The following is a 142,521-nucleotide window of genomic DNA, read 5'->3' on the forward strand; positions in this document are numbered from 1 at the left end:
AGCAGTGCCCCTGGTGCTACCAGCCACGGAGGGAGGCTGCTGCTGATCGCTGGGGCCACGTTCCTGCAGGCCATACGCCTATAGAGGCTTTGTTGGGGATGTAGCAGGGGAGCCTGAGGGGTGCTCTGCATGCTAATGGGGGGAGCAGTAGGCGTCCCATCAGTGCTGGAGTTGGGCAGGGTCCCCATCTTCCTTTAGAAGAAAGTCCACCTGGAGCATAGTCACAGGGTAACCTGGACGGAGGAGTAAACATTTTTCTGACTGAAGCATGATCTTTGGAGAAAAGTTATTTATAAAATCTGTTTTGTGTGGATCTACCCTTTGTAAATTCAGCTAGTGTTGCTAGCAAAAAGCCTGTTTCCTCTCTTTTAAAATAATTGTAATCCTCTGGATGGACCTCAGTATATCCAAATCTTGAGTGTTTGTGTGGTCCCAGAGGGACGAGGTTTCAGAGGACTCTGGCAGCGCCCCATGGAGCCGGTGCCCACTGTGGGTTGAATTGTGTCACCCAAAAGATAGGTTGAATTCCTGACCTTAAGTACCTGTTAATGGGACCTTATTTGGAAATCAGGTATTTTTAAGTGGAATTAAATTCAGGTATCACACGGATTAGGGTGGGCCCTAAATCCAGTGACTGGTATTCTTATAAGAAGAGGAGATACAGGGCACAAAAACACCAGGAACACACCATGTGACAACAGAGACAGAGACTAGAGCGATCAAGCCAAGGACCGAGGATTGCCAGGAAACACTAGGAGCTGGAAGAGGCGAGGAGGGATTCTCCCACAGAGCCTCCAGAAGGATCTGACTCTGCCGGCACCTTGATTTAAGACTCTGGCCTCCAGAGCTGAGATAATACATTTCTGTTCCTTAAGCCCCAACGTTTGTGGTCCTTCATTATGGCAGCCCTAGGAAGCCAATAGGGTGTCTAGAGATTTTTATGGTGTCAGAAGTACACGTGGGGTTTTTGGCATGCCTCTGGGAAGGCCAGGGTGGGAAGTGTAGAAAAATATAAACTTTAGTAGGATTGTAGAAAAATATTAGGATTGTAGAAAAATATAAACTTTAGTATACACAGTTTTGTGACAAATGCTTGCTAATGACATTCTAAGTAAAGCAGCTTCTAAGGGGCTATTAAGCAGCTTCTAAGGGGCTATTGAGATGTAAAGCAGCTTCTAAGGGGCTATTAAGCAGCTTCTAAAAGGGCAGGCAGGCCCAAGTACACTAAACATTCCAAGAGGGGAATGGCCGCCACCTGGCTCCAGGAACTGGCTAGTACCTTATCTAAGTGCCTCCTGGCCAGGCCCCAGGGAAGATATACGATTGAGAGAAGCGCCATTCCTTATCGGGGGTACCAGCCTGCTAAAGCCCACCTGTAAATCTAAAGGCACCACAGATCTAGATCTATCGGGGTGCCGGCCTGCTAAAGTCTGCCCATAAATCCAAGGGCGCCACAGATAACCAACAACTCATCCTGTCATAAAGATCTGTTCAGGAAAAACTGTATAAAAGGTGCTTGTATTGTAAACTGGGGGCCCCTTTTGTCCTGGAGACGAAGCGACCCCAGCATGCTGGAATAATAAAACCTCATGTTTATTGCAATGGCCTCTAGCTTGTGGTCTTTGTGAGGTGAGCCATCCCGATGTGTGGGATTTGTGCATGGTGCACGGGTCTTACAGAAGCTCCAAGCACCCATCAGTTGGCCTAACTGCGCAACCCAGACACTGTGGGCTCTGGCCTGTCTGAAGGTCAGTGGACAAACAAAATGAGGGGTGAGATGTGTGCTGTGTGGAGTCTGGCTGCTGAAACAAAGCGGGGGCAGGAACACAATGGGCTGGTGTGAGAGAGGGTTGGGGGTTGCAACACATTATGCACATGTGTGCATGCGGTGCATATATTTATCTTGGGATCGAGCAGGTATCCCTCTTCCTTAAAAGCCTCTCGAAAGTTTAGATGAAAGGGGGTCTTAGGCCTGGGCATCCCCCACAATATGAGATGTTTCAGACTCCAGGAGCTCGGTTCTCCGATTAAGCAGTCAAGATTTACAGATGGCCATTAAGGGAGGATCCAGCAGGCAGCTGCGCAAGTGGGATGTAACCTAGGCGATAGAGGGGCAGGAACTAGGGCCTAGACTCCACGGATCGAAGGACATGTATCCTTGAGATGTTTTCACAGGCACGAAGTATCTAACTTCCCCAGCTCATGGAATGCGCTCACCAGGTGCACACTGCAAGGCTCCCAAACTGATTGGAGCCAAAAGTTGATAAGCAAAGTCCCAAAGAATTTTGTTTCAAGAGATTCGATCCACCAGAAATATCCACCAATTGGCCATGCTGCCTTCCCACTCTGTCTGCGTTTAAAAATCTTTGCTTAGAAATTCTCCAGAAGCCTGGGAGTTTCAATATGGGAAGATAACGAAAGTTCTGGAGATGGATAGTGTTGCCGATGGTTGTACAACAGGGTGAATGTGCTTAATGCCACCGAACTGTGCGCTCAGAAAGGGTTACAATGGTGAATTTTGTTAGGTGCATTTTACCACAATAAAAAAAGTTGAAAATGTGTAGGATACTGTGAACCAGGGTGTGCCAGGAATTTGATAGCTTCAAATTCTTATATTAAAAAAAAGAGAAGTCCAAAATTAAGAGCTTCCTCCTCAAAAAACTAGGAAAAGAACAAAATAAACCCAAAACAAGCAGAAATAATAAAATAGAGACCAATGAAATAGTAGACAATGCACACAGAAAATCAATAAAACCAAAAACGGATTCTCTGAAAAGACTGATCAAATTGATAAGCCTCTAGCTAGACTTATCAAAAAAAAAAAAAAAAAAAAAAACCCAAAGAGGACACAAATGGCCAATATTAGCAAAGAAGGAGGGAACCTCACTACTTATCTAACAGACATTCAAAAGAATATTATAAACAACTTTACGCCAATCGATTTGACTATTTCAATTTAACAAATTCCTTGAAAGATACAAATTACCAAAACTGACCAAGAAGACATATAAAATCTCAATAGTCCCATCTCTAGTAAAGAAGTTTAATTCACATTTTTAAACCTCCCAACAAAGAAAACTCCAGACTCAGAAGCCTGCACTGGTGAAGTCTATCAAATATTTAAAGTAGAAACAAAACACATCCTACACAGACTGTTTCACAAAACAGCAGAAGAAACAACACTCCTCGACTTATTTTAAAAAGCCAGATTTATCCTCATACCAAAAGTAAAGACATTACAGAGGAGCAGGGGAAGTGGGGAGAGACGAAGGGGACAGGGAGGAGGCAGAGAAGAGATGAGAAAGAAAAGTGGCTGCCATCACTTATTAATGTAGACGCAACGGTCCTTTAGCATTTTTAATCTAACATATATCACCGAAAGGCTAATATGTCATGACCAAGTGGGGTTTGTCTTAGGAATTCAAGGTTGGTTTAAAATCAATTTGAAATTAGCATAATTCACCACGATCATATAATATATAACAGAACAGAACAAAATAAGTCATATAGAAAATCATATAAGAATCTCAATAGATGGAGAAAAAGTATTGACAAAAATCTAACCCGCACTCACGACTTAAAAAAAAAATGAAGACTATCCGTAAATGAGAAATAGAAGGGAACTTCCTAGATCCAATAAAAGACATCTATTAAAAATTGACGGCTAATATCGCCTTTGATGAAAGAATCAGTGCTTTCCCCTTAAGATCAGGAAAAGGCAGGTAAGAATCCACTCTCACCGATGGTCCTACTAGGGTGATAAGGCAAGAAGAAGAAATAAAAGGCTCACAGACTAGAAAGAAAGAAGAGTAAGGACTGTCAGGAAACATTTTGGTGTACATAGAAAATCATAAGAAATCAACAAAAAAGCTGGTAGAATAAGTGAATTTAGCATAGTTGCAGGATCCAAGATTGATATACAAATTATATACAATATCTGTACGTATAAGATTTAAATATTCAAAATTGACACAATATATCAAATTAACTGTATATCTCTATATACTAGCAAAAATGATTTGAAATTGAAAAATTTTAAATTATATTTACAATAGCATCAAAAAACAGGAACTATTGGGGGATAAATTTAACAAAAGGTGTTTAAGACCTGTACGTGAAAAGCTATAAATATTGCTGGGAGAAATGTAAAGCACCTATATAAATGGAGAGGTACAGCATGTTCATTGATTAGAAGACTCAATATTGGTAAGACGGCAATTCTGTCTAATTTGATCTCTAGATTCAGTGCAATCGCAGTCAAAATCCCAGCTAGCTTTTTGTGGAAATTGACAGCTGTCCTAAAATGTATATGCAAATGCAAAGAACCTAAAAATAGCCAAAAGGATTTTAAAAAGAAGGACCATGGTGGAGGACTTGGGCTGCTCGATTCAAAAACTTACTACACAGCTATAGTGGTCGAGGTCAATGGAACATACGGTCAAGAAACAGACCCAAATTATATACAATCAATTGATTTTCCACAAAAGTTCCCCAGTAACCAAAGGAGGAGAAAAATAATCTTTTCAACAAATGATGCTGGAACAATTGAATATCCACAAAGGAATGTAAGCATTAACCTGCATCTCACGCCGCACACAAAATACTAATGTCAAGTGAATCGTGGATCGAAATGTAGAAACTAAAACTATAGGATTTCCAGAATAGAACATAGATGAAATCTTCATTGCTTTAGGGATGGACAAAGTGTTTTTTTTTTTTTTTTTTTTAACCACAGGACACAAAAAGCAAGAAACATAACAGAAAGGTTTCCAAATCAGACTTTACCAAAATTTAAAATGTTTGCTTTTCAAAATACATTTTTCAGAAATTAAAAGCCAAGCCACAGACTGACAAAAACTTGTATCCAAAATATATAAGGAACTCCTACAACTCGATGACAAGGACATAAACAACCTGGTTTTTAAAATGAGCAAAATAGTGGTGTTCACACTTCACTAGCGAAATATGCAGACAATAGTCAGACGAGAAGATGCTTAACATCACTAGTCATCGGGGAACAGCAAGTTGAAAACCACAGTGAGACTCCACCACAAAACCAAAAGAAGAGATAAAATGAACAAGATTGACAATGGGATTGTCGCGAAGGACGCAGAGCCACCGGAACCTTCACGCACTGCTGGGGGATGTGAAACGTCTATGGAGAACATTTTGGCAGTTTCTTATAAAGTTAGACACACTCTTATCATATGACCCAGCAGCCGCACTTGTCGGTACTTATTCACTCAAGGGAGATAAAATGTATATTCTCACAACTTGCACATAGATGTCCATAGCCCCTTTATTCACAGCAGTAAAAACTGGAAGCCACCCCAATGCTCAGCAGCAGGTGAGCAGATAAACTGTGCGTACCCATGCAACAGAACAAGTCACACTACAGATGCAACAACTTAGATGAAGCTCAGAAACATTCTGCTGAACAAAGAAGCCAGACACAAAACACTGTTTCCTATGGTTGCATTTACACGCGATTCTAGAGGAAGTTGAATATCTGTAATGACAGAAATCAGATCAGGGATTGCTCCGGGCAGTCTGCTGGCTGAGATTTACTGGAAAGGACATGAGGGAACTTTCTGGGGTGATGCAATTATTCTGTATCACAATCAGGGTGGTTATTCCATGGGTGTGTGCATCTCCCAAAACTCATTGAGCTTGCACTTAAAATGTACGCATTTTATTAAATATAAATTTTACATCAATAAAGTTGATTTTAAAAGTAAAAAAGAGTCCCCGCACAGGCCAAATACAGTAGGTTGGTGCCGAGGTCACCAAGCGTGACCCTGGCGTAACACTTAAGGAGGAAGAAGAAACTTTCCTAGTGGTGTCGGAGGGAGGGTCGGGGGCCCGACAGTCAGCCTCGACCCACCCAGTCCTCTCACCAGGTTCTGGACTCCGCTACAGGAAAGAATTCAAGGGCAGAGTCACAGTACAGAGTGAGAAGAAGTTTAATAAAATAGATAAGAAATACAGGTTTCATGGAGAGAGTGCAGCACAGCTCCACAGACTGAGCAGGGCCCACACCAAGTTTAACACAAAGGTCAGTTCAGTGCAGACGTCAAGCCTAACACCAAAGCCAGAAAAACACACCTAAAGTTCAGTACAGAGTGCAGGCTGGCTCAGGAGAGGGAGCAGCTGCTGCTGAGAGTAAATCTGAGACAAAGTAAAACATACACCCCTCAGCCAGCGCTGTGCAGGTTGCCTCCAGGAAAGTGAGCAGCAACCTGCCTTCTTGGGGATTTGGCTTTTATAGTTTCTCTATCTAATGAATATTCAATTAAGGAGGTGGCTCCCGGTTACGGAACATTTAGTCTTGCACATGCTCAGTCGGTCTCTTCCTGGAGCATGTTCATTGGTCAGACCCTATCATGTACCAGGCACATTCAAGAATAGTCTGTGCTCTCTGTTGAGCATGCTCACCCCCTGGATTTGCATAAGCCAACACCCTGTGATCTCATCTTCCCTGCATTAGTGCTGAAAATAGTGCTTACTGGCAACAGTAACTGTCCTCCAGGGGACAGCCCAGAGAAGGGGGCTTGAGACCTCAGGGAGTGGCTGGAAACCCAGAGGCATGTCCTGAAACCTGAACCCAGGGAGACTGAGCACCTCCTGTATCACTAGCTGCCTGGTAATTTACAAGACGCCGCCCCATCTATCCCACTCCCATGCCTTCCCCAACCCAAATCCATGAAGTCATACAACATCTTTATTCTTATTTTTGCCCCTCCTGCCTCCCTAAGTAAGAAAGAAACCACAGGTCTTCCTTGAGGGCTGCTCTTTTCATTACACTGAGACAATCTTTCATGGCCTTTCTTGTGAGGTCCCAAATTCTTAGCCAAAGACCCTTGTTTGCTTCAGTATCCAATAAGGGAGTAAAGCCCAGGGCCTATTCGAACTTTCCAACTACATGAGGACAGAGTTCTTCGTATCATAGTTGGCCAAACTTCCTTCCAAGGAGGTTTATTGCCCCAGGGCTTATACTAGGAAGGAGAGAGGCTGGAGGGAGGGAGGAAACTGATGTAGAGTTTAGCCCAAGACTCTCAAGGAGCAAACTAATCCAAAAGAAAGTAGGGAAATGAAGCCACCAGGGGAATGGATGATTTCAGTGCCATGGTCAGGGGCCTGCTGATGGCCAGGAGAGGTCCCCAAGGGCTGCCACCTGACATACCCTGGGGTTTGCTCTTCTGTCTGTACAGGTCTGAAGCCGGCCGTGGGTTAACCCATTCAATGCTGACACAGGACATTTTTGGCCTCAGTTTTAACCTGGGCAACCTTTGACTCTGGGACACTTTTTACTCCGTGGGGTCAAAGGAACATGATCCCCATTCAAGAACGTTCAGGCCCAGAAAACAACTGGTTCTCACCAGCCAAACTTAGCCCTAACTGATTTGTACTCAAAAGCCCATTTAGTGAACCCCTGGGCTGCCAAGTTCACACACAGAGGCTAGTCATTATGTTCTCCTTCCGTGGGGAGGATCGTGGGTGAAATGAAGATCGGAAGGCAGATTTTTGAGTAGATGCCATCCAAGCCGGGAGCTACAAGCCCTCTTGTTTTGAGGTTTTTATTTATATGGCTGTGGAATGATGCAAGTGTTCCGTTCATCCCCGCCTCATCACACAAGTCCTGTTTTGAGATAGCTGGGTCTGGGAGGCAGCATGCCCAGGGACCGGATCCAGAGCAGGGCCCCCGAGCTGTGCAGCCTCAGAATGGGCTGGCTGTGTGCTCCCAGGCCTACCCCTCCCAACAAGGCCCCTTGTTCTCAGCAACTCCCACCTCCAGACACTTAGCACCCTGCAGAGCATGCCTGTCTGTGTGCGCTTCATCCTTAAAGCCCGCGTACTGACACAGCTCTGCTGCTGAGGAAACTGAAGGCGACACCAGGATCATCAAGATAGGTACAGGCGAGGCTCAAAGTCAGCAGCTTGAGGTCAGATCCATTCCACAAACGCGGGTGGTAGCGATCAGAAGATAATGGAAGTTTCAAATGATACAACATCCTTGGGACCATGAAAATTCTATACCACGTTTCTACAATGGAGTGGGTGAAGCTGGGCTCAGCCCTCGGGATGAGCCTGGGAAAAACCGGAAGATTGCAGTCTGGTCTAAGTCAAGCAAGACACCTTTCAGTGAGCTGAGAGGGGCAATGACAAGGACAGAGAGGCCAGGGGCTGGCGGGGTGGCAGGGTGTGGCCACGAGGTGAGGGGCTCCTCTGCTGATCTCAGGCAGATTTCTCCCCAAGCAGATTGTTGTAAACACGGAGCCTTCCCTCCTGAGAGGAGTTGATGCCCAGACTCAAGTCTGCAGGTGACACCATCTGAGGCCTGTCTGTCCCCTCCTTCCATCATCCCAGGGCCCACCTACCTCCTGCTCCTGGATCCATCTCTGTCTGTTCCAGGTTCACCTTGCAGAGTGAACCACACCTGCCACCGTCCACGACTCTTGCTCTTTTCTGTCTTATTTTATAATACATTACATTTATATATTATATATTATACTTCTTTTATTGTTTAGAAAAAATGTGTGCATATTTTAAAGCCTCCATTTATTGCATTAGTTACAAGCTTTTCCATCATTCCTTTGTTTTGTGTTTATTTGGTGTGCTCTGTGTATTTTGAACTTGTTTCTTTGGGTTGCTAACCGTCCCTACAGGTTAGCTGCTCTGTTGGTGTGACTGCTACTGCCAGGTTCTTAGCTCTTAGAGGTGGACATTCTGCAGGACCTCCACCTTTTTTCAAACATCTGATGATTGTGTCTGCACCTGTCAAAACAGGATGTCCATACCTACCACAGGCAGGTATGAACTTCCCACAACGTAGGAAGTGGCGGCCCCATGCTCTAACCCGACTTCCTTTTCTGGAGACTGAGTTGTGTGTATTTGCTGTGCCACTGCAGAGTCCTCACCTGGAATCCATTTCACAGCCACGGTGCCAGTGAGCCTGATGAGGCTGGACTCTAAGGGCTGAAGGAAGACTCGTTTAGAGGAGGTGACATCATAATCCACCCTGGATGATTTATCTTGAGCCACAAATTAAATTTGGGATGTGGAGACATGTTGAAGGAAGGCTGGTGACCCCAGCTCTCTCTCTAAGGCTAGTGAAGGAAATGGTTAATGGACATCTGTGGTCAGCACCCAAGGATGTGTTCACTTGGTGAACTCGCATACGAGTAAACAACCAAGAAATATCAAGGATTGCAAACAATCCTTGAGAATGTTTGAAGTTGTGCGAACACTTTCTTGGGATGTTCCCAGGAGGCGCGGTATAGATAACCAAGTGCTTGAGAAGGGAGGTAACTGCCTTCTGCTCTTGAGAAAAATATAACAGAATGTATGCATTAATGCTTATCTCGTATGCACAAGCTTGCTAAATGTAATTAAAGCTGTAACAGCGGTTGTGTCGGGGCTGCTCACCTGAGAGAGCAGTGGCCCTCCGCTCTTCACCTGCATCTCGTCTGCTGCGTCTTCCTTCACGTCTCTGATCATTTTAATCTACAGGCTAGATTTAAAATCCCTTTACTGTCCTTGTTATTTCTCTAAGGAGAAGACAAAGACAGAGAGAAGGGGGTTGAAGGGGTAATCCCCTGGGGGCACTAAAATGGCCTTACAATTCCAAAAGGCATCTCTCTTTGTGGGGCCCGGCCTCTCACTGGAAGGATTCTAATTCTTCTTTTTTAAAATAAGCTTTACTTTCTTGAAAAGCTAATGAGTGCATTATAGGAAACTGAAAAACACACAAGAAGCTAAGAAGAAAGTCATCCACAGCCACAAACAATTACGGTCTGACATGTCCTTCAAGGTCCTGTGGGCGTATGTATGCAGCATCCAATTTCATGTGATTAGATCGTACAGTATGTTCCATGCTTTTTCACACGTTATGAGTATTTGTCAATTCAAAATCCCAAAGCTATACGAGCATTTTGGTAACCAAGAATACACTACACCAATTCAATTTGCTAGAAAGGAAAAAAAAAAAAGTAATCCTGCCTTTCTTGGAGCTGGCCGGTTAGCTCAGTTGGTTAGAGTGTGGTGCTGATAACACCAAGGTCAGGGGTTCAGATTCCTGTACCAACCAACTGCCAGAATAAAAAAATAAGTAAAATTTCACAGAAGACAAAAATGACAACAGGCCTCTAGATAAAAGTGTTGGTAGAGTTATCATCAAAACTGTGTTCCCTTAGTGCTCAGTGTTGGGTTGTACAATTTAATGGTTCACCAGGCAGGTGAATGTGTTCTCAAGTGGTCACATCAGGAAGTAGACTCAGGCCACAGGACTTGTTCAGGATGTGCATCTGGTAGAAACAGTGTCCCTAAACCCCATCAGGCATGGTGGCCGGACAGTCACGCACAGTCTGCAGTGCCCTTCAGAGACTCCCTACTACTTTGGGGCAGGCCCAGGGTTCTGGTGCACACGTGGTGGGGTCCAAGGTGCTGTGCACGTGGTGGGGTCTGAGGTGCTGTGCCTCCTCTCCAGGATGGAGCCGTGTCCACCATGGGGTGCTACTGCCCGGCAGGGCTCCCACTGGAGGGGCCACCAGGCCACAGGGGCTGACTGCACTGCTGGCCTAAGGCGCCATCCAGGTCTTGGCCAGCATACTGCCAGGCACAGCCACCCCTGCTGGCGTCCCCCTAACCTAATAGGCTTGTGGCAGTGTGGGTCAGGGCTGCAATCTCCCTGCTCTTCACTTGATATTCCTAAAAAGGGATCCCACCACAGAGCTGCTCAGGACGTGGACATTGACCTGTCTGGGGAGCTGTCTCTTTGGGTTCCAAGGAAGCCCCCTCCTCTGCAAGGGCCCAGAAGAGCCAGGCCAGCCTAATGGACCTGTTGTCCCCCAACAGCTAGGCTTTGTGACCAGGTCCCACCAGTCTGCCCAGTGCCCCCTTTTCTCAGGGGGCCTCCTGCTAGGTTACCACAAAATCAAAGGCTACAGAGGTGGACACTACCTGGATCCCTCCCAGACCCCAGAACAGCTAGATGGTGGGATATGGATGATTGTAAATTTGGCTTTGTGGTAAATACGAGACATACTCAGTGACCTGTGCTAAATGCCTCCAAACACTGCCTGAGCTCAGACTTGATGTTGAGGTCAAATGCCAGAGAAGCCAGATGTTTAAGGGGGGGTTGCTACAGAAGGGGACAGAGCCAGGAGGGAAGGACAGAGTGACTGCAGGTTGAGGGAAAGGAGAGGTGTTGGGAAAATAGAATAATTAGGCCCCCTGGCCTTAGGTCCGGTTGGGGGTGGTGCAGTGCATTCTTTGTAAGCAAGTTGTGTGAGGGTGGAGTTAGTAGCATAGCAGCGCCGACACCTGGCTGCACCTCAGACATCCACCCAGCCCAGCCATGCTCTCCAACCTACAGCTCCAAGGACCTTTTTTTTTTTGTCTTTTTCGTGACCAGCACTCAGCCAGTGAGCATCGCTGCGCTCCCAGCTCCGCACTCTCCCGAGCGCGCCACGGGCTCGGCCCTCCAAGGACCTTTTTTTTGGTCACTTAGCTCTTAGACCTGCATGTGAAGGGTTTGTGACCCAGTCTGGACAATGGGTTTAGGGGTCTGTGAGCTCCGGACCGAGCCCTAGCTCGAGGAGAGGGTCAGAGAAGTGGGCGGGTGGACGTGGCTCTGTACTTTTGATAGTAATGACCGCCATAGCTGGAACATACTGCAGCGCACGGTGGCGCGAGCTCCCGTGAGTGCTGTAAGGCTGCGTGGCCGGGGAACCAGGTGACAGGCTGTGCGCCCGGCGCCCCGCCCTGGAACAAGCCTTTGCCTCTTATCACTAATCCTCCAGGACCCTAGAAGGTGGGACTATGAGCCTCACAGATGAGGAAACTGAGGCACGGAGTGGGGAGTGCCCTGGGTGACTGAGCACGGCCGCGATGGTCACTTAACCCGCAGGCGGTCCGGACGCGATGGGCTGGCGACCCTCACCTTGCACGCGAGCAGCCGACCGCGGGCTCTGCGGGGCGTGGACACTGTCCAAGGTGCTGGGCGCTCGGGGGGGGGGGGGGGGAACCCCCGTGCGACCCCCGCCCGGCCGGAACCGGGCTCCTCCCGCGCTCGGCACGCACGCGGCGCACAGCGGCAGGAGGCGCCTCCCGGGCGCGGGCGGGGCGCGGCGGCCTGGCGGGGCGCCGGCTCCGCTGGGGGGCGCTACCGCGGGCGACCTCGGCCACGCCCGCGCGAGCCCCGCGGCGCCGGCGGAGGCGGGCAGAGGGGCGGCGCCGCGGCCGCGTGATCTGAGGGACGAAAGCGCGCGCAGGTGCGAGCCGGGTGCGGCCGGCGCCCGGGGGCCCGCTGGGCCGGGGGTGCGGGGGTGCGGGGGTCGAGCCCGGGGAGCGGCCACTACCGCGCCCGCCGCCCCCTCCCGGGCCGCCGCTTCCTTTCGCTCCGAGTTTCGGTTTCGCCGCCGGGGACCCGGTCCAGCCCCTCCGCGCGGCGCCGACCCACCAGGGGCTTCGGCTGCGGCGGGGGGCGGGGGGGAGAGGCATCCCCCAGGGACCCCGGCGACATCCCCAGAGGACACGGTCCCCGCTACCCACCCCAGCCCGGCGGGCAGGAGCAGGGGCCGGGGCGCGAGCCGATGGGGGACCGGGACGGCCAGAGCCGGGGCCCGCGGCTCCGCCCGAAGTCCGTCGCCTCCATTAACTTCAACAACTGAAAAGTGCAGTTGCAGAAAGATACCCTTATCTTTATTTCAAAGTGACTTTTCCAAGGCAGGGATCACCCCCGGCGCAGCACCAGAGCGCTGCGTCCTCGAACTTTCCAGGGCCGGCGGGGGGGGGGGTGGGGGAGGCAGGGGGAGGGGCTCAAGGCCACGGTGTCCCCCCTCCCGGATGGCGGCCTCGAGAACGGTCCTGGGGAGGCCCGGGCGGGAGAGGAGGAGCCAGCGCAAAGATGGTGGGGGGCCCTCCCTGTCCCCACCCGAGCCCGACCTTGTTTTCTTTGGTGGCGTTTGGGGGATGGGCTTTTTGAGTTTGTCACGGATCAGGGAAGTCTGGAGGCAGCTTGAATAGAGAAGTATTGGGAGCCTGGGGCACTCACTTCTGTCTGCAGGCCCCTGGTGCAGACAGGAAACGAGGCTTTGGGGAGGATCTCCTAAGTCCTGTCCTGAGGTTTCTGGTCTGTGGGAAGCGAAGCATTGGCAGAGGCAACTTTGGCTGGAAAGAGAGAGGCTGGGTAGATGGGGAGTCACTGAAGGGGTTTGAGGGCCAGAGGGCCCAGACCTTGGTGGTGGTTGCTTCAGGATGGAGTGTGGAGGGAAGGGGATGTGGCGGCCCGGGACCTGGCTTCGGCAGGTGCGGGGGAGTTCTAAACGTTCCCTCTACTCCCTGCAGGTTCCATAATTTGAGTCTCTGGAATAAACTGACAGTAGATGGATTAACAGAAGAAAAGCCACACGAATTTATTACGTGCACACACAGGAACCTCACAAAATGTAAGACTCAAAGAAGGGCCAGGTGATTGAAGTTTTTATAGCATCAGAATAGGGGCTTGGGGCTTCTGGGGGGACGTGGGGACAAGCTTTGGGAGGGTGAGGGGAGGAATTGTTATGCAGATAAAGTCTCAGGTAGTGTCAGAGCTATCCCCAGAAGAATAGGTGGCCGGTGTCTCTTTGGGGAGGGGATGTGACGACCTTTAGTCTCTTCCTGGTACGTGATTTTTCCTAGGGAGGTTTTTAGGCAGGTTAGGGGGACCTCAGAGAAAAGCTCCGCTTGGCTTGCGTTTCCTCCTCCCCCCGCCTTACTAATGTAGATTCCTTTATAGATGTAAATTTCTTTTACAAAAGGACAGCTTTTCCGAGCTGTTCCTGTGTCTGCAGTTTCACTGAATAGCCTCTTGAAATATGTCAAAGAAGTATATTTTGGTGTGGAGTATTTTAGTCTTGCACAGGTGAAGCCAGGGGGCTGCACACACTGTGTGCTCCTCCTCCCAGCCCTTCTCGAGAGAGCTCACCATGTAATGGGGACCAAGCCCACTGTAGCAGATGGGGCGCCACGCCCCAGGGGGAGGATAGGGAAGGGTGGGTGGCGAGGTGGGAGCTGGGAGGATGCCAGGGTGCTCTGCCAGCTGGTGATGGAGCCAGCTCAGCACTGCTGCAGCACCAGGAAAGGGTGGTGGGGAGGTCAGTGTGCCCCAGGACTTCTTACAATGGAGAGTCAGATCCTCAACTGCTAGTGTGAGGCTGCTGCACAGAAAAGGAACCAGAACACCCAACTGAGAATTTAAAAGAGGGATTTTATTGGCCGGCCGGTGACTGTTCCTCCAAGAAAGCCTTGGAAGGAAGCAGCCCTGAGTTTAAGTTTAAGGGGTGTTTTAAAGGCACATAGTCACACAGGCAAAAAATCATATAGTCATACACATACCTTCCATGGGGCGGTTTCCTCCTTAGGTTGTCTAGATGCATCCGGATACAGCTCTTGGTTTTATCAGTCAGGGACAGCATAAGTGGGAAACAGCAAAGGCAGGCAGAACTTAAAATTTATCTAAGTACAGGACAATTTTTAACCTTCAATTTTCACCACAGGTGTTGGGGGCTTTCAAACAAGAACACTTTTCAGACAGTAAAAATGGCATAAGCTAAATCAATCTACCTCATCACATTAGGCGGCCAAGACCTAAACGCCAGTCCTCAACCTCATCCCAATGTGATGAGTGGCCTGGAGGCCCGGGTGCCCACCCTAAATCTTGGCCTTGGCCTTGGACTAGCTGTGGACCTCACCTAGTTTGATGCTGCCCACCACAGAGGGTGCTCTGAGGGCTGTAGGTCAATGAGAAGAGTGGAGGGCTTCGTAGATGGCAGTCCCCTCCCCCTGTTATTAGGAATCCCGACTGCCAGCCCCTTAACCCTGGGCCAACCCTGTGCAGAGTGGCTGCTGGTGTTCCAGCGGTGCCCTAAGAGCCGAGCCTGGATGAGTCGCGTCCTCACCAGTAAAGCAGGTGCTTTTGGCCCCTTGCCCAGATGAGAGGGTGAGGCACCACGAGGCTGCATGCCTGGCAGGGCAGGGCTGCGCTGGACAGCACGTGGCCACCCAGGTCTCGTGTGCGTTTCGCTGCCCCGCATCTCTGCCTTCAGCGCTCCCACCTCCTCTTCCTTTCTCAGCGGTCTTCTTGGGGAAGCCCCCCTCAGCAGGCACCCTGTCACTCCCTCCCCCTCAGCAGGGACCCTTTTAGACTCACTGGGGGACAGGCAGTGGCAGAGACGCGGAGGGAGTGGCAGAGACGCGGAGGGAGCGGCCCAGGGGGCAGCATAGGAAGCGGAGCGCAGGACCGGGAGGAGGGGCTGGGCGGGGGAGGGGCCGCGGCCGCTGGCACACTCACGCTGGGGACCTTCTGGGCCACGGTAATTTCACTTTCCCAGAAAATGAAACTGAAGCAGGGCTGCGGTCACATGACAGGAGGCGTGCTATATAGCGGCTGCCTCGGACTCTTGCTTCCAGATCTGCAGAGGACGGCGCGGGCCTCTCGAAGCCCCGAACTGGAGGTATGCAGTGTCCTTCCTGCCGGCATGTCTCCAGAGAGGAAGCCCCCATCTTCTGCAGCCAGTGTGGAAAGAGGCTGCCTCCTGCAGTCCCCATGCCAGGTACGGCCCAAGGGGGCGCTGGTGGGTACTGGGGGCTGAGTGGGGGCAGTGGGGACCCCCGTGATGGAGCGGAGAGCCAGTCCTGGCCCGCCCCTTTCCAGGAAATGGGAACTGAGGCCAGCAGGCAATGCAGGCAGGCCAGAGGTCTTCTGTGGCTGAAGAACTCTTTCAAGAAGAAACAGTTTCGTTAGAACAATTTTGATGGGTCCTTTGCTAGAGGCACCACTGTTTTTTAAAGTTTCAGTTTTGTTTCCTAGAGAGAACTAGAGGGAACTGGGCTGAGGGTTCTTAGAGGATTGCAGAAGATGTCGCACGGAAGCGTGTCTGAGGTGTTGCTGGGGGGTGAGGACTGTGCCTGGGTTTGGTTGTAAGGTGACTGTGAGAGGTCCCCACAGCTTGCCGAGGCCCCTTCCTGGCTCAGGGCGGCTGAGTGACAGGAGCAGAGCCACGGTGTCAGGTGGGCCTGGGACTCTGGTCTCCCTCCTCCCTCAGGGCTGTTCTTGGCAGTTCCAGGTTGTCAATGCTGTCCATGTAGTGGCAGCCCCAAGTTAATGCTTGCGTCCTGGACCTCTTGCCTGAGCAGCCTGTCTACATGGGTGTCTGAGACCTTCAGCCTTTCCGTGCCCAAAGCCCAGCTCCCCGCAGGCCCCCACTTCCACTGAGCAGGGCAACTCACCCTTGCAGCAGCTCTGCCCAAGCCCAGCACAGTCCTTGGCTCCTCTCCTTCCTTCATGCCCCACATCCAGTTCCCAGAAGACCTCATGGGCTGCACCATCCAAACCTCCCCAAGGTCTGACAACTGCCACCCTGGAAAGCCACCGCCGTCCTGTTGGGGATGATGGCAAGGGGCCCTGACCTCCCTGCTTCCCCTTGCCCTCCACCTTACACTCTCAGCATAGCAGTCAAATCACATATCCCCTTTTAAGACCCCACTCCCCCACCAATGTAACGAAGAGTGCAAGCTGGAGTCCATGCGTTGGCCCACAAGGTCCTGCACAGACTGCTGCACACCCCGTTCCTCCTGACCTCCTCTCCTGCTGCCCCCCAGAGCCCACTCGCCTCCCTGGGACACACTAGGTGTGCTCCAACCGCAGGGCCTTTGCACCCCCTGTTCCCTCTGCCTGGAACACACCTTTCCCCAAAGGGAACATGGCTCCCTCCCTCCCCTCTTCCAGTCTTTGCCCAACTGTCACCTCCTCTGGTGAGGCCCACCCTGGCCACTCCATTTAAAACTACTACCTTCCCCTCCCCCAGACTCCCAGTTGCACTTCACCTGGTCATTTGTCCATGTAGCACTTGGCACACACTGGTGTGTGGCTTCCTACGAGACCTTTGCTCTCCTGTTCGCTGTTTTATCCCAGGTTCCTCTCTCAGTGCCTGGCACGTGACAGGTGCTCGACATTTATTCGATGCATGCATCAAAGAAGGTTTGCGAGAGACCATGTGTGTTTTCTGAACATGCCTGTGTATATAGGCTGCGAGTGTTGTCAGTACCAGAATGTCCTGCTTGCGTCTGGGGACTCGCTGGTGTCGCGCTTGGCTTTGAGCCGGCCAGTCTTGACATCACTCTCATTCTGTGCGTTTGGATGGAGTGCTCATATTGTAGATGCTTTTATTGGACTACAAGAGATACGAAGAGCCTGCTGCTTTTCATCACTGATTTTTGTTTTATTGATTTTCTTTGGTGCTTACTCTTTGGGGAGCAGCTTTGGCTGAAAGACAGCTTCGAGGGCTCCACCCTTTCATTTGGAACACCCGGGGCCTGATGGGTCACAGAATTGGGTGTCCTCAGTAATCATCTTGGTGGCTGCTTTTGTTATCCATTTCTTGCTGTCAAGGTACTGAGTCATGGGATGGCTGAGTTTCCTGTGCCAGGGGGAATTTCTGACCTGTCTGGGGTCTTCACCCTTGGTTGCTAGAACATCTGCCTGGGTTAGGGCCTTGGGAGGGGAGGGTCTTTGGAGTGCCAGAGATTAAAAAAACAAATCCAACCTGCTAAACTGTGACTTGTCAGGCACTGTGCTAAGCATTGAGGGAGCACCTGTCATAAATCCCATTTAACAGATGTTGAGAGAAGCACAGAGAGGTTAAGTAACTTGCCCATGGTCACACAGCTAGCAACTGGCAGAGACAGGGTTTGAACCCTCTGGAGCCCACCTGGGTTCTGTGGATGAACAGCTCTAGCCTCTGCCTTCATGGCCTGCAGTCGGGGGAGGCCGGCACCAAGTGTGGGCCCCGGGGATTAAAAGTAATTACTGTGACAGAGTGAAACAGGGTGGTCTCTGACTGAGCTGAGAAGGGGTGGTGTGGGGCAGACAGAGCACCTGGGAGGGCTTCGTTTAGTCTCAGATCCCTTTGGGAAAACGGGGCTCTTCATATTTGCCCTCTCGGAGGGTCTTCCTGAAAGTTTCCTCTCCCGTTCCCTCTCCTTTCATTTTGAGTGAAGGGCCTTCCTGGGGCTGTGAGGGCAGCCGACGTGTTTGTCAACAGAACAGAAAAAATGACATGAAGATTTGTCTGAGAACATGGGTGTGTGGCATTTTTACAAAATGTCATTAAGTCTTCTCATACTTGAACTAGAGCCAGCGGCTGCCTTGCTGGGCGGGGGGAGTGCCTGTCCTGGCAGGTGGGGAGGGTGGGCAGGGGTGGCTGTCCACCTCGTTAGGTGCCCGGCTGGCCTGGGGCCACCAGTGAGCAAGCTTCCCCACACCCAGCTGTGCTTGTTAAAGGAACAGAAACTGAAACCAATATGATGGGGCCTTGGCTGGAGCTGCTTAGAAGGTGGTGGCTCCTCCTGTCAGCCACTTGCAGGAGAGGGGGACCCAGGCAGGCTGGTCCCCCAGGAGCCTGGGCAGGGCAGGGCCCTGTGGGGGCCAGTGGAGGCCAGGTACAGTGTTCTAAGAGACCCCTGGATACCTGGGTGTTGGTGGAAAGGGTGTGATGGGTAATTTTAGGTGTCAACTTGGCTGGATTTGGGAATGTGTCGAAACCTATAAAGCATTATTTTTGGATGTGTCTGTGAGTGTGTTTCCAGAGATGAGCGTGGGAGCCTGAGTGGATTAGGTGGGGCAGATCTGCCCTCAACATGGGAAGGCATGATTCAGTCTGGGCCCAGAGAGAATGAACAGGAAAGGCAAAAATGTATCCAGGGGCTGGGATACACTCGCCTCCTGCCTTGGACATCAGAATCCCAGCCTTTGGACCCCAGGGCTTACACCAGCGGCCCCCAGGTTCTCAGGCCTTATGCCTGGGACTGAGAGTTACACCCTTGGCTTCCCTGGTTCTGAGGCCTTCAGACACTGACTGAGCGCAGCTGTCAGCATCCTCGGGTCTCCAGCTTGCATACAGCCTGTCATGGGACTGCTCAGCCTTCATGATTGGCATGAGCCACTTCCCTAATAAATCTCCTCTCATCCATCCGTCTGTCTACATATTCTTCTACTGGTTCTGTCTCCCTGGACAACCCTAATCCAGGTGGCTATGAGTATTTAATGAGTTAACGGGTGAAGCGCTTAGTAAGTGCTAATCGAGTCCAGCTACTTTCCTTCTTACATTTGCACGCTTGTGGCAAATGACCTGCACATTACAGGAGGACACCATGAGGTCCCCGTCCTGGCTCCAGCCCTGTCTCCCTCCGCAGAACAACACTGTTAACTGGTGTGTCCCCTCCACGTCGAAGCGCATGCATGCACGCAGGCTCGGAGCTGGGGGCCGCGCACACGCTTCGCCTCCCTGCAGAGCCAGGCTGCGGCCTCCGGGTGACGGTGGCCTCGGTGGCACCTTTGCCCTGCTCCATGCGGGGCCTGACTCGGCAGCTGGCCTGGGCCCTTGGGTTATTCCACGGTTTGCCGTGGCCCCCGCTGAGCCGTGACCTTGCTGGGAGATCTCGTCCCCGAGCCGGGCAGTTTCTGGAGACGAACTCCCAGCCGCCGGCGCGCAGGCTGCGCATTACAGCAGAAGTCACGCTGCTGATGCCCTGCACACAGCTTCTCCGGCCGCCCTCGCCACGTGACCCCGAGGGCTCGCTCCCACACGCATCCGCTCCAGCACCGAAGTGAGCGACCCTGCTCTACCGCCCAGCGATGCCGACCAGACCCGGGGAGGTGCTGCCTCCCCGGTGCCATGCCGATTGCCTTGATGGGTGGGGAGGCCAGGCGTTTTTGAAAGTTGAAGCCGCACATGCTTCTTTTCTGTTGCTTTTGCCTGCTTTTCTTTATGAAAGCTTGTTTTGTTTTGCTTTATTCTCTTACGGATATTCACAGGCATGGAGTTGAGGGAAGCCCAGTGTTGGGAGAATAGGAGGATGGTCAGGGCCCCGGATGTCCAGAGTCTGCGCGTGCGCACAGCGTCCTGTGAGTGCGCATGTGCACCCAGGTGGGTGGTTTTTGGCTTGTGGGCTTGAGCGTAGAGGCCAAACCGCGCCGCCTGCAGAGGGGCTTGGAGAGGAGCGCTGGGCAGCCGTGTGAAGGCGGCTGCTCCTAGCTCCGAGTAAAGCCTGTTGTTTCTTCACGCACGGCTCCCGGGGCCTTTTCCTCTTACCTAGCTCATGACCTGCGTGTGAAGGTGTTGGGAGAATAAAGGAGGATGGTTGGGGCCCTCAGATGCTCAGAATCTTGCCCAGCATTTGCTGTGAATACGTTGCGTGTGGGCGGAGTTGGAGCCCCTGCGCAGCGCAGCCATTTGGCGGGTGTTTTACTGCGTTGGGCGGCCGCCATGTGTGCGGCCATGCTCTCCATCCTACAGGCCTACAAGGACCTGTTTGCCAGTTACCTAGCTCATAGACCCGCGTGTGAGGGGTCTGGGGACCCAGCCTGGCGTGTGAAGGGTTTGTGACCCAGTCTGTGATCAGGCTTGAGGAGTCTTTGAGCTCCAGACCCAGCCCTAGCACGACATTTGGCCCAGTTGGTGCAGGATTACGGGCAGGTAAAAGGAGCTCTGCAATTGGCGCTGTGAGCAGGATTCTGACAAGAGCCAGAGAGCCATACAGAAGGGTTTGTGACCCAGTCTGGACAACGGGGTTGGGTCTGTGAGCCCTAACCCTAACTCTGTAATTGGCATAGTCTGGCAGGATTCTGAGCAGGTACAGGAGCCAAAAGCTTCTTGGGAGAAGGAGGAAATGTGGCTACTTTTGAATATGTTGTTCCCGATGGTCACCTTCCTGTTGACTGGGATCTGGTTGCTGCTCACTGTATTGCAAGGCAGCATAGGCCAGGCACTACAGTGGAGAATCCCTTGGGCGGGGGAGGAAGGGTGGCTGTCCTTGAGCATGTGGTGCCTGGTGGCCACTTTTCTGCTGACTGGAGCCTGGCTACTGCTCACTATGCTGCGAACTGATCGAGAGTTGAAGCAGAAAGCAAAGTTGTTGGAAGCACAGATAAATGTCCTGGAGGATGACAAGCAGTGACTGGCCATACCTGCTTCTCACACCGGGGAAGACGACAAACCCAGTGGTGAGTTGGGGGAGACTGTGCATCTCCAGGCATGACTTGTTGTGCATCAGAAAGTGAAACGTGAGCAGCCTGTGGGACCAGGCGGACAACCAGTGGGCGATCCACAGGTGACCCAATTCACTACCTATGTCCCGTATCGTATACCCAGGTTGAATTAGTTGACTTGGAAAGACAGTTCAGGCAGAAACAGGGGGAGCCCCTGGCTGCTTGACTGCTGTGGTTATGGGACCTAGGGTTGGATAGTGTGATATGCTCTGGTGAGGAGCTGGAGAAGTTGGCCTCCATCACCATACACCCGTCCCTGAGGCAGCGGCTGCAGAATAGCTCCAGATATGCACAAGGGTGAGGTAATCATTCCTTGATGGACTGGGTGAATGCAGCTGCCTGAACCATGTGGGCGAATGCTGGAGAACAGCCCAAGATTGTGAGTAAATGGCAAACATATGTAGAGTTGGTTCAAATATTAGGGAGCTGGGGATGGGGCAGTCCATGTTTAATGTGAACATTTGTGGCCCAGACGATGAAAATTTTACAGGCAGCATGAGAGACATAGTGCTGCAGAATGCCCCATCAACGTCTTTTGGGTCACTGATGGCCATACTGGCCCCATACATTGGTCGCCCTATACATGAGGTAACAACCATGATAGCCAGCCTGGGTGAGGTAGAGGATAGAAGACAAGCAAAAGGGGTCCGAAAGGTGGCTAAGACCAAACCCCCAAGGAATACTTGGGATTTTATCCCAAAGGGACCAAGCAAGACTAGCCGTAAGCAGATGTGGCTTGACTTGCTTACAGCAGGGGTTGATAAAAAGAAAATTGACCGGCAGCCAAATGCAGTCCCATTTGCCTTGTGGCAGCAATTGCGCCCTGAACAGTGTTTCACCAAACGTCTGGAAACAGGTAGCAAGGTACGCTCAGTGGATTTAAAGGATTTTTTGATTGCTCCTGAGGAGGCGGATGTGCGAAGCTTTGAGAGGACATCCCGGGAAGCCACATTAGGTCAGCTACTCCAAGCTCTGAATAAAGCCTATTATTTCTTCACGCACAGCTCCAAGGATTTTTCCTATTACCTCGCTCGTAGACCTGCGTGTGGAGGGTTTGTGACCCAATCTGGACAATGGTCTTGCGGGGTCTGTGAGCCCTAGCTCTAGCTCTACACCCGGCTCCCCTGGCTTGCTCAGCGGGAGGAAGGCCTGGGCCGCCTGGCCCAAGTCAGGCCCGAGGGCTTCGGGTGTGCAGAGGACTCTTGCTCCCTCCTCTGGTCCTGGCAGCTTTGCCTCTCCTCCATCCAGCTGTTCCCGCAGGCTGGACAACACAGCGGTCTCCTACGTCCCATCTTTCGGTCCCTCTAGAAGGCAAGAGTGAATCTGTCAGAAACCCCAGTGAGCAAGCCAGAGGCTTCTTTACCAATGGGCCTGTCTTCGAGTCAGTCACTGGGGCTGGGGGAAGTGCCCGGTTCTAACTGGAGTGGGCTAATGGGCCTGCCCTCCAGCGGGAGGAGGGAGAATGAGCAGAATCCCGTTAATTATGAAATATCAGCTGTGCAAAGGAAGTAGCCTGGGGTGTTGTGTGTTACGATTTATTTCCCAGCTTTTACTTTTTGAATATGAGGTTTTTGGGGGGGTGTTTTTTGGTGGCTGGCTGGTATAGGGATTGAACCCTGGACCTCGGGATTATCAGCACCACACTCTTAACCAGCTGAGCCAGCTGACCAGCCCTGCTGTAAGCTTTTGTGTGTTTGTGTCTGTGTATGTAGAAGTTTAGAGGATTTTTTTTTTTTTAAAGATGACCAGTAAGGGGATCTTAGCCCTTGACTTGGTGGTGTCAGCACCACACTCTCCCAAGTGAGCCACAGGCCGGCCCAAGCAGTTGAGAGGATTTATTACAGTTCTGAGTGTGGTTAGTGAACTTCATTTGTTCCTGAGCACCGTGTACATCCAGGCACATGGGATTCAAAGGGGAACACGGTGGGGCGTGGTCCCTGCCTTCCAGAACTTACAGAGGAGGAGGAGGGAAAGGAAACAGCTCAGGGCTTGGAGGGGGGAAGCAGGATGGAGCTTGGGGAGGAGGCACTCGGATCAGCAGGAAACCGGGGCTGGCCTGGACCTTGGAAAAGGGTCTCCGGGGATCAGGTTAAGAGAAGGTTCCAGACAGAAAACCAGGCTTGAAATGTCACCATCTGGAGTGTGTGCGAGAGAGCGGTAGGATTGAGACCCATTTTGAAAAAGGGGACCTCTTGAAGGTGCAGCTGGGAGGGGGCCCTGGATCAGGTGTTCGGTTTGGAGTGACCGCACTCAGTGCTGTGTGGACATCAGCTCCAAATGGGTGTGATTCTGGAGGCAGTCTGGCCAGGGTGGATGATGAATTAGTACCGGGACAAGGGAGGGGGCAGGAGACCCTAGACTGTGGCTGGGAGAGGTGCCACCCCTGGGAAGAGGAATTTTAGAGCTGTTGAGTTAGATGTGCCACTGCTGTCCCAAGTGTGGTGTCTGGGGGATGTAGTGATGTAGACAAGGGTGGGGGCTGGACATTCAGGCTGCGCTGTCTGACTGATTCGCCCTCATTGTGGATGGGGCTGAGGTCTCTGCACACCAGTAGCAGAAGTTGTAGTACCCCCCACAGGTCAGCGGGCCCAAAGAGGATCTTGGAGGGAGGACGGCGCTGAGCTGTCTGCACAGGCTCGTGGCGAGGGCTCCAGCTCTTCACTCCTGACGCCAGCTTGCTCTTCCCTGAGAGATGTGACGCTTCCCTCTTCTGTCTTTGCAGATTCTGAGAACAACGGCTCCATAGTGGCAGCCCCAGAGGCAGAAATGGAGTGTAGGGAAAGGCTGAAGGAAGAAGGGGACCCCTGCTTGCCCCTGGCCTCAGGCGAATGGCAAGAAAATCCAGAAGAGCTTTGTCCCGATGCCTCGTGGACTGTCCAAAGAGTGAGTGTGCTCCTGGTTCTGCCCATGTCCCCTGCCCCGGCTCTGCCCAGAGCTGTTTCCTGACATGTCTCTGTCAGTGGCTGTTCTAGGTACTTTCTGAGTCACTCTCATGGCCCCCACAACCACACAGCGTCCTCCCTGGGACAGCCTCACTGTCCAGCTGGCCCCGAAAATGCTGCCACAGCCCAGCCATGGAGCCTTGCCCACTGGGCAGCAGCAGAGCTGCCCTTCTGTGCCTGGTGCACCGTCTCAGGAGCCTGTGGGTTCCAGAGCCTCTGAGGTGTCCACCTTCCTCATCCTCCCACCAGACCCAACTCCTGTGTCTCCCAGCTGTGCTGGGCTGGGCACAGGGCCTGAGCTTCTGCTTTGTGCATATCTTACTCTTCCTTGGGTCTCTCTGCATTGAGGTGCAAACCTGGAGGTGCTTCACCACTTTGGGGGCAGGGCGGGTGCTCGGAAGTATGCTGACTTGTGGGATGCCCTTCCTCCAACGGCCCCTTAGACATGATAGACACCGAGAGAGTGTCCCTCAAGGAGGGACCCAGTGGGCGCCCTAGGTGAGGCTTCCAAGGGGAGTCCCCTGGACATTGTCGGGGAGACTGTTTGGAAGAGAAAGGCTCCCACACTCAAGTTCAGCCCTCTGACGACCCTGATGGTGTGTCCAGCTCCCAGTTCCTGCTGGACACTGAGAAGGGGAAGGTGTCCTTCCATGTCTGGGTTGGGGCTGTCTTCTGTCTGTCATTGCTCATAGGAGGTGCTCACAGTGCAGCTGGGGTGGGAAGTAACAAAGCTGGAAGCACTCTGGGTTGTGTGTATGTGTGTGTGTGTGTGTACTCTCTGTGATGTGTGTGTGTACCGTCTGAGTTATGTGTGTGTACTGTCTGTGGGGGTGTGTACGGTGAGGTGTGTCTGTACTGTGGAGTGTGTGTGTATTGTCTGTGGTGTTTGTGTACTGTGGGGTGTGTGTGTGTACTGTGGGGGGGTGTGTACTGTGGGGTGTGTGTATCGTCTGTGGTGTTTGTGTACTGTCTGGGGTATGTGTGCTGTGGAGTGCATGTGTGTGTGCTGTGTGTGTGTACTGTCTGGTCTTATGTGTGTACTGTGGGGGGGTGTACTGTCTGTGGTGTGTATGTGTGTACTGTGAGGTGTGTGTGTTGTCTGGTATGTATATGTGTGTGGTATGTGTGTACTGTTTGGTGTGTGTGCGTGCGTGTGTACTCTCTGGTCTTTGTATTGTCTGTGATATGTATAAGTGTGTGTGGTGTGTGTTTTTACTGTCTTTGGTCTGTGTGTGTGTGTGTACTGCCTGGTATGTGTGTGTGTTATGTGTAGGAGTGTGTGTCGTGTGTGTGTGTGTACTGTCTGGTGTGTGTGCATGTGTGTACTGTGTGGTCTCTGTGTGTGTATTCTCTGGTTATGTATGTGTGTATGTAGTATGTGTGTGTTGTGTATGGTGTGTGTGTGTGTGTGCGTGTGTGTATGTGTATTGTCTGTGATATATGCAGGTGTGTGTGTGGTGTGTGTGTGTACTATTTGTGGCCTCTATATGTGTACTGTATGTGGTCTGTGTGTGTGTGTGTGTACTGTCTGTGTGTGGTGCGTGTGTACTGTTTGTGGTCTGTGTGCGTGGTGTGTGTGTACTGTCTGGTGTGTGTGTACTGTGTGTGTGTGGTGTGTGTGTACTGTCTGTGGTCTATATGTGGGTATGTGTGTGTATTGTCTATGATATATGCAGGTATCTGTGTGAGGTGTGTCTGTACATGTGTGGTATGTGTGTACTGTGTGTACATGTGGTGTGTGTGTGTGTGTTGTGTCCTTCCCTTTGGTGACTAATCCTTCCAGAGCAGGAAAGGCTACCCCCTGGCTTGGACCATGGGCGATGCTGAAAGTTTGGGTAAGCTCCTGAAATGAGTGTCACTCATTAAGAACTGTAGATGACACTGTGATTGAAAATTACATTGAGACCAGCAGGGTTAGGGTTTTTTTAAACCCTGACAAGATAAGTTTAAAAGTCTTTTGGAAGAAAATAATGGGCAAGAATAACCAAGAAAGTTGTCAAAAAGAAAAGTCTTGAGGTGGGGATTGCTGTACTAGGTTAAACAGAAGCATGTTACCAAAGCAACAGTACTGAGGGTAAGCAGTGGACCAGAATAGACAGCCCTGAAATAGACTCCAGTGCAGATAAAAACAGCTGGAGAAAACATACATAACTTTTTGTCTGATCTTTGGGTGGGGAAAGATTTTCTAGTAATTAAAGCAAAGGAAGAAAAATACAAAAAAAAGATTGCTGTATTTGACTTCAGAAAGTCTTAGAAGAACTGAAAACCTCATACTACACGATGAGCCATAGAGGAAGGGCGAGCAATCCAGGAAAAGTATGTACAGCATATTTGTATTTACACAAAAACATTTTTAGCAAAGAGTGAGTAGCCTTACTATGTCAAAAGCGCTTAGAAATCAAGTAGAAAACAGTAACCAACCCAATTTTTAAAAGAGGCCAGTAAGATAGAGTTCACAGAAGAGAAGAGATAAGTGGCCGGTAATCATATAAAGTGTTCCACCTTTGAAATAAACACTGAAAATTACAAGGGCCACAAGATACTATGTTAACCCTATCAAAGTAAAGAGTTGATTTAAAGCTGGCATTTGCAGCAGTAGGCAAGGGGTCACTCTGTGGCCAGAGGTAACTTAGTGGGACCAACCAACAGGGCAGGTGTCCTTTGACCTCTGCTACTCTGATTTCATTATAAGAAAACAACCTCAGGCATCTGAAGGTTTAGAACAGGGTTCCATCACAGCCTTATATTCAGGAATCCTCCTGAATAGTCCACATGGGAGATTGTTTGTGTCATACTTACGGCAGAGTACACTGTGGTCTCCATGTGTTACTTTATTCAGAGATTAAAAGTGAGAGGAAATTTTTGTATTCGGTCACTTATATAAATAAAGTTGAAAAAAGACAGTAGACTGATGTCAGTGAAAATGGCAGAGTAGGGAACTCCCAGGGCCTGTCCCTCTGCCCCCCCCCCTCCATGAGCAAAAACTATAAGAATAAATGTTGGAACCATGGAGAATAGTCAAAAGTTTGCAGCAACCAGGTAAATGCACAGTCAAGACAGAGGTGACTTGAGCGTCGTAGGAGAGCTTTGTGGTGTTTCAGCTTAGCTGGGCCCTGCTCCATGCATGGTCTTGAAGACAGCAGCCCGTGGTCCTGGGCTGGGTTTTTGGCTCCAGAGGAAGCAGAGCAGACCTGTTCCCAAGGAATTGTGTTTTTCTGTTTTGACCTGTCCCTTCTTACTATGTGGGTTTCCTTTTGAAGTGATGAAAATGGGAACTAGGCAGAGGTGTTGTGTGTGCAATATTGTGAGTGTATTGAATGCCACCGAGCTGTTCACTTTGAAACGGGTTTCACTTCTCTGTAAGAAAACTGTTGTCACAGAAGGAGGTTTTTTAAAAAGTGCCCGGTACACACATAGTCACACCTGAAAGAAATCCAGAATGAATTGCACAAGCGAAGTCTGTGGGGTTGTCTCAGGGGTTAGCTTGCAGGGGCTCTGTGCACATCCCCAATTCCATGATGAACCTATGTATCATCAGCCCTCAAACAACACAGGGCTGAGCTACACGGGTCCACTACATGCGGATTTTTTTCAATAAATATTATACAGTACTGTAAATGTATTTTCTCTTCTTCATGAGGATCGCAACCCTCAGCATGGTGTTGTCTGCACCACGCTCAGCCCGTGGGCACACCAGCCATCCCTATATAGGATCCGAACCCGCAGCCTCGGCTCTACCAGTGCCGCACTCTCCCTAGTGAGCCATGGGGCCAGCCCTTCCTCATGATTTTCTTAATATTATTTTTTTTACTTTATTCTAAGAATACAGTATATAATACACATAACATACAAAATATGTGTTAATCGATTATTTATGTTATCAGGGTCAACAATAGGCTGTTAGTGTTAAGTTTTGGGGTAGTCAAAAGTTATATGCAGATTTTTGGCTGCACAGGGGTGTCAGCACCCCAACCCCTGCGTTGTTCAAGGGTCAACTGTAATTCTTACTCGGAGAGTGGTGTACGTGTTACAGAGCACAGGTGTGGCAGGGGAGGGCGCCGCTTGGCCAGACCCACCCCCAGCACACAGGGTGAGGGGGTCCTTCCGTCCAGCGGCCATGGGGTGGGTGGAGAGTGTTGTGGTTAATGGGGACAGTGGGAGGTCCCACCCCTCCTGTCACCAGGGTGACCATTCTCTGCCTGCCCTTTCCTTTGGTAGCCATTTGATGCCAACTCACTGGGTGCCCTTTGCAGATTTTTGCTTGCTCTGGATGGGCTGGCAGATTCGTACATCCCGTGGTGAGGGAGGGGGGACGGCTGGAGTCGGGAGACAGTGGGTTGGAGGCACCGTCCGAGCCTGTGGCTCTGTGTAGCTATCCTTCCTTAGCTTCCTACTGGGCTCCTTGGTGTGAGGGTACGGCAGCCACCAGCATGTGCCTGTGGGAGCCAGGCTGCTGCCTTTGCCCCAGAGGCTCTGGAGGCTGGCGTGGCTCTGTGGGGTGCCCGGGCCGCCCTGCCCCTCTGTTTGTGTCATCTGTGTTCAAAGCTCCAGCCTTGGAATCCTGGTGGAGGCCCCAGGGAGCAGACCCCGGGTTTGCTTGTCTCATGGGGAAGTCCGGGTGCCTCCTTGCAGGGTACGGTCTCTGGCCTGGGACAGTTCTTCTCTTACGTGGGTTTGCTGTCTGCAGGAGCTCTTCCTTGGTTTCCCTGTACCCTCCTGCCTATCGCCCTGGACGGCCGAGGGTGCTGGCGAGGGGGCTCAGTCCCCACAAGCGGGTGTCCCTGCCTGGCCTTACTAAGAGGAGGCAGCCCCAACGTGGGGTGGCCCTGCCCTGTCTGAAGGGGGTTGTGTTTCAACAGGTAGTTGCGTCAGAGGCTTTTGTAGATGCTGTAGACTACGCGTCAGATGAGTTGGAAGTTGCTAATTACGTTCCCTACAAAAGAAGAAAGGAGGACCCAACCCTGTTTGCAGGTGCTGGTGCATGCTCCACAGACCCTGAGCAGGTAGTTTGCACAAACAGTTGGACAAAATGCCTCTCTGCCAAGCCCTGCATGCCAGCTGACCCCCCCATACCCCTGGTGATGGTGTCCCTGACGGTCAAGGAAGGCTGGTTGGTGGGGGGAGCCATTTCTCAGGTTGTTCTGGGCTGGTCTGTGAAACAGAAATGCTGATCTAGGTTTCAGCTCTTGTGATGCTGAGGACGTTCTGCTAACTAAATTTCAGCTTCATTGTGTGTGCCCTTCCTACCTATTTTTCCACCCATCATTTTATTTCTTGTAAAACTATCTCCTCTGACATCTGGAGAAACTTAACCTGGTGAAGCTCCACAGGCAACACAGGAGTCTTCTCACAGACCACAGTAGGAGGACGAGGGCCCGTGGGGGGCCTGATGGCAAGGAACGGGCAGGGGGAGTCCAGGTGGAGCCTCTGTCCTGGTCACTAGGTCATGGATGGTGCTCGAAACACTGGTGATGTAGTGGAAGTCCTAGTGAATTTAGTCTCTGGTTTCTGAAAGTTCAAATACGGGCTTTTTTCATTTTCTGTAGTATTTAGGAGTATTAGAGGGTTTACTAATAATATCAAAAGTGAAACCAGCTAATATACAAGTACACAGTGAAAGTACAGTTATACGTTGCTTAATGATGGGCATGTGTTCTGAGAAATGTGTCGTTAGGTGATTTTGTCGCCATGTGAACATCATAGAGTGCACTTACCCAACACTAGAGGGTACCACCTATTGCACGGCTCAGCTGTATGGTGGAGCCGTCGTAATCCTATGGGACCACGTGCATGAGGTCTGTCATTCACCAACATGTTCTTATGCAGCCCATGACTGTACTTTTGCTTATAGGGAAAAGCGAGGAAGCTTCCTACATTGAAGAGTGATGCTCATGAAGTTTAACTGTTACTTTTTACAGAGAGTGATGCCTTTTTTCTGCATAAAATGGTCCTTTATTCACTTAACAAAGATTGAATGAGCGAACACTCCGTGCGGCCAGTGCTAGGTACTAGATGTGGGCTGCAGGGCCTCCAAGCCAGGCGGGGCCTTTCTTCCACGGGCTTACAGCGGGCATCAACACAGCGGCTGGACTCGCCCAGCCAGAAAACACAGTGGGGGTGCCAAGCCCATTCTCGATAGCAGCAAGACTGTGAGAACCAACCTGCCAAAAAAAAAAAAAGGACTGAGATGTAGGACATGTGAGGGGAAAGCCCCAGGGTGAGATGTAGGACGTGTGAGGGGAAAGTTCCAGGGCTGGATGGATGGACGCGGAGGGAGGCTTGAGTTCCCTAGATAAATGAGCTCTTGTCCAAGAGGGAAGATAGAAGGCTTAATATTGCAAAGACGTGGTTCTCACCCCAGATTTATACATTAAATTAACCATCAAGTGTATAAAAGTAGTATAGCTCCAAACGGGTTTGGTTTTGTTGGAAGTTGACGAAAATATTCTAAACTCTATCTGAACTGTAAGTTGGTGAGAGTGCCCATAGAGAATGTGAAAAGAAGAAAAATGAGATTTATGGGAAAGCCATAGTGACATTCTGATGGAGAAACAGAGACACAGCAGTGGGCACCACCCTGGGCTCCAGACAGACACGTGTTAAGTGACCATGGTCACTCGGTGCAAGAGCTGATGAGTCCAGCAGGGGGCGTCTGACGGCATCGCTGTTTGGAAAAAACTAGCGTAGATTCCCAGTTCATGCCAATACTAAAATGTATACCAGATTGATTAGATATTTTAATGTGAAATAGCACCCTAAGGGTTCTAGAAAATATAGATGGATGTTTATAAAATCATGTAAATATGTGTAAGCCTTATCAAAAAATAAAACCCGTAAGTATTGCTATGTTGAGACCATCATCTACTAAAAGAAAAAATTACGACTATGGCTCTATAAATATCTAGAGACAAACTATGAAATGGAGAAGCGGTGGCTGGAAGCGTTTGCACACATGCAAAGGGCCAGTAACTGCGACGCACCGTTAATTCTTACCAAGAGGTGAGCCGATCATCACACTCGTGAGACAGTGGGGGACTGACATGAAAGGCAGTTCTCATGAGAGGAGATAAATGGGCGTAAACATGGGGAAACGCTCATCTCACAGAAGAGCATGTGCCGACCACCCTGAGAGGCTGTGATTTTGTCTGTCAGACGGTCAGTTGTTGTTTGTATTAAAAAGAGGGCCGCTGACAGGTGGGGTGGAGGGTGGCCTGGGTCCACATGGTAGGCTGTGGCCCTGGCTGTCACCTTTTCCTCTTGGCAGTTGTCTTCCAGGAACTGGGTCATGGTCCCTCAAAGGGTTGCTCCTGCATTCACTGCAGTCAGTAGACAGCCCCGGCGAGATGGGGGGAGGGGTAGTACAGCCAGACCCACGCCCCAGGCACACACAGGTCCCACAGGCCCCACACCCGCCATGTGCCTCCTCTGGGCCCTGCAGGGCTGTCTGCCCTGGATGTGGTTCGTGCTTCTTTGTTTCTTCCTGGCTGACCGCTCCCCTCCTTCTGGAAGGCAGGCCTGATCCAAGTTCCCTGGGTGTCGGGATGCTTCTCCCATGCCTGGGGGTTGGGGATCTGCCACAGAGGGGTTCCCCTGTGTGGGGCCATGACTCAGTGGTCTAGAGCCTGAGGGTTCTGTGGCCTGGTATATATCTACGAGAGCCTGTGTCGTCAAATCTGTTAGAACATTGATTATCTTGATTTATTTCCAACTTCTGTAAGGAGGAAGCAACCTAATTTGAGGTTTGATTGTTTTAACCATCAGAAATCTTTTGGTTGCAAACGTAACTGAAAACCCAGCTTAAACTGGTTAATACCATAAAGGGAATTTGTTGCCGACATAACTGATAAATCGTGAGGCTGCAGGCGAGACTTGATCGAGGCACCTAGATGGTATCCCCCAAGTCCAGGCATCTCTCTGTCTCTTTGCGCTGATGTTCGTTTCCTCCTTGGACTTCCAGCAGCTGTCTGCTGCCACTTTGGACCTGTGTAAACTTTCTAAGATTCTTAACGTGCTTCGTCCTGTCAGTCATCCCAATGATGACCCTATGACCTAGGGACATCTGTCATCTCCATTTTACAGGTGGGGAAACTGAAGCATGAAGTGGCTCAGCAACCCACCCAGTGTTGCCTGGGTAGTGTGGATTGGGGAGAGCTGGGTGGGAACTCGAGCAGCCCTCAGAGGCACGAGGCAGCTGTCAGGGCAGGGACTGTGTGGTCACCTCCCCCAGGCTCAGCAGTTTTCTGTGCTGATGTAACCCACCAGGCCCCTGCAGCAACCACGGCTGACTGTGGCACCCACAGAGAAGGTTCACGCAGCATCTGCCTGATCCTTGACAGGTTTCTTTCCTCCCCCTTAGCAGTCCCCTTGGGCAGCTGACCAGCCTGTGATGTAGAGGCTGGCACTTGTCCTAAAGACACCGCTAGTTAGTGGAGGGTCAGACCCAGTGGCTTCTTCATGGCCACAGCTCACGTTGGCTGAGGCTTCGCCACCACACATGCTGCCCGTTGTCTCTTTTGCATGAGAGGAAGCTGACCAGGGAGTCAGACCACTGGTGCCAGGAGGCCGTTTCAGAACAAGTGCCCTGGCGGTGCCAGTTTGCTAGAAGGGAGTGCTCGTCAGATGCAGGGGACGCCAGCACATATCGACCAGCCCTCCCTGCTTATCACTGCAGCCTTTTTGTCAGTGCCTGCTGCGGGATGAGCCATCCCCTGCCAGCCGCTCCACTGCCCCCCGCGCTCGGCCCATGTCTGGGCGTGGCCTCTGCACTTCGGTCCTTCTGACCTCAGCCTCTTGCTGTCAGCTCTGCTCTCTTTGGACAAGACCCTCCATCTTGTCCAAAGTCAGGGGTCCACAGCAGGTTGTGTCCTTCACCAGCCAGGCCCCCCACCACTAGTCCCCCCACTCTTAGCTCCGTGGCGCCTGCGTCCTGTGATATCCATCTGCAGGACCTGGCCCTGGTCAGACCTCCCCTTGGACCCTGCAGGCACCAGGGCCTTCACCTTCATTTACTTCAAGTCCCTGTTTTTGAGTCGGCCAACATCGGGGGCGGTTCTTCCTCTCTGCACCAAAATGCACTAAATGTGTCATCTCAGGGGTGACACGTGCTCTCTTGGGGGCAGTGTGCGGTGCTCCCGGAGGTGTGGTGGGTCAGGTTGGGGCGCCTGGCCAGGCCCAGTGTGTGGGGGCAGGGACATGGTAGATGAAGGACCTCCTATGCATTTGCATGGTGGGTTTGTGTTTCCTTTGAATTTAAAAAGAAGGAGAAACGCTGGATCACTAGACCTGGGCTGGGAAGGGAGGCCAGGTATGACTGGAGGGACTGCTGGCCCCTGGGTTGGTTGGGCCCTGTCTAGTTATGGCCTGTGGCCCCTGGGTACCCTGACCTGGTAGTCTCTCTGCCTCCTCCTCAGGGCTGCATGGGGGCTGGCCATCAGCCAAGGGGCTCCTGGGAGTGGCAGTGATGGAATCCTGTGGCGTTTTCCTGTCTGCTCACTGCCAGCTGCTGGAGAGGGCAGATTGGACCCTGGGGGCATGTTGGCGTGTGTGTTCTTTGTTTCTCTTTCCCAGATGACCCCCAGGTGTGGTGGTGTGGGGCAGGCCCAGGTTCACACCCGGCTGCCTGTCAGTGTGACGAGGCCTCATCCCATGAGACCAGTCTTCAGGGATTTATGAGTCACTGTGCTGAATGCCCTGATTGGCACTTACTGTGGACCAGTGTCCCCTGTTGAGGCTGGGTACCAAACCCCAGTGGGGCCCGGGTCCTGCGCACCTGCTTTTCAGGACTCTGTCGCTGAGCGCAATGTGCCTGCTTGGGGTGCAGGAAGGCCCCACCCAGGCGCCTGCTCCTGTTTCAGTCTCATCCTTTTCTCTATCTCAGTTTCTTTCTTTAGCCCTTGACTTTGGTGTTGTCAGCACCACGCTCTCCCAGGTGAGCCAACCGGCCGTCACTATATAGAGATCTGAACCCGTGGCCTTGGTGTTATCAGCACCGCACTCTCCCAAGTGAGCCACGGACGGCCCTCTCTACCTTAGTTTCTGTGTCCATGACACGTGTGACACAGGAGCATTACACATGGGCAGCCGCGTGTGCTTTGTAATGCTCATATCCCAAAGGGCATCCGAGAAGAAGCGACTCTGTATGAGGCGCTCAGAGTGGCTTTGGCAGAACGCTGTGCCAAAGCGCCGCCAGCCCCGGTCCCTCGACTGTACCCATCTCCTTGCTTTTGTTCTGAACTTCATTCTTTCCGAGATGAAGAGAGTGTGGATTTAACAGAGGTAGGGTGGTCTGGGTGAGCTAAGCTTGACACACTTGAGAAACTGGAGAGAGAACTGGAGGAAAGCATTGGCTAGAATGGAGTAAATCTAAGAAATAAAATGTTTCTTTCTCTGTTTAGAGCAAAAAGAAGAGTAGGAAGAAGAAAAAGAATCAGGACATGCCTGCTTCCTCAGAGCTGGGCTCCCTATCCCCGTCTCTCTCCAGCCCCTGGAGTCCGAGCATGCTTTCAAGTCATGGGTCTCGGGACACAGCCCTGCCCCAAAGCCAAGCCCAGCACCGAGGTCCAGCTGGCCAGCCAAGCCATCCCCTGGGCACCGGCATGACTTCACTGGTGTGTGACAGCCCCACAGCACAACCTGAGGGCCGCAGCAGCCCTGCCCAGGATCCGACCACAGGAGGAGAGGGAGCAGCCACGGGAGGCAAGGCTCAGAGCAGCTCCACACCCCAGGACCAGACGGAGGGGAAGGACCATGACAACTCCATCCCCTCTGGGGGCAGAGGCCTCTCCCAGGAGAGGGCCAGCCAGACCACCCCCACCTGTGAAGGTCATCCTAGGGCTGGAGATGCTGCCCAGGAGCTCCTGTTGCCTGAGTCTAAAGGGGACAAGTCTGAGCCCAGGAAGGAACTGCAGACCACTAGGCAACAGGCAGGGGCCCCAGCCTCTGGGGTGAGTCCTCCATGGTGACCAGGGGATGACCTCGATACCTTTGCTGGGTTGGACAGTTCAGACCTCCCTGCCCGGGTGGGCTTCCTCTAGGACTTGATCCCTGGGAGGGGGCAGAGAGGAGCTGCTGGCTCACCCTGTCATCAGCTGGTAGCAGATGCTGACCCTTAAGCCATTGGGTCAGTCTGCCCGTGCCACCTCGTTACCTTGGCTCTGACACTTTGGAGGCTTCATTTCTTCCAGGCAGTGGACGCTGCAGCTAAGCCAGTTAAAGGGGCAGAGGAAGAAGTTAAAGATAAGACTCAGACAACCAAACAGCCGCCAGCAAGCACAACTACTTCCAGTAGACACTGCCAGGTACCGCTCCAGCCAGGGTGGGCCCCAGGGAGCTTTGCTCCTCCCTGCTCCTGCCGTGAGGCCTGCCCCTGTGGCCTTGGTCCTTCTGCAGCTCATCTTTCATTTAATCAGTCAGTGAATATTGTTAAGGGCTAGGGATATAGCCGTGAAGGAGACAAAGCCCCCGTCCTCATGGAGCTCACATTTTAGAGGGCAGAGGGACAGAAAGCCAAGTCAGGTGGTTAGAAGTGCCATGGAGAAAACCAGAGGAGGGGTGGGTGCTGGGGTGGGCACCAAGGTGGGCACACAGGGAATGTGGCTCCTGCAGTCAGACTTGATGGGCAAGGCCTCTCTGAGGAGAGGCCAGAGGAGGAAGGGGGGGACCCATGGGGATGTCTGAGGACGTGGCCCAGACGAAGGGAATGGCATGTGCAAAGGCCCTGAGGCACAGAGTGGTGGCCCTGCTCCCAGAGCAGCGAGGAAGCGGGTGCCCCCAGGATGGAGGGGGAGAGGGTATTGACAGTTGGAGAGAGGAGCCCTTGGAGGCCATGGTGAGTGGACTAGAAGGCCCTGGAAGGTTCTGAGCAGGGAAGGGACATGGTTGCTCTGGCCACTGTGAGAAGTGTCAGCGATAGGGGCAAATATGAAAGCTGGTCTGGAAGGTTGGGGTTTGGCTACTCATTTCAGGAAGCTGGAGAGAAGGCAGGTAAAGATGAGAGGATGAAGCCAAAAGACCCGAAGAAGCCAGAAGGGAATAACAGAAATTACGCAGCTGTTGTGAAAAATGAAAAGGAGCAAAGAAACCAGGAGGCTGATGCGTGGGACGTTAGGGCGAGGTAGGTGTTCCCCTGCTGGAGAGCCAGTGCGGATCTCTGCGGGGCAGGGGCGCAGCTCCCAGGGCTGCCCGGGCTGCGCTTCCTGTCGGCTTTTTTGGCTAGTTTAGCTTTGGAGGAAAAGGGAACCCTTTCTTTGTGGAAGGTGGGGGAAGGGCTCCATCCCAGTTCCTTATTTCCTAATAGTCCCTGAGGTCCTAGAGCCAACGTGGACCTCACAGAACTCAGGAGAGGGGCTGTCATGGCCAGACCCCTACCCGGTCCCTCCTGCCACCGCCCCCAGCTCTTCAGAGCCAGAGGGCGGAGATCGCACCCACCTTCCTCCTCCATGGTAGAGGGAGTGGGGATGGCTTGCGGTGTGCCTGAGACGTGGCTGTGTCGAGCTAGGGTGCGGGTCAGTGCACGCTAATGAGATGAGCACGTGCACCTGTGCTCGCACATGTGCGCGGACTGGCGGACAGGGGTGGACGTAATCGCTGTTTCTGTCCTGGCGTTCCTCTAGCATGCCAAGCCCCGGTGAAGGAGTCACAGTGTGCTTCCATGCCATCGTCTCCAAACACTTCGCCTTCAACCCTGACCAGCACAAGGTGTACGTCAGGGGGGGAGAAGAACTCGGGAGGCCCGAGTGGAGTAACGCATGTGAGCTGTGCTACACCAAGTGAGTGGTCTGAGGGCCAGGGCAGCCCCCGGGGAGGGTGGCGATGCCCGCTCTCTGACATGTGTTTAAATAATTTTTGTCAAGTTATGACATGTTAGACTTTGGGAAAGTGGGTATTTCAAGCAAACATTCCCTGTCGTGCGTTTCTGGTCACATTTCACCACTGCCTTTGTTCTCTCCATTCTGTCTGGGAATCATGCCTTGTTCTAGAAGCATCCTCTTGGTCGGCTTTCATGTATAGCTTTGGGTCTGTGCTCCATGCTGTGTTGGAGAAGAACTGAAATAACTGGCTGGTTCCTGTTTATTCACAGAGACTTGCATGACAACGGGTCTCTTGTGGAAGGCAGCCTCGTCATCTCCAAGAAGTACCTGGACAGATCCATCCCTTACAAGTACGTCGTCATTCAGCGTGACAAGGGCTCTGCCGAGTACGAGTTCATCTACAGACGTCCCCAGAAGGGCGAGTACGTGAACCGCTGTTTGCACATCAAGTCGTCGCTTCTGGGCTCCGGAGGTAAGCGACTGGTGGGGCTCTCTGGTCATGCCTTGGAAGTGCAGGTTTGGACACCTGTCTGGACACCCATCTCCAGAGTGCATGGGTGCATGTGTGGCAATGTTGTCCCAGCCTCGATGAATAACAACACTGGCTATGGAAGTGTGTCTCTGGTCGGTTAAGGACATTTCGGCTTCTACTCAGTTTAACCTAGCTGCACACTTCCATGAGGAACCTAGGAAAGGATTTTGCACAAAAGGATGCTGTAGGCAGGGCTGGGGCCGGGATAGGGCAGGGTCATGGGGAGGAGAAGGGAAGCAGGAGCTGCTGGGCCGACTCCCTTCCCAAGTGGCTTCCCGATGGTGACTGGACAGGACACCACAGGCCCTGTCCACAGGCTCCAGCTGTGTGTCAGCGCGACCACGTGTTGCCTATCCAGTCATCTGTTGCTGCTGTCTGCTCCCTCTGCAGCTCCCTCTGTGGCCCTGTCCTACAGACTCCAGCTGTCTTGGTGTCTCTGGACTTGTAGTGCTGTGTCCCCAGCGTGGGCGTCCTGGGCTTCCCCTCAGTGTTTCCCACCCTGCACAGCAGCCTAGATACTCTCTGAAGAAATGGGCCCCCCTTGTTCATTCTTTTCTCTCAGGGACTAGTGTCCTTCCCTGCCTGGTGTCCAGTGTCTTGAAAACAGTCATTTATTTTGTCTAGTTTATTTTTAAGTTATTTTAGCCAGACACTGAAGAGTGTAAATATAATCCCTGTTAGTCCACCTTGGATAAAGACAGAAGATTTAACATTTTACAGACTAAATTTTTCTTGTAAACATAATTTTTAGTAGCTGGATAGTTTACTCCTAGAGCTTAAGTTTTGAGGGGAGAAGAGGTATAGTCCAATAATTCCATTAATGTATGGAATCTCTGCTCTGTAAAGTGCTGCAAAGTTGGTGCCCCAGCTAAAAGAGCACATGGTAGGGGATCTGCCTGGAGGTCAGGAGAACCTTTCACAAGGAGGTAAAGACTGAGCAGCCGTGTAAGCACTTACAGGTTCCCACTGGCCAGGGACGGGTGGACTGGGGCGGGCAGGGCCTGCCAGAGGAGACCACAGCTTGTGCAGGGCACTCTTCAGGGACTTCTGTCTTCTGGCTGGTTTTCACTGCTTACTGTTTGGGTGCATTTGTATGGCCTCTGACCATCTTATGGACCTCCTTTGTTTTCTCATTACTTACTGGGTTTCTAGGCTTACACTCACATAGTTTGCAACTAACCCTAAGAAAGGTTATGAATTCAGCCCCGCTTCACCCATGCCAGGCACTCGGCCAAAGGCTGCCTGTGGCTGCTGTGTGATTGGCACTGTCCACGATGGGTGGGAGTCCCTGTTCCCAATACAGAGGAAACCAGTATTTGATGACCAGCATGGTGCTCAGTTGCTAGTGAGTGATGTGGTTTCAGTATAAAATGTTTAACCTCTGTGTGATTATGTTTTAAGGAGCTCACTTACCAAGTTTGTTGAGCTCTAGAGTTAGAGATCTGGTCCAAGGATTTTCAGGCCAGCTGAATTCTGTGACCTTGGGTTTTCCTCATCCCTGGGGTGTCTGGGTATCTGTTCGCACAGGGGGCTGGACTTGCTTCTCCGAGGGGGAAGCTAGATGGTTTGAGTTCCACCTGTCATTGGTTTACCAGTTCTGGGTTTTCCTTTCTTTGTTTCCTTCCTTTGGCCCATTCACTGCATGTTTCTTCCAGTTGACATCAACCTTCTGGTTGTGCCCAGATCTTGTGGGTCTGGATGATGTTAGGGACCCCATTGTTCTTTCTGTCCCTCTCAGATTGGCATCAGTATGATGACATCATTTGTATGAAACCTCCTGGAAAGTTACAGAGAACCGTGGACTGTATCACAGATGGGACGAGGAAGGATCTGGTGAAGGGGAAGCGGATCGCTGCCACGGTCATGCTGGACAGCATATTCAGCATCCTCCAGACCTGGAACACCATCAACTTAAATAACTTTTTCACCCAGCTTCAGCAGTTATACTTTGTCATACACACGCCTATGGTTTATGAAGGACAGGCACAGCACTGGGACACTTTGCAGTATGAGGGGGAAAAGGTACCGGGCTCCTCTACTATCACAATCAGCTCTACCTGCTGGGCAGGCAGCATCCCTCGACCCATTAGTGGCAGATGACCCATGGGCCCAGGTGCAGGTGGGGAGTGGGAGACCCTCCTATCACTTTCCTCCCAGTGCTGCCTCTTGGGAGTTCTTTGCCCCCCCCCCCCATCTCTCCCTCCTCCTGGTCGCTGTCGGAACCCCGACCCAGCACAGTCTTGGGTCAGAGGGGCAGGAAGGGGTGGACCCTTTTTCACAGCACCTCCCCCACACTGTGAGTGGCCTGGTGGGTGGAGACATACCTGTAGCCATCTCTGAGGTGACAGTGGAACCCTTGTAAGCATCGGGTGCCCCACCCCTGTGTGCCCCGCTGCTCCCAAAGGCTTGGGTTGCTCAGGGCCGGGTGGGGGGAGGGCAGTGGGTGACCCCTCCACAGAGCTCTCTGCCCAGCTGCTGCAGTGGCTAACAGCAGGTCTGGCCTGGGCTCAAGCGTCTTACTTTCCTCCTGGGCCAGGTGAAGAAGGATCTGTGGAAGTACCTGCAGCAGCACATGGAACCGTTCCTAGACAGAAGTGGGGAGTCTCTGCCGAAAGACTGCCCAGTGAGGAGCAAACTGAGAATGGGCCTAATTATCCTTTTTGCAGTGGAAAAATTTAACATTGACTTGTCAAAGAGTGACCAGGACTCACTGTGCTCCCTCCTCGGCTCTGATGCCACGTCACCAGATGCCCTTCGTGAAGACATCAACCACATCCTTAGGACACCTCAGAAGTATGTTTTTTGTCAAAAGGTTTTACAGCTACTTACAGTGGTTGTATCTGATTACAAAAGTAAGTGCTTATCAGAGTATGGGTAAAAGTGCCCAAGGAGGACGTAAGTCCCCGTGCTTTCACCCTCACTGCTGTCATCTCAGTACCTGCGCCTCTAGCCTTTCCTAGCATGTGTGTTATTCTGAATTATATTATGTTCTCTATTCTGCTGAATGCCCTGCTTTTTAAAAACTGTCTGGAATAGCCTCTGCATGAGTGCATTTGTGGGGATTACGGCATGAGGACACCTGCAGGAGCAACGTGGGTGTTCTCCCTGTGGCTTCTGCCTGTGCCGTGTTTAATTCAGGGAACACAGTGTCATGTGCTGGGTGTGGAAGCCTCTGTGGTGATAGGTGATGGCCTTTTACTTGGTAGAGGAGCCCTACTCAAAACCGCTGAGCCCTGATCCTGAGGATCACAGCGTCTTTTACAGTGTTTTCTGTGGCTGTGTGTGATATGGACTGGAAGATAACATTAGGTGGCCTTTCCTGAGCAGCAGGTATATCAGGACATGTGCCTCTCAGTTTTGCAAATTTAAAACAGCCAGCTAAACAGAGCACATTTTGAAAAAGGGATGGCCTGGTGGCAGAGATGTGTACGAAGTTAGTATGAGTGTTTCAGAGTCTGAAGAAGTGTTTAAATCTTGTGACTGTGGGAAATGTACCACGGACTGTTTGCAGTCTCACCCCTTAGATTTACAAAGCTGCAAAGATTTATTTAGATTTATGGTTGCTGGACGGCCTGGGTTCCTATCCCCGCTGTGCCACACAGGACCCTGAGTGGAAGACTCAGCCAGGACCCCTGCACCTCGGCTCTTAGCTGTCCAGTGCGGGTGGAAAGAGCTCCATCAGGAGTTTGTTGTGGGGGTTCACTGGTGCACTGATGATGGGGACTGGGGTCCCCCGTCTCTCCTGGTCTAGTTGCACTGTTCCCCAGTGCTCACACCCTCAGGGTGAGTCTGATCCTGGCCATGCTCGGCTCACTGAGGGACTTCCATCTCCTTCCAGGTGGCGCATGTACTTGGTGACCTTGTGCCGACGCTGTGTGGATGCAGGGGTCGACGGCTGGCTGTGCACCCTGCCTGTTCTACACTACTGTATGGGGCTGTCCCCACAAGGAAAGAACTCCATGAGCTGGTCCGAGGACACCTGGGCAGCCCTCGAAGGGATTTCCTTCTCGCAGTTTCGGGAACGCATACCATCTTCGTAAGTTGTAGAGCTGAGCTTGTCTGCGTGCATCATGGAAGACTGGTTCCTAAATGGGGCCTCCTAAACAGAGGCTGGGAGACCCTGACAGCACTCATTCCTGCTTCTGATGACCAGAAGTAGAACATGCTGCTTTTCACATTTTAGAACATGTAAGAACTGAAGAATACAAAAATGGCCCGCAGTCCCAGAGATAATTACTGTTGTGAATTGCCATGACACACGTGTTCCCGAGTTTTGTCCACATGTAGATGTGTGGGTGTTTTATGTGCTCTAACCAACAGCAGATGATATCTACTGTTTTACAGCCTGCTTTTTTCACTGAACAGTATTGTGCAAACAACTTTTTATGTCAGTAAATACATGCTGACATTGTTTTGATGATGACTTAGTGTTCTATCTGAAGAACATACCAACTTTTATTTAGCTAATTCTGTTACTGGGCACTTGGATTGTGTCTACAGTTTCATTTTGTAAGCATGCTTTGATAAGCATCCTTATATTTTTATCTGTCTACTTATTTCCCTGAGGTAAATTCCTGCAGTTAGAACTGCTAGGTCAGAGGCTTTGTGCATTGTAAGCCGGTTACAACTTTTTGCAGTGCTGGCGTATAGCAGAGGAATGTGACACTATATATAATCCTCATCTCTGACCCAAATAAAAGGATCTCCCCGTTTATTGATAGAAGAAAACATTGCCAGAAAAAGTCTTTGGGAAAACTTCGATAAACAGGCTTTAGGACTCAGATACAAGGGTATTTTAAAAAGTTCGTGGAAAAATGGTATTAAAAGATAATACAAATCTTTCCACGAACTTTTTGAAGACCCCTCATATATACTTAAATAATTAGTTACTCATGCATGTTTAAAATCACATTATAGATCATTATAAAATTATATGTAAAATAAATATATAAAGCAATATAATTTTATGTATATAAAATGTATAAGATAATATATTCAGTTTGTTAATTTTTTTCACTCTATCATTTTACCAAACAATTTCAAACTTTCCTCCAGTTGAGGCATTTTGGGCTAATACGATTGTCTTATCCAAACAGTGATTGTTAACGTGACAGTACTGAGAGTAGTGAGCACCTTTGCAGAGGCTGGGGTTTCGGGTTCCTTTGTCTGGTCAGGAGATGATTTGGGGGAACCCCTCAGCTAATCAGGTGTATAATGTGAATCATATTTAGAAGTAAAATATATGATGAGAGTACAGAAGTCATTGGAAATATACTGTTGTAAGGTTCTTGTGTAGTTTGTGAAGTAATTTTTTGAGGGTAGCATATAGTTAAAGATGCATATTGTTCAAAATTGGGAAAAGAACTTGAGTAGATATTTCTCCAAAGAAGATATACCAATGCCCAATAAGCACACTTGAAAAGAAGCTCAGCATCACTAGTGATTAGGAAAATGCAAATTCAAACCATAGTGAGACACCACTTCATAGCCATTAGGATGGCTGCCATTAAAAACGAAAAAGAGAGAGAGGGACAGTAACAAGTGTTGGTGAGGATGTGGAGAGACTGGAACCCGTGCACTGCTGCTGTGGAAAACAGTGCGGTGGTTCATCAAAAAGTAAACATAGAATTACCCGATATCCAGAAATTTTACCTCTGCATGTATAGTGAAAAGAATTGAAAGCAGGGACTTGAAGAGACATGTGCACACCCGTGTTCACAGCAGCATTATTCTCAATAGCCAGAAGGTGGAAGCAGCCCAGTGTCTGTTGACAGATTAATGGATAAACAAAATGTGGTCTGTTCATACAGTGGAATATTATTCTGCCTTATAAAGGAAGGACATCCTGACACATGCTACAGCATGGATGGACCTTGAGGACATTGTGCTGAGTAAATAAGCCGGTCACAAAAGGACAAAGACTTTGTGATTCCACTCATATGACGTCCCTAGAGTATCAAAATCAGAGACAGAAAGTAGAGTGGGGGTTGCCCGGGGCTACAGGGGGAGGAATGCGGGCTAGTGTTTAATGGGCACAGTTTCAGTTTTGCCAGATGGAGAGAGTTCTGGAGATCGGGTGCATGTGTAAATGTAATTAACACACTGAACTGTACACCTAAAAGTTGTTAAAGTGGTAAATGTTATTTTACCACAGTTACATAATTTTTAAAAAGTAATGCATATTGTAACTGTAGAGCATATTTTCTCAACTTTAGCACTACCGAATTTTTTGGACTAGATTATTCTGTGTTGTGGGGCTGTCCTGTGCATTGTAGGATGTTTAGCAGCATCCCTCGCTTCCACCCACAAGATGCCAGTAGTCTCGTCCCCCGTCCCCCATCCCCCAGTTATAATCTAACACATCTCCAGACACTTACAGATGTTCCCTGGGGATGATGGGGGGGAATAGCCCCTGGTTAAGGACTATTGTTCTAGATCATGCACTGCAAAAGTAACACCTAGAAGCAGAACTAAAAGTTAAATAAGAGAGAGAATGGGATACTAAAAATAAGTTATTTCGCCAATTAGAAAAGTCAGAACAGGAGTAGCAAAGGAAAATAAGCAGAACTGACAAATAGAAATTGAGCGCCAAGATGGTCGGATGAAACCTAAGCAGAAACTGACAGAGCTGGGAGGAGACACAGATAGACCCGCAATTCTGCTTGGAGCACTCTACCTCCCCTCACAGTAAGGGGTGGAACAAATGGGGAGAAGGATATAGATGACTAGAACAACGCTGTGACCAGCTAGACCTGACTGACGCTTGTAGGACACTCGATCCAGCAGCAGCAGAGTGCACACTCTTCTTGTGTGCACATGAGCATCTTCCAAGACAGACTGTATTTTGAGTGATAAATCAGCTCTCAGTACACTGAGAAGCATTAAGTAGTGCAGAGTATGTATATTCCTTAACCACAGTTGAGCTCACAAGTTGATATCTGTAAAATCCATGAATATTTGGAAATTTAACATCACACATCTAAATAATCCCATGTTGCGGTCAGAAAAGATTTCTTAGAGAAGAGACAGTAAAATCTATAAAATAAAAACTGTAAATCAAATTTCAGTATAAGAATTAAATAAAAATTAGATACGAAAAAATTATACTATCACTCATTTGCAAGCACAGATAATCTCCCCCGTTTACTTTGTCTTTTGTCGACACTATTCCAGGTCCCGTCTGCCCGCATCACTTGCCCTAATGCAGTGGGAGCCAGCCCATAGATTTTCAGGGGTTACAACAGTGAGCTAAATTAGATTATTGTTTCTTCACTATTATTGGAACCTTTTGAAATTGAAGCCAAACTGAATTACCTATATCATTATATATATGTTTTCAATGCCCTTCAAGGGCACATAGATGATCTAGAAGGAATTTAGCTGTTAGTGCTGGGCCATGACAAACACTAGCTGGTCCTGAAGATCCTGTCTTGCAGGTGAAAGTGGCCTTTTAGCATGAAGTGAACCTTCATCGACACATTGTACATAATATCTTTCACTTCTGTGGCACCTTACTTTATTTATTTTCCAGTTGTCAACTTTCCAGGTCTCCAGTATGGTGTTACTGAATCAGCATCGTGTAAGGACCTTTGCTGAGCTCGCTTGGGTCGTTTGATCCAGGACATTCACTAGTAATTCATCAAAAGGCCTAATTCTTGGTGAATTCTTCTTTTTTTTTTATTGTGGTAAAATATACACAGCATACAATTTACCATCTTAGCCATTTTAAGTGTATAGTTCGGTAGTGTTAACTGTAGTCACGTTTTTGTACAACCCTCACCACTATCTATCTCCAGAACTTTTTCATCTTGCCAAACTGATACTGTCCCCGTGAAACACTAGCCCCCTTTCCTCCCTCCCACAACCCCTGGCACCCACTGTTTTACTTTTCATCCCTGTGATTTTGATAGCTCTGTGGACGTCATGTGAGTGGAATCACACAGTCCTTATCCTTTTGTGTCTGGCTATTTCACTCAGCATAGAGTCCTCAATCTCCGTCCACCTTAGTGATCTCGGTATGCTCTTCTCTGCTTCTCCTCTGATGGACTATTTCTGTTTCCCACATAGCATGTAAGTCATCTTTAACATCTGAACTTTCTAGATCCCTTCCAGCATCATTTTACTTAACTCAGTCTGCGTTACGGACCTCATTGCCGCCTTTTTCTGCTCCCGTTTTCTCTGATACAGGAATCAACTGCTTCAGCTGATGGAGAAGAAGAAACACTTGCTGAGAGTAGATGAACATCTCTTCAGATCCTGGTTCAGTCTGCTGCCTCTGAGTAACTTGGTTCACTACATGGAAAACTTCACTGATTACTTGAGTCATGTCCCTGCTTGTGTCCTGGACTGTTTTCTAGGGATGTTCTACCGACTGCAAGGATTTCGGGAAATCTCTCACCAAAATCGGGAGGTTTGTCACCTGGAATAGGCTCTGGAGTCCTTTCTTAGAAGAGCAGGTTAAAAACTAAACATTAAGAGCTTATGGTTCTTCTTTTCTGAAAAGCGAACAGTGTGAAGCTCTGAGAAATGGGAGAGTCGGAAGAGGTCATTATTTCTTAAGGCTAAAGGTTGATTTCCTTGAATTTATTCTGTTTCAGTAAATAGAATTCAAGGAAACAATAGCTTTGTTATTCATGATCGTGCAAGGCAGGATTAGAAGTTACTGTGAGAGTGATACACTTCATAGATGCTATCTTTCACATTTTTTAGGCAGAGAAAATAGTACAAACTTAAATCCTGAATTTTATTTATGAAAGATATAAGATTAATATTTGAGCACTTTAATACTTATTAGGAAGGAAAAAATTAATGGTTATACCTTATTTATGTTGGATTTTTTTTCAGCTCTGTTTTAGCACAGACAGTGGTGTCATGATTAAATCTTTTTTCCTATTTTCCTTTGCTTCACTGCCCTAGCATGTTGAGAATATTTTTAAAATGCTGTTGCACCTCCTGGACATTTATCAGAACCGGTAAGTCGAAGAGCCAAACGTGGCCTCTGTCTTCCATGTGGCTCAGGTGTCCTGTGATTGTCCCCTGTTGACTGTCAGTGTCCCACATTAGCTGGCATGATAGGAAGGACATCAATCAATAGAGTGCCCCTTTTCTTTTCATGTCAACAGTCTAGCCATCTGGTTTTCTTTTAATGGGGAAATATTGATGTCAGCTGCTAAGATTTTGGTTTATTTTCCTCTGGTCTTTTTTCTATACATTTTTCACCTGTTTCTAAATGATCATCATCACATTGCATATTCGTTTGGTGTCCTGCATTTCTTTAACATTTAGTCTTGATTCGGCTTTTTGCAAGTCAGTTCAGTTTAAAATAAAAATCAAAGGTTGCTGTATATTATCGGAAATCATTTGTTCTTGCAAATTTGTGTGATCTCCGGCACTCGAGGGGGCATTGTGCAGAATGCAGAACAACAGAAATGGACCAGTGAGTGGCGGGTGTTTTCCCAGGCTCAGGCACGTCCACTGCTACCTCACCTGGACTCCTGGGCTGTTGGGGACAGAGGTGGCAGTGCCACAGCTCCACTGGTGCCAAGCACCTGTGGTTTCAGCGACCCCCAACACTGCATCACGGTTGCCCTGTGGTTTTTTTCTCATCCTGCCTTCTGTGCCTGCGCTCAGGGACGCACCAGCTCCCAACGCGGTCATCGGGTGGGTGGGAAGCGTGAGACCCGGCCACACAGAGGGAAGGAGTTGTCCTACCGCACATTCCTCCGGGTTTCTTCCTCGTTCTCTCCTCTCCTTGTATCTTTACAACTATTTTCTCAAATTTACGTTGTTTTTTAATGTTTAGTAATACACACTTGGAGATATTTTAACTTGCTTTTGTTAGAACAGCTCAGACTGCAGAGACAAAACATGAGGGCTTTGTTTCCTCTTTATCTTAGTCACAAGCTCAAGACTGATAGAAATTGTCCTGACATCAGCTTAGATGAGGTCAAAGAAATGGCTTACTTGTGGGTATTTTAAAGGGAAGGGACTGGTCGTGGATAGTGGGTTTTCTCGATTCTCCTAAGTGACCTCAGTGCTTCCTCTTCACTCTTTGCGGCGTAGGGTTTTTGCAGAGACCTTGCCATCGTCCTACTTGACTGTGTGCCAAAAACTCCATGAAACTATCTGCAGCCTCGCAAAAGACCAAAAGTTGTATGAGATGCCTGCCTTAGCTGCTGAGATTGTTTGCAGAATTATTATACTTAAACCTCCAGGGGTAAGTGGAATTAATACACATAATATTGGACCCAGGATAGTTAGAAAAATTCCAGGATGGCAGGAATGAGCTGGCGTGATTGATACAGTCATCAGACATGTATTGGGTACTGGCTTGATGCCAGGTTCTGTTCTGTGCATCGAGGATATTACAGCAACCAGAGTCCACGCTCTGGCCTGCCTTGGGCTTACGTGGGGGTAGTTAATGTATGGCCCATCAGATGACCGTGGGGAAACTGCAGAGCTGGAGCAGGTGGCCAGGAGGCCAGGCGAGGCCTCCCTGATGAGGTGGCCTTTCTTTTCCCTTGAATCCGTTGTTCCCAGAGGACTGTGGGGACCCTAACTCCCCAAAATGCTTGTCCACAAATGCAGTTTCCCACTTGAGCTTTTTTCTTTACATTGTAACTTAAATGCACTAGCAGGGTCCACACATGCACAGTTGCAGCCCGTGCCTCTGTACCCAGGCATGCCCTGCACCCCATGTCCTGTCAGGCCGTAGGGCACCCCGGCTCCTCTGCACCCCTCTCGCACACCATTGCCACCTCTGGCGACTGTCCTGATTTCCACCATTGCAGGTAGGTTTCACGCGTCTATGAACTTTTTTGTGTCTGGCTTTCTTCACTCAGCATCATGGCTCAGATCTGTCCATGTGACCCCTGTGTTCCTTCTCTATCATTTCAGTGCTGTGTTACCTACTTGAGTTTATGTATGATTTTATATTTAGACTGACCATTTATTTTTTAATGTATTACTAGTCAGAACTGTCACTTTAGTGATAGAAAATAATTAAGTCTATGTTTTAAACTGATTCCTTTCAGTTTTTCTTCTTTAAAGTGCTGCAGACAAACTTTAATAATAAATTTTGTCAGTGAGATGAAAGTTTCTCCTGAAGTGGGTGCTGTTTAAACCATCACAGACAGGTGCCAACTTCCAAATAAACTGTGTTTAAGAAATTTGTCCATTATTTAGGATGTATTCTCTCCAGAAATAACTATCTTAAATGTTGGTTGGGATCACAGATTAGTCTTACCCACATTATGGTCAAAATTCTCTACCTATGCCATTAAAAACAAAAACAGAAAAACAAACAAAAAAAACTTTGAAAGACTAAAATTAAAACAAATATAGGGCCGACCCCGTGGCTCACTCAGGAGAGTGCGGCACTGGGAGAGCAGCGGTGCTGGTAGCGCCATGGCCGTGGGTTCGGATCCTATATAGGGATGGCCGGTGTGCTCACTGGCTGAGCGTGGTGCGGATGACGCCAAGCCTCGGGTTACGATCCCTTTACCAGTCACACACACAAAAAAGAAATAAAAAAATATATATATATATACAGCAAGTGTTTAAAAACTTTTTGGCTGGATGCTGGTATAAGGGGTTACAGGATTGACTGGACACTTGGTGGCGAGAGCAGGAACACAGTTTAAGGTTCTAGAGTCGGTTTTCAGCCGTAGGGTTGTGCCTTTGCTTCAGGATTATTGATGGTCTCTGCACAGCCCTGTGCTTGGGTGCAGGGGACACAAAATAGGAGTTACTTGTGGCTGGAGCCATCATTCAAGTTATGGTGATGCCTGAGGATGGAACCAAGTTGTGGGCAGGGCAGATCACAAGGGACATGCACACACACCCTTCTGGATTATTCTGGAAAGTGCACTGCCATTCAGGAACCTTAAGCCAGGGCCAGCGTGTCACATTGTCCTGCCCACTCTCCCGTGTCTTAGTCACTCCTGCCCCTAAAGGCACCCTCTCGTTGGGCCAGTGGGTCTCCTCGTCTTTCACGCAGTGCCTTCCTCCACCCCTTTTGTATGCCTGGAAGACACCGTCTATCTGTTGCCTATTCATCCCTGCCTCTCACGGTCAGCTCCTTCCTCAAAGTAGGAACTGCGTCTGCTTGGTACCACCTCTCCCTGGCCTCCAGGCAGAGGGCCATGTGGTGGTTCTCAGGAGCTTCCAGGGAGGGACATGAGCAGATCCAGGTTTCGTGGGTCTCGTCCTTACACGATTTGGGGGCTGTGTTTAAGAAAAAGGACACACACTAATACAGCTCAGAAGCGGCCTCTGTGTGAGCGGGGCCTGTGCCTGAGCCGTGTGTTTGCTTCCTAGTAAATGTGCAGACAAGCAGGGGCAGGCCACTTGGGGTCTTGACCCCAGGGGCAGGGCTTTTTCTATGGGTGAGGTGGTGGAGGAGATTTCATTCTGCCCCGTAGAATAAAGCATCGATGATAAGGAACGTAGGTCTACCTCTTGGCCACCAGACTGGCTGTCTCCTGTCACGGAGGAGCAGGGGCCCTGGGAGTCTGCAGGGCACACCATCTGGGGTTCTTCACACGGCCTGCAGGGGGCGCAGGCACTCTCACTCTGGAGCCTGCTCATTGGCAGGGCAGAGACCAGCCCAACCCAACCACCCCCCACCTTTGCTGTGCGGGGATGTCACCAGAGGGTGTCAGCACTGTCCCTTCTCTCTCTGCCTTTCTTCTGTATTGCCCACCTTCACAGTGAGCCCAGAAAGTTCTGGGGAAATTAAGGTGTTTTAAAATCTGGGCTTCTGGCAAAGTCTCTGTGTGTCCCTTCAGTGTAGCTACTTCCCAAGCGTCACCCATGAGTGCCAGAGGAGAGGCAGGGTGTGGTGTCCCACCGCAGAGGACGACTCAGCCTTTTCTCTCATGTGATCATAGGACTCATCCGGAGGGCAGGGGAGTGATGCTGAGAAAAATTTGGTCAAAACAGCCTTCCAGCGGACTCTTGCCACCACTAGAACTTGGCTTCAGAGCGTTTTCAAAAAGAAAATGTTCCAGAATACGTCATGGAGTTCAAGTGTCATGTTTACTTACTCTGAGGAGATTGAGGTGAGTGTTGCTGAAAGCAGAGAAGCTGCTAAAGGCTTTTGAGTAGGGCTGTGACAGGGTTGTGACCCATCGTGACCACTGCGGGAGAGTCGTGGCCACAGGCTGGTGGCTAGGTGCACAGCCCGCCCATGTCTCGCTCTCTGCTGCTGTGCATGGCAGCCACCCGGGCTGGCCAGTGGTCCCTGTGTTGGTGGGCAGTGGCAGTGGTGAGGAGCCGTGTTGGAAAGTCACTCCAAGGCAGAGCTCGCAGGGGGACATCTGGGGTCTGTCTCGGTGCTACGGTTATGAGTTGGGTTTATGACATTGGAAACAGAAGAAAAAGATGAAGGGAAGAGTTGTTTGGAAGGAAAACTGGGCAAAACTGATCTGAATGTGAGGAAAAGAGAAACAAACCACAAGAAGGTGGGTGGTGGCAGGATGTCTGGCGAGAGGGGTGCTGGACAGAGGTAGCTGCAGAGAAACAGCTGAGGACTAAGAACAGTGATGGGATTTGATAAAGAAAATCTGATTGCTGCATGAAGTTTCACACTGCCACGCTTAATTCCCACCCAAACCAGATTGCATTACTAAATATTACTGTAAGATCCTAAATGAATGACATATAATCCCCCAAACATTAAGTTATGAGCTAAAGACAATTATTGATGCACTGACATGAGAGAATGATTCTAAGTTAAATTAACTAGTAATGGTAAAAAATGTATAAATATATAATGAAAATGTAACTAAACATCCACTCTAGGGCAGGTGCAGTTGTTCTCTCCGGGCCTTGGGCAGATGGACATGGACTGATGCTTCTGGAAGCCAGGCTCATTCTCATGGTGGAGAAGGGGCCCGAGGCGCCAGCAGGTCTCATCAGCCTCTTAGCACAAGGCTCTGAGGGGACAGTGGCATCCCCAAGGCACATGAGGTGGGGCTGTGGGACGGTGCGGATATTCAGCATTGCCTGACCTACAAAAAGTGCATTTTCATGTGGTTCAACCTAATAGTGTTCCTGCCAGAAAAATTTTAATCTGAATCCTATCATAGAAAAATTATGAAATAATCAGGTCAAGAGACAGTCTACATTACAGTCTGTCTGAACTTTTCAAAATTGTTAACATTACAGAAGAACAAAGAAATGGCCAGGAACTCTCCCAGAAAAGCCGTGTGATAGCTGAATGCAGTGCTTGTCCCTGGGTTGGATCCTTGATCCAAACAGTCAGGACATTAGGTGGACAGCTGGAGGAATGTGAGTGGGGATCGCCTCTTGGGAGGTGGTGTCCTCTCCACGCTAACTGTCCTTCAGGTGACGCTTGGTCATATAGCAGAGTGTGGTGACAGGAGACACCTGCCGCATGTTTAGGGGCCTCATGTGATGTCCGCGACTACCTTCACAGGGTTCAGCAAAGAGAATGGTTGTTTATGGAGAAAATGCAAAGAGAACAAAGGAGAGAGAGGCAGTTGTGTTCAGTGCCGACAACCTGGAACTCTTGTTAACAGGGTACGGGTGTGGTTCGGCTCTTGCAACTTTTTGTAAGGTTTTATTCTGAAGTTTTCAGAATAAAAGGTTTTATTCTGTTCAGAATAAAACCTTTTATTCTGAAAACTTCAGAATAAAACATTGGAGGGAAATCCTTTCGGAATAAAAAGCAGATACACAGTGGAAAGGCTTGTTGTGGCTACTGTCCGGTCAGGGCCCTGGTTGTCCAAGGCTGAGGGGGGTTGCCAGACATTGCCACTGACACCACTTTCGAGTGACAGATATGGGATGAGGGCCGGGTGTCATCATAGCTGGTGCTCTTGTAGGATCTGACGGTCTGTCGGTCTTTCTTTTTTCATGGGACCACATCATAGTGTTCAGCTGTCACTTGTGTGTGGGTTTTGCAGGTCTGGAGGCGGCTGGTGGAAATTGACTTCCCTGCAGAGCATGGCTGGAAGGAGGCGCTGCTGGGAGATATGGAAGGAAGGCTCAAACAGGTGTGGCAAGTCAGGAGACGTTCTGCTCGGGGTGAGGGAAAGCTGGATAAGACCAGACCCTTAGCAACAACCAAGAGATATGAGTGGTGCTTTTGAACAGACAACTTCACTCTGCAGGGCCTGGGATAAACCATGACTTTGTATTGCTCTTTCTGATCCACCCTTGTTAGTTTGACCCCAGAATAATGTTTCTGAGCTTCATTGTGATATTCCAGAGAAGAATAAAGGAACCAGATCTTGCCATCATGGGACCCTAGGCACGTACAACATGAAGCCCTCCCATGTGCTGTAGCTCCCAGTATTGCCTGTCAGTGACAGGGGCTGCATGAAACAGTGACAAGTGGAGAAAACATAAAAATGCTCTTCATTTTGAATAGAGGCCTGTGATTCTAGGGAAATTCATTTTTGCAAGATATGAGTGTTATATGAAACTATTAAAGGGGTTTTTTTAGGAAAAAAGAAGCAAGGAAAAACGACTTATTTCACAAAATGTGTCTGTTTTTGCAAACTGCCGTGCCGGGTGTTTTTTCCACAGAGAAAGAAGAGAGACTCTTAATTTTAGCCTTGCTGGTCCCATGGTAGGGGGCACAGAGGACATGCTTAGCATGGGGTGGAGAGAAGGTTAAAATTGTGGGAAACTGGTAAAATGGTGGGAAAGTAAAAATAACCAGGGCACTTTCATCGCCTGTTAGAACATATCATCCCGGGCCTGCCCATGGCTCACTTGGGAAAGTGTGGTGCTGACAACACCAAGGCCACGGGTACGGATCCCTATATAGGGATGGCCGGTTAGCTCACTTGGGAGAGCATGGTGCTGACAACACCAAGTCAAGGGTTAAGATCCCCTTACTGGTCATCTTTAAAAACAAAACAAAACAAAAAACACACCATCCAAAATCTCTTGAAATCTCCCCTTCCATTTTTGCAGGAGAAGCCTCTGTCCCAGATCTCTGCCTACTGCAGCACTTGCTGGGATACTGCAGGCTTAGAGGACAGTGTGGCCAGGAGCTTCGAGAAGTGTGTCATTGAAGCTGTGAGCACAGCCTGCCAGGTGACCAGCCTCCCCTGTTTGGGAAATGTATTTGGCAATGATAGATGTGCTACTGTAAACATGCATGTACACGTTTATGTGTGGATACACATTCTCATTTCTCTTGGGTGTATATATACCCAGGAATGGAACTGCTGAGTCATGCGGTAGCTCTGTGTTCTGTTGTTTGAAACACTGTCACATCGATTTCTGCAGCGGCTGCACTGTTTCTGCTCCCACCAGCAGGTGTGAGAGTCCAGTTCTTCCACATCCTCTGCAACTTGTGTTGTCTAACCTTTTGATTACAGCCAGCCTAGTGGGTGTGCAGTGGTGTCTCATTGTGGTTTTGGTTTGCATTTCTCTGATTTCAAGTGATATCAAGTGTATTTTTGTATGTTCATTAGCTGTTTCTATATCTTCTTTGGCGAGATGTCTATTCAGATCTCTTGCCTATTTTTTAATTGGGTTATTTGCCTTTTTTTTATTGAGTTGTGAAAGTTCTTTATGTATTCCACATAAAGTCCGTTGTCAGATGGATGATTTGCAAGTATTTTCTCCCATTCCATTGGTTGTCTTTTCACTTTCGTGAAGATGTCTTTTGAAGCACAAAAGTTTTTAATTTTGATGAAGTTCAACATAACTATTCTGTTGTTGCTGCCCGTATTTTTGGCATCAGAGAATCCTTTGCCAAATCCTAGGTCATGAAGATTTACTCGTATGTTTTCCTGTAGAAGTTTAATAGTTTTAGCTCTTCCATTTAGGCCTCTGATGCATTTTGAGTTACTTTTTTTGTTTGGTGTGAGGTAAGGGTCCAACTTTGTTCTTTCGCATGTGGATGTTCAGCTGTCCTAGCACTGTTTCGTGAAGGGACTATACTTTTTCCACTGAATGTTCTTGGCACTCTTGTCAAAAATCAGTTAACCACAAATGTTGTATGGGTTTATTTCTGGACTCCTGACTTTATTTACTGATCTGTATGCCTGTCCTGTATAGGTATCACACTATCTTGACTATCACTGCTTTCTAGTAAGTTTTGAAATTGCGAAGTGTGAGTCTTTTCTTTATTCTCTTTTTCAAGGTTGTTTTGGCTATCCTGGGTCCCTTGAAATTCCATAAGAATTTTAGAATCAGCTTGTCAATTTCTACAAGGAAGTCAGCTGGATTGTGATAGAGATGGCAAGGAATCTGTAGATCAGTTTGGGGAGTATTGCCATCTGAACCATGTTAAGTCTTATGCTCTGTGAACATGGGATGTTTCTCCATTTATTTCAGTAGTATTCTGTAATTTCAAGAGTATAAGTTTTGCATTTCTTTCATTAAATGTATTTCTAAGTTCCTTATTCTTTTGGATGCTGTTGTAACTGGAATTTTCTTGATTTCAGTTTTGGATTGTTCATTGCCAGTGTATAGAAATATACCTGCTTCTCGCACTTTGTATCCTGCAACTTTGCTGAGCTTGTTTATTAGCTCTAATAGTATCTGTATGTGTTTATTCTTTAAGATTTTGTATATATAAGATCATGTCATCTGTGAGTAGAGATAGTTTCACCTCTTCCTTTCCAATCTAAATTTCCTGTATTTCTTTTTCTTATTTAATTTCTCTGGCTACAACCTCCACTACCATGCTGAATACAGTTGACGAAAGTGAGCCTCCCTGTTTTGTTCCTGGTCTCAGGGAGAAGCTTTCAGTTTTTCACCATTGAGTATGGTGTTAGCTATGGATTCATCATAGATGTGGCTTATCAGATTGAGGAAGTCCCCTTTTATTCCTAATTTGTTTAGTGGTTTTTTTTTTTAATCATAAAAGGGAGTTGGACTTCATCAAATGCTTTTTCTGTGTCTGTTTGAAATGATCATGCAATTTTTTTATTGATATGATTGATATTAACTGGTTTTTTAATGTTAAACCAACCTTTTAATTCCTGGGATAAATCCCACTTGGCATTGGTGTATAATTCTTTTTATATGTTGTTAGATAAGGTTTTCTTCTATCTTTTGAAATGTCAGAAAGTATCTATTATAAATTAACCCTGTGTTTTTTACTGATTTCTGCAATAATGAAGAAAAACATTTTGTTTCTTGGTGGAGTATCAGAAAGAGAATTAAAATGTATGTGGTATTTATAGGCAGTCTTTCCAAGAATTATGGCCTAGGAACATAACATATATGATGGATTAAAGGTTTACTCATTTTTAGTATTTTTTCATGATATGAAAGTCCAGGAACCATGTAGAAACTGGCGGTATGCCCACGGAGGGGGTGTGTGCTGTGCCTTGTTTTGCTCTGTTGCTGATTGCTTAAGGAGAGGACACAGGGAAACAGAAACGCTCTAAGAAATGTTAATATTTTACTATTTTGCTTTTTTTTGAGGCCTTGTGAAACTAGTTACAGTAGATGTTTGAAATGCTATTGGGTGGTAATTTACTTCTGTTTAAAAACAAACCAATAAAAAACTTCTAAATTCTCCTCTCAATTTTCTTATAGTCTCAGACCAGAATCCTTGAGGTAATCTCATGTTGTGATTTGCGGAAATGTGGCACACTTGTGTCTGCTGTGATCACTAAGTCCTGGCCTAGAAGCAATGGGGAACCTGTGGTTGACTTGGATAAGGTTTTTAAACACCTGCTCACGTGGCCAGATGTCAAGCATCTCTTCAAGTTGTATGGTATGTTTAGGGGATGCTGGGAACATCAGCTCTATGAAGTTGGTGTCCTCCTGAACTCGGGGAGTAGAAGGGAGCAGGATATTGGACCTGACACTCAATAGGGATGGGCTGATGTTTGATCCAGGAAGGAGACTGGATGGAGGGACCCAGCAAAGCTCAGGGCATCTTGCATTGCAAATAGTAACTGGAACTAAAAGCCACCTTTCACTGAATGCCCACTGTGCACCAGAGACTGTGCTGACATAGTGTCCTTTTTGGAAGTCCTCTTCAAGGTCCCCGATTTTCAGATGAGGAAGTAGAAGTGTGGATCGCAGTGTGACTTACCCAAGGACTCAAAGATAACCATTAAGAACTGGATCCAAACCCAAGTGCTTCTCACTCTCAAACCCACTCTCTGAGATCAGCATAGAATGGCCATCCCAATACTGTTGATCTGAACAAAAACTAAGTCCTGTCCAGTCCCCCAGCCCTCCCTGCACCTCCCTTGTCTCAAGTGGTTTGTGGTCTAAGAGGGGGAGATACGCATTATCCTAAAAACATGAGTTGTTAGATTTATATCTTACAGTGGGAAAGCGCTGAACCTGGAACTAAAGCTTCCAGGTTAGATGATTCCAAGCCCCAGTTTCAACAGTCAACTGGAGCTGCTGTAGAAAGCTAAGCTCCTTGCAACATCAGGATAGTTCTGGGGACAGAATAAAATCATTGAGATGCCAGTGCTGTATACATTAGTAAAAGCTACTCACTTGAAAAGAGTATACTTGTGTTTTTTCTAATTGGTAGACTTTTTATAGCAGTTTTAAGCTGATAGACCAACTGAGCAGAAAGTATGGAGATTTCCCATGTATCTCTCCCCATCATACATGCAGTTTTTCCTTGCTGTTAACGTCCTGCGTTAGTGTGGCACATTGTTACAGCTGGTGAGCCAGTACGGGTACATTATTATTAACTAATGTCCATAGTTTACACTAGGGTTCACTCTTCTGTGGGTTTTGACAGACGCATGTCACATATCCACCATCACAATAACATACAGAATTGTTTCATTGCTCTAAAAATCCTCTGTGCTCCACCTCCCTTACTCTCTCCTGTTTAGTTTTGTCTTTTCCAGAATGTCTTATCATTGTCATATTATATGTAGCCTTACAGACTGGCTTCTTTGACTTAGTAATATGCATTAAGGTTCCTCCGTGTCTTTTCATGGCTTGATAGCTCATTTCTTTTTATCACTGAGTAATAGTCCATTGCATGTCCATTCACCTAGTGAAGGACCACTTGGTTGCTTCCATGTTTTTGCAATTATAAACAAAGCTGCTCTATCTTTTTTTAATGGTACAGATAAGCTTGGTCCTCTCATAAGACTGTACTACTCGGATATTACCAGGAGAGAAATCTTCTGGTGGTTAAATTAAACATATTTTTAAAATCTGTTGTCTAATTTAATCCTAAAATTCACATTCCAGGTTTTGCAAGATAGCCAAGATGTGCAGAATATAAAGTTATCACATTGATGTCTCTGTTTCCACATGCTACAAAAATGCCTCCTTAAAACCATCCCCATAGTCTTAGCTGGGTATGACTGCTTCCCTGGCGCAGTTTGTTCTGCTGCTGCTGCGGGGATTCTCAAGATGGGGGACTTTTAGAGGAGATGTAGTCTAAGGCATATATTCAGTACACTGAAGGGGCACAGGTTTTAAAAGTCTGAGCAGTGTGGTTCTCCTGGACGATTTTGGCCCCTGGGGGACTCATTTCATGAACAAAGAAGTCGTTCAGGAGAGGAATTTGGTGAGACCTGAACATGCAGGTGGAATCAGGATCGAGGGGAGGGATGAGCACAGCTGGGAAAACCGACCGACTGCTGCTCGTGCTGTGCGGCCGTCGGGGCTGGACGGCTGGAGCTCCTGGGAATTCCCGCATTCCCAACGAGGCAGGAAGCAGTGGGTCCACTGTTTTAACTGTGTTCTTAATTTGATCAGGAACTGATGAGAAAATATTAGCAAATATTACAGAGGATGGCAAGAAGCTGATGGCTACTGCTACCCATGTGTTCACAAAAGTTGCTGGCGAACTCCTGAATGGAATGGTCTTAGTTGGACAAATGGAGCTGATTGTAACGCACATGAGTCAATTTCTCGACATCTGGCAGTTAAGTGAGTGTCAAGTTGAGATGCGCACCTCTGGTTACCGCGGAACAGCGAGGAGGAGAGTGTCTGTTCTGTTGGCGTGTGTGCCTTTGTAAAGAGGTGATCTCTTTAGTCTGTAGAGTGAGTAGCTCTTCCTGCCAGTGAGTTGATAGGGGGTGTTTCCAATTTTCAGGAAAATTGTGGGAAAGTGATGAAATAATGGCAAAGTAAGAATGCCTGCTTGGTTTTTGTTCCCCGCTGCTGAGCATGCGGCTTGGCCGTCCTGATGGAGCGGCGTGCGCAGAGCCCTCCTGGCCACTGTCCTCCTCGTGGCTCTGTGGGGGAGGAGGGGTTGCAGGGGGAGTCGCGGGAGGAGGAAGAAACCAGCTGCCACGGGAAACAGTGCACGTGTTCACCCTATTGGGTTCCTTTCCTGCTGTTGTTTCCAGTGAGAGAAAGTCTTTCTGCCCAAGAGAAAAAATGTGACATGAAGGAGATGCTGGACTGGAGGAAGGAACAACTGCTTTTTCTGAAGAAAGAGCGCAGATATGTGGACAGCCTCCTGAAGCTGTGCGGGGAAGTGACTCACCTGATCCAAGGTGTTATTCCAAGGAATCGAACTCAGCAAACCGGAGGGGTCTGGGGAGGAGGGGTTAGAGGAAAACGCAATAAAAGCGGATCCCAGCAGGAGGGCTTCACTTTGGAGGGGAGGCTTTTTTTAAAAAGTTAACAAAGTTATACATGCATTTGTTATGGGGAATCAGCCTCACTTATTTTTTATTCTTTTTGGTACTTACCTCCATACCTTTAAACACCATGCTTACACGACTCCTGAGTATTCCCAGTGTCAGCATTACCTACCCACTCGCATGTGGAGGATGTGGGTTTAGGGCTCTGCTTCTCCAGTCTGTGCCCTGCACTCGCACCTCTCCATCCCGCTCCTCCTAAGCACATAATCTGAGTTGGATTACTATTCAGGGTTCAGGTCACCCCGACTGTGTAAATTCTAAATGAACCACGAAATAGACCGTGACCATTTTACATTTCTTGCACAAACTTTGTTTTCAGTAGAATTACATTCTTTCTCTGGTTGTAGGCATTGTTTTCACTTTTTATTTCTAATTCAATCCCAAACTCTAACAACCTCTCAAGACAACCCATTGGATCTTTGAATTTCCTCTCAAGACAACCCATTGGATCTTTGGGCTGGAAGGGTAGCCCTCAAATGTGCCTCCACCCCTAGGTCCGCCTTTGCCTCTCTCTCGGGCAAGATCTGGTCCCTAAATCCGTGACGTGCTCCCTCTCATGCCTGTGTTTTGGTTGAACCTGTCCTCGGTTACCTCCCTGAGAAAGGGGACATAGGGGTAAATTCCTGAGTCCTTGCATGCTTAAAAATGTCTGCCCTTGCACCAGATTGGTCCTCTGGCGAGGTATGGAGTTAAAGAGAGGAAATCGTTTTCCTCCCAAATTTGAGTGTTTGCTGCTTCGTTGTCACTGCAGGGTGGCTGTTGAGAAGTCCGAGGCAGTACTCACTACTGATCTTTTGCGTGTGACATAGTTTCTGCCTCGGGAAGCTCTTGAGATCTTTCAATCTCCAGTATTCTGAACTTCCATAATAATGTGACTCGGTGTGGGTCTATTTTCCATCTACTTTATTGAGCTTTAAAATGTAGGTCTTTCTCATCTACAAATCTAAGTTCTTGCATTCTGGAAAATTCTCTTGAATTATTGAATCATTTCTCTTGCAGGAATTCACGTTGATTTGATTTGGACCTGCCAGAATGGTCATCTAACTTTCATAATTTTTCTTTCCTATTTTCCATCTCTGTTTTTTGAGAGACTTCCTCAGAACTTGATCTTCCATTGAATTTTTTATTTCGGCTCTCATATATATATTTAATTTAAAGGAACTCTTTTTTTTCTCTATCTGAATGAGTCTTCTTTTGTACTGTCCTGTCATTGTTCATGGTTGCAGTATCTTGTCTCTCTGAGATTTTTTATATTTTTGTTGTAGAAGTTTTCTTCTTTGTTCCCCTTGCATAGTTTCCTGTCTCCTCCAAGTTGCTTTTATCTGTTGGTTTGTTTTGATATCCACTTTCCATGTCAAAAATTTTCCTCCTCAGTCTGGAGATTCTTTTTTATTAAGAGAGGCCTGACAGATGGACTGGAAACTGAGAGTGTGGGTCAGGCTTCTGGACCATGTGCCACCCCATGGGGGCTGCGACAAGGCTTAGAGCTGGCCAGTGAGGTCTTCTGTTGGACTGCTCAGGTGTCCGGTCTCCTGCCTGGAGCCCTGGTGTGGGCCTGGCTGCCAGGTTTCTGGGAGCCAAGAGGGAGCAGAGGGCTGGTAGGTTCTCTATCCCCAGGGTGCCTGTGCTCACCCTGTCCTAATTTTAGTGTGTTTCTCCTCCTTCTTCCTCCTCTCTTGTGACTCGGGTCTTTCTCTTTCTTGATGCTGAGATCCAATAGCGCATGTCCTTTGTTAAGTTCTTGAGCAAGCGTGTGTGTCTGGAAATGTCTTTATTCTGCCATGTCTCTGTGACCTCCAATCCAGAGATCCTCTGTGTTAACCTCTAGAAAACAAACCACCTGTCACTTGCCAGGGTGGACGAGAGCTGGTCACCTGCTGCGTCATGGGGTGAGGGTGAAGATCGACCTACTGGACCACTTCTTAAACCAACTTTGAAGCCCACCCTCCTTATTTCATTACCATCTCCCGATTTCCAGTGTCTTGAGCACGCAGTGTGTGTGCTTCTAGGGAATCCTGGGACGTAAACATGTCGACTCCCGGCTTTCCCCACTGCGACCTCAGGATTCCACGCCCTCAGGCCGTATGAGTCATTCACCACTGGCACAGTTGGTTTTCGACTTACAAAATTTTGTTGCTGTCATCTCCTTTTCTACTCTTCCCATCCTTGCCAGTTTACTAAAATCAATTTCTGTTCTGTTGTTGGAGTGGGCTTTGTGAGGGAGTAAAAAGAAATTCATGTTTTCGAACTGTCATCTCTACCAGACGCTTTCTTTATCATGAAAATTGATGAACAAGCCCAAGGGGGAGGTCAAAGACCTTTGAATTCTTACTGAGAAAAAAATCCCAGCAGCTGTATTCACCTGATTTTCTTAGAGAAGTGAACAGAGTAGATACTGGGAAAGTAAGTAAAATGATAGTGTGGTTAGAGGTTTGACTTCGGACATTTTCTTATGGTTTTCAAAGTAGATTTTGGAGAAATTGCAACGAGACACCAGGAAGACTTCAGCAGTAAAAGATTAAATGAAGCCATGACTGTGAGCCTGCCCACCTCCTCAGCCTCCAAGTGGAGAACACATTACAACCTGAGCCCCAAGGTCCGAGAAATGGCTGGAAAGGTTGACTTGTTAAAAGACAGTCACATCTTCCAGATCTTCTGGAAAGAGGCCTTGGAGGTGCTGAGCGAGCCCGAGGAGGAACCAGAGCGGTGCATACTCCTCGAAGAGGTGTATGATTATGTGTATTCTCCTTGCTACCAAAAGTTCATTGAACTTTATCAGAATCTGAAGTCAGGAGACGTCACCTTTGCAGAAGTTGATGTCATCTTCAAGGACTTTGTGAATAAATACAGTGATCTGGTTTTAGAACTCCAGATCATGTGTTCTGTGAATGGCCACGTCCAAAAGGATTGGATCAAGGAGCGGGTCAGACAGATCAAGGAATACCACCACCTGCACCAGGCTGTCACCTCAGCCAAAGTCATCCTGCAGGTCAAAGAGAGTTTGGGATTGACTGGTGACTTCAGTGTTCTTTGCACTTTATTAAACTTTGTAAGTTATTTGGTAAGGACTTGTGGGTCGGGGGGGGGGGTGTTCCTACCTCAGACTCCTTAAAAGCCCCAAGCTTTCTGGCTTTTAAAAGCTGGACAGGATGATTTAGCAGCTTCCCTCAAGGGTTCTCGTACTGTACTGGAGGCCTCAATACATCAAGGGCTGCATTTTTGCCTTTGAGTAGCATGACTGCTGCTTAGCCAGTGAGAGTTTTCCTGGGTATGAAGATCAAGAATTCAGGAAGGGGCAATCATCCTCTTTCAGTAATCAGACGTTGGTAAAGAGTAGTCTGATCTCTGGAGGTTATAGAAGCAAAAGGGAGATATTTTGTCAGCTATTCAATGATGTCTCCTATCTCCAGCTAGAAGTAGTGAATGGTAAATTGTTTCTGTTACAGTTAAAAAGCGGAAAACAAAAGACTCGCTTCTTAGGTGGGCATATTATTAGGAGGTATACTGTGGCCTATGTTGTAGTTTAGACAGGTGCAGTAATGGTTAAACTTCAGCACAAACTAGAGTCGTGTACTCACTTCAACTTGAGTGCCAGCAGCGTGCCCTTGAGCAGTCAGCATGTGTGGCTTCTGATTCTCTGTCAGGAAAGCAGAAAAAACAACCGCATGTGCTTTGGCCGGGCAATTAAGGTTTTAAAATCCATGTAAAATTCTTAGCAGAGTGTTGGGTACAGAGGGACGGCAGTTACTGTTGATCAGGGAGGCCGCAGTGGCAGTTGTGTGTCATTCAGTGGTAGGAGTGTGGCAGGCCTAGTGTCAGGGCAGCCGCAAATCCAGAAACTCAGGGAAGGGGGGGGTCCACTGGGAGGTTGCTGTTGCTGCTCATATACTCTGGAGTCCAGACAGCCAGTGCCAGTCCACAGTAGAGCTTTGTCTTGCAGACTGATGACTTTGAAAACTTTTGCCATGAAAAACTGAACCAGATCAACCAGCAGCTTATCCATGCCAAAAAGCTGCTCCAGGACATCAGTGAGAGCCGGTGCCAGTGTCTGAAGGAGCTGTCCCTGCAGAGGGAGTTCATCACCTGGGTCCGGGAAGCTCTTGGAGGTAAAATCAATCTTTTGAGGTTGCCAGTATCTGGAGAGAGTTTTCAGATGGTTCACTGAGTGGCGTTCCTAAACTGTTAGGAAATACCTCCCCTTGACCACATGCTATGTGAAGGGCAGAAAGGTGTCACCTGCATTCTTTAGGAAGGTGGGCAGGTGTATGGTTCAGGACAGTATTTCTCATGTTCTGGTATAAAAATGATTTCCTTTGCCACTGCCGCCCACTCTGTGGGTGCTTCCTGTGAATAGTTGAGGGTCATTTTCTTAAAAATTGGGCCCCTTTAGCTTTTTCATCCCGCTGATATTTGCTAGAGGTCGAGGAGAGCTCTTTCCCCTAGAAAGATTTTATTACAACGTCGTCATTGATGTTGTGCATTTGGGGGCAGCCTTTTTTTAGTTCTGTGACTTAGGTGCCATTGATAGAAAATTCAACGGGGAGAAGGAGGAGTAAGAAAGAAAGGCAGAGCAGGCAAGGGAGAAGGCCAGCATGCGACAGGGATTTGGAGGGGCCGCCACCTGCTGCACCCAAGGCTGCACGGGCCTGCTCTCATTGGGAGCCTTGTTGCTCTCTGGTGCACATCGCTTGGTTAGCAGTTAGCCCAAGGAGAATCACCTCAGTTTGTATAGTTAATTGTGAACATATTTACCAGCTGAGCTTCAGTTTCTTTCTGTTTAAATGTTGATATTGTGTGGATTAAAGTAAATAAGGTACAGAAAAGCCTAGGACAGTGCCTGGGACATTGTTGTTGTTCAGTAAACATACACCCCAAAAGCAAACGTGCTCGGGATTCCTACTGAAAGCAGAGAGTAGGCTGGCTGGTTAGCTCAGTTGGCTAGAGCGATGTTGTTATCACCAGGGTCAAGGGTTAGGATCCCCACACCGGCCAGCTGCCAAAAAAAAAAAAAAAGGATGAAAGCAAAAAGTGGATAAAACCCTAAAAACTTGTGAAATATCCATGTGTAGTTGCACTGAGGGTGATTGTCTGAGATTGAGTCTGGAGCTGCCGTGGAATAGTCAGGCTGACCTCTCTGCTCTTCCCAGGCATCAACGAGCTGAAAGTGTTTGTGGACCTGGCTTCCATCTCGGCGGGGGAGAATGACATAGACGTGGACCGGGTGGCCTGCTTCCATGATGCCATGCAGGGCTACGCGTCTCTGCTGTACAAGCTGGACGCAAGGGCAGGTTTCAGTGTGTTCATGGAACATCTGAAAGAACTGTGGAAGGCGCTGGACAATGACCAGGACCTGCCCACTAAACTGGTGAGTCGTCTTCTGCCCCAAAGCAGATGGGATTTCACAGAGCACTGCTTAGCAGCGTCAGGGTCGCGTCGGTGCGCGGGATGGCTGGTCTGCACAGTAGGCTTGTGCGCAGCCATTCCAGGGAGGTGAAGAAACAGTCTCTCTTCACATACGGAGATGCCTTCTCCATCTTGTTATGTTAGAAAGTGGGATACAGAGTCGCACATAAATAATAGTCATCTCTACCATGCAAAACACATAATGGAAAAAAGAACCAAAAGGAAATAGGCTAAAATGTTGTTAGTAGTTTTCTCTGAATAGCAGCAAATGTCAGTTTATTTTGTTACTTTTGGGTGTTTTCCGTATTTTCCACAATTGACATAGATTTTTTTTTTTTTTTATCCGACAAAATGAACATTTAAAGTTTAAGTAAACTATCTGTACCAGGGTTTGAGTTAACTTGACTAGTGGGCAGAAACTCTGGCCAGGAGCCCGACCCAGCATCAGAACAGCTGCAAAAGACAGACGGATGAGCAGACAGAGCTGTTTGCATTTTCTCTGTAGGAAGCTCACGTCTCAACAGAAGTGCTGTTGCAGTGTTTCCTTAATTCTTCTGATTATTGTCAGGGACACAAAAGGACTTTAAGAACTTGAGGTTCCACGGTCCCGTGTATCTAGCATCACTCCTTAGAGGGTTCTTTGTGCTGGGGATGGCAGAGTACTGGTCTTCCAGTGGAGAGCCAGGTTTGTGGCCTCCTGTCCACATCCATTTACCCATAAATATAAGCTGAGTGCCCTCCATGTGCCAGCCAGGGCACCAAGCGCTGGTGGGAACGTGAGTGAGAAGCCTAGCACCTAAACAGCAGCACCAGGGGACAAGGTCCTGAGAGGGAAAGGAAAGGCACATAGGAGTGGCCCCTGATCCTGTCGTGGCACGGGGTGGGCAGCTGCGCCCTGTACCCAGCAAAGGCCGTGGCAGGAGGAGGAAGAGAAAAAAGATGACTGCTTGGGCTATGGCCGTGTTCTCTGCTTCCTCCCAACAGCGTGATTCTGCCCGGAACTTGGAGTGGCTGAAAACGGTGAAGGAGAGCCACGGGTCTGTGGAACTCTCATCCCTGTCCCTGGCCACGGCGATCAACAGCAGAGGCATCTATGTGATTGAGGCACCCAAGGACGGCCAGAAGGTGAGCCGCCCCAGATCCCAGGCGCGGTGCTGGGGGCACTCACAGGCTGCGGCAGGGGCGGGGGTCTCTGTTGCCAGGAAGACATCCTCTGAATGCGCGGTGGTTCACAGATTTCCCCAGACACGGTTCTGCGCCTGACCCTTCCTGATGGTCACGGTGGCCATGAGGAGCTACGCGACTACTCCTTAGAGGAGCTGAGGGAGCTTTTAAACAAACTGATGCTGATGTCTGGCAGGAGGGAGCACAGCAACGACGAGGTGGAGAGATTTTCCGAGGTGAGGACCCGCGTCTGTGTTCGTGCTAAGCAGGTGACATCAATGCATCTGTTTGGGCCGGGGACTCTCACTGCTCAGGCTCGCAAGCCCATGCAGAGTGGAGAGTTGGAGCTGGGGGCTCTCAGAGGGTACAGAAGCCTGTTCATGGCCCCAGAGAGTAGCCACAGGTGGGCGGCCTCGGGTTAGCTGTTCCTCCTTAAGACCCATGCCATGGACTGTCACAGGCTGCTGGTTAGTCTGCCCCATTGAAGAGGAAATAACCCAAGCTGTCGTTCTTAGAAAGAAACTTAAATTGCTTCATGTACTGTGTAAATCCGCAGGAATCCAAATACCTAAAGATGTAGATGAGCATCCTTCATCAAAAGTAACCATACTGTTAAAGGTATATGGGTGAATGTAACAGTCTCAGCTTTAATATGGGTTCTTTCTTTAAAGTTCATTTATACTTTGCAAATGATATCCTTTATCTTTATAACTTATTGCTTCTTAAAGGAGAGAGCTCCCTTCCTAGGCCAGCTCCGTAAGTGAGCACGGAAGGCCTTCCGCCATAAGCGGGCGAGCTCGAGGTCACACAGAGAGCCAGCAGGAAGCAGCCAGAGCCTGTCCTCTGAACAGTAGACCTGTGTGTGTGTTCTAAACTGGGATGTCTCCCTCCAGTACAGCTCTGCCACATCTGCCTCACGGTTCCTTTGTCACCAGGTGTTCTGCAACGTGCAAAGGCTCCTGCAGGCCTTCATGAGCCTGTACAGTGCTGGGAACATGCTGTTTAGGACCTGGACTGCCGAGGTCTACTGCTTCCCCAGGAAAGGCATTTCCATCCGCGTGGACTTCGGCCTGGACCTGGTGATCCCACTGACGGGGAGCGGGGATGTCACCGAGCTGCTGGAAGGCCTCTGCAAGCAGATGGAGCACTTCCTGGACCTCTGGAAGAGATTTGTGACAGAGAAGCGGGTGGAGCATTTTTACCTCAACTTCTACACGGCCGAGCAGCTGGTTTACCTGAGCACCGAGCTCAAGAAGCAGGCCCCCAGCGCAGCTGCCCTCACAATGCTCTCCTTCATCAAAGGCAACTGCACCCCACGGGATGTTGTCCGGGCCTCTTGGGCATGCCATGGCGAGGCCACTAGTCACCGTGTGAGGACAGTGATGGAAGAATTGCCACTGATGCTCTTCTCTGAGTCCAGCCTGGTGGACAAGCTGAGGGTCATCCTGGAGCAGTCCATGGGGTGCCTGGGTGCCTTCTTGCCTGACTGCCTCGACTTGGAGGCCCTCGGCCACTGTCTGGCATGCTTGGCAATGATGGGTGGGCCCCCCGTGGAGCGGCATCTCCCAAACGGCCTGCAGGCAGGCCAGCCCAACCTCGTCATCTGTGGCCACTCTGAGGTGCTGCCGGTCGCCCTGGCCATCTACATGCAGACCCCACACCAGCCCCTGCCCTCCTTCGACGAGGTGCTGCTCTGCACCCCAGGCACCACGTTCGAGGAGGTGGCACTGCTGCTGCACCGCTGCCTCACCCTGGGCGCCCGGGGGCACAAGGTCTACAGCCTGCTGTTCGCAGACCAGCTCAGCTATGAGGTGGGCAGCCGGGCAGAGGCGCTCTTCCTGAGCCTGTGCAAGCAACGCCACCGTGAAGACTACCAGCTCGTGATGGTCTGCGACGGCGACCGGGAGCACTGCTACCTGCCGTCAGCCTTCAGCCAGTACAAAGTCCTCGTCACCCCCCAGGCGCCCCTGGAAGCCATCCAGGCCTACTTGGCCAGTCATTACCGGGTCCCAGCGCAGACCCCCTCAGCAGCAGCTGTGTTCAGGGACAGGATGTGTGTTGGGATCGTGGCCTCAGAGAGAGCGGGTGTAGGTAATGAGGACAGCCAGGGTGGATGGGTCCCCCACACGGGTCTCCTGCCTCCCAGGGACCACCTGATGAGGCTTCCCTCCCCAGCAGTGGGCGAGCAAGCTGAGTGGAGAAATTGAGTCTCAGTGAGGGTTTGACTCATCGGTAGTTGTAAATCAGGGCCTAGGCTAGAACGGGACACCCTTTCTTGCCTGGTTTCTTGAATTGTTCAATTCCTGGGAGCCCCATTCCCTTCCTTCTATAAGCAAACTTCTCTGTAATTTACTTTTTTCCTCTTAACTCCATTGGCCCCTTTGGGTTGATGTTAGTTGTGAGAGCAGGGGAGTGTGACTGCTGTGTCCTGAGGAAACTGGTGACCATTGTTTCCCTTGAAAAGAAATGGTAATGTACATCCTATTGACTTTATCTTACCAGCATCGCTGCATTCTGCTGGGACAGAGATCGCTCCCCCTGCCGTGCAGCATGCTTTGCTGTTATATTCATAATGCTTGGGTTGCTGTCGTTAGTAGCAGGGAAATGGTGAGGACAGTGGGTAGGTGACAGCCAGGACATTTGAGTATCCAGAGTGTTCTTTAGCCTGATGTTTTGTTGCACCAGTCTTTAACTTTACACAAAAAGAAGTATCCTCTAATAAATCTTCCTGGATCTTATCTTTGTCCACAGCCCTGGGACCTAATTTCCATGTTTTAATGTTACAGGAAAGTCTCTCTACGTGAAGAGACTGCATGACAAACTGAAAAGGAAGTTAAACAGCAAGAAAGTGCCTCTCAAAACAGTGCGACTGATCGACCCTCAGGTGGACGAGAGCCAGGTCCTGGGCTCCCTCCTGCCTTTCCTGGACGCACAGCATCAGAACACACCCATGATATTCCACCTGGATGTGACCTCTTCAGTAAGTGCCCTCAAATTTCAACAGAATGGCCACATCAGTAAAGACATAATTCCCATGTCCTGCCCTGCCTCCTCCCATATAAAGAAGTTCTTTCTAGAAAAGATTTGTATTATCTTTTAATTCTACCTTTCATGAGCTTTTGAAGTACCCTTGCACATGTATTAATGATCATAATCATTCTGTTAGAAAAAAAAAAAAAAACCGATGCTTAGGGTTGGCGAACGGTTGGCTTGTCGTGCATTTACAAGCCCGTGTGCTTCTGCCTTTTCTGTCTGTAGGTACAGACTGGAATTTGGGCCTTTCTTTTCAAACTCCTCATTTTACAATACTTAATGGATATAAATGGGAAAATGTGGCTTCGGAAGCCGTGCCATTTGTATATCGTTGAAATCCCAGAAGGGAACTCGGTACTGCCAAAGAGGTCTTCAAAACCGGTCTGTATCACGGGGCATTTTCGGGTGGTTGTGGGAGGGGCTTTGGCTCCATCAGTTCTCGCGGTACTGGTGTGACCTATTTTGGTAATTCGCCATTTTGCTTTGGTGAGGCCGCTGAGTGCAGGGCTAGTATGGAAAGATCAATCTTTAAATTTATTTTCTTAATAGTGTCTGGAAGGAAAACACTCTTCTGTTAATTATCAGTATCTTAAATTTGTGTTGTTCGATTCAGGATTAATGCAGTTATGTCCAGGTTAAATCCCAGCTGTTTTCTGAATACAGTAAATTTATCTTCTGAGAGAAGTCAGCTTTTGTAAGGCTGGCTAAGATGAGAAGGAGACTTTCATTATCCAGTCTTCTTAACAAAAGGGAGTTTTATGCTCATACACACGTGTGTACATGTATGCTTAGTGGGAGAATTTAGTTTCAGGAAGTTAGGTTAGAGAGTGGCTTCCTGATTAAGAATTGAATGGTTAGAGTGTGGTGCTCATAACGCCAGCATCCACGGTTCGATCCCTGTGCCAGCCAGCCACCAAAAGAAAAAAAAGAATTCAGCTTCCGTAGTACCTCAATGTGCAAAAGACAGCCTGTGTAAAAACGAATCTACTGAAAGCTACATATTTTTAAGTGTTTTTTCCATAAAGGCTGTCCAAGATAGACCATGTGGAAGGTTAAAATACAGAAACTTTTTTTCAAAAATTTAGTTACAATCATTTTATTCTTGTCTTTCCTTTCCAGAGTACACGTGCTCCACAGTTCAGTTTTATTGACATTTTTCCAAAAGTCACCTGCAGGCCTCCCAAGGAAGTGATAGATATGGAGCTGGCCCCTGAAAGCAATTTTAGGGAGCCTGGAATGGATCAGAGAGAGTTCTGCAGTGAAACTTTCCAAAGACCTTACCAATATTTACAACGGTTCCATCAAAAACAAAACCTAGACATGTTTCAATACCAAGAAGGCTCTGTCGAAGGCACCCCAGAGGAATGCCTCCAACATTTCCTGATCTACTGTGGAGTGATAAACCCATCCTGGTCAGAGCTTCGGAACTTTGCCCGGTTCCTGAATTATCAGCTCAAAGATTGTGAGGCCTCTCTCTTCTGCAATCCACATTTTACTGGAGACACACTGAGGGGCTTCAAGAATTTTGTGGTCACCTTCATGATCTTCATGGCAAGAGATTTTGCCACACCAACACTTCACACCTCTGACCAAAGCCCAGGAAAGCACACAGTCACCATGGATGGGGTCAAGGAAGAAGATCTAGCCCCTTTCTCTCTCCGAAAGAGGTGGGAGTCAGAGCCCCATCCCTACATTTTCTTCAACAATGACCATATTTCCATGACATTCATAGGCTTCCATCTGCAGCCCAACAACAATGGGAATGTGGATGCCATCAGTCACTTGAACGGGAATGTCATCAAGAGGGACGTCATGACGATGGAACTGTACAGGGGTCTGTTGCTCCAGAGGGTACCCTTCAATGTGGACTTTGATAAACTTCCCCGACATGAGAAACTTGAAAGACTCTGCATGGCACTGGGGATCCAGTGGCCCGTGGACCCTGATGAAACATATGAGCTTACAACAGACAACATGCTTAAGATCCTCGCTATTGAAATGCGGTTCCGGTGTGGGATTCCAGTCATCATCATGGGAGAGACCGGCTGTGGGAAAACCAGGCTCATTAAGTTCCTTAGCGACCTGCGGCGTAGTGGTGCTGATGCTGAAACTATGAAGCTGGTCAAGGTCCACGGAGGAACAACTGCAGGGATGATCTATGCCAAAGTCAAGGAGGCTGAGAACATCGCCTTCATCAATAAGGACCAACATCAGCTGGACACCATCTTGTTCTTTGATGAAGCCAACACAACAGAGGCCATAAGCAGTATCAAAGAAGTCCTGTGCGATCGTACCGTGGATGGCCAGCCCCTGGCTGAGGACTCGGGCTTGCATATCATAGCAGCCTGCAATCCTTACCGGAAGCACTCTCAGGAGATGATCTGCCGTTTGGAGTCAGCTGGTTTAGGATACAGGGTCCGTGCAGAGGATACGCTGGAAAGGCTTGGCTCCATCCCCCTCAGGCAGCTGGTGTACCGAGTCCATGCTCTACCCCCGAGCCTGATTCCTCTGGTGTGGGACTTTGGACAACTGAACAATGCTGCTGAAAAGCTCTACATCCAGCAAATTGTCCAGAGACTGGTTGACTCCGTTGAGCTAGATGAGAGCAGGACTCAGGTGATCACGGAAGTGCTTTCTGCCTCCCAGGGCTTCATGAGGAAGAGGGAGAACGAATGCAGCTTTGTGAGCCTCAGGGACGTGGAGCGCTGCGTGAGGGTTTTCAGATGGTTTCTCGACCACAGCGAAGTGCTCTTATTAAAGCTCAACTCCTCTGTCTGTGAGTCCAACCTCAACAGAGATCCTGTCCTCTGGTCCCTGGTGTTGGCCGTCGGGGTGTGTTATCACGCTTCTCTGGAAAAGAAGGACTCGTATCGCAGAGCCATTTGCAGGTTTCTTCCAGAACCGTATAATGACAGCAAGGTTATTCTGAATGAAATAACTCGGACGCAGGATCTTTTTCTGAAGGGTGTACCTTTGAGGAATACCATCGCCAGGAACTTGGCTTTGAAGGAGAATGTCTTCATGATGGTTATCTGCATTGAGCTTAAGATTCCTCTCTTCCTGGTCGGGAAGCCCGGCAGCTCCAAATCTCTTGCCAAGACCATTGTGGCAGATGCCATGCAAGGCCAGGCTGCCCACTCAGATCTCTTCCGGAGCCTGAAGCAGGTCCACCTGGTGTCGTTTCAGTGTAGCCCACACTCCACACCACAGGGCATCATCAGCACCTTCAGGCAGTGTGCCCGCTTTCAGCAGGGCAAGGACCTGCAGCAGTATGTGTCCGTGGTGGTGCTGGATGAGGTTGGACTGGCAGAAGACTCACCCAAGATGCCCCTGAAGGCTCTGCACCCACTGCTGGAAGACGGATGCATTGAAGACAATCCTGCCCCCCACAAAAAAGTTGGCTTCATAGGCATTTCCAACTGGGCCCTCGACCCCGCCAAGATGAACCGGGGCATTTTTGTGTCACGTGGCAGTCCCAACAAGCAGGAGCTCATAGAGAGTGCCAAGGGGATCTGCTCCTCAGACAGCCTCATTCAAGACCGAATCCAGGGGTACTTTGGACCCTTTGCCAAAGCCTATGAAACAGTATGTAAGCTTCAAGACAAGGAATTCTTTGGGCTTCGTGACTACTACAGCCTCATCAAAATGGTCTTTGCCACAGCAAAAGCTTCTAATAAAAAACCTTCCCCACAAGATATTGCCCAGGCTGTTCTGCGGAATTTCAGTGGCAAAGATGACATCTGTGCTTTGGACATTTTTATGGCCAATTTACCTGAGGCAGAGTACTCAGGAGAGGTCAGCACCATGCAGCTGATCAAGCAAAACCTTTATGGGGCCCTTCAGAAGGGGCCAGGTAGGGAGCGGGAAGAGGCCGAATCCCGCTACCTGCTCGTGCTGACCAGAAACTACGTGGCCCTGCAGATCCTACAGCAGACGTTCTTCAGTAAGGACCAGCAGCCAGAAATTATTTTTGGTTCCAGTTTTCCCAAGGACCAAGAGTACACCCAGATCTGTAGGAATATCAACCGGGTGAAAATCTGCATGGAAACTGGAAAGATGATAGTGCTGCTCAATCTGCAGAACCTCTATGAGAGCCTCTATGATGCACTCAACCAGTACTACGTCTACCTCGGCGGGCAGAAGTATGTGGACCTTGGTCTGGGGACCCATCGTGTCAAATGTCGGGTTCACCCAGACTTCCGCTTGATAGTCGTTGAAGAGAAAGACGTTGTGTACAGACATTTTCCCATCCCCCTCATTAACCGGCTGGAGAAGCACTACCTGGATATCAACACTGTGCTGGAGAAATGGCAGAAGAACATCGTGGAAGAGCTCAAGATTTGGGTGGAGAAATTCGTGGACATGAAAGCAGAGCAGTTTGTAGCCAGACCCAGGTACAGCCCTCCCGACGTCTTCATCGGCTTCCACCCTGACGCCTGTGCCTCGGCGGTGCTGCAGGTCGTAGAGAGGCAGGGGCCCAGGGCCCTGACTGAGGAGCTTTACCAGAGAGTGTCCGAGGAGGCCAGACTGATCCTCCTGGACTGTGCCACGCCTGACGCCGTGGTGCGGCTGAGGGCCTCCTCGCTGGGCCCCTTCGTGGCAAAGTCACTGTCACGAGAGTACTACCACAAGCAGCAGCATGACTCCTTCACAGACCTCCTTCAGGCTCACCTTCGCGCCATGGATCCAGAACGCCACATCAGCTTCACAGAGGTGATTATCTTTCTGCAGTTTTACCCTGTCCGCTTCCACCTGAGAGTCCTGAGTCCCTGGTGTTATGACTCAAGGTTCTTTTGTGTCAGTGTACAGGGATCATAGATGGATATGCTGAGACTTTTGGTTCTGTGTTAAGTGCAAGGAGAACAGTATTTATGGCAGTTCAGTTTAGCCAAGTTTTAAGTGCCTGTTTCTGTGCAGTGCTCTGTGCTGATAGTGATACTAGAGGAGAGGGTCTGCGAAGGCCTGGTAACTGGCTTCAACCCCATCCTCTGGCAGGTTCTTGACTCCGCCACAGGAAAGAATTCAAGGACAGAGTCACAGTACAAAGTGAAAAAAAGTTTAATGTAATGGATAAGAAGTATAGGTTTTACAGAGTATGGCCTAGCTCCAGAGACTGAGCAGGGTCTGCACCCAGTTTAACACAAAGGTAAGAAATGCACACCTAACGTTGAGTGCAAAGTGTAGCTGGCCGAAGAGAGTGAGCAGCTGCCCTTAGCCGTAAGCTTAACATGAAAGTAAAGTGCACACCTCTCTCAGGGAGGTATGGGTGGGCTCCAGGAAGGTGAGCAACCAACTGCAGCAAGTTTGATAGAAAAGTGGGAAATACATATTCACAGAAAAAGTACAGACTGGCCCCAGAGTGAGCACAGCCTGCTAAAGGTAAGTTTGATACAGAAAGAAAGAAATACACACCTCAGGCTAAGTGCCAGCTAATAGAGTAAGCAGCAGTCCCTTTTGCCGGGATTCAACTTTTATAGTTTTATTACCTAATACATATTGGTGCTACCTAGTGAATATTCAACTAAGGGGGATGGTTTGCAGTCATGTGACATAGTCTTGCACATGCTCAGTTGGTTTCTTTTTAGAGCCTGCTCATTGGTTGGATTCCAACCTACCCACTAGAAAACACCTGGAATATTTAGTGCTCTCCAGTGCCTCTAGTGGAGGGTCATTCAAAGGATTAAACTCCCCCCTCCACTGAGCATGCTCGGCCACCAGTGTTCTATAATCCCTCTCTACTGAGCATACCCAGCCACTGAATTTGCATAATTCAACCCCCTGAGGTCTCAGTTTCCTTGTGTTGGTGCCAAAAATATGTCCAACAAGCAACAGTAACTCTTCTTTAGGGGAGGGTCCAGAGGAGAGGCCTGAGACCTTAGGGCATGGCTGGAAACCCAGAGGTGCATCCTGAAACCCGAGCCGGGGGAAACTGAGCACCTCCTATCTCAGTAGCAGCTCTGTGCACAACATCCACTTCAACAAACGAAGTACCACTTTTGAGTATTGAGCCGAGGACATTGGGGGCATGAAAATGGCACAGTTCTGGTCCTTGGTCAGCACATGTGTCATGTGGGCAGACAGACATGAATGGATGCCACACACGTGGTGTGGTAAGTGCATAAGTGCAGCCTGCAGAGGTGGCGAGCAGCACAGATCAGGAGACATGGTTGGGTGTGATATGCTCTCGGAGGGGCCCTGAGCCAACTGTGAGGGATGCTGGGAAAGGACTGTGGGGTGGTGTCAGGTGTGAAACAGCATCATTGGTGCAGGAGGCCACAAGGGGACTATTGAGGAGTGCTGAGCTATGGGCAGCAGGGGTGCATGGAGGGCCTTGTCAATAGCACTGTGAGCTCGTTCTTTGCTGTAAGGAGGACAGCCTTGGAGGACTGTGTGTTAAGACGCGTCCTACTGTAAAGATAAATACTACTGAGACTATAATAAACATATTTGAATTTTCTTTAATGATTTAGAAGATAAAAAAAAGATGCTTCCTATGGCCTAGGTAATGGAGTCTGAGAACAGACTGTCATAGGACAGACAGACCCGCAGGGAGGCTGCTGGGACAGTTCAGAGGAGCAAGTGGAATTGAGAAACAGGACATGAACTGGCAGGGCTGACACCTGACTCCACAGTGGGGTGTGGGCAATGGGGGGATCCCGAGACAGCTCCCTGCATCCCTCCTTAGGTGACTAGAGGCTCGCTACGTTATCATAGAGAATCCCGGAAGGAGCAACAGGTTTGGGGGCGACAAGGGTAAAGCCCATTTGGGGTGTGTTTTGGTGTCTGTCGTATAGGTGGATGTAGGGATCCGAAGCTCGTGGGGAGGCCAGGCCCAGCGGTGGGATTGGGCCGCCCTCAGTGATGTTCTGGTTCTCACTGCGGGGCACAATCCATGGTAGAGGGGACTTGCCCCTCTGACTCCTCCTGAGAGCATGGAGCCAGATCACGAGAAGTGACGTTTGTGCTGAACCCCAAACGACCACGAGAATCTCAAGCAGGGACCAAGGCAGGAAGAGACACTAGCATCTAGGAAAGAGACCGAGGCCTCTTTGGAGAGGGTGAAGTTTTCTCTCCCATACCTTGTGATCATGAAGGTTCTGCTCCTCTCCCTCTGCCTTGTTTGTGAAAACCCATTTGAGTCTGGATCCTTTTGTGTCTATGCAGCCCACGACAGTGCTGAGCCCATAGGAAATATTGGTGCACAGCCTTGTACTTCTAGGATCTGAACCGAGCAGACAAGCAACCTGTACTGGAATTGTGGCGAGTAATTTGCATCTTCTGACTTTGCAGATCACCACTTTCTCCAGACTGCTAACGAGCCATGACTGTGAAATTTTAGAATCAGAGGTAAAGGGCAGGGCTCCGAAACCCATAGTCCTGTCGCTGCAGCAGTTCGACACCGAGCACTCATTCCTCAAAGAAGTCCGGTGAGCTGCCTTGTCCCCACCCCCAACCCTTCTGTCCAGGCCTGAGCGTGGTGTGCGCTGGCCGTGTGGCCGGGGTAATCAGTGCTAGTCTGTGCATGCTGAGGATGCAGGGCTCTGGGCAGGAGGGTTATTAAATTCTCTGAGCAACCTCTCTTCTCTGTCCGCCTCTGCCTGTTGTAAACTTCCTCCTGAAACCCCACCATCCTTACCTCTCAGTAGGAGACATTTATTGGGTTTTTTTTGTTTTTTTTTTCTTTCTTTCTCTCACCTTACAGAGGAAAATCCCACCTGGAAAGTTCTTTCTGTGTGGTCTCTGTATTTCCCATCGCTTCGGGGGATTTTGTTATCCATTTTTTAAGACAGGGAACTCACTTGAATAATTCCCTTTTTCTTTCAGAAAATGCTTAACTAATACAGCCAGATGTAAAATCCTCATCATTCAAATGGATTTTGAAGATGGAGTTCACAGTGCTCAGCTCATTGCGTCGGCTAAGTATGTTTTTAGTATTTTTCTCAGAAGCTACATAGGAAACCCGAAGTTGAATTGGGAGCTCCAAAAGAATTTCTTCTCTGAAGATATAGTATCATTGTAAATATAGAAATAAAAGTAATAGTAATTTTTCTCCCTTCTCATTTCCCCAAAGGGAAAGAGAGACAAAAAGAAAAGGCTGATAACAATACAGAAAGGGCAAAATGCAAAAAGTGTAGATAATAAATAGACTGTTAATAGGATTTATTCAGAAAAGAATATCCTTGAAGCACACGTTTACAGACATGTTTTGGAAATTGTTAATTTTGAATTACACAGTTTGAATTTATTGCAGATTCAAGGGTAACAACAGCAGGTAAATGCTTTCGTTCACATTTGTTGGTCAGTGCGTTTGTAGGAGAAATCTGATACTTTTAGAATTGACTGTGTCCCCTTATTACTTAATGTTAAAGTAAAAGTGATTTCTGGATCATTTTAAAGCACTGGCAGCTGCATTTCTTTTCATGGCTGAGTTTGGCCTTCGGCCATCTGAATTGCACCATGCACAGAACGCTTTCTTGAAATGCGAAGTTCGGCTAGCCTTGTCCTTGGTCCCATCAAGGCAAGCCTGTTGAGAAGTGCGAGACAGGGTTTCTGGTCAATACTGGAATGCCACTTCAAAGCAGAGGGACGCAGGACTGGGGAAGGAAACTAGCCTCCTAAAAGAGAACGTCTCCTCATTCCCCCGTGAGATAAGAAACCAGTCATGGGGGTGTGAGATATATTTAAAGCTAATAACAGTAGGAGATTCAACCTAACAGCACCTAGAACCCTCTCCAGCCATTCCACTACTTTGCTTTCGTTTATTTGCTTGTTTTGATTTTGTTTGTTTTTTCACATAGGTATTCTGCCATAAATGAAATCAACAAAATACAAGGAAATAAGGACTGTATCTTAGTCTATTTCATTACAAAACTGTCCCGGATGGCAAGTGGAACGTCCTATGTGGGATTCCATGGAGGTAGGACCGGAATATCAGTAAATGTGTTTATTTAAATAATGTTTATTTCTCACTTGGTCCTATGTTGTGTGTGTCTGAAATTAGAATATTAATGTTGATCTCAATAATATTCTTTTCGGATGCAATTAGATCTTTTATTGTAAAAAAAACACTAATCTTAAGACAATGCTGCCACCTGTAGCCTTTCCTTTATGCACTTTTGTAGGTAAACTCTTGATTACATCTCTCGGTTCCTTGCCTTTTATTATCTGGGTAATGCAGAAGAGATATTCTTGACTAGCACTATCATGAATACACTGAAACTTTATGCCTGCTTTTGCGGGGAGGAGAAATCTCTTTCTGAGGAATGGTCACCAGCTGTTTATTCAGCAGAAAATTGGTATTCTAGAAGAAGGAAAACAACGGGTTAGTCTAATAATTTCATAGATTATGGAAGGCAAAACTTGCAATGTCTGACACCCCTTTACTGATTATGACACAGCAAATAAAATAACACGTATGAAAGAGTCACAGACCTCATCCATAGGTCCTTCTCAAGTCACGGTCACAGGTCTTAAAACTAATCTTTGTCTTAAACTCATTAACAGATAAACATCACGGGTCAGGTAGTTTCTGTGTAAGTATGTCCAGGGGGACCAAGGATTAGACTTTAGAGTACCAGTCATTCACGTAGCAGCACTATGATCAGTAGTCAGACCTGTAGTGTGTCCCTGCTTATGACTGATGAGCAGCAGCCAAGGCAGACACGAGAAGATCCTGGTGGCCTGGTTCTCGGCAGGGCTGTGGCAGTCGGTGCACATTGATGACCTCCGGAGATCCACAGTCATGGTTTCGGATGTGACTGAACTGCAGAAAGTCACCATCAGCCAGCTGTTCCAGCCAGGAGACACACATGAGCGTGAGTCACACAGTGAAGACTTTGGGGATATGGTGGTGGAGGTGCAGACAGGAGGTGCTGGGTGCTACGCAGATGGTGGTGCTGGCAGTCAGGGACATGTGTGCTGAGGACCAGGGCCAAGCAAAAGGTCCCACCTCCCCACACAGATGTCTTTGTGAGTACCTACCTAGGCCCTGGAGGTGAGCGCCTACACCGTGTGTCTACTTCTGCTTGCCTTGGCTCCTGCATCAGCCCTCAGAGCCCAGGCTGGCTCTGAGGGGTTATCCCTGGGGAACCACATGGAGTGGGTGGATTTGGGGCTGATCTGTATGACACAAGTTCTCTCATCTGGAGAGCAGCCAGTGGAGCTGGGGACCAGGCAGGCCTGGAAAGTCAAGCCTATGCACCTAGACTCACAGACAGGGCTGCTCGTGTCCCCAGCTTCTTCCGAATGGTGACTTATCGTGTTTGCTTCGATTGCAGTGGAGACAGGACACGGGGCAGAAGATGACCGTGAGGAGGAGATGGAGGCAGAGACCAGCAGCTCAGGGGAGGTGGCAGAGGTGGAAATGGAAACAGAGAGCCCTGAGCAGACGGGAGATGAAACTGCTGAGCTGGGAGGCAGTGCTGTGAGTTCTTGGGCTCCATGCGTACTGCTGGGTGACACTTGGGGCTGCACCTCTATACTTTTCCACTAGGAGTTTGAGGAGTGACGCACCTGTGCAGACATTAGGGGTTAGGCTGACACCTCTCTTTCCTCTACACTAGAAGTGCAGGCAGATTACCAGGACAAGGTCTGGCATTCCCTTTCCTAGTTAGCTCTGCTCTGTCTGAGCCAGAAGTGACCGTCTTGTAGTTGGTTCCCAGGGGCATCGGGCAGGGGCATGTGGACCCCAGGCAGTAGGACAGATCTTTGTCCATGATGATACCCCCATCCTGTGCTTCTTGCATGCTACACAGAGACCCTCATCTCATGTGGATAGTTTGGCTTGTGCCCACCGTGTAAGTGGCAGAAACAGAAGACTCAGCTGTGTCCATCGACAGGTTCAGGTCCTGGACACCACCAGACTGCTGAGAAGCTGTGTGCAGAGTGCTGTGGGGATGCTCCGAGACGAGAACGAGAGCTGCCAGCGCAGCACGAGGAGAGTCGAGATTCTCCTTGATCTCTTAAGTGAAGACAGTGAGCACAGTGGTACGGCTCCTCCCCTGTCCCACCCTGCCCAGTGCAGGCCCTTCCTGGGGAGTGCCAGTCATCCCACCCAGTGCTGAGAGGTTGCAGCCGTCACAGCGGTGTCTGAGACCATCTCTGGAGTTTGCTCCAGCATCGGCCTGGCCAAAGGCCAGCAGCTCCCCTTCCTGGTGGTGCGGGTCAGAAAGCATCCCAGAGCCCGTGGCTCTGCTGAACATTCATCTCTTCTGCCTTTCCACAGCCTCTTTCTTGAGGGAATCCAAGAGGCGCCTCCACATCCTTCTAAAGAAGCAAGAAGAGAACCACCTCCACAGCCTGAAGGAGTGGGTGGTGAGGGAAGCTTCGAATCAGGATGCGCTCCAGGAGGCGGGCACGTTCAGGTACTGCCATCAAAGAAAGCAGGAGTGTCCCCACACGGCAGCAGCAATGCCACTTGCATGCAGGAATCCTCCCCTCACTGAGGAAAGGGGGCCGACATATTTCTTTCTAAACTACTCTGAGCAATTCAAAGCTGTCATTTTTTTTCTCCCAAAGAGCACAATATGAATCTGGATGGGGGGGCAGGGATGACTCTTTACTTACATGGGTGTTTAAATTTTTCCTAATTAACAAAACTTAATAGAACATCGTTCTCGTGAAATGTAAACGTTTGCCAGCATGTCATAAACCATGGAAAAGGATTCTAGTTTAGGTTGTTCAGATGGTGATATGCAGGGAGGGAACAGGAATTATTTTTCCAGGCCTACTGCTTGAAGTTAGTAATAACCACAAAAATAGGGCCCAGGGGTATTGTTTGTTGTCCAGGGTCCTTTTTCTAGAGAACCTTGCCCCTCTCCTAGGACTAACCTGGGATGACCTTTGGCGAGGCCGTGTGTTGTGCAGGGAGGAGGGGCTGCTCGGGCCCCGGGCAGAGGATCTGTGGCCTCCTGGTTGGCGGGGTGGTTGTGGACAGGGGCTCGCTGCTCTGGCTCTCGGTTTCCTCATCTCTGACAGGAAGCTGAACTCACCCCTCGTCCCCTCCCGGATTGATCTTTCTCTGCCTGTGATGTGACTTACATCGGGCAGCTGTGTGACCAGCAGGAGGGAAAGTGGTGGTGGCACCTGAGCTCATTGGCAGTGTGGGCTTACTCGTGCTCCTTTCCTCCTGCAGGGGCTTTGCTCCATTCTCTTCTGTAGTTACCCTTCGTTTCTTTCCTAGTTGTACCTTCTTGAAGGGATTTTATAATGTCAGATGTGAGCCCAGAAATATTTTCATTCTCTTGGTTGCTCCTTGTGGATTTTGTTAATACTTTCTAAAATCCATATTTTTGGCTTCCCCCTTTACCCTCCCTTGGGTTCCTGAGCTCCTGGGGTGCTGGGTGCTCAGAGCCATAGAAGTGGCCTCACTCCACGGCTCTGCGGGTTGCTGCAGCCGCGAGGACTGTCTTCCTCTCAATAGGTGGCTACCAGCAATGTTGGAGCAGGAGCTGGGTCGAGCAGTTAGGGCCCAGTGGTGCTTTGGGCACCAGCTAGTGTACTTGTAACGAGACTCTGGGGACTAATTCCATTCACCATTGCCATGTTTTTTGGAGTTAAGTCATCTGCCCCTTTGGTTTTAACAGTCCAAACTCTTAGAGTCTTTACCCTCCAGTCTCCCCAACTCCCAAACTCTGCATGCCTCTCAGACGTGGCTGAGGAAGGCCCACAGCTCCCAGGTTCCTGTGTCCTGTATACTTTAAAAAATAAGTATTTCAAAATTAAGCACAGTAAGAGATGAACAGCAATAACTAATAATTAAATAAGATATAATTCTATAATAATTATAACAACAGAAAATAAGTATTTTTATTTTTATTCTTTTCAAAACAGAGCCTTCATTTTTCTTTCCAATGTTAATTACCTAGTAACTCTTATCTTTTACCACAAGAATTTTGAAATGAATCATAGTTTTTATTGTTCTGTATAAACATATAGTATAACAAAATGTAATGCACTTAATTCAACCAATTAACCATATATCTGTGTACTTATGCATGTATATAAAATTCAGTACTCAGATCTTGTGTATAAAATCATTAACAACAGCAAAAATTAAGTTCTAGATAAACATGTGATTTCTTGTTTAATTTGATCTGGAACAAATTTACTTTGGTCTCTTCATCTTTATTATATTCTATCCAACAACCGAATTTTTTCTTAAAACGTTTGTTTTTTCCAGATGAATTTGGTCATTATTTTCTTTCTTTATAAAACCTAGATGGCGTGCTCTGGAAAATAGTTAATAAAAAAATTAAGCAAACACTGCTGTGCCTTTTCCGTGAACTAATCCCAGTTCATTAGGTGTAGAATTAAGTTCCATTTCAGTGCCTCTGATCTTAGCCCCATTTCCATTCGTGTGTCTCTTTTCCAGTACTTAAAAGTGATGAGAATTTCAATTTATTGCCATAGCTGTCGTGTGGGAACTAGTAGACTAGATGTTTTGTTGATGCTCAAGAAGGAACAAAATGTCAAAAGCTAGCAGGTGCCCACTGTGGTTACTCTAAAGCATAACGGGGACTCTGTCCCTCTCCTGTGCTGCAGGCAAACTCTTTGGAAGCGGGTCCAAGGTGCAGTCACACCTCTCCTGGCGAGTATGATATCTTTCATCGACAGGGATGGCAACCTTGAGCTACTGACCAGGCCCGATGCTGCAACCTGGGCAAGAGATCTTTGGATGTTTATTTTCAAGCATGTTAAGCTTCTGGACATTCCTCTCGTCATGAATAACACAAGGTGAATAGAAAGCTTTTTTTAGGGGAAGGGAAGAAAATCATAACATAGCAGTGCTCAATATGCTCTTCCAAGTATTTTATGAAGTATGGTGTCACCTTTAAAATAACATTTATGTTGGCTCTTTTTGCAGCTTAAAGGATTGTAGTATTACAGTAACGAAAGGAAGTTCACTACTGTTCTGAAGAACCGTTGTGTCTTCGCTCTCCTCATTTCCCTGCTTTCAGAGCACCCATTACAGCTAAAATAGCCAGATTCAACTCCAGGTGCTTGGGAAAGCCATTTGCCGTATATTCCCTTTACCATCCCACATTCTATGATGGGAGCTACACGACCTGTCCCTGGCTTGATCTTGTGGCATACAAGCTCACCTGCCCTCCCAAGGCTTCCTGTTTGGATTTCAGGGATGTAGGTTAATAAAGGATATGTAAATAAATGGAATCTGAGCTGCCAGTGGCAATGCTTACTCAGAAGAAGAGGTGCTGCTGGTGTTCATGCAAGAAAGATTTGCTTTGGCAGGTGGCGCTCTGTTTGCAGAGGCATAGGAGAAAGGCGGGACCAGGGACCAAAAGACCTGGTCCCACAGAGATTTGGGGCAAGTAGTGGTTTGTTTTGTTTTGCCTATAAAACAAAGGAATTAGATGAGATCGTCTAGTTCGTTAATAACAGAACATGAAACAGACGAGTAGCTGCCTGAGGACTGAAAAGAGCTGACACCTGCAGCTTCTGGCCTTGTGTCTTGAGCACGTCTCACAAACCATGCTCTTGTCCTCCTTTGCCTCATTGCAGACCTAAAAGTGACATGTCCTACATTCTGGTGCAGAACTACATGAACCTTTCAGAGAATGCTTGCAATGACGTCCCATTTAGCTGGAGGATCAAGGACTATATGGAAGAGCTGTGGGTCCAGGCTCAGTATATCACCAGTGCTGAAGGTGAGGCCAGATTCCACACAGGTGAACAAGCCTTTCACTCACAGAGACATGCCTGACACTGAGGTGCAGACAGGTGGAAGCTCTGGCAAGGCTGACTTTGGAGTTTTTAGTTTGAACTCTTTGCATGCAGAATAGGCTCAAATTGATGTCACTCCCTCATTTTAAAGTTCTGCCGAAGGAGTGAACATCTCAGAAGCCTTCAAGTCTCATGGCATAGGATACCTGGGAGATGATTTTTAGTGATGGCAAGGGATATGGTGACATAGGATGTGTTCTGGGAGCAAGAGACCTGTTATCCACAAGTGGGTCATTTTCATTCTGAGCCTTCTGGGCAATGAGGGCACAAGACTAGGAGATGTCCCCAGTTGAACCTTCCTCAGTAAATGCCATAACTAGAGCAGAGCATCCTCTTCCTCCAGATCAAGCTGTTGGTACCCCCTAAGCCATGCCCCAGACACAGCACTGCATGCTGCTGTCACATGCCAAGGGGCTTGGCCACAGTCATTCCAGAAAAATCAGTGATAACACAGCATTTCTGGAAAAGTTGCCTTTCTTACATGAAATAACCTCTTCAACATTTATTTATAGTACTGGGCAAAATACTCAAAGATGAACTTATTTTTCTGGAAAATTGTTCTACTTTTTCTGAAGAATCTTGAAGCAGTGTCTCTCCCAATGAGAGAATATTTCCTCTTTTCAGGGCAGTGCCCTAGCTGACCCTGCTTTTCTATGACAGAACGTGACGTGGGGGCAGCACCCCGTCCACTAGAAGGCAGGTCTTACTGGTTTGAGTCGTTTGTGACCCCAGACCCTGAAGAGCAGCCCCCTCATCCCTGATTCAGTTGGATCCTGGCTTTCTTGAAGCACGTTATGACTTAATAGACCTGCAACATAAAACTCAGTCTGTCTCGAATAGGTTTTTCCCTATGGGGCTAGCTTGGCTATTTAAGACCCAAATTTAACACTCATTTTACCTTTCTTGCTTATATTCCACTGGGAAAATATCTCAAGTGTCTAGACGATGACCGTTCCTCTCGTGAGATCAGGCAGCAGGCGCCCTATTGTCTCTGAGCTCCCATTTCCTGGGTTCATCCAGCGCTACTGTCCTGCGGAGCCTTGGCTGGGAAGCTGAGCCCCTGGATGAAAGGCAAGAGGTGGGATTTGGAGTCTCACTCCAGGCCGCTCTTTGGTTTCCACTCTGCAGGACTGTCAAAGAAGTTGGTGGAAATTTTTCAGCAGACTCTCCTGGGCAGGTTCCTTGCCCAGCTCCGTGAGGAGCAGCAGCAGGAGCTTCTGCAGGGCTACCTGAAGGACTTTCTTCTCTTGACCATGCGCGTGTCCACTTGGGAGGAGCTAAAGGTACACTCTGAGGGTCAGTCGCGACGCTTGTGTGGCATGGACTGGACACAAACAGGAACGGCTCCTCGGCTCCCTGGAGCTGGTGCTGTTTGGTCTGGGGGACAGAATGTGGTCTGCGAGGGATGCTGGGGGGTGAACGTGCTGCTCGAACTCCTCACCATGCTTGGTGCTGGAGCCTCAGCCCGCTGCCCGGGGCCTCCCAAAACACAGAGCTTTTCATTAATACAAGAAAACCTCCAGTTTCCCCATAATGCCTTCTTTTTAAATGTTTAGTTTCTCTTGAAGAAAGTTAAGGTAACTTTTTAACTAACCCCACAGGGTAAAAATAATAAATGGAATTCTTTGGAAAGACTGATACTTTTGACTACCTAAAAATTTCAAACTTTAGCATATAAAAAGGAAAGTGACAGAGTTGAGGAGAACATACACGATCAATATGACTAAAAGTTAGTAAAGTGTTCTTAGGAGTCAATAAGAAAATACCCTAATTTTTAAAAATGGGTAAAAGTTGTAAACCAACGATTAACAGAATAATTATATAGATATCCAGAAAACATTAAAAAAATTGCCAAGTCTCAGTAGTAAATCAACAAAATGCAAACGGTTATTTTGTGTATTCGTTTGCAAAGCTGACTTCTAGGACAGCAGTCAGCGCTGGGAGCGTAGGTGGTGTGAGCCATGGGTGTTCTGGAACACCGTCCGGCAGGACAAATCCAGAACCTGGCACATCTGAACTGCTGGTTCTGTCCTAAGAAAACTACCAGAAATGTGGACAAACGTTTTATTCACAGGAATATTCTCTTCAGCTTTGTTTCAAAAAATGAGAAACAATTTAATCGTCCAAAAATAAGGGATGCGGGCCGGCCCATGACTCACTCGGGAGAGTGTGGTGCTGATAACACCAAGGCAACGGGTTCGGATCCCTATATAGGGACGGCCGGTTAGCTCACTTGGGAGAGCGTGGTGCTGACAACACCAAGTCAAGGGTTAAGGTCCCCTTACCAGTCATCTTTAAAAAAATAACAAAATACGGGATGGAGAGAGTAAAGTGTGGCCATTGGAGGGGCTGTTATGCAGGCATTAAAGATGGTGTTCTCCAAGTAACTTAGTGATAGGAAAGTTCACAGGTGGAAAAAGTCAGGAATACTGTGATCCTGATTTCGGGATGATAGGGACAAGAGATACAGATATAAGAATGGTCAGAAGGGTACCCAGGAGTACACTGAGAATCGTGATAGTAAGAATAATTTTTAATTTTCTCCTTTGGAGTTTTTGAATAGTTCAGTTTTCCACAGGGAAGACATATCACTTTCGTAATTTAAAAATATGTTCTAAAATCTTTTGTTAATAACAGTTTTTGCAGATGGCTCTGTGGTCCTGCATCAATGAATTAAAAGCAGCATCAGGGGTGCCGGAGGAAGGGCTCTCCCTACCGTGGGTGCACCTCGCCTACCAGCATTTCAGGAGCCGGCTGCAGAACTTCTCTAGGATCTTGACTGTCCACCCCCAAATTCTACACAGCCTGATGGAAGCTGCTCAGAAACATGACTTGGCTGGGCGTGAGATGGTATGGCCCCTCTTGGGAAGGCCCAGGCTGTGGCCTGTCCTGAGCGAGTGTTGGAGTGCTTCTAACTCCACTTGGGGAATGCAAGGCCTATGGGGACTTCACGGGACACATACGTCAGCATAACTCAGAGATGTGAAGAACACATCTAACTAAAGCTTCCTATATCCCAAGACAATAAAAGATCAAGTTACAGGTTCGGAACCCAAGATCACATGGGACTAACAGCCAGGTGTCTGGCCTAAGGATTTAGAGCAGCCAAAAAACAAAAAAGGGTGGGGTGGGGGGACTGCTCAGTCAGGTGCCCGCTCTCCCTCTTCCCAGACTTTGGATGCATTTGCAGCTGTGGCCTGTACCGAAATGCTGACGAGAGATATCCTGAAGCCGAGTCCCCAGGCTTGGTTACAGCTGGTGAAGAATCTTTCCATGCCGCTGGAGCTCATCTGTTCTGACGGCTACCTGCAAGGCAGCGGCAGCCTGTCCCGAACCATCAGGGAAGTCAGGTGAGATACAGGAGCCGTCACTCCTGGAAGCACTCGGCATGTGCTCCTGTCGCCTGTGAGTCCTGGCACGTGGTAGGGAGGTCTAGCAGACGCCCTGCCCTGGGACGGGCTCTGTCTTTGTTCCCTCACTTGGCATTTGTCGAACCCTCACTAAGTGCCAGGCAGCTTGTTAGGTGATGGACACACGGGAAGAAAACTGTGCTCTCGGAGCCCACCATGTGTGGGGGCCACGGAAAAGCGAGCAGGTTGCGATGGTGCCATGCAGGAAACGCTGTGACAGAAAGGAGCAAGGAGAAAGGACGGCAGGGGCAGATAGGGCGAGTGAGAGGTCACAGGCCGTCAGGGTCAGGGTGGACTTCCAGGGCAGCAGTTCCTGTGCTGGGCTTGAGGCGAGGTAGGACATAGCAGACGAGTGGGCCATGGTGGCCGCACATGTGTGGGCATCAAACGTGAGCCACCGAGTCCTGTCCTAGCAAGTGTTGGAGGGAGAGTGAGCAGAAGGGCAGGGAGCAGCTTGCAGGGCCTGGGTATAGCCCCCCTCGGCCTCCAGCCTGGACCCTATTCTTGTCTTCATATCCTCTGCCTGGCACCGCCTCCCCCACCCCCCATGTCTCCTGTGATCGCTGAGTGAGCGACACCCCTCTTGACAGGGCCCAGTGGAATCGGATTTTCTCCATTGCACTCTTTGTGGAGCATGTACTTCTGGGGACTGAGAGTCAGATTCCCGAGCTGCGCAAGTTGGTGACCAACTACGTCTTCTTACTAGACAAGGTGAGTGTTGGGCTCATCTTAGCAGTGAGCACAGATTTGCCTTTTTCCAAAATGAAGTGACTGCAGCGTGACCCGACACTTGCCTGCCGGCTCGTGCTTCCTCTGTCAGCTCCCCGACAACCTTATCTAGCAGTGCACAGGAAGGTGATTTTATCTGTAGGCCACTACATTTTCAATGGTGGTTTAATTACCCTCTCCCAATCGCTAAGTCACAGTATATCATTGAATAAATAGGGTCCATTGCAGGAATGGAAACTATTCTGATAACTGTACACAGAAAGGGATTCATGCAGAGGACATGCTTGTGAAACCTTTGGGAGGGATGAAGGAGTCGGCTCTAGCCAGCCTCTGGGTAACCCCAGAACAGAGCAGCAGCGTGGCCTCCTGGGGGAGCCGTTACCATTACCAAGGTCAGGAAGACAGGGATGCCAGTCGATGCCACTGGAGTTGGGGATTCACACGATAGTGCTGTCAATGGGACCAGGGGAGCAGGAAGCCACTGTGCCTCTGCCATGGGACAGTGCCCTGCAGAAAAGCCACCATCTCTGTGACCATGCTGTCCAGCAACAGTGGCCACTCAGAAAACCCGGTCTCTGCCTCCTTCACCCTGTGACCTTCCCATGAGCGCATCTAGTGGGCAGAAGCTCGTTGGCATCCAGGGCTGTCACCATCGGGGGCATCTGAGACAGGCAGCCATAAGCCCTCAGCCTGGGCAATGCAGGAAGACAACAAAAGGGGGTCAGCATGGATGCTAGATGCCGGTGCACTCTGACATGACCAAAACATCGGTGGCTTAAACAAAACAGAAGCTTATTTCTCTCATGGAATAGGACATGCTTAAGCAGTGCAGAGCTAACGTACCAGCTCCCTGCAGGCGCCCAAGCTCCTGTCTTGGCCCTTTGTCATCCTTAACATACAACGTCCATCCTATAGCCTTAAAGGCTGTTCCCAGTGTCACAGCCCAGGGGACAGAAAGAAGGGGGCAGGCACACCTATTTCCCTTAAGAATACAGCCCTGGACATGCCCACACCACTTCGGCTCATATCTCATTGTCCTAAACTTAGTCACCTGGACTTGTCCCCTGGCAGGAAGCTTTAGAGGAGTGGTCCTATGCCCAGATAGGACTTGGAGGTTCTTTAGATAAGGGAAAAAACAAAGAATGGATTCTAGGAAGCATGGTCTGGTAGGGATATTAAAAGTACCACATTGATCTAAGGAGGAACTAGCTTCGTGGAGTATAGATGCTTGTAATTATACACATAAAAGCAAATCTTTGGGGGACATCTTAAGGCATGAATATAAAATATTTTTAATTTAGTAACTCTTCTGCTGTGTAGTTAGTGTGGTCTGTGGTACAACTTCATTCTATAGAATACTAGGTGGAAGTGCATGATTTCTACTTTTCATGTGGAAGTTGACCAGTGTCTATAATGAGTGACAAGTAAAGTTAATAATGATTCAAAAAAAAGAACTCTAGGAAGCTGCTGGTGTGCTCTTCCACCCAACTGGCCAAACAAGTGCCCCTGCATGCTCTTCCACATGCAGACCAGGGTAGCTGGCCTGTGTGGTTCTTGGAGGTGGATAACCTAGAAACTGAAGGATGAGTGTTCTGGACCCTGCACACTGGGATACACACACTCACAGGTTTTTGCAGGTTAGACGTGGGGGTGGATTTTCTGGCAATATAATGACCTCAAAATCTTAATGGGCTCTGGTTTATTTACTTCCAGATAGATCCATGTGTGAGTAACTCAGCCAGAGATCTCATCTAGCTGGTTCTTGTGCTCAAAGCTTGGCTTGTATGTACTGGCTTGGTGTTCTGCCAACCCCTTCCAGTTTAAGGGTGGCCCCTTGAGGCCATGTGAAGGGAGAGGCTGGGGTGGGGAGCACTGCTCTTCATCCGGTCTTTGCCGTGTGGCCGGCCCCCGTTGTCTGGGCAGGAGGTCTTCAGTGGAGTTGCTCGAGGAAGGCACGGGCCTCAAATCCCATCTCCTTTCAGAGCTACCTCTTTACAGCTGCCTGAGCTAACAGTCAGCAAAGCCTCCCACAGGACTTTGTTGAAAGCTGCAAAAGGTTAGCTGGATTATAGACAGGTAGGTGACAGACAGGTAGAGAGAGATTCTCCTGGCTCATGACCTGACTTCCAAAGTATCATGGACAAGTCTTTCCAGATGTTTTGCAACAGATCATAAAGACATTGGCTTTCAGTCTGTATTGTCCCTGTCCTTGCCATCTACCACCCAACCATTAGGCCACTGCTGTATTTTTTATTGGAGTAAAATATGCATAGCATAAAACTTACCATTTTATCAATTTTTAGGTGTACAATCCAGTGGCATTAATTACATTCACAGTGTTGTGTAGCCATCACTACCATCCATCTCCAGAACTTTTTCATCTTCCCAAATTGAAACTGTCCCCATTAAACAGTGAGCCATCTTCTGCCGTCTGTCTCTGAATTGTACCACCCAGTGCCTCATAGAATTGGAACCATGCAATATTTGTCTTTTTCTACATCTGGCTTACTTCACTGAGCATATATGTTTCAGAGGTTCATCCACATTATAGCACGTGTCAGGATTTCATTCCTTCTTAAGGTGGAATAATATTCCATTGTAAGGAAATGTTTTGTTTACCCATTCATCTTTTGATGGACATTTAGGTTGTTTCTACCTTTTGACTATTACGATTAATGCTGCTATGAACATGGGTGTACGAGCTCCTGTTTGAGTCCCTACTTTTAAATCTTTGGGAGATAAACTTAGAAGTGGAATTGCCTCATCACGTGAAAGTTCTCTGTTCAGCTCTCCGAGGAGCTGCCACACTGTTTTCCACAGTGGTGGCATTTCACATTCCCACGAGCAGTGCCCCTAGGTTCCAGTTTCTCCACATCCCAGCCACTACTTTTTATTTTCTGTTTTCTTGATAACAGCCATCCTAATGGGTGTGAGGTGAGCATGCCATCATGGTTTTGATCTGCATTCCCCTAATGACTTGTAATGTGGGCACCCTTTCATGTGCTTATGGGGCATTTGTACATCTTCTCTGGAGAAATTTCTAAGTCCTCTGCCCATTCTTGAATTGAGTTGTTGATTAACAAATCAAATTTTTCAGGGCACTAAATATACAGACATCATTTCCAAGTAAGGCTAATCCTGGGAATTCAAGGATGGCTCAAAATCATAAAATCTGTCAATTAAAAGATAAACTCCAAATGATCATCTCAAAAGGTAGAGAAAAAGCATTTGATAAAATCCATGGTCTAGGGAAAAAATACTCTTGGCAAACTAGGAATAGAAGGGAACTTTCCTTAAGCTTATAATGCCCAAAGATATACATAATATAAAAACATCTATACAAATATCATGCCTAACCACAAAATTCCAGAAGCATGCCTATAAAATTCATTATCTTACATTGTTGAAGATGTGCATTTCCTAAATACCAGTGTTTACACTTCTAAATTTACCCAGAGAGACTTCCCTTTTGTACTCGAGCAGACACATGCAATAATGTTGGGTATAGGACTGTTCGGAATTGCAAAAATTTGGGAACATTCTAAATGCCTGTTAACCAGAAAGCAGGTAACTAGTATACTCTTCAGCTGGTACCACACAGAAGTTCACATGAATGGCATGGACTTACACGTATCAATGGAAAAAGCAAGTCGCGGCAGCCTAGGCATAGTGTGGTGTCATTGATATAAAGTTTTAAGACATTCAAAACAATAACTCGATGTTTGTGCATGCATGCAAATGTCCTGCAAGCAGAAGTTTAGGAATGTGCTTATCTCTGGGGAGGGGAGGGAGGGAAATGTGATCAGAGACAGACATGGAGTTGCAACTGTATCTGCAACATTTTGTTTCTTTAAAAAGTGACCTACAGCAAATATTCCAAAAATCCCGAGATTTCTTAAAGCTTGTCGGTGGATGCACAGATGGTCATTACATTGTTGTTATTTAAAGTTTGAAATACAGCATAATGGGGGAGAGATGGAGACCTTAAAAGAAAGATAGAGGAAGAGGGAGAAAATCAGAGGTTGAGAATTTAGTTCTCCTAGAAAGCAGCATAATCACAAAACGGGCTTTTGAAGTTAAGGAAGCTGCTGAACAAAAAATCAGAAACATGCATTGTAGACATATGCCAGTCCCGCCTCCATGCACCTCCAGCCGGTGGCCTGTGGGCGCTGCACGGCTCCCTCCATGGCCTCACGAACTCGCCCTGCCCGATCGACCTCAGCCTTCCCTCCTTGCTAATGACTCCTCGTCACCGCCTTTCTTCAGTGTCTCCAGGAGAACTCTGACGTCAAGACCCACAGGCCGTTTATGGCTGTGATGAGCACTCTCTGCAAATGTAAGGACGATGCCAGCAGGACCTTCACCAGGTAGCATCTTTGGTTTGGGATCCATGAAGGAGAGGATTCTGATCCTCTGGTGTGGCAGCTGCTTCTGGCCTGCTTCTCTGCTTCAGAACTGACCGCCCTTCTTGGATGCTAGGTTTGGTGTCCAGCCGTGCCCCATCTGCCTGGGAGATGCGCAGGATCCTGTCTGCCTGCCCTGTGACCACATGTACTGCCTGCACTGCATCAAAGCCTGGCTTGCCCCAGGGCAGATGCTATGCCCCTACTGTTTAACCAGCTTACCCGACAGATTCTCTCCCACCGTTTCCCAAGAGCACAGGTAAAACAACCTTTCTCTTAAGAAAGCTTCCTCTCTTTTTCCCCTCCTTTTTTTCAAAGACAGTATTCAGAAATATAAACTCTGTTAACTCACATTTGGTAGGAAACCTGACTTCAGAGAACTATCGTAAGACAGACTACCACTTATGTACTTCCATAAACATCTGGGGTCTCAATTTTATTCTGCCCCCAAGATATACACATATATGGATTTGGAAGACAGCAAATTTAGAGGAAATAAACAAAGTCATAAGATAAAGAGAGTCCTCATGAGAGACACAAGGAATTCAGATGCAACTGGTCTGTCCTGCTGATGTGTAAATGCCGTTCACACTCTCTGACCTGAGGGTGAGCCCAGCTCTTGTCAAGCTTTGCAGAGGTGGTTCGAAGGAGTGATGCTCTCTGGGTTTGGTAGGCCTCAGCCCTGCTCCCTGAGTGGTTAGACCGCCTCCCTTCTGAGGCATCGTAAAAGTGGGGCATAAGGCAAGCCCTGTTGGGGGGTTCTTTGTCATGCTTGGGGATACTGGAGGGTATTGCTGGCTGGTGCAAGTGACAAGAGCGTTCCTGGGAAGAGATGAGGCTCAGGACTTATCTGTTGCAGTTGTGAAGACCAGTGCTACTCCATGCGAGGAGCCACTTGGACCTATTTAAAAACGACATTCTGTCCAAATCTCAAACCAGCCTGTATGAAGGGATTCTGGTCACCTTCCACAGTCTTTGTTTTTCGACTGTCCCTCAGGGAAGCCGTGGGAAAGCACGCACAGTTCCGGCAGATGTGCAACAGCTTCTTTGTAGACCTGGTGTCCACCATGTGCTTCAAGGACAATGCTCCACCACAGAAGAGGGTGATAGAGGACCTGCTTTCGTTACTCTTTGTACAAAAGGGGCTCTTAAGAGATGCTCCCCAAAGTAAGTTGCTTTCTTCCTAGAAACCTACAGATTCATTTCTTCCTCTCACTTTAGTGTGTCTGATGTGACAGTGAGCTACCTTTCTCTTTCTGGTTTAAGGAAGCCGTGAACACACAAAATCTCTGTCTCCATTTAATGACGTTGTGGACAAGACTCCTGTCATCCGCTCAGTGCTGCTGAAACTGCTGCTGAAGTACAGGTGAGAGAGTTAACTTGGAAATTGGCTTGAGAAAGCCCTGACTTCTTTTTCTCTTCATCATGGCTTTCTCTGGGTGCCTCATATTTTTCTCATGACCAGTACCTGATTTTGGAAAGCTTTTTCAGTGAGGGACAGCCTGGTTTATTTACTGCATTGGTTGTGCGTTTTGACATTTTCACACATAGGCACAAGAGTCTAGCACAGCTACAAGAGCTATTTAGCAAGAAGAAGACAGAATGCTAGGAAGGGACTGTGGCTGGGAAGGGACTGTGGTGCTGTGAAGCGTGCAGAACTCAGGGTCAGGAATCTGCCGCTCTCATCCGACTTGCACAGCTCCCTTGTTTTGTGATTTTTAGGATGGTAACCTAGACTCTCCCTCACCTCAGTGTCCTAGCTGTCCTCTGCAATGACATTCCGCTGAGCAAGGACTCCATGCGTGTATTTCCTCGGTTAGGTTGGGTGTCGACAACATCCAGGAGTAGAATCCCCGTGGGGTGCACATTGATCTAGAACCACAGTCCTCAGCGCATCGATGTGGACCCTTGGGGTGTGGGGGAGGGGGTTCTCTCACAGTTTTTGCTATTTTCAACATGTTGATTTGCAGTGATGTCCCAGAAGCAGAGGTAGAAGCTGCCAGCATCTTGGCATGAAGAAGACTGTAGCAGCAGCCATGTCTCCTTCCCCATTGTGCACAGAAGTTCTTAAAAATGCCAGTTTCACCTACTAATTTTACTTAATCTTTACCCTTGAGAATTTGACTTTTTTAATATTCTGTGGACTTAGAAAGTACACACAAACCACTCCAATGCTTACCAAAGTAAAATTGTTATCTCAGAGAAAATCCCTCAGAACAATCTTGTGAGGTATGAACAGGCTGTTTTTTTCATGGAATGCCATCCGTGCTTGAAAGAATGACTGACAAACTACGGTTATTCAGATCTGGGCAGCTGACAAACACTTTTTTGAAAACAGAGTGAGCTGGTCACATCAAAACAACTGTTTGTTACTAATAACAAAATTCAAGCTTTTAAGCAAAAATGAAAAATTTGGAAAACTTATATCCTCTGTTATGAGCTTGTCAGCTTTCTAACACTTCACGACTTTTTGAGATCGGTGGAGATATTAATGAATGTGGGTGGGTTTTAAAAAATATATTGTAGAATTAAAATGTGTCAACTTTTGCAATTTCTGCATTGCTCAGTGAACCAATATTTTCCAAATAACCACTGCCTGATATCACAAAATCATGCACGGGTCAAAAAAATCCAGTTGAAGTGCAACATAGACCATTTGGTTTTAATGGAAATGGATTGATATGGTTTCAGGTTCCCCACTGCAACTAACCTTTACAAATGATTATTGATGAAGTTTTGGTACAGTATCAAAGAGGAATATCCACAATTACCTGCAAACACTATTGAAATATTTCTGCCTTTTCTAACTTCATAAGGTGCAAGCCCAGATTTTCTTCATACAGTATTTCAATGGAGGACAAGCGATTGGAAGCAGAAGCAGATAAAAGAAGTCAGCTGACTTCTTTTAAGCGAGGCATTAAAGAAATTTGCAGGAATATAAAACAAAGCCACTCCTCTCATTAATTTTTGTTTGGAAAATAGCTTATTTTTTCATATGTTATTTATTTTAACATTTAATGGGTTTATTGTTATTTTAAATGAATAAATATTTTTGAAATTTTTCAGTTTTAATTTCTAATACTGTAAATAAGATAGATATAACCCACATAAACAAAAGCTTTTTGGGTTCTCAGTAATTTTTAAGATTGTAACAGGGTCTTGAGACTAAAAGTTTGAGAACAGCTGATCTAAAATATGGAATTTTATATTTCTCAAATATTGTGCTAAAATATTTTCAATAAAATCATGTTACAAGTTATGTATATACACGTATGTATGTATACATTTATACACACACACAGAAATAGATAGATGAACAGATGCTTTTTCTTTTTTATGAGTCTGCAGATCTGAGATAACCAGGGATAATATTTGTCTTTCCACAGCTTCCATGAAGTAAAAGAATATATTCAGGACTACCTGTCCCTGTTAGAAAGCAAAGCATTCCTAATGGAAGACAAAACTGAACTGTACATGCTTTTTATCAGCTGCCTGGAGGTAAGCCAGCTATATTTGGCTTATCAAAGATAACTCCTACATTTCTCTTGCTAACTGTCTGAACCATGTAGTTCGTGCAGTGAAAAAGTGTCTCTGAAAATGCACAGAATACATTAATCAGTACAGTTAACGGATGCTGTGCTCCATGCAGAAAAGAAAGGTTCCAAAGACACAGCTTCTGCCTCCAGCAGTTGTGCATATTGGCATTTCTGTGCGTGTACTTGCAAAAAGAACTGACGGCCTAGAAGAATACACCACCAAAGGTAGCAAAGACTGTCACCTGGTGGCAAGACCACGAGCACAGTTTATTTTTATTCTCTTTATATTTTTGTTGCAAAATGGTTTACAACACACATGAAAAATTAGATTACACCACATTTTTTCCTCATAGGCTCACATTTTCCTTTCCTTCTTGCCCCTAAGATAAAAAGGGTGTTAGCTTTCCACAATTCAAAAATGTACACTGAAACCTATGACAGTGTTCTTTATCCTTCCGTTAGTCTTGAAGGAGTGATGCTCTCTGGGTTTGGAGTGATGCTCACACTGGCAATTTTAGGAGGCTGTGGATTTGCACATTAAAAAGAATATCCTTTTCTTCCTCCTTCTTTGCTCCTTAGGATTCACTACAGGAGAAGACCAGTGCTTACTCCAGAAATGAACTGCACTACCTGAGAGAGGAAGGTCATTTCCTCAAGACATGTTCCTCAGGAAGACGTGGCCAGGAACCTGCCACCGCAGCATCAGTTGAATACCTGCAGGAGGTGGCCAGGATCCGCCTCTGTCTCAACAAGGCTTCTGATTTCCTCTCGGAGCTTCCGCAAGGCTCCGGCAAGTCCTCCCACCTTTCTGTACCTTGGGCTGAGAGACCCCCTTAGTGGGAGACTCAGGAAGTGTGGGGACCTGGTTCTTACCATGCGTCTTTCTTCCGGAGGTTTCTGTACTGTGAATTCCTGAAGATAGGCCCCGTGCCCTTGGACTGGAGTGTGTTCTGTGACAAATGTCCTCAGTCACCAGTCACTCACCCATTTCTCTCTGACCCTTCAGGGATGGCTGAGGAAAAGCGACGCTACCTGCAGCAAGTTGAGCACTTCTGTGCCCAAGCCGAGAGTGGCTGGTACCGAGTGTACCTGGTGAGGAAGCTTGCAAGCCAGCGAGGGATGGAGTTTGTGCAGAGCCTCTCCCAGCCGGGCCATCCATCCCAGTGGGTGTTTCCAGAGGAAGTGGTCGCACAGCAGGTGAGAAGGGATCCCCGGCAGAAGGGGCGGGCGTGCTGTCGCAGCCCATACCCTGGGACAGGTGCTGCTGCCCTGCCTCATGCCCCCTTGATCCCCCACCCTGTAGCCAATAAGGAAGCACATGTGTCTGTCTGCTCCTTTGTCCCTGAGCTTAACTCACTTGACCTAGCTCTTGATAATGTTTAGACCGCCTGCCACAGAGCGAGGACAGTCATGCTTGCGCTCATGTGTGTGTGTGCATGCATGTGTTTCTGGTTTGTCATCTACCTGCAAAGCTTTTTTAGGCCTCACTTCTAATCAAGTCTGACACAGGGAGAGTAAAAGAATGTTTCTGTGGCCTTTGCTTTCAGCAAATTAAAATGATTTCGACTTGCAGTATGTGCCCTGTTTACCTCTGACAGGCAGAGGCAGGGAAGAGTGAGACCAAGGACAGAAGAACCACAGTGCGTCCGGCTTTAGGGCCTCCAGGCGGTCCTGGCCAGGTGCTCAGAAATTAACAAACTTACTGTCCTGGGGTTACAAGAACAGAATTAAACATCCCGGCCTTTTTTATTTTTCTTTTTTAAACTACCAACCAGGGTTTAGCGTTAACACATTTCAAGTCAGCTGGCCTTTGGTGCAGTGCTCTGAGTGGAGACAGCAAGCAGCTGAAAGGTCTGAGCTGACTCCTCCTCAGGCTTTTTGTCCACTTACCCCTCTTCATCGATGGAGGGGGAAGTACTTCCCAGAGACAGGACTGGACTGTCCTGCCTGGGCCAGACCAGGGAATCCCAGTTCAGCCGCCTGTAAACCTCTAATGATTGCCTGGCTTCTTTACCTATGGAGACAGTTCTGTCCTGACCGTGACTAACCCCTGTGTCATTGGGGTTGCAGAAGGACCAGCCAGGCCAGATGGACCGATACCTGGTATACGGTGATGAGTACAAGGCTCTTCGTGACGCAGTGGGCAAAGCTGTCCTCGAGTGCAAGCCCCTGGGCATTGTGACAGCTCTCAAGGTAGGAGGGCCCCAGGCTTCTCTCTGGCACCAAATGGCACCCCCACCGTCTGCCTCTTCCCTTGTCCCTATCACATGGTGCAGGCTGGCATACTGAAGAGGCCCCGGAGAGTAGCACACTGTATGGGAAGTCACGTGCCCATGGCCTCCACGGTACACCTAGGACAGGCCAGCAACAACAGTCGAGTTAGGTTGGCACACTTGCTGTATCTTGCTGACCTGCCAAGGCCAGGAGCAGCTCCTTTTTTATTTGTTTATGTCCATTACTTTCTTTGAGACACTGCTGAAAAAGCATTTCCTACAGGATTGCTCTGAAATAAAAGATACTGGCACAACAAGCAAAATTCATATCTATGTATATTCATAATTCATATATATATATATGTTTACGTGTGTGTGTGTGTTTATTTTTTATTTTTTTGGCACCTGGCTGGTTCACAGTTCTTGACCTTGGTGTTATCAGCACCACAGTCTAAGCAAGTGAGCTACCTGGCCAGCCCCATGTGTTTATTTGAATAAAGATGCAAGATTTGTAGGATCTAATCTCTAAATTATGGTCTTGCTTCCTTTTTGAGTCCCTGTTTGCATTGTGGCAGGAAAAGAGGAAATAGAAAATCCTCTCTCTGCTCAGGAAAAGCTTCTAAGACCAGTGAAGGAGTCAGAAATGAGAACACAAGGAGATTTCTGTCACTTCTCTATAAGCTGTCTGATAAATATGCATCAAGTTTAATTGGAGAATATTTTATGAACCTTGTAGCCCAAGAGTGTTCTGCCTGAGGGGCCTGGTTCCAGGTGTCTTTGGGGCTCAGGTACATTCCATATTCACATGCAAATCACACAGGGCTCTGGCCCTTACACAGATCTGTATATATTTAAAATGCTCACTTGATAACCTTGCTTTTGCAGGCTTGCAGAAACCCCCAAACACAACAGGTAGTCCACTTACTGTTAGCACTTTTTAGAGAGGTGGCTGTTTTGTACAGATCCCACAGTGCAAACCTCCATCCGAAGCCAGAGGTGAGTAACAACATTCAGGGCTTGTGTTTGTAGTCTCATTATTCAGATGGAATTTTCCGAGTAGAATGAAAGTCACAAACATGAATCATGCCCGTAATTTCTTATCTAGAGTGGAAGTTTTCCACCTTATTATGTGGAGGAACTAGTTTCTGATTAACCCAAAAGCTTGCAGAATTAAAATGAAAACCAAAGTTAAGAACTTAAAGATAATGTTTACCAGAATAGGTTATCAAAATTAATGCTTAGGTTATGTGGTTGCCATGTTTGTGTTTGTCTGAAGAATTTCCCCACAAATGGTGATAATTCAATCATATTTACGTTGATATTTGAAGTGTATATGGTATCCAAGTGTATGACGAACTAAGAGCAAACCTTTGAATTCACATAACATTCCTCTTGATACATCTTAATGTTAAAAACATTGTTTCCTGTTAGCAACGGGAGGCTCTGAAGACATTCATTGAAGAAAGCAAGATCCTTTCTACTCCTGGTATCAGACATTTTGCCACATCCCTGGTGACCAATACGCTGCCATTGCTGAGGACCGGACCCAGTGACGGTGGCCTTGAAGGAACAGTGATAGAAATGGCCATTCACACTGCGGCCATCCTTCTGTGTGGACAAAACAGAGCCTTGGAACCCTTGAAGAATTTGGCCTTCTCCCCAGACAACATGGTGGTAAGAGCGGGCTATGACTACGTCAGCTTCCACAGGGAAAACTTGAAATCTGCCACTGTAGAGACCAGCCTGCGACCCCGAACTCTGGAACCTCTGTGTCTTCTAGATTCTGTGTCTGTATCTCACTGGATCCTCTGTCCCCGGTGGTGGTGACAACCTCACCTTGCACTTTGTTATTTCACAGAGAGCTGTCATATTTTCCTCATAGATAGCTTTTGGGGTTAAGAAGAAAGAAAATAATAAATTCATTTTCTTACTCTAGGCATTTTGCTGAACAGCAGAAGCCAATCACGATGCTCACTTATCAAGAGCTATCTCTGCTTTTTTGGTTTTCAGAACGCTTTTCTTCCAACAATGCCTGAAGACATGCTGGCTCAAGCTAGGAAATGGAAGGGCCTGGAAACAGTCCGCTGGTATAGTAAGTGCTGGTGTCTGATATGGAATCACACTCCTCCCATATTTGAAGGGCTTCCGGCTGCCACACAAGGCATTGGGTTAAACTTGGCATCCACATAGTTTATGCCTGAAGATCCAAAATCCCCTGCCTTCTTCTGCCTCCACCACCTTTGCAGAATATGAATGGCTCGAAGGAACCAGCACTCTGCTGGCTGCATAATCCAAATCATTTCATTTCTAAGTTGTGGGGAAAGGATTCTTTGAGATGCATGTCTGCTCTCAAGATATGCCATTCTGGGAGATAGGAGGACTGGGATCATACCAGAGGCTCATTCAAAGGCCAGTCACAATACACAACAAAGTTTTTGACCCAGAAATAGCTCTTTTGAAGTACAGAACTGAGAGACTGAATAAAATAACCCATGACTTTATGTAAATTTTGCTGTTGCCTTGAGTAAATAATCTTTTGAAACTGGTTTTAAAAGTTGTCATAAACATGCTTGTGGCAAAAAGCAAAAAAACAATCAATAGAAAGATATAAAATACTAACCACCCTGCTTCCAAAAGTAATCCCTGGTATGAGCCAGTAATCTAATTCCTCTTTACTTTGTAAAGTTAAACTCAGACATTTTTCACAAGATACATGTATTGAGCTCCAGGCATGTGTCAAATAACTAAACTAACAAAGTAGTTCAAGATTTCTGGCCATGCGCTCCAGACGTCTACTGGACGTCATATTCTGGTCAGGGCCAGAGAGGAGAGAGTTCGCTTTCCCTTCTCAGTATAGGTCATTCACTAGCCAATGTGTGTCCTGTTGTTCTTTTAACAGCTTGTCCCAATGGCCACCCGTGCTCTGTAGGAGAGGTGAGTCTTGGTACTTGATATGGGGAGGAAGGGGGTTCAAAATGTGTGCTCCTCCAGGTCAGAGGAGGGGGAGAATGAAGGTCTCGACCTTTGGGGAGACCACAGGCTTGTTTTGAGCTGTTCAGGGTGTTCCAACTAAGCATGTAAATGGTGCTAAGGGTTTTGGCCCAGGTTTCAATCTCAGCACTGTGGGCATATTGTGGGGCCTGTACCATGCATTGTAGGATGTGTAGCAGCATCCCTGACTTCAGGAGCACCCCTCCCCCACAGTACGACAACCAAAAATGTCTCCAGACATTGCCAAAAGTCCCCTGGGAAACAAAATTGCCACTGGTTGGGAACCACCACTGGCCATCCTTTCCCGCCACTGCGGCATGGGATCAGTGATGTGTGTCTTTATAGAATGGCAGGGTGTTGACAAGACCATAGGCAGGATTACTAGTGCAGGAGGAGGGACGGTCTAGATGCCAAAGGATAGAAAAAGGGAAAAACGAAGAACAAGGGCTGGCCAGTTAGCTCAGCTGGTTAAAGTCAGCCCCAAACATGAAGGTCAAGGGTTCAGATCTCCCTACCAGCCAGCCGCTGAGAAACAAAAAACACACGAGAAACAAGGTATAGGAAAAGGAGAGTCGTAGACTGTATGCCTGGGAGGGAAAGAACTGTGTGTTATTCATCTCTGAACTTCTAGGTAGCTAGCCCAGGCCCTTCAGGCAGCGCACCTGTACCCGCTGAGCAACAGGCTGTCGGATTGAACAGACTCACGTTAGCTAAAAAGTAAGAGACGTGGGAGGAAGATACTGATCTGTATTCTTCATCTTCCTGAGCTTCACTCATGTCCTTGTCCACGAAATGAGCAGATGGAAGCAGATTCTTTCCAAGATTTCTCCCAGCTCTGAAATTCTGGGGCCTCGGAGTCGGTGATCGGTTCAGTCTGGTATAGGCAGTGATTCACAGTAGACAGTCACGTACTATCTGGTTTGGAAAAATGAGCCTTTGGAAGTAGTAAATCATATGGTTGTTTTAAATTAAAAAGTCCATAGTGGAGTGAAGGAAACCCGCTTGGAAGCTATCATAGAATTCCTGGTGTTTGATTTGACAATGAAGCACTGGAGACTAGTTGTGATAGATACAGGAAAAAAGTGATGAGCGGGAAGAAGGAAGATTGAACAAGGTATGTTTGTCTGTAAAGTGCCGCTCCATTTGGAAGTAAGACTTCAGTTGTCTCACCTATTTTTTTTTAAGTCCATATTTGCCCATAATGATTTATTTGGGGCCTGTCCTGTGCATGACTTGCATCGAGTAGCTACCCTGTCCCCCACGGCTGCCCACCTCCCCTGAAATGTACACTCTCTCGAGTAAGTGACCCTCAGGGTACCCCCTCCCTCCAGGAGTGAGGATGTGTTCATCTGCGTGATGGCGATCGTGTGTCAAATTATACTGGCTCCAAAACTGATGGTGGCACATTGTCTTTGTCCTAGTGTGGCATGCCGATGGAACAGAGCTGCTGTGTTGACTGTGGGGCTCTAATTGGAGGCATTAATCACAAACCTCAGGATGGCTTTCATGTTATCAAGTATGTAAGATTATGTTTCCTTTCTAAGTAGTCAAACCGTTGGGCTGTTTCTATTCCAGCTGAAAAACTGATACTTAAAATAATATCACTTACTATAGTATATTTGGATATTGAATGTCAGTGCCAAGTTCCCTGTAGTCACACAGCAGTGAGGTGTTTGATCTGTCACTGGCTCACTACACTCTTAAACACAAAGCAGACTACACATTAATGCTTATGAAAGTTAACACGTTTTAATACAGATGTCTTCAGTTTGGGCTGTGGGCACAAGCCCCCGTAGAAATATGCTTGACATGAACATGTGACGTAATTCAGGGGGACATTTAAGTCTACAAGACCAAAAGCCGAGAATTTGTCCATCTGAGCAGATCCATCTCACATGTAAACTGTCTTAGCTTTCTCCCTTTTTTTGGAGAAAAGTGAAGGAGACAGTCCTGTCAATTAACAGACTTCGGAATCCAGATGTAAATGTGATCTCACAATTCCACACTTGCTCCTGGGACAATGGTGGTTGTCGATGCTCCCATCAGAGCGCTACTGGGGCCTCTCTGTGGTCGTCGGACACTCTGGTATTCTGACGCAGGCACAGTTTAAATTATTCTCACCCGTTCTCTCCATCAACTATCAGAATGTTCTCCAGTCTCTAATATTTGTGAATCTATCTATCACAGTGTATACGTATCTCCATGTGGATGTGATACAAAATCCTTTGCCAGACCTTGGATCCCAGTTTTTGTTTCGGGAAAATAGAGAAGGATGTGGACAGTCCCCATGTTGATGCCACCTGTCCCAAACTCTTGCATTCTCAGCCTGTCAGCTCCTCTTCCCACAAAGATTTCAGGAGAAGAGATGGGCCCAGACCTCTGTCCTGACACTCTGCATAGGGATCGGCACCAACAGCCACATAATGCCACTGCTTCACACTAGGAATGTTGTGTGATTTGGTCAGCCAGAGAAGTGAGTCTATAAAGAGATACTCTTAGGAGAGTGGTCTGGGCTTACTAGACTAGGAAGTTCTTTCCACATGGTTTTCTTCAAAACTGTGGAAGTTCTTTGCACATGGTTTTCTATAAGTCCTAAGAATCTGAAGTTTCACTAGCACTGGAAGGAATGACCATCTTCAGTCTTCCCACTGTCTTCTCTTGTCCTTTCCAGAATCATCACAGACAGAACCCAGACTGGCCATGTGCTGGGCAGCCCGCAACACAGAGGTGTGGCGGTGGTGTCTGACCGAGAGCTGTCCCCAGTGGTCTTCATTCTTATCCGGTTACTCACTCACTTGGCTATGCTTCTTGGAGCTGCACAAAGTCCTCAGGTATATCACGGTGCTGCTGAACTATGCACTTAGTTGCTGTAGGAAGAACCTGCTACGTTTTTTTTCACAGCAAATCGTTTGATCTAAAATGTCCTATCCAAGGGCTGACCGGTTAGCCCAGTTGGTTAGAGCACAGTGTTACAACACCAAGGTCAAGGGTTCAGATGCCTGTGCTGGCCAGCTGCCCCCCCCCAAAATTTTTTTAATTAAATTAAATGTCCTGTCCAGGGGCTGGCTGGTTAGCTCAGTTGGTTAGAGTATGTTATTGGGAACACCAAGGTCAAGGGTTTGGATCCCCGTACCAACCAGCCGCCAAAAAAAATCAATAAAAAACAAAAGTAAGGGCCGAGCCCGTGGCGCACTCGGGAGAGTGCGGCGCTGGGAGCGCGGCGATGCTCCCGCCGCGGGTTCGGATCCTATATGAGAATGGCCGGTGCACTCACTGGCTGAGTTCCGGTCACGAAAAAGACAAAAAAAAAAAAAAAAAAAAAAAGTAAAATATCCTGTCTACCACCCGTGGATTTGAATTATATCATTGATACCTAATCTACAAAATAATATAAAATTCACACATCCTGATTTTTCCCACTGTGGCAAATGATGGTATGGGGCAACTATTCATCAGATTATATAAAATCCACTTTATATGAGCAACAGTCCACATATGAAAGTGGAGAGGCTGACATAGCCATTACTTTACCTGTGTCTTCCCTGCAGCTCTAGGAAGAAAGAGCACACTGCATTCCGTCAGGGTTGCTCCTAACCAACGTGTTAGACAGTGCAGGCTTGGCGTGTTCTTTATCTTGCTCTGGTCATAGAAAAGCCAGCCCACTGCCTGTTCCCCTCACCTGTGCTAATTGTTTGTTTGTATTTTCGGCAGCTGGCTGGTACAGGGGTCAAACCCTGGAGCTTGGTGTTATCAGCACCACGCTGTAACCACCCGAGCTAGCCGGCCAGCCCCTCACCTCTGTGCAAACCATGCTTGGCTCACTCCACGGACCCTGTCTTAGAAACCACCTTCTGACTCTGCTGGTTTTCACTTCACTGGCCTCTCCTGAGCACGCCTTCTCATCTGCAGACAGGTCTCACTTCACGTTTTGTTTCGATGCCCCCACAGGCTCTGGTGAACATCATCAAGCCTCCAGTAGGGGATCCGGGAAGGTTTCTGCAACAGCATATCCAGAGAGACCTGGAGCAGTTAATCAAGACACTGGGGAAGAGCGCCGATGAGACCGTGCACATGCTGCACCTCGTCCTGCGCTGCCTCCTCCAGGAGCAGCACCCCCTCTCTGACCAGAGTGAGGAAGGGGTGAGGGCTGGGCTGGGAGGGCATTGTGGGGCACCGCTGCAAAGAGAGGAGGCTCACTCCCATGGCTCCAGAGAGAGGGAGGGCGGGAGATGGACGGCAGCACCAGGAGTGGGAAGCGGGGAGCACGTCCGTTGCCTGAGGACGGGAGGAGCTGCTCTGCGCTTCCCATCGCGCTGCGGCCTGCAGTACCCAGAGCTCTGCAGCCAGTGTGAAATGCAGGCAGGGGAGGCTTTTCAGTTCCAAAGCCAGCCCTGTGGGGAATTGACCTACTTCACTGGGAACATATCATCTAAAACACGTTATGCGTCAAAGAATCAGTCACCATCAGAGCTGCTTGTGTTGGTCCGTTTCTGTTGCTTACAACAAAATATATGGAACTGGGTGTTTTATAAAGAAACTGAAATTTATTGCTTAAAGTTTCAGAGGCTAGAAAGTCCAAAATCCGGGGAACACAGCCGGTGAGAGTCTTGTTGGTGGTGACAGTGATGGCAGGGTATCACATTGTGAAAATGGTGGAGCAGAGAGAGACTCTCCTCTCCTTTCAGAGCCCTCAGAACCACGCCCCGACCACCGTTTTTAATCCAGTCACTGCTGCACAGTCCTACAATCCAATCACTTCTTCAAGGCTCCACTTTTCAGTTACCATAAGAATATTTCCCACCCTCTTAACAGTCACAGTGGGGGCCAAGCCTCTAATACATAAAACTTTGGGGACACAATTCAAGCTCCAGTGAGTTTTGAGGGGACTTAATTCAATCCAATACACTGCTGCTTTCCTAAAATTATCATCATACACTGACCTAATATGTTTACACGTTCACAATTTATTACATGAAAAAAAGCGGGCTACAAGGGGCTGGCCAGTTAGCACAGTTGGTTAGAGCGTGGTGCTGATAACACCCAGGTCCAGGATTCGGTCCCTATACCAGCTGCCAAAAAAGAAACAAACAAAAAAAGCAGGCTACAGAATATTGTGTTCACTGAGCTAATTTTTCTATTTAAAGAATTTAAATCCATACAGAAAGGTCTACAGATAACTTAGTAAAATTGTTATCTCTGAGTAGTGGAATGAAGGATGATTTTCTTTTGCTGTTGTTGTTTATCTGCAAAAATATTTTAAAGTCCTGCCCTATGACAAGAAAATTTATTTCCACTTCAGGTGCTTCTTTGCCAGAAACCAGCATTACTATATATTTTCCATTTAGCAAATTCTGATTTTATTTTAAGCCTCTCATTCTGGTGTGATTTCAAACTAGTTGAGCTCACCCAGTGTCACACCAACAAAATGACCGAGTCCCGGAAGCACGGGGATGGTGGCCGCAGCACTCTGCATCACATGTGCATCTCAGGGCCACACTCCAGCCACAGCCGAGACGGCCAGCAGTGGCGCTGGCCACTGTTACTGTGCCCCTGGCTTCTGAGTTAGATTCTCTCCTCTTAGAAGTTTTGTTCAGAATAGCTTCAAGATTATAAGTATGTGGGTTGGAGGAGTTTTTAGAGATTGAAGTATCTTCACAAAGATCATTAGGTTGGGGGTAGCAGCGGGAACTATTTAAAAATCTTTAGGTTAACTTGGGAAGTTACTACCCCAAAAGGAGTATTATCTCTATTTCATGTTTATGTAGTGTTTACTATAAATAGACTACTGTGGTTTTTCTTCCTTGGTAACCCACATTTTTGGTTTTCTTTGTAGGGCTTTTAAATTTTGATGCAAAATTGTCAACCAAAGAAATGAGAAACAGCTGGGAAAAGCATGTTGAAGCTATTATTTTACCTGAACTGAAGGCAAGTGACAATAGCAACTGTGTCCAGGAAGGGCAGGGGAGTCCTGGTTGTCTGCTGAGCACTCTCTGCCCTTTGTCCCCCACAGAAGTGCTGTCAGCAGCCTTTGGCTGAGCCTTAGACATCGGTGCTCTCTACCTAGAGTCACACCACCCTCCTCCTGTCCCCAAGTGCCCTTTGCTCCTGCAGCTGGTCATGAGTCAGCTGAGGAATTACGGGGAGTCTAGAATGTGCAGGCAGCAGTTTTCTCCTGTTACTTTTTACAGCAGAGGTACAGAACTACCGTGTAGGTACCACCAAAACTGCATCGACAATCATAGGTTAATTACTCCTGTTAGATAGAATATTGCTGAGAGTAAGTAAGCCCATCAGAAAATAAAAGACAGTATAGAAAAGAATGGGAATAAAATATAGGTCTCGGAGTCTCATTTTATTTGGGGAGACATAACCTATATATAAAGAAGGAACACTTAAATTATAATGAGATAACAAAAGTGAATACGATTAGGTGCTAAGGTGAGTAGGGCAGACTCCCTAATTAAAGCCCTCCTGGAGAGGTTTCCCAAGCTATGTGTAGCAATATCTCACTTCCAGAATTCTGTATCACTTTCTTCATCTAGCATCTAGACAGAACCCTTCTGACCGTGAATGCTCTAATCAGCCAAGATGAGCGTATCAGCTCCAACGCTGTAGCCAGAATCATATATGGTGACCCGGTGACCTTCCTGCCCCACCTGCCCCAGAAGAGTGTGGTTCACTGCTCTAAGATTTGGAGCTGCAGAAAAAAAATCACAGTTGAGTACCTCCAGCACGTCGTGGAGCAGAAAAATGGCAGGGAGACAGTGCCCGTGCTCTGGCAGTTCCTGCAGAAGGTGCGTCTCACTCACCGTGGCTGCCCCTTTCCTGTGCACACTTCCCCTGTAGACCCGAAGGGCCCGGCTCTTATTTGGTTTAGTCATTCCTGAAGATAACACTTCTAACAGACTACTTCAGTGCTTTGATTTTGAATACGGTGTCTGTAGCAGAAGGTTCAGGGAGAGAGGCAAGATCTTCATACACATCAAACTGTGTGACAGTCCGAAGCATAAAGTCACAGATGAAATAGACACACGAGTTGGGATTAGCAGTAATCCATAAAGAACTTGAAGGCCAGGAGAGGACCTCCCTGTTCACTCAGCAAGAAAGGCAACAGTACAGATCTTCCCCAGCAGTGTCTGCATCTTCATCCCCCAGTGCCTGGAGCAGTTGGTCACCAACAAGTATCTTTTGGGTGAAAAAAACTTTAGTCAAGAGTGCAGAGCCAAAATCAAACAAAAAATCTTTTCTGTTCCTAAACCGGGAGGGAGGGAGGGAGTGTGTGTTCGTAGTGGTTGGTCATACCTGCTGGAGCAGAAGCACGCACTGCTACTCACTTTCACCCACTGAACTTTTATTTTCTACAACACATTTTCTAGTCACTACCCTCCATGGACCAGCGTTTGCAGTCCAGCAAGAAGAAAGGCAATCAGAAATTTCTGTTGATCAGTGAAAGAAAATTAATTCACACTAGGAAAGAATTCATGTTAATACTCTGCTCTCTCACCAAGGTGCCCAGTTTCATTAAACTGAGGATGCTTAGATCCTAGGTCTTGGGAAGGACACCCAGGAATATGCCAGCCATCGCTGCCTAAGCCCTCGGTCTTTTCATTTCCAGCAGCTCCTCTCCACACCCACCCAGTCACGTGGGCCCAAGAGACAGATTTCTTTCACCAGCTCATGGCACATGTGGGCATGGGGTTTTGTCTTGTTCGTCCTCTATCCCTGGTGTGGCGAACAGTCTAGCATGTTGCAAGCTTGTAGGTACTTACTGAAAGAATGGGATGGCCCTTTTCCCATGTTCAAGCTCCATGTTGTGTCATCAGATGAAATGGCACGTTGGCCAGATTAAACTACAAATACAAGTCCCCCAGCAGCCCCAGTCTGTAGCACCAAGAACATATTTTAGGTAAATAAAGAAGTGTTACTGGGTGGTCTTCCCTTCTCCAGGAAGCAGAACTGAGACTAGTGAAATTCTTGCCTGAGATTTTGGCCTTGCAAAGGAATCTAGTGAAACAATTCCAGAATATTTCCGAAGTTGAATACAGATCCATCAGAAGTTTTATCAACAGTCACAATTCAGGTATGACTCTGCTCTACTAAGAGATCAGGACTGTCCGTGTTTGGTGGTTCAAGAGGACCACTCCAGTGGGGGCACGGGCGGGGTGGGGGAGTTTGGGACTAATGGGGGCTCCATATAGCCTAAGCTTTTAGCAGGAGGTGGAGGGTACCTGAATCCCAGAAAATACATTAGAGGTTTTTGCTGCAGCTGAGAAGCACCTCTTCCTCTCTAGCTCCTCAAACTCAGTGCTTAAAATGGCATTCAGAACGTGCTGATGCACACGTGAACCTGCAGAGCTGTTCTGTCTGGGGAGTGTGATTGCGGTGGTCTGACTGTGGCCGGGTGTGGTTTACCATGGGGTTCTTACAGTGCTTTGCTCGACAGATGGGTTGAAGCAGTTAGTTCACAACAGAATCACTATCTTTCTGTCAACGTGGAACAAGCTGAGGAGGTCACTTGACACCAATGGTAAGTATCCTAGTCTCTTTCACACTAAACCTTAAAGGAGGACTGTCCTGAAAGCTCTTCTCAGCCTGATTCTGCCTGTCCCTGTCATTGCATAGCACCATGTTAATGCTGAACCCATGAATCTTTTGATGGAGGTGTCTGGGGTAAGTGAAATAACAAACAGGAAAAATGAACCCTCGGTCCTCTTGGACCCATAAATATGGAATCAAAAAGGCGTTGAGAATATTTGAAACTTGTCAGTATTTAAGAGGTTGGAAACAGAACTTAAGGTGTGCCTGGTTCCTGCTGTGTTCTTAGTTGAGTGACTTCTGCAGTCCTTCCCCTCCACCTGCCTGGTGCTGTGAAAGAAACAGCGTGGAGTGAGAACCTCTCTGAGAAAGAATAACCCTGTCTTTGAAAGGTGAAATCAAGCTACCTAAAGACTACTGCAGTTCTGACTTGGATCTGGACGCTGATTTTGAGGTCATCCTGCCTCGCCGGCAGGGTCTGGGTCTCTGTTCTACTGCCTTAGTCAGCTACTTGATTAACCTACACAATGAAATTGTCTACACAGTGGAAAAGTTCTCCAAGGAAAACAACAGGTGCGTACATGAGCCAGCAGGAGTGGCACCTGCTCGGCCCAGAGTCCCTAGGCCACTGGGGCAGGTGCAAGCCAAGCCCGAGCTCCTTCCCTGAACGCCCTCTGGTGCCCACCACGAGCGCCCCTTACTTGTGTGTGGTTTCCACCTGGTCAGACTGTGCGAACACCAGATAGGGACTGGCTCGGTGTAGCCTGGCATCGCAGGCCTGCGCACTGACCCAGACACTGAGTGCTCTGTCCTGTTGTCCTTCAGCTATTCCGTGGATGCCTCTGAGGTCACTGACCTGCATGTCATCAGTTACGAAGTGGATCGGGACCTCATCCCACTGATTGTCTCCAACTGCCAATATCAGATGGAGCAGGGTGGAGAGACCTTGCAGGAGTTCGACCTGGAGAAGATGCAGCGACAGGTCACCAGCCGCTTCCTCCAGGGCAAGCCCAGGCTGACCCTCAAGGTAAGGCTGGCCCTGCTGCCACTTATTTAGTCAGCATATCTGTTGTGAACAAGTGGCCTTCAGTGTGTGTCCACTGAGATGGGCACGAGGTGTATCATACAGCAGCCTCATCCGTGTCACATCAGTCACACCCGTAGCTCCTGGGTCCACATGTGGCTGTGTCTCTGTGTCTCGCACCTGTATCTCTGGCTGGACAGCTCTCCTGAGCTCCCTCTGCAGCAGCGTCTGCACCTCAGATCCCCAAAAGTATCTTAAAGTCTTCACGGACTCATTATCTGGGTTTTTCTACCACGGTTGAAGGCATGACCACCCAAGGAAACCTCAGTCTACACTTCCGCTTATCCTTCAGCCTCCACGTGTAATCTGTCACCAGGTGCATCAGGTGTACCTTATTGGTGTCCTCATTGTGTAATTACCACAGCCTGCTGCTTTGGTTCAAAGCATCCATCCTGGGCCGGCCCGTGGCTCACTCGGGAGAGTGTGGTGCTGATAACACTAAGGCCACGGGTTTGGATCCCATATAGGGATGGCCGGTTAGCTCACTTGGGAGAACGTGGTGCTGACAACACCAAGTCAAGGGTTAAGATCCCCTTACCGGTCATCTTTTTTAAAAAAAGCATCCATCCTTGAGTCCAACTGCTATAGTAGCTCCTACCTGGTCCCCTGCCTCGTTTCTCCAATCTGCACTGCCAGTACCCAGGTCTGGATCCCCTGGCTCTGCTGGACAGCCTTGCACGGCCTGCCCCTGCACACAGGACAGAACCTACGCTCCTTCAGCTGGCACAGAAAGCCCTGTACCGAAGTCCAGCCTTCCAGCCCTGCCACCCAGCTCACATCCCCTCACACACTGGACTCGGCTCACTCCCCCGAACACAGCAGACGCACTCCCATCTCTGTCCTTTACCTGGACTGGTCTTGTTCCTTCCAGACCACCCACATCTTTGTTACTTGGGTCTATTCGTTATTCCCTCTCACTGCCCGCAGTTAGCTGGCTCATTCTCGTGTCCCTGTCGTCCAGCAGACTTGCCGTGGTCTCTGCTTGGTAGCTGTTGAATGACTACGAGAATGAGACACCCTCACCCACCAGCGTCCCCCGGCACCTCTGTGGTCCGCAACCTGCAGTGTTCTACGTGACAGCTTTTGTTTGGCCACTGGGGCTAGGCCGGCTTCCTTGTCGTGTTACTCTTTCCACAGACTGTGGGTTAAATGTAGACATCACGCAGCAGTAAAGAGCTGTGTGCTCTGACAGGTGATACACACAGCCTGGTACCGCAGTGGAGTTACTGCTGAAGAACGTGTTTTGTTTGTCATGTAGTAGAAACCTCCACAATCGATTTAATTTCCAAAAACTTTTTTCTTTCTCAATTTAGGGAATACCCACCCTGGTATACAGACGTGACTGGAACTACGAACATCTCTTTATGGGCATCAAGAACAAGATGGCACAGGTGATTGTGATAAGCCTTGTCCTTTGCCTGGTGCTTTTGGTCTTATCAGAGAGCTCTGTGCATATCAAGACTGCACCACCCTTGCCCCAGACATCTGGCTGGGAGCACAAGAGTCCCATTGGGCTCCTGAAGAACCCAGAGCTCTTTGCAGAGGGCAAGCAGGACAGCAGATCAGCAAGCTCTCTCACTGAACATAAACAGATTGGCATCTTGTGGGGTTAGTTCCTCAGTAATGATGACATAGCATGTATGCTGAAGCATACAGTCCACAGAATGGATTTATTCCTGCTCTTCTGATACGGACATTGGTAGATATTTCTGTCTCTCTCTATATCCTCATGGGGTTGTCTTGAGGATTCATTGAGTTCATATCTCTTTTGACTTCCCAGGAGTCCCTCCCCAACTCGGCCGCCAGTGCCATCAGTGGACAGCTGCAGTCCTACAGTGATGCCTGTGAAGCTCTGTCTGTCATAGAAGTCACTTTGGGGTTTCTGAGCACAGCTGGAGGGGATCCCAACATGTACTTGAATGAGTATATCGAAGACGTCCTGCGAATGGGTGACCAGACAACGGTTTTAAAGGTGGGTCTCATGTTAGGGCTCTCTGCAGAGGAAATCAGCACTGCCCCTCACCTTCATCTCCCTGCTTCCTGCTGGAATACCACCATTCGGGGGTATCAGTCTAGGAACCCTTGAAAAGGAGGGGAAGGTGAGAAACACCCCCTACTGACTCCGTCCACAGTGTAAACAGAATGCACTATGGATAGTAAAGACAGACACCACTTGATGAACAGTGTAAGCAGAGCGCAAACCCACAAGTATGACTGAGGACATTAGCCACCTGCAAACTGCGTGATGATAATGGACTTCGGGCTACCGCAGCAGGGAGAGGACTGTCAGACGTTTTAAGACAAGGTGAACTAGTGGATGGAACAGAAAGGGGCTTCATAATGAAGATCAAATTAGTACAGAGCAGAAATGAAAAGAAAGAATGCCCGCGTGGGCAGCACTCACATTCATTGACATGGCAGGGCGGCGGTGGCGTGAGACCTGTGCTGCCGCCTCAGGAATCCTGTTCTTCTTTCAGGCCTTCAGCAGGTGTCAGCTGCAACACGCCATCGCCCTCTGGCAACTTCTCTCTGCTCACAAGTCTGAACAGCTGCTGCGACTGAAAAAAGTGAGTCTGGCCTCTTCCCCTCGCTGCACTGACGGCTGCGCCCCCTCTTTGCAGGGTTAGTGTGTGTTTGTTCTCATTCATTTTAGGAGCCATTTGTGGAAATCAGTTCAAGGTACAAAGTGGATCTCAGTGCAGAAAATGCTAAGCTCCTCAGCACTTGCCTGAATCAGATCGGCTTAGACGCCTTCCTTCTGGAGCTTCATGAAATGATGATCTTGAAACTAAGGAACCCCCAAACCGAGGGGAGTTTCAACCCTGAGTGGAGGTACGGATGTGCACACGTGCTGGGCAGGCACATACAGAGTGTTCTGTCTCTCCTGTGGTCTTCCACAAGCACGAAGACAGTTCTCTTACCGCAGGGTCCCACCTCCTGCTGTTTTACCGTCACCAGGAAGCCTGAGGGCTATCTTTTTTGGTTTTAAACTCTATTGGGTTTTTTAACAAAATAATTACAAAAGTCATATATTCTCGTTATAACAAGTAGTTTACTATGTCAAAGACGTGCATTTTATATTTGATAGAATAAGCTACACCGGGGTATGAAGAGTGCATGAGAATACCCAACTCTGATATTATCCATCTTTCATATATTTGCCAATTGACTAGCCCAAAGATGGCATCTTGTTTTCACTTGTATTTCTCTGTTCTCAGTGTGGCTCAGCACATTTTATATTCATCAGCCATTTGTATGTCATCCTCTGAGTTATCTCTTTGGTTACTTTTGTTTTGGGCTCTATCACTTTCTTAATGATTTGTAAGAGCTCTTTGTATAGAACAACGATTAATCTTTTATCTGTTATGTGTTACAAATGCTCTATCTCAGTCTTTAATTTTATGAAGTCAAATCTGACGGAATTTTCCTATGAAGTCTCTCTCTATAGGAAAACATACCTATAAGGATCTTCCTTATCCCGAGGTTATAAAATATCCTCCTCCCAGGTTTTCTTCTTGTGCATTTACAGTTCTGTATTGCACATTTGTCTTGTTAGCCAATTTATTTTTATGTGGAGTGTGAAGCAGAGATTTACCTTTACTGTTTTTCTAAATAGATAATCAAACTCCAGTTTTCCTCACCAATACATTTCATATTTGCTATTTTCCATTATGCCACATGGCATACACCTATACACATTTATTTTCTTTGAGCTTATTCAACAAGTTTTTACTCTCCTGGACTGTCAGTGTAGAAAAAAAGATCCCTTTCCTAGAGAATGCACAGTCTTTGCTAATACTTGTATAAAACGTGAAATGGAATACAAGATTTTTTTGAACAGTGAGGCTTTGTTTTTCATACAGCCCTGTAAATAAACAGATCCTTTTACTAGAGTGCCTAAAACCATGTGGCCGGGCCATCGTCAAGGCCAGCTTCACGGCTTCTGCAGTGTTTGTGCACTGCAGTGGGGGAAGCGGTGAGTACACACCTGCAGCCTTGAACTCAGGACTCTAGCACCAGTTCAGTAGCTCAGTAGTTGGTAGACCCTAAGCTGACCCTCAGTATTTCTCATCCTAATGATCACTTGGGTTTTTTGGACAACTAGAAAAAGTGACAACTCATTGGTTCCTTTGTGTTATATGGGAGACTGTTTTAAATGCTGTCTCTTGTTCCTTGGTTTTTCAGCCTGAGAGACACTCTGGTAAGTTACATAGAAACTAAAGGGATTGAAGTTCTTCCTGAACTGGAATTTCAGTTCCCAGAAGAGATACTGCTCTCCAGTTCTGTCTCTGTGTGGAAAATGGCTGCTGAACTGAAACAGGATCGCCAGATGAGGTAGAATGACTTCCTCGGCTCTGTCTTTTGGATGAAACTTGGCAGAGAACACTCTTCTGCCCTCGTGGACTGTTGCCTCTGTGAGCGCCTAGAAGGAGCAGATGGCATGGCCCTGAGCTGAACACCAAGATGTGCCATGCGAGCTGACAGCTTTCCGAGAACCAAGCTGTTCCTGGCACTTGTGCATATTCCAGAACATTTTCATCATGTTATGAGTACTGCTCATTGGAGGTGACAACGAAGATGACATGAAATCAGAAATAAGCCACCATTTACATTCTCGGAGAGACGAAGAAGTAGCTTCTCAGCTTCACAGACACTCCTCCTGTCTGTGCTGTGAACCTGCTGGCCTCTTACTGGTGCTTCCCCGTCCACCAGGTCCCTTCTTCCAAAGACTACTACATAGGTAGAGGGAGGAAAAAACAGGGTTATTCATTTCACTCTTTCTTTTTCTAATTCTGCACTCACAGAAGAGAATCTGATTTTCTTTCTTCCATTCCCTTAATTTCTGAGTATTGCACCAATGTTTCTGTGTTTCCATGAAGATGTGAAAAAGTGCCACTCTTTAGTCTTCTCACACATACAAGAAAAGTTGGGGCATTTTGCAAGTGCCTTAAGGCCAAACTAGCAAGATCTGACCCAGACCCCTATAATGAGTCACAGCCAAATATTAAAGAGTAATAGCCAAAAAGCTTTCATTGGGAGGAGAACTGGATTGGGAGTCAGGGACACTTTCAGGATCTTAGTCGTCAGGCACAAAATTACGGGAGTGGATTAATGGCCAAAGCTTCTTCCAGTTCTAATATTTTGAAATTCTAAGTGAAAGTTTATTGATGTCAACTTGGATCAAAGGTGTGGTTCTGACAATTCTGTGGGGAGTCTGACTGTCTAGCATTATGCCAAATAAACATGCAGTGTTAGAATCACGAATTAGTGTTCTGATAATGTGCACGTACGGGTGTGTCGGGAGGTGTCTCAGTCCATTTTGTGCTGCTACAACAGAGCACTCGAGACTGGGTAATTACAAATAATAGAAATTTATCTGTCACAGTTCTGGAGGCTGGGAAGTCTAAGATTGAGGGGCCGGCATCTGTGAGGCCCATCTTGCTGTGTCATAACATGGCAGAGGGCATCACCTGGTGGGAAGAAAGCAAGAGGGAGCCGAACCTGTTCTTTTATAAGGAACCGCCTGCAATAGCGGTGTTAATCCCTTCATGAGGGCAGCGCCCCCAGGACCCGCACACCTTCCAGCACCTACCACTGGGTATCAAGTTTCCAACACGTGAGGTTTGCGGGACACATTCAGATCATAGCGGGGGTAGGGGCTTTGTGGTGCCATGTGCTGGGGGCTCCTGGGTCCCCTCGCTCCAACTTCCTAGGCCTTTTCCACCTACTCGTCTTCCTGCCACCACTGGAACTCGGGTCTCCAGCCAGCATCTTTTACCTGGACTACTGCAAAGACTGAGTGCTTTCCACACTTTCCCACAATGATTAAAGAATGAAAAATAACACAAGGGGGAAAACATCCCCCCACCTCCCTTAAACTCAGGCAGACTTTTAAAATAATGACAATAACTGGGGCGGGGGGGGGGGGGGCGCTTCTTCCCCACAGGGCAAAAGTGTAAACTGGGACAACTCTATAGGACAATTTAATAGGATGTACTTTTTGATTCTACAGGTCTGTTTTTAAAATATAATCTAAATGAAAATTACAGTTTCTGCACAAAGATTTTTACATGCCTCTTTATAGTAATGTTTCTAGTGCGAAAAAACAACGCCAATATCCAAACCCAGGAAATTTGGTTAAATAAATTGTAGTGGTCTGTATCTCCTTGAAACATCCTTGCTTCCCTAAAAATGATGCTGCAGATCAGCAGTTCGCACATCACCTGGCGATTGTTAGAAATACGCATTTTGGGGCCCTGCTCTGCACTACTGCTTCAGAAACTGGGTGCAACCTGGGTTTCAACAAACCCTCCAGGTATTTCAGAGCCACTTTTGGAGATGACTATCACTGGGGAAAGATACACTGTTAAATGACAAGAGGTTACAAAACAGCAGGTACAGGACAGTGGTTAACAGTGCATGCCCATTTCAAATACATGTATAGAGACTCGTACAAATAGGCAAAGGCCCAGAAGAGTTTGTACCCAGGTGAATAATATCAACCCTCTCTGGGTATGAGGTATTTAGATTTTCATTTTGCTAATCCATGTTTTGTAACTAGCCTACAATGATTATGTTTTTGTAAAAAGGATAGGGTCCCTAAAGCCCAAATAACCATTTTTTTTTTTTTTTTAAATTAAAAAGTCTGATGGGGCAGGTGGAGAAGATGTGGGGAAGAAGTCAGAGTATTGTCAGGTCCCTGGAACTGAGAACCTGACTTTTAGAGAGCCCCACCCCCCACCCTTTTTCAGTCTCATGATCTAAGTTTCCTTCCTCAGGGTCTCTGTTCCCACGAGCAGGCTGAGCAGGCTGGACCCAGAATATCCCATTGTAACTTGCCCTCCCTTAGCCCAAGGTTTCTGTCTCCCCAGGTCTCTGCCTGGAATAGAACATTGTAACTGTCTTCCTAGGCTAGGCCACATGCCAACCTTAACTCTAGAAAAGACACCCAACGGCCTCTTGGGGCTGATACCATGTGAGGCTCAGCCAGGCAGGTCCCCTTGCTAATAAATTCTTTTACCTTTGCCTGGCTTGTGCCTCCTTCCTCGGCGACCTTACAAGTATTCCTCACCGTGACAGGCTTCAGCCCAGGAAAAGCAAGACCGCCCGGAGGTCCAAGGGCCATGGCCCAGTGCACCGGGCCATGCTGGGGGTCACAGCTACTCCTCTGCTACCTAGGAAGGCTTACCAGGGCTTAAATAAGAGCAGAGACGAGATTTAGGGCAGACTTCTGGAAGGACTTGACTGCTAACAACAGCAAATCCTGGAATGGGCACCTTGGGGAGATTTTCTGAGCAGAACACACAGGAGGAGGAGGGTCAAGCTTCACAGGCTGCTGGGGTCTGAGAGGTGGGATTCTTGCACACCTGGGTTGGTCCTGTGTGCACTTCAGCTTTGGGAGTTCTTAACAGGTTTTTTAAAAAAGAAGTTCGGGGCAGGGTGGAAGTGGGTGTGGGAAACAGTTTGGGGCTGGGGTCGCTGGCGTGGGAGTTGTGTGTATATGTTGGGGTGGTGTGGGGCGGGCTACCAGCAGGACGGGGAGAGTGGTTGAAGAATCGGAGCTGTGAAGCTTGTTGGCCTGATTTTGCATTTGAAAAGAAATCTTGTAATAAAACTGCAGCCATCGGGATTCCTGCAGCTTCCCACTGCTGCCTGCGGTGTGGTGTAGGGTGTGTGTACACGTGTGTGCGTGTGCATGCGTGTGTGCGTGTGCATGTGTGCAGGGGGGGCGGGGGCGGAGGGAGAGGTGGCATGTACCCTAGTGGCGGGTACTTTGGGACCTGCATGGGTTGCCTGGCTCGGGAGCTGTCCGGCAGGGCTGGGCTCCTGGGGCTCCATGCTGAGGCTAGAGCCAGGAAAGGGGAAAGGAACCGTTTTCTACACCGACAGCAGAGGAAGCAGGTCCTGCCAGGCAGTCAGACAACTGGTGAGATTAATTAAAACAATGGAAATTTGCGTCTCTTCCATAAGATGGAAACAAAAACAGTGAGTTGAGTCCAAAGGGAGAGAACAGTGAAATTAGTAGCTCAGGAGAGTGAACAAAATTCAGCTGGGGGGGAGGGAAAGGGAGACTAGATCCAGTTAAAGTTCAATCATAGGGCCAGAAGCCACATCTAAAGGCTGGTTTTGACCCCACCCCTATAGAGGGTAGGAGAGTAGACCCCGAAGAAGCCCCTTTGTTGCCTCCCGGAGAGGGAGGGGCTTTTTGGTGAAGGGGACCCAGGATGTTTAACATGGAGAAAACGGCCTCCAAATGCAGTTGTCTTGAGGACCTTCCATTATGAGACGCCCCAGCTGCCCAGACCCAGCGCCTCCGCAGGTGCGACCTTCCCCTACAGCGGAGCTGAGCAGTGAGAGCCTCGGCACTCACCGGCCAAGGGGGAACAGGTGGTTCCGCTGTCTGCCAGTGTCTGGTCTGGGGGAGAACTAAATCTGGGGGCCCCGAGGAGAGACTGGGCTTTGTGGCCTATGCCTACCCCCCTTACTCTAGCGCCAGCCCCACTCAGGCACCCCAGTAATTGGAGGAGTTTGAGGGGAAGGCCCTAGCGGATCTCTCCCTCTCCTCTCTTTTGCCATGGGTGGAAGTGAAGGACCATAAAGAAGGCGGCTGAAGCCTTAACTGGCTTTGGCAAGAGAAGCACAGGGAACACCGTCTCGTGTCTCGTGTGCTAGTTCCATAAGGAAGGGGGTGCTGGGGGAGTCGCAGCAAAAGCAGATGCTCACTGACTGTGCAGGATCCAGAACTGTCCTGGCTGCTGAGCTCTCCTGGGTAGTCAGAATCATCCCCTGCCCACCCCCCAACGCCTGCTGCCCCAGTTGCAGACCTGGGAGGATTCATGGAGTTGGACAGGACAGGACAGTAAGGCCAGGGGTCAGAGACTCCTTGTAAAGTGTCCATGGGGCAGACACCCAGCATGGAGAACGTTCTGTTGATACTTTGGTTTGACTTACAGGTATCCCAGCCTGAGCTGGGGAGAGTAGCCCGGGTATCTGGCTTTGAGTAGCAGAGGTGTCTGGAGCCTGGGCTGAACCAGCGGCCTGGAGAATTCTGCTCAGACAGCTGCAGGCGTTCGTGTAAACCTCCAATGACCAGAAAATGGGGAATTCAGGAGGAACATGGGCTTCAACACTTTGCAGCCTGGCCAAGCTAGAGTGAACACTACGAGGACCTTCCTCCAATACAATGTGTCTGCTCCCATGACTGGGGCAAGAGCAGGGTGACTCAAGAGTTAAATTTCCTGAATTTGCTGGAAAAGGAAAGCCTTAGTGGAGAAGCTTTGTAGGATTTTCTATCAAAAAAAAAAGAAAGGACAGTGAAGACGTGTCTGTGCACTCACATGCATGTCTGGGCCCCCCAGCCCCTGACTTACACACCCGTGTGTAGGTATGCACACCCGGGCACACGTGTACGAGTGTATGTTCAGGCAAGCAGGTGCACACAAAGGCAGGAGGATCCAGCCTCAAGGACAACAGCAAGCATGATGGGGTCCCGGGAAGGGGTGCACAGCAATGGATCACATTTGTGGCCCCCCTTGGTTCTCCCCAAAGCCTAAGGCAGTGTGTTTACTGAGCCGCTTTATATAAACCTTGGGTGCGGGTAGGGATTCTGAGTTACATAAGAAAAGAATGAATGAGGCAGTGCTCCCGGGGAAGGGTGAGCCTGGAGCAGAGTCCCGAGCCTTAGGCATCTGGGTCGAGGATGGAGAAGGGGCCCAGTTCTTGAAAGTCCTCCCCCATCCCCAACGCTTGGGCAGCAAGAGCTCGTCCTATGAGACCACAGCCCCTGTGGCATGACTTGTGCGAAGTACAGCCAGCACCATGCCTGGCATTTTTGTTGTTCTTTTTTCTTTTTTTTTTTTTTTTCCCTATTTTTTACTTTTAATTTTATCTTTTGTCTTTTTTTTTTTTTTTTAATTTTAGTGCCTGGCATTTAATAGACATTCAGCAAAGGCAATTGTATTAGTCTGTTTTTGTTGCTTATAACAAAACACTGAACTGGATGATTTATAAAGAAAATGAAATTTATTGCTTACAGTTTCTGAGGCTGGGAAGTCCAAAGTCCATCTGGTGGTGGTGACAGTGACCCAGGGGTCTCACATTGCAAGATGGTGGAAGCAGAGAGAGAAGACAGCTTCTCCTCTTGTTTAATGCTCTCAGAACCACGCCCCTGACCACCATTATTAATCCATTCACTACTGCAGGGTCCTGCAATCCAATCACCTCTTCAAGGCTCCACCTTTCAATTACCATAATGGGATTTCCCACCCTCTTAACAGTCACAGTGGGGGCCAAGTTTCTAAGACATAAAACTTGGGGGACACAATTCAAGGTTCAATGAGTTTGGGGGGGACATAGTTCAATCCACTACAGCAATTATTATGATTATTGTTAGTTTTGTTTATTGCATGAACTCTTTCCCAGAACAAAACATATTTGGTTCTATGACATAGAATCCCTGGACAGAAAAGTGGTAATTCCTATTTGCAAAACATTTTGTGGTTTTCAAAGCTCTTTCATAAACAGGATGAAAATAACGTATCAAATGCCTAATGTGCCCAGCCTTGAGCTCCCACCCTCATGAGGAAGGGCTCATTGCTACTCCCATTTTGCAGATGAGGAAACTGAGACTCAAAGAGGTTGCCTGGGTCACGCAGCTAGGAAGGGGCAGAGCTAGTCCTGCCAGCGTGACTCGGGTCCTTATTCTACATGATCTCCTTTGCTCCCCACCACACCTTGGTGAGTGAGAGGAGCAGAGATTCCCCTAGTTTCCTTTTTAGAGAAGAGGAAACTAAGGTTCAGTTTAATGTCCGAGTTCATGCATTCAACCAGTGTCTATTAGGAACCTACTGTGGGCCAGGTACTGTGCCAAGCACTGGGTAAGCAGGGGCATGGAAGATCTAGAGTCCAGCCCTGGCCTGCAGCCCCTGAGGCCCAGGAACACACTTTGCTCCTAAGAGCCACTAGTCCTGGAGTGCGGGTGGCTGGTTCCATGCGTCTCAGGGACCAGATCAAACCCTCCACATCCCCTCCCCAGAGTCAGGGATGGTTCTTCTGGGGCCAGGTGTGCCCTCACCTGCAAGATATCCCCCAGGATGCGGGACAGTAGAGGGCACCCACCTACTTTCCTGCTGCATGCATGCATGCACACAGTTAATACAAAGGACTCTCATGGATTTCAGAGCAGCGTCCCTTGAATACAGCTTATTATCCTCTCCTGTTAATCAAGATCACGCCAGGCACATGGGGTGTCCAGAACGTTGAACTCCAGCTGGGCAGGCGGGGCAGGTGTCCAGGCCTCTGAGTTGGCAGCTGGGGGGAGTGTCCGGGGGCAGCACCCGCTTACCCTTGCAGCAATAGCTGTGTTCCCTACGCTTGGGATTCTGTGACAGGTACAATCTAGTCCATGGATAGGGAACTCTAGATTTCGACAATTTTCAACAACAACAAAAGCAACAGGGTTAGCAAACCCGCTCTCAGAAGATCGTCATCTGGTTGTGTGGTTAGATAATGGCTCAAGGTCGCACCCCCAGCCAATGGGTGGCAGGGGTGACAAGCAAACCCAGGTCTCACTAATGCACTGGCCAGTGCCAATATTTATTAGGCATGTCCTATATGACTCTCCTGGTGCTGGGTGCAGAAGAGGTTGCTAAGATGGAAGCAACTCAGTCTCCGCCCTCAGGATGCTAATGGCATCATTACACAGGGGATGTACTGACACCGCCTTCTGTGCCTCAACTAGTACTTATTTTTGGGCAGCCAGCACCAGCCAGTGGGGTGTAGGGTTTGGTGGGAACTTGCAGGCCAGCTATACACCCGAGTTCCTCCTGGGGCTTGCTTTTCGGGGAATGCAAGTTGTGGAATCTGCATGTTGACAAGATGCCGCCAGATGGGCAGAGGCCAGCACCCATCACTGAGAGGGTTAGGGTTGCCAGCAGCGTTCCCGATGGCAGCTGGAGTCCTCGTCTCCCAGATTCTCTCGCACTGCTGTCTTTGGGATCTTTTGCAGGAAGCATTTTCATGCTCCAGGATGGAATCAGATGTGATGGGGGAGATGGGGAAGGGGTAGGGTGGGGAGAAACCAACATTTGCTGAATTCCATCTATAAACCAACATTATTTAATCCACGCAGCACCCTATGTGTTGGGGATTATTTCCATTTTACAGATGAGACAGTGAAGGCTCAGAGACGTTAATTACAGCCAGGCAATGGCTCGCCTACGATGTGTCCCTGCGTGTCTGCCTCTGCAGCCTGTGTGTTTGCTCCACCACGCTGCCCATCACTAAGGGACTGAGGGGTGCGGAGTGGGAGGGCTGGCACCAGGGAGTGGGCAAGGGGGTCGGGAATGGTAAAAGAGCCACTTTTACAATGAGGCCTCATACCATCCTATAAACTCAAATCCTCAGGTGGGCCTGGAAATCCCCACAGAGGGGGACCCATCTCAATGGTTTGCAATTATTCACAACCAAGCCTCTTTTATTATTTTTTATCCCATGAACTATTCAATTTTTAACTATTCCATTTTGTTTGTCTACCAAACACACTCCCCGTATTACAGAGTAATGAAATTGTTTGCCCTCTACGACTGCTAATCTCAGCTTCTGGCCGTCAGCACAGAGCCTGGCCACAGGCCAAAGCAGGGAAACCTGATGATTTTGTGGATATTTAGAGTCTCCAGGCTCAGGAAAGCAATTCTGGCCCCTCTGCAGGGTGGGGGTGGGGGTCCCATGCAGCCCCCTTGCTATGAAATAGAGGAAACTGAGGCCCAGTGAGAGGGGGTGATGCAACCAGCATTTGAACGGTGGCTGCCTCCTTTCTGGATGCTCTCGCCCCGGCCCTCGGCTCCCTCCTGCTGAAACCAGCCGGCCTCCGTGGCTGGCTCTGAGCGGGCCCTACAGAGGGAAAAACAGCAGCTATGCTCTGGCTCGAGGACCAGGGAGGGAAGTGGGATCGATTTGGGGTCTTGAGTCCTTTCCAGAAGGGCAGCTAGGATGGCCTCTTGTTGGGGCAGGGAGCCTTGGATCATAAGAAGGCTCTGGGCACCTGGGAAAGGGGTGAAGAGAAAGATCTGGAGCAGGAAAAGGGACTCACCTTCTGGGAGGCCCATGGCTATGGGGACCCCTGTCATCCAGCATGAGGAACCCAGTGCTAAGGTACCAGAGCAGGTCCGTGGCAGCTGCGGTGAGGGGCAGGCATCAGCAATGATGCTTTCAGGGCAAGGCCTCCCGTTGGAACAATGAGTTTCAACCTGGGCAGCTCATGAGAATTACCTGGAGGAGCTTGGAAGGGTCCCGCTGCCTGGGTCGCACACCAGACCAATGACATCTGGATCTCTGGGATAGGGACAGGCTCCAGAGTTAGAGGCCCTTTGTGTTCGGTGACAGCCAGATGGTGCTGATGATCACAAGAGAGATGTCCCCGGTACTTCAGTCGCATGCAGCTCCTGCTGGCCACGTGGGTCTTGAAGTCTCTGTAACCATCGTTGGGGGCGCTGGCATGGGAGGCAGGAGGAGGGAATGGAACGAGTTGAGACTTTATGATTGCACAGAACCAGCTGTGTGTGCAGGAGCACGTCAGTCAAGTTCTCCGAGTCACAGTCTTCTCATCTGTGACATGGGGATGAGAGAGCCCACCTCCTGCGTTTGTTGAGAGGATTTGACGACATGATGCTTGACGAGCTTGGCTCAGGGCTCTGCCCTCAGTAGGTGCTGGCTCACTGGTTGTGAATGTTCAGATGGTGACTGTCTCTGCCCCCCATCAGGAGGGACACTCCGGGCAGGTCTTCAGGATGGGAGTCACGTGTTCAATGGGATGGAACAGGGGAGGAAGGCAGCGCCACGAGACAGGTTGGGGGAGTTTTCCCTCTAATGATTCGGAAACAGGAGGGGATGCTGAGGGGTGCCCACGGTGGCAGCACGCACATCCCACAGTCCTGTATTGTCTGGGGAGGGAGAGGAAGAGGCTGGATGTGGAGTGGGGGAAGATGGGGGGTGGGCTTTGGAGGCCTCCTTCCCTAGGTTCCTTACTCAGAGGTATTTTCTGAACACCTGACTTGTGCAGGGTGCTCTATAGGGCTTGTGAGGGCTGGGGAGAGGGAACATGCCATGTGCCCCAAGCTGAGGAAGGCCCCCACCCCAAGCCCGGCCCCTGCCTGTGCCCTGATCCTGTGAGAGCACTGCCCTGCCGTCTTCCCAGCCACCCAGGGGGAAACCACGTCTGACTCTGCCCACTCCTTCCGCAAGTCTTGCAGATTCCACGTTCAGTGTCTCTCCCCTCCTGTCTATCTCCCTGGCTTAACCCCTTGAGATTTCTGCCTGGGCTGTGCTAGAGCTCCCTAATGGCCTCTTCGTCCCCCCACCCCCACTTTCCTCTTCCCTGATCTCTCTTTCACTGCCACCAAGATGATTTGCCCAGAGCATAGATGGCATCACGTCACTCCCCTCCTGGGTAGCCTGTGATGGGTCTCTAGTGCCTACAGAACTGTCCAAAGTCCTAAACCTCTTCACCAGCCCATGTCCCAGTGTTTCTCTCTGTGCTCTAGTGACGCAGCCCTCAGGCTGTACCTTAAGAATGCTGCAGAGCTCACTCCATGCTTCTGCTCCTGTTGCTCCGCTTCCCTCAAATGCTTCTCTTCCCCTCCTGTGCCCTTTCAGAACTACTCATCCTCCAAGGTCAAGCTCAAGCACAACCATGAAACAGAATTGTTTGCTTCTTACATAGTCCCTGTACACAATCTTTGTATGTCTAGATAACAACAGCTAATGTGTATTGAGCCCCTCTCTGTTCACCCATTAACTCTCCTAAGAGGTGGCTTCTGGGCCGGCCCATGGCTCACTCGGGAGAGTGCGGTGCTGAGAACACCAAAGCCACGGGTTCGGATCCCTATATAGGGATGGCCGGTTAGCTCACTGGGTGAGCGTGGTGCTGACAACACCAAGTCAAGGGTTAAGATCCCCTTACCAGTCATCTTTTTTTTTTTTTTTTTTTTAAAGGTGGCTTCTATTATCAGTCTTATTTTACACTTGAGGAAACTGAGACCCAGCAAGGTGAAGATGCTGGTCTGAGGTGGTATAGCCAGTAAGTGGCAGAGCTGGGATCCAAACCTGGGGAGACTGGTTTTTGAGCTCATGCTCTTAACGACCCAGCCACATGCCACAGTACATGGCATGTGCCTCGCTCTGCACTGTCATGGTTACTAGCGTCCACTTCTGCCTCCCCCACTACACGACCCCTGAGGACCAGACCTGTCTTCCCCGCGTCTGTGTTTTCTGCAGCATCCAGCATGATTCAGTGCGGGAATGCCACCACCTGGTTGAAGACGCAGCCCTGCTTTCAAGGGGCTTCGTGCTCCATAGGGATCAAGGATATTTAATCAAATAAAACATGAGGAGGGTGAGCACTCTCTTTAGTCAGATCCAAATAAAATTCCACGGGAATGACTCCCCTTTGAGGTGCTAATGAGCACACTTGTCATTTACAGAGGCTCCGTCACATGCCAGGAATAGTGTGAAGCGCGTTTCATATTTCATCTCATAAGCCTTTCTCATTCTTCTCAGAACTCACATCTAATAATTCCTGCAAGACAGATGTTGTCATGTCCACTTAATGAAACAAGGTTCCAATGGCTTAGGTCACACTCCTCGGAAACCACAGCCGATAATTGACACAACCAGAGTTCAAATCCAAGTCTGAGTTCAAAAGATATTTTGAAGGTGCATAGCTGGTACCTTTTACACTTTTCATTGAAACTCTGAAATGAAACCGTGCCTTGATTTTTCTGTTTCGTTATCTGGGATGCCGGTGGAACATTTCTGTGGGCACTTCCTGCTTTGTTGCAGAATGTGACGGTGACCTGTCCATCATGAAATAGCACTACTACTACCATGATGACGATAGAGAAGATGGTGATAAACACTAAAAGTAGAGAGAGAGAGAGAGAGAGGGTTAGGTCAAACTGGTGGCTGAATCCTCATTCCAGCCAGCTCTATATCATTATAAACATCAGGACAGATATTCAAGAAAATCCACGGCATTGCTGGAAGACAGAAGGGTTGTCTTCATCGGACCAGAAACCATGAGGATTTCCTGGAAAATGGATGGCAGATTAGGTCATGTTGAAGGCGGTGCCCACAGTCCACAGATCAGGCAAGTGAGGTCTGCCACAAAAGGAGGGAACAGCTCCAGGGGTGCCCCAAAGTGGGCTGCACTGGACAAGGGAAGTAAGAGGGGCACCCCTTGGGTACCACAGAGGTTGTGGTCAGAAGAACCAGCCTCCTTTCTCCTTGCCCCAGCACTTCTTGTCAGTGCAGGTAACACTGAGGCTTTGCCGTGGACAGGGCACTAGGGGAGGATACAGAAAAGGAGATATTATTTGTGTCCACGGTGAACCTAAGGTGCGCTGAGCTGTAAGATTGGGAGAGGTTTGCAATGGCAGTGAGAAGGCAGAGCTGCCCTGAAGACCGTCCTGGTCCTTTCTCTGTGCCCTGGGCCCTGTCCGACCTAGAATGTGTCTTGTTATGCTCCTGGCTGCAGACTTGGATAATGGGATACTCTACTTCCCAAAATGCAATTTTAAATTAATTTTTCTGGGATGTACCTATGGGCAGTCACATGTGTACTTACCAGAGGGTGAAAAACTCCAACGAATTGCCATGGAGATGAAACCTGTAATGTGGGTGCCATGGTAACCGAATTGTCTCTGAAAGGCCACGTCACCTTGGAGAAGTAGGAAGCTCCTGTCAAGAACGTGCAGTTAGAGGCCAGATCACAGACCTTCCCATCAGGGCCAGGTGCTCTCTCAGTTTCCTTTATTTCCCTTTCTTTCCCATCCCCAAAGGCAGGAGATTTTAATCTCAGTGACCTCGATTCAAACTCTGGCCGTGCCCCTAATTAGCCATGGGGACCAAGTATCCAAGGGCCTTGAAGAGGTGTGAGGAGTAGGGGCCTGGCCCCCGTCTCTGGCTCGCTGCTGACTGGCTGTGTGATCTTGGACAAGTCACTTCTCTATTTTGCTCCTGTGCAGACTGAGGAGGCTGGACTAGATGGTCTCTAAGATCATTTTGATATTTTTCTCTCTCTTCCATGACACTCTGCCTTGCTGGGCAACCAGCCTCCCACCTCCCGCCTCCCCAGTCATAGGTCACCTGAGCTGTCCGTGGTGCTGAGCTGTCCACAGTGACTGTTGGGCTCCTGGGCCCGTTTCCGTTCTCGACATATTCCAGCTGTTCTCAGGACTTTAGAGACTGCTGGATTCTGATCAGCTCCATCAGAAGTCTCAGAACCTGTTTGCAGCTCGGGAGGAGACTGCAGAGGGTGTAGGAGTTTGAACAGCACCAGAGGAGGAATCTGGAGATGTGTCTTAGCCTGACTCTGACACTCGCTCTCAGTGGGTTTTTGATGAAGCCACACTTCCTCTGTGAACTTTTTTCTCATCTGTGAAACTGGGGATGGTAACTAAGATGATCCCTAAGACCTGATGGACCCAGAAGAGTCTGGAAGCTTGCCTGGGCTAGAGGGAAGGGGAAAGCACATCAAGACTCAGATATTTCCCACCTGTCCCAAAGCACAGGATTCTCCAGTGGTGACTGCAGTGGAGGTTGGGGGGAGGGACAAGACACACTCCTTTGTCACAAACATGTGTTCTATTGTCTGGAGGAAAGACAGGTAGTGAGCAGGTGCAGCATTTACATTTTCTCCAATGACAACCGAACACTGAGGATGATTAGTGCTTGTTTTGAAATGTGTCAAAACTATAATCAAATCCCCAACTACATCATCTGCCCATTCATCTGATCATCTTTCTAGAATCCACTTCCCTCCTTAGTAGCACAAGATGAAAAACAAAAAGGGGAAAGCTTAAAGGGAGGTCACACTTGAAGAGACACAGCATGGGACACATTGTGCTTTGCTCTGGAATGTCTTGTGTTTTTCACTCCTCAGCTCCCCGACCTGGCCACATAGTGCAATGGTTGGGAGTGCAGGTCCATAATTAAGAAGCCCTTGATTCAAGCCCTGCTTCTGTTCCTTGTTAGCTGTGTGACATTCTCTCCAAGCCTCGGTTTCCTCATTTGTAAAATGGGAGTTAGTTACACCTACCTCTAAGTATTGTTGAAAGGATTAAATAACATCATTTATGAAAATGATTAGCCAGCACAGTGTCAAGCACAAGTTGAAAGTGATGGTTTTGGTTATCTATGGCTGCATAAAGAAACAACCCCAAAGTTTCTGGTTTGAAATGATAACCATTTTATTATCTCTCAGGATCCTGCAGGTTGACTGGGCTCAGCTCGGCAGTCCTTCTGCTGCACGTCTGCTGGAACTGCAGCCATCTAGAAGTCAACGGGCCAGAGTGTCCACGTCTGGCCATTGGCGGGGACAGCTGGGAGGCTGGGCTCAGGCGAGATGGCTGAATCTCTTTCCTCTCCTTGTAATCTCAAGGCATCTCCTTCTCCAGGTGGCTTCTCCACAGACTAGACAGCAGGATAGCTAGACTTATTACGTGGAGGCTTTCTTCCCTAAAGTGCAAAGCAGAAGTTTTCAGGCCTTAATAATACCCAGAACCAGCATATTTTCTCTTCTGCCACATCCTATTTATTGAAATGAGTCACAAGGCAAGTCCAGATTCAATGTGGGAGGAAATCTTTGGAAACCAATTCAACACTGATCAATAAATGTTTATATTACTGGAACTCCAAGTATGCTCCACTTCCTATCCCTTTTTAAAAAATATCATCTTGTGTTGGAACAAGTATTTGTTGACTAAATAGAGTATTTTGGAATCATGTGGTCACCACCCTAACCATAGTCCTGTAGGACAGGAGTCATGTATCTGTTTCTCCCGTGTCACTCCTCAGGCCTAGGACAGGGCTCTGCATACAGCAGGTATGAAATAAAGGCTGCACATTTTGTTGGATTTTAGTATTTCTATGCCAGCTTTATTTTTGGTTAATATTTTCTCTGTGTATTTTTCCTTCAACCTGCTCCTTACAAGTTTTCCATGCCATTATATTTTAGGTACATATCGTATAGCTGGATTTTTTAAACATATAATCTTTTCAGTGGTGTGTTTCATCCGTTTTCATTTATTCTAATCACTAACATATTTGGATTTATTTCTACCATCATATTTGGTGCTTTGTTTTATTTTTACTTTTTTTTGGTGGCTGGCCAGTACAGAGATTGAACTTGGGACCTTGGTGTTATCAGCCCCACCTCTAACCAACTGAGCTAACTGGCCAGCTTTGTGCTTTGTTTTGACCACTCTTTTTATTTGCTTCTTTTCCTTCTTTCATGCCTTCTACTGGTTTGGAAGTTACGTACTTTGTTTCTGTTTTTTTAGTGGTTACCCTACAATTTTTAACAGCATCCTTGTTGAAAAGTCTGAAATTAACCAGTAATCTCCACCTTCACTCCGGACAAAACCAGGACTTTAAATGTTTAAACTCTGATTATCTTTCCCATCTACAAAGTTATCTTTGTCTATTGTTTTATTCCCACCTTGTACTTCTAACTCTCTCCAAAGTAGTCACAGCCCTTCATCATCCGGCTGGCGCCTGCCTCTCTGACCTGCCTCAGCCCACGACCCCCACTCCCTTCCTTGCTCCAGCCAGAGCTCTCCCTGTTCTTTCCACACACGGTGCCTTTGTCCGTGGCCTGCATGTGCAGTTCCTTCTGGCTGGAACCCTCTTTCCCTCTTCTCTTCTAACTCCTACTCATTTTTCAGGTCTCCCCTGAGAAGTCCCTTCCTCCAGGAAGTCTTCCTGACTATGCCGTCCTCTAGTCTGGGTTAGATGTATCATCTCTGTGTTTCCAGGGCATCCCACCTCTCTCCCCTGGCCCTCACCCCTGGCTGGAGTTGCCAGCTTACTCATCTGCCTTTCCTGCCAGACCAGGAGCTTCCAGAGGTAGATCCTGGGTCTACCCTGCTCAGGGTTGTGTCCCACAAACCTAGCCTGGTGCTAGGTACTTAGTATGTTCTCAATAAATATATGTTGTATGAATGAATGAACACATGAACAAGAAACAAAAACCACCCCCAAAGGATGTGGTCATTTCTCCAGCCCAAAAAGAAGATCTCCGCTCAGCCCTGGCACTTCTCTCAAGTGAACAGACACTGGGCCCCGGGCACTGGCCCCTAACTGGGTGTTAGGGCTTCAACATATGAATTTGAGGGGAACACAAACATTTGGTCCATAACATCAATCAATAAACAAAAAGTAATAATAGGAAAAGAAAGAGTTTATTCAGTCATTATACAAATAAGAATGAGTACCCATGATGTACCAGATACTGTACTAGGTATGGAGAATACACGCAGGAACAAGGCAGACAGGGTTTCTGCCTTCATGGAGCTTATAGGCTAGATGGGAAGTGGACAATTAAACAAGTAATTATGGCAAAGGGTGATGAGAGTAATGAGCAACAGCAGGGATGTCCAACCTGTTCCATTGGATGAGAAAAGGCCTGGAAGAAATGTACTTAGAAGACAAGTAAAGACAGTGTTCTGGGCAGAGAGAGCAGCAAGGCTTGGAGTGGGTCAAGAAGCTCCTCATTAAAAAAAAAAAAAAGTTACACGTAGCTGGAGTGTGAGTATAAAGGGAAGACGGGGGAAATAAGGCTGAATAAGGAGGTAGGGCCAGATCTTGGAGGACCTCGTAACATAAGTTTCAAAAAGTCTGGACTCGGGCCGGCCCGTGGCTCACTCGGGAGAGTGCGGTGCTGATAACACCAAGGCCCCGGGTTCGGATCCCACATAGGGATGGCCGGTTCGCTCATTGGGTGAGCATGGTGCTGACAACACCAAGTCAAGGGTTAAGATCCCCTTACCGGGCCGAGCCCGTGGCGCACCTGGTAGAGTGCTGCGCTGGGAGCGCGGCGACCCTCCCGCCGCGGGTTCGGATCCTATATAGGACTGACCGGTGCACTCACTGGCTGAGTGCCGGTCACGAAAAAACGACAAAAAAAAAAAAAATAAGATCCCCTTACCGGTCATCTTTAAAAAAAAAAAAAAAAAGTCTGGACTATATCCTGAAGGCAAATCCTGAGTTGGGGGTCAGGGGAAGGTGGTTAGGGAGGGGATCCTCCTGACATAATCAAACTTATTTTGGGAAGTAGGTAAGACTAGAGGCAGGAAGAAGCACGAAGGTATATTTAGGAGGTAAAATTGGTAGGTCTTTGTGACTAGATGTTGGGGTTGTAAAGAATCAAAACATGCCACCTGAGAAAGGAAAAGGACTTAAAGCAATCTAAAAAATGTAAGTTCTGCTAAAACTGATCAGGCCTAGAGAGAGATGAGCATGGGACTTCGGTCACACCCCCTCTACCATGTCTGGGATAACTGCTAAAAGGGATGTTTTAGTAGACAAGCTGCCACCACCACAGGTGTAGATTACCCAATGTTATCACAAGCTGAGTATTGTGACCCTCATTCTTTGTTGCAAAGTTTCTGGAATTTATGATGCAAAGAATAATGTACAGCCAATCAGCAGCTTATGCTATTCTAGTGAACCAATGTCAATTCCTGGCAAATACCTTTGGAACTGCCCCTTAACTTCTCCCTTTAAAAATCATAACTGCTACCAAACAGAGCACACATTAGGGGCAACTTCAGTCTCTGTTTCCTGGACTGCAGTCCTCAAATTTGGCCCAAATAAACTCTTTGTCTTATATTTTTGCCTGTTTCAAGTCAACATGCCCCAAGATATGCCACTTTGGCATGTTAATTATTTTGAGTTAAAGGCACTTGAAAAACAGCAGATGCAAAAAGGGCACCCTTGTCCTTCCTTTTTCTTCCTAAAAGCAGGAAATAAAACTTCCATGTGAAAGGTGACCTCCCTATATCAGGAGAAAGAAACACATTCTTATCAGAGACAGGTAGTCGAGGCTATACGAACGTTGTTAAACTAACCCTTATTTTCCTAGTCACTTTTCCAAGATTAACTGCTTTAGCCCAAACCCCTTTGTCTTACCACATTTTCACAATTTACTACTCTTTGTCCAACCTAATATGTAAGTGCTGGGCTCTAACTGCTTCTTTAGGTTTTCATTTTTCTTGCAAAGGTTCCCAGGTACATGTAGAAATTACTAAATAAAATTTGTATGCTTTTCTCCTGTTACTCTGTTGTACGTCAGTTTAATTCTTAAGCCAAACAGAAACCATAGAGGGTAAAGGAGAAATTCTACCTATTCTACAAGGTAAAAGAGAAAGAGTGGTTTCTGGTTTGGGCAATGGAAAAGATGGTGCTATCTTAAACTGGGTGTATTAGTCCGTTTATGTTGCTATAACAAAATGTGTAGAACTGGGTAATTTATAAAGAAAATGGAATTTATTTACTTATAGTTTCTGAGGCTGGGAAGTCCAAACTCCATCTGGTGGTGGTAACAGTGACCCAGGGGTCTCACATTGCAAGATGGTGGAAGCAGAGAGAGCAGAGAGAGAGCAAGAGAGACATACTCTCTTCTTTTAAAGTCCTCAGAACCACGCCCCTGACCACCATTTTTAACCCATTCACTACTGCACGGTCCTGCAACCCAATCACCTCTTCAAGGCTCCACCTTTCAATGACCATAATAGGATTTCCCACCCTCTTAACAGTCACAGTGGGGGCCAAGTTTCTAACACATAAAACCTTGGGGACACAATTCAAACTTCAGGGAGTTTTGGGTGGACATAATTCAATCCAGTACACTGCAATAGGAAAAAGTCTAAGGATGCAGAATTAGGGTTCCATTTTGAACAAAGTACCTGTGAGACATCCAGATAGAGATGTCCGATTGGCAGTTAGTCATTTGGGTCTGGAGTTCTAAGAAGCAATCTGGCTAGAAATACAAATTTTTGAAACAATTCATATGTGAAGCCACAAAAATGGATAGATTTGCCCAGGAGGAATGTATAGGGCAAGAAGAAAGGCCTAGAACAGACCCCTGAAGCACTCTAACGTTAAAGGGCTATCAGAGGGGCTGCAAAGGAAACTGATAGAGAACAGAGAGGTAGGAGGAAAACCAGGAGACTTTGTTATGAGAGAAGCCAAAGAAAGGGGATAATTTGACCAAGAGGGAGGAGGAAACATGAGGAGGAAAAGCCTCAAGGTCAGGTAAGATAGGAGGACACAAGGCTGAATGCAACAGGGACAAATGAGGAATGCAGACAAGGAGCACTGAAGGAATTCAGAGGAAGGATAAGCTGACTCTGGGCTGCTTGGGTAGGACCCGCATCTTGCCAGTTGTAGTGGATTGAATTTTGTCCCCCCAAACTCACTGGAGCTTGAATTGTGTCCCCCAAGTTTTATGTGTTAGAAACTTGGTCCCCACTGTGACTGTTAAGAGGGTGGGAAATCCTATTATGGTAGTTGAAAGGTTGGGCCTTGAAGACGTGATTGGATTGCAGGACCGTGCAGTAGTGAATGGATTAAAAATGGTGGTCAGGGGTGTGGTTCTGAGCATGGTTTAAAAGAGAAGAGTCTGTCTCTCTCTCTCTCTGTCCTCTGCTTCCACTGTCTTGTAATGTGAGACCCCTGGGACACTGTCGCCACCACAAGATGGAGTTTGGACTTCCCAGCCTCAGAAACTGTAAGCAATAAATTTCATTTTCTTTATAAATTACCCAGTTCAATGTATTTTGTTATAAGCAAGAAAAACGGATTAATACACCAATGATACCACGTCTAGCTTTTTGAATAGTTAGTTTCCTCAATGCCAGCCTCCAAATCTGATTGAATATGAACTAGACTAAGAAGCAGGCTAAGAAGAAGAAATAATTTACCAGTTTTAGAATAACATTTATTGTACCCCAACTCCACTCAGCACCTAAACATATTGGATAATGGATGACAGCAGGATGCCCAAGTGGTTGCTAGATGGTGAGCTAAAGTGGATCAGAAACAGAGAAGGCGCAAAACAAAATAAAAAAAACACAGAAGGAAGTAAAAACGCTCTCCAAGACCCCATTAAAGTACTTCAAACAATGTGGCCTTGCTGTGTATTAGGAGAAAACCACAACAGATGTTATAGCCTGGTGAACAGTGGCCAGAAAAGAAATGCTCTTTTTTTACTTTAAAAAAAAACAACACCAAAACTCGAGATGGTTGGTGGAAAATATAGGTCTGTCAGCTGCTGTTAAAAAAAGCCTTCCCTCCAATATCACCCAAAGGAAGAGAGTGACCCATTCTAACTCGATTTCGTCTGCATAAAATGTAGAAACCAGCAAGGGAAATTTTCACACAAGGGAATATATCATGAGTCTCACATCTAGCTTAGAGAAGGCCTGACTAGAAAATTAACTTTCAAGAACCGTTTTCCTTATCTGGTGAAAAACAAAATCTCAGTGGTTCCCTGGTTCACTGTTTTGGGGGTGGGGGAGCAGGGACGGAAAGGAAACGAGAGCGTCTACCACGTGTGCCAGACACAGCCAAAACATGTCGACGCATCTAATTGTCTCAATTATTTTTTTCACACTAAGCAAAGAGAAACTCAGAGAGGTTGTAATTTGCCTAAGGACCTATAACTAGCTTGCGCCAGGGATAAACTTCAAAGCCAGACCTCTGGACTTGCAGCACACTAGAATGCCTGTCCTATCAGGAATAACATCTCTAACGGCCTTTGGAGACTGTTCCATGATCTGGTCACCACGTTAACGCCTTCACTCTTCCCGGACTGACTTCATCGCTCCTCCCCGCACGTACAATATCTTTTTCTTCTGATTCTCCGGAAAGCTCAGTTTAAATCTTTTCTTCTTTCCACGGAACGTTCTTCACCTTAATTCCTATTAACCTTCCTCCTCTCTGATTTTCACATCACGTATAATCGGCACCACATAACGTAGCGCTCTTTATCCTACCGTTTTGCCTTAAGTAGACCGTGACCACCTTGAAGACAGTGGCCGCTATACGTCTGGGGCACGGCCATGAGCCCCAATTTCCCCCGATGTCCCCCGGAGCCATGAGTAGGTGCTTCTGGAGTGGGTGAATGATCGGAACTCAGCAGACAAAAAGTTCTTGATTAATTAAAGTAAGCACCACATTGTGGTGTGTCTCCTTCTGCTTAAATGACAGGGCACCCGTTAATCCAGACGAGCAGAGCGGCGAACCGAGCCAGCAGCCCCGCCACGTACGCTCCGCGCCGCCGGGTCACCCCGGCGCCCCGCCTGTGATGCCGACCGGTCGTGGCCCAGGATAGGGCGGCCGATTGGGCGTGGCCCAGGATGGGGCGGCCGATTGGGCGTGGCCCAGGATGGGGCGGCCGACTGGGCGTGGCGTACGTGGGTGAAGGCGTGGCTGAGAAGAGGAAACTACGCGTGGCGTCAGATTCGTTCGTTTCCGGTAATCCTCGACAATTTCCGGGAACGGTCACCTCTTCCGCCGACTCGCCTCGGGTGTTTTCGACCCCCTTCGGGTATTTCCGTGTCCCGCTCGGAGGTACTCGGCAATCGCTCGGCCTCCCCCATCCCCCGGTAACGGTCGCTAGTGAGTTTAAATGAGCCGCGGCTGGCCGGGCCGGAGTCGCTCCGGGGGGCGGGCCTGAGGCACTGCAGAAAGTGGGCCTGAGCCTTAAGGATGCCGGTGCTGCAGGACCCCGTGCAGGTAACGATAACGCTCTTCTCTGAGGCCTGGACCCGGCTGCCTCTCCCGCCTCCCCTCTGTCGGGACCTGCCTATCTTTCGTCACTTCGGAGGCCTTGCCCGCAACCTGAGCTGTGTGGCCTCCGGGCCTCCGTTACCTCCATCCCTAGTGTGAGTGGGGTTCGGCGATAATGCCTGCTTTCCCGTCGGAGCCAGCGTCCGGCGAGCCCCTCCTGTCAGTCTAGGGGCCTGGCTTGGCCGGGAGTGAGAGATGAGGGGCCGAAAACGCGCCCAGGTGCTCTCCTGCCTAAAGGATGACTGAGAAGCCCATTGGATCAGAGCTTGTATGATCTGCATAATGGTGGGGCAAGATTGCGGGGCCTTTTTTTTTTTTTTTTTTGGTTTTGGTTTTGTTTTTTGTAGAGGGTGGAGGGGGGTACGATCAGTATTTTTTAATACTAATTTCTATTTTGGTAAGATTTTGTAGCCCACGTTGCTTTTCTCGCTTAGTGAATTTCTCACTGTACAGTGATGATCTACGAACTCCAAGGCCCAGTGCTGAGGTGCAAGCACCTATACAAGGGGAGGGGAGGAAAGGGCAAATCTGGGGTTTTCCATTATATGTGATGGGTTCAGGAGCGTTTTTGTTGTGAGCATGTTTAAGAGGCGTTCAGGATATTAAAGACAAAGAATGGTTTTTCCATCCACTTCACTGTCGTTACCACACCAAGGTGTGCTTTGACACATGGTGCTCTGTTGGCATGGAAGGAACCCTACTGGATTTTAAGTGTGTGGTGTAGTGCCAAGTCCTTTCCCCGCCTGCCATCTGAGGAAACTGAATCTTTTGTCTCTTGGTGATGGACCAGGTCTGGGAGACTTTCATCCCACCGTAGGATCTCTGACTCGATCAGAACAGTTGACCTCTTATCAACTCCTGTCATTGGGTCATGGACTTTATTTTGAAGTTATAAAGCAAACCGATTTTAGAAATTCCTTCCTATTGCCCTTAATAGGCCTGTGATATCAAATAGTAAATATTTTAGCATATCACTACGTTCATACTTTATTAATTTTTCCTCACAGCATGAAATACTCATTTCTCCTAGTTTGGCTTCTTTTCCAACTCTTTACGTATATTGGCTATTAGTTTTAGGATTAATTAATGCAGAATTCTCTCTTAAGAAATTTACCTGCATCGGTTTTTCCAAAGCTATTTTTTCCCATCCAAATTCCTCTTGCCAGTATAGAGTCCCTTTTAAGATTTTTTTGAGACCTAACATGAGATTAAATGGAGATTACTCAAGTTTAATTTGTTTCATATTCTTGTAATTTTGTCTTAGTAAAATAATGAATGATTCTTTTGCCTTCTCTGGCCTCAGAAGGCTTCTTAAGTGATGTACTAGTTGCACTGATAACGTATAAGCACTATTTAATAATAATTTCAACCTGTATAACAGCATGGAAAAGAAAAGAAATATGCAGCCTATTTCTAAATAGTACTGATCAGGTCGCTTATTTTTCTTTAAAGTATACTTAGCAGTAGTACTCTTAGATATTTTTAAGGCTTAAAAGACAAATTTGACTTTTTTTTCTTTTTCCACACTTTATCCCTTAGATTTTGGGATGGTGTAAGAAGTTTTAGGATATGGCTAGGTGAGAATTCTGGTTGTAATTTATGGTATAAGAAGAAGCCTTTCAGGAAGGGTTTTGGAGCCGTGGGAGGAACAAGTAACTTTGGCTACAATAATCAAGATCAACTGATCAGGGATAGTGCTGTAAATGGAAAGAATTAGGCAGAGAATAAAAATAGGACAGGTATAGTCAACAATCTGTATAGAAAAAAATTTTTTAAAGGACAGATATGAGATACTGTGTTTATGTTTTTTGTGTTTTTTTAAAGATACTTTAAAAAAAATGTGATGACAGATTGCTTGTATTGGAGAAGGAATGAGAGTAAATTAGAAAATAGTTTTCTTTCTTGGAATGCCTCAGGGTTTATGGTATTATTAGGCATAGGAAAAAGTTGACAAAAAAGATGAGCAACTGTTTTTTGCTGTTTTTCTTCTTTAAAGTTTTAACATGGACTAGCCAGTCAGATATATGCCATATATGCTTAAATATAAGTTCCTCCCCAAATTATCTCTCATAGAAAAGTATTCTTTTATATTTGATTCTTTACAAAAATCTCATATTACAAGGTGGAAGTTCTGTCAGTTATTTTTTAATAGTAACTGTTTGAGGAAGAAGACACACGAGCTTAAGTGACTTTAATCAGTACTAATTTGGAGGTTTATAAAAGTCACCTGATGAGATTTAAAAAAAAGAGGCAAAACCAATTATTCTTGGGGGTAAGACTTCACAGAAGTGTTGGATGAAGTTGTAAACAAGCCTTTTGAAAATCAGTTTAATAAGTAGTATAGTAATTGGGTACTATATACACAATATTATTTTAGAAATCATTAGATAGTGAAGAAATGCCTTGGGTTTGGGATAAGATGTCCAGGGACAGCATCTAACATGGATTAAAAGAGTAGCATATTTTGTCTACTGTATGAGAAATGTAATGGGGGAGGAGGACAGTAGTAAAACAGTAATCTTAGAGATGAAGGTAACTAGACTAAAGTGGTAGCAGTGGCGTAGGAAAGCAGATAAATTTGAGAGATGTTTTAGGTGTAGAAATTCAAGAAATAATTGGGAGGTAGAACCAATGAGACATGGAAATTGAAAATTGATTGTAAGGGGGCAGGGGTATAAAAAATGACTGCCTGGATCTCATTTTGTTGTTGCCATTTTAGAAATGGAGAAACTTGCTGGGGTGGAGGGGGCGGATTTGAAGGAGGGCAATTAAGAATTATGTTTTAGAGCTGGCTGGTTAACTCAGTTGGTTAGAGCGTGGTGATGATAACACGAAGGTCTAGAGTTCCATCCCTGTACCGGCCAGCTGCCTAAAAAAAAAAAATTTCTGTTTGTAACAAATTAAGTTGGAGATATTTCTGAGACCACCAAGTATTACTATGGAGACATAACCCCTTATCTTTGGAGAAGTTTAATCTCATTGAGAAAATAAGAATGCTTAACAGGAAAAATTGGATAATGTGACAAGTAAATATGTATGTGATTGCGCAGATATGAGGGTACTTAAAAAAGTTTGTGGAAAGGTTCATATTATCTTTTAATTATATTTTTCCATGAACTTTTTGAAATACCTTTGTAATAATAAAGGAATTCAGGAAAAAGAGATTCTTGTAGGCTGGAAAAATGGGAAAGGCTTGTTGAAGGATGTAGTGGATTGAATTATGTCCCCCAAAACTCACTGAAACTTGAATTGTGTCCCCCAAGTTTTGTGTATTAGAAACTTAGCCCCCACTGGGACTGTTAAGAGGGTGGGAACTCCTATTATGGTAATTGAAAGGCGGAGCCTTCAAGGGGTGATTGGGTTGTAGGACCATGCAGTAGTGAATGGATTAAAAATGGTGGTCAGGGGCATGGTTCTGAGGACTTTATTTATTTATTTATTTATTTTTTTTTTTTTTTTACCCGTTTTTTTTTTTATTCTCAATGGAAAAACAACAGAACAAAACCACAACTTGGAGCCGTGGAGGTAAAATACAGATGAAATGGAAAACAGTCTCTTGTCATGATTTCCCACTTTCAAATGCCATTTTATATGGAAGTTATTTCACTGGGGCAATCAGAAGATCAAATTGGAGTCTTTTACTTTTGTAAAACGGGGAATCAAAAATTTGCTAATCAATAAACAAAAATCCCTGGTAAAGCTCTACAGACATAATTATACATTTATATTTTACCAGTAAAAGATGGGGGGTGGGGAGAGAAATGGCTAGAAACCGGTACCAAACCAGCATGAAAGCTTTGGTGCTTTTTCTAAACTCTTGTCCTAAAGTAGTGTTTTTCAATATTTTTCAAAAGAAAGATTATGCTGAATTCACCAGGGTTTTATCACCCCAATTCATCCCTCCCTTTCCTGGTCTCTTCTCATCCCCAAGAAGTAACAGGGGAGCATAGTTTTGTCCAGCACCACTTGGGAAGAGGTACCTGCTACGCTAGCGTGGGAGGGAGGAGATGATCACACAGTCCTTTCTAGTTTTCACAAATATAAACAAGGAATAAGATCACTTGGCAGTTGTGTTTTAAGTAACAGGTGTGTACCTTTACTTCATGAATTAAACCCTTTACAATAAATAGAAATCAGAGTTTTAAAATAATATTTACTTAAAAGAAAAATGGAAAAAGAAAAGCTTTCAGAACTGGAGTGCTGCCCTATTAAGAATGTCTATTGTGCATTCATGTATTGGAAAGCAGGCAGTTTTACCAAAGAGCAATGTCACTTCAACATATGAACTGCAATTACTCAGTAGGTTTTGAAATGTAAGGGTACTCGTGGAAACCAGCAAAGAGAGAGGATATTGGCAAGGACACAGAACAGTGAGTAGGTAGGTGCTTTGGGAGTAAGGCTCTCAGAGATGAAGGACACTAGTTCCAGATCTGAGGTGGATGTCTGGCCAACCACCTTGGCTCCAAGGGGGAAGAATACAACTGGCAGGATTCAAGGAGAGGGTGCTGCTTCAGCCCCCAAGCAAGTCTCTAGTTTTCACTCCCAAGTGGATGTTCTTTCCAGGCTTCAACAAGACCTCCTCAAGAGGATTTTCTTTCTGACTTGTAGTAGCGATACAGGAAACCTTTTGTATGTATTATTTTTCGAAGGGTCCTTGCTACCACTTCCAGGTTTAAGGTCATTCGGATGGACATCGCCAATATAGTACTGTTTTAGCATTTCTCTGGCATCAGAGGAGTGGCCTACATCTTCGAAGCTTTCACTTGCATCTGTACCAGCTTGTTCCAGCAGAACCTCTACTCCGCCAGGATGCTCGTTGAGGAAGTGAGTGATATCGTAGACTCGCCCGTGGATCACCAGCCATATTTCCTTTGAGGAGCTGCGCTCCGCCACCTCCTCCAACTGGTAATAGGTGCCGGAGGTCTCGACCTCCTGTCCTTTCCGGTCGCTGCCGCTAGCTTCCTCAGTCGCCATAGGGCCCGAGACACCTCCTCTCCACCACTCCCTGGTTTCTGGCAGCTAACTTCCTCGAGGTAGAGCCTTCTGAGGACTTTAAAAGAAGAGAGTATGTCTCTCTTGCTCTCTCTCTGCTCTCTCTGCTTCCACCATCTTGCAATGTGAGACCCTGGGTCACTTTTGCCACCACCAGATGGACTTTGGACTTCCCAGCCTCAGAAACTATAAGCAATAAATTTTATTTTCTTTATAAATCACCCAGTTCCATGTACTTTTGTTATAAGCAACCTAAACAGACTAATACAAAGGAGTACAATTTAAAGCCTTAGAAGATAGGAAGAGTTTGAATTGACAGAGAAGAGAGAATATTGTTGGCATGGAATGGCATGAGCCAAAGACCAGAGTTGAGAATGGGGTTTAGGGAGAAGAGAACAAAGAGGACAGTAGAATATTGTAGCATTGGCCAGAATGGGATTGACAGGAAGAAGAGAGGTTTACTAGCCCGGCAGAATCAGGGAAATTAACATCCAGGCTGAGAAGTTTAAATTTAATGCGTTGCTAATGAATAGACATTATGTGAGCAGAAGAAGTTTTGCGCAGAAGAACTAAGTAATGAAAGCACCATTTTGGGAATATTAATCTGGTGTTATTGGGGAGGAGGGAAGGGACATGAGTTAGAGAGACATACAAACTGGTAGAATTATCCAGCTACCTGGTAATGTAGACCAGTGTTAATGCTTAATCTTGGCATTAAGATTAATATTTTGGCCAAGCTAATGCTTTGTTGTGGGGGGCTGTGCATTGTAAAGTGTTTTGCAGCATCCCTGGAAGCATTTCGTCCATCTGGCTTTAATTTGTAGATCTCTAGAGGTGATGGAATGAATACCGTTCCTTTAGAGGGAGACCCACACCATCAGTTGGGCATAGATAGACAAATAACCAGGAAGCTGATTTTCGCTCTTCTCCTCATCAGCTGCTAATGTGTAGTGCTTTAGAGAATAATCCGTTCCCCTCTCCATTCTCCCCACAAGTCCTGATACCATCATTCAGGGACTTAGAGGTGACTGGGCAGAGTGGGGATGCAAGTTGTATGTGGATTTTTCTACATAGCACGTGTTATTTCTGGGCTTTATAGAAGTTTGAGTTGGCTGACTTCCCTCTTTTTGATGCTCTTAAGATTGGTGATAAAGGAATGATGTTCTGAGCAAAGCTTGTCTTTAAATCAGAAATGGATAGGACTCTTGAATATGATACATTTTTTCTCTCTCATTTCTTTAATTTTTAAAATTCAAAGACAGAAAAAAATTCAAAGTTCTAGGACTTTATGACCTTAGTATATAGGTGTCAAATTTTCCTGGTGATCCATAGTACTCAAGTAGCTAGTGAATCATTTAGGTCTTTTGTGGTTTATGTGTAACAAAATAAGCAATTGTAGCAGATATGCTGGGGAGATGTTATATAGTGGAATCTGTATTTATTCAATTTGTTTATATTAAGAGATTGGAAAGGAAAGGGTTTTTAGTGCCTAATCTGTGCCAGTTGATATTCTAGGAGCACAGTTAATCCATGCAACAACTCCAAGAAACAGAACCCCATTTTTCAGATGAGGAAATTGAGGCTAAGAAAAGTTAGGTATTTCCCCCAAAGTCATACTGCTAGAAGTGCTGGCAAATCGGAATACAAGTCCCTGCCATCAAATCATGGGTATCTTCTTTCTACTCTCCATTTTCTTTCACTT

The 142,521-nt window shown here is 47.8% G+C and overlaps 2 protein-coding genes across 2 annotated transcripts; one reads left to right on the top strand and one right to left on the bottom strand.

The window, feature by feature from the left end:
* Positions 1 to 15,496: 15,496 nt before the first annotated feature.
* RNF213 (ring finger protein 213) lies at positions 15,497 to 115,402 on the top strand. Its single transcript, XM_063080384.1, has 68 exons — positions 15,497 to 15,593; positions 23,811 to 23,971; positions 34,425 to 34,973; positions 35,214 to 35,327; positions 35,994 to 36,142; positions 36,642 to 36,797; positions 37,109 to 37,311; positions 39,110 to 39,393; positions 39,908 to 40,164; positions 41,210 to 41,407; positions 45,559 to 45,781; positions 46,288 to 46,343; positions 47,434 to 47,587; positions 50,262 to 50,432; positions 52,302 to 52,391; positions 53,320 to 53,442; positions 55,906 to 56,086; positions 58,060 to 58,237; positions 58,660 to 58,805; positions 61,421 to 62,004; positions 62,896 to 63,061; positions 64,103 to 64,320; positions 65,343 to 65,483; positions 65,594 to 65,758; positions 66,458 to 67,613; positions 68,309 to 68,502; positions 68,781 to 68,936; positions 69,675 to 73,268; positions 75,846 to 75,982; positions 76,380 to 76,475; positions 77,354 to 77,472; positions 78,251 to 78,370; positions 78,833 to 78,978; positions 79,394 to 79,541; positions 79,780 to 79,918; positions 82,098 to 82,289; positions 83,076 to 83,221; positions 84,426 to 84,580; positions 85,935 to 86,147; positions 86,469 to 86,647; positions 87,298 to 87,418; positions 91,703 to 91,803; positions 91,916 to 92,098; positions 92,837 to 93,006; positions 93,106 to 93,205; positions 95,226 to 95,337; positions 95,955 to 96,165; positions 96,382 to 96,572; positions 97,032 to 97,043; positions 97,449 to 97,568; positions 98,474 to 98,584; positions 99,020 to 99,262; positions 99,599 to 99,680; positions 100,488 to 100,522; positions 102,001 to 102,095; positions 103,251 to 103,410; positions 104,528 to 104,708; positions 106,413 to 106,504; positions 107,122 to 107,373; positions 108,527 to 108,659; positions 109,023 to 109,106; positions 109,507 to 109,687; positions 109,940 to 110,141; positions 111,512 to 111,589; positions 111,979 to 112,170; positions 112,676 to 112,765; positions 112,852 to 113,030; positions 114,384 to 115,402. The coding sequence occupies exons 1-68, from the start codon at positions 15,497 to 15,499 to the stop codon at positions 114,535 to 114,537; spliced, it is 15,519 nt and encodes a 5,172-aa protein (XP_062936454.1). The 3' UTR covers positions 114,538 to 115,402.
* Positions 115,403 to 135,320: 19,918 nt separating this feature from the next.
* LOC134364471 (cytochrome b5 type B-like) lies at positions 135,321 to 140,801 on the bottom strand. The gene is made up of 3 exons (XM_063080385.1): positions 140,452 to 140,801; positions 135,544 to 135,710; positions 135,321 to 135,436 (listed from the first exon to the last, which is right to left on the bottom strand). The coding sequence occupies exons 1-3, from the start codon at positions 140,799 to 140,801 to the stop codon at positions 135,321 to 135,323; spliced, it is 633 nt and encodes a 210-aa protein (XP_062936455.1).
* Positions 140,802 to 142,521: the final 1,720 nt, after the last annotated feature.

This window comes from Cynocephalus volans, chromosome 16 (genome assembly GCF_027409185.1).
Source record: "Cynocephalus volans isolate mCynVol1 chromosome 16, mCynVol1.pri, whole genome shotgun sequence".
NCBI classification, from domain to species: domain Eukaryota; kingdom Metazoa; phylum Chordata; class Mammalia; order Dermoptera; family Cynocephalidae; genus Cynocephalus; species Cynocephalus volans.

Coding starts and splice junctions, on each gene's coding strand:
- LOC134364471 (XM_063080385.1), bottom strand. CDS start 140,801: ATGGCGACTGAGGAAGCTAGCGGCAGCGACCGGAAAGGACAGGAGGTC. Junction 135,711..140,451: donor AAAAATAATACATACAAAAG/GTTTCCTGTATC, acceptor GCAGTGCCTCAG/GCCCGCCCCCCGGAGCGACT. Junction 135,437..135,543: donor GAGGCGAGTCGGCGGAAGAG/GTGACCGTTCCC, acceptor CGCCACGCCCAG/TCGGCCGCCCCATCCTGGGC.
- RNF213 (XM_063080384.1), top strand. CDS start 15,497: ATGCAGTGTCCTTCCTGCCGGCATGTCTCCAGAGAGGAAGCCCCCATC. Junction 46,344..47,433: donor CTGGACATTTATCAGAACCG/GTAAGTCGAAGA, acceptor TTTGCGGCGTAG/GGTTTTTGCAGAGACCTTGC. Junction 92,099..92,836: donor ACCGTTTCCCAAGAGCACAG/GTAAAACAACCT, acceptor ACTGTCCCTCAG/GGAAGCCGTGGGAAAGCACG.